General features: G+C 48.7%; 4 protein-coding genes and 1 long non-coding RNA gene across 9 annotated transcripts; 1 reads left to right on the top strand and 4 right to left on the bottom strand.

Annotated features, from left to right (window-relative positions):
• On the bottom strand, window positions 14,100-14,595 carry UBL4B (ubiquitin like 4B). Its single transcript, XM_018046510.1, is given in 3 exon segments — window positions 14,100-14,362; window positions 14,365-14,385; window positions 14,388-14,595. Coding segments are annotated over 3 exon segments (492 nt in total).
• On the bottom strand, window positions 31,687-58,183 carry LOC102187445. 3 transcript variants are annotated; one of them, XR_001917849.1, is made up of 4 exons: window positions 58,090-58,183; window positions 53,992-54,193; window positions 35,539-35,678; window positions 31,687-31,731 (listed from the first exon to the last, which is right to left on the bottom strand). It is a non-coding gene; the product is annotated as an uncharacterized LOC102187445 (long non-coding RNA). The 3 variants fall into 3 exon arrangements; XR_001917850.1 differs by lacking the exon at window positions 35,539-35,678 and adding an exon at window positions 55,531-55,601 and having other exon boundaries at window positions 31,695-31,731; window positions 58,090-58,154; XR_001917848.1 differs by lacking the exon at window positions 35,539-35,678 and having other exon boundaries at window positions 31,695-31,731.
• ALX3 (ALX homeobox 3) lies at window positions 57,794-68,029 on the top strand. The gene is made up of 4 exons (XM_018045887.1): window positions 57,794-58,153; window positions 63,209-63,525; window positions 66,362-66,490; window positions 66,870-68,029. Exons 1-4 carry the CDS (start codon window positions 57,877-57,879, stop codon window positions 67,176-67,178), a joined length of 1,032 nt encoding a protein of 343 aa, XP_017901376.1. The 5' UTR covers window positions 57,794-57,876; the 3' UTR covers window positions 67,179-68,029.
• On the bottom strand, window positions 71,829-90,206 carry STRIP1 (striatin interacting protein 1). 2 transcript variants are annotated; one of them, XM_018045885.1, is made up of 21 exons: window positions 89,988-90,205; window positions 87,222-87,291; window positions 86,428-86,502; window positions 85,871-86,005; window positions 85,095-85,215; window positions 84,260-84,328; window positions 83,417-83,523; window positions 83,185-83,312; window positions 81,784-81,966; window positions 81,184-81,401; window positions 80,170-80,235; window positions 79,998-80,061; window positions 78,832-78,903; window positions 78,269-78,343; window positions 77,980-78,077; window positions 76,627-76,753; window positions 76,228-76,328; window positions 75,417-75,483; window positions 74,760-74,864; window positions 73,922-74,126; window positions 71,829-72,765 (listed from the first exon to the last, which is right to left on the bottom strand). In XM_018045885.1, the coding sequence occupies exons 1-21, from the start codon at window positions 90,165-90,167 to the stop codon at window positions 72,518-72,520; spliced, it is 2,514 nt and encodes an 837-aa protein (XP_017901374.1). In that variant the 5' UTR covers window positions 90,168-90,205; the 3' UTR covers window positions 71,829-72,517. The 2 variants fall into 2 exon arrangements, with proteins under 2 accessions (XP_017901374.1, XP_017901375.1); XM_018045886.1 differs by lacking the exons at window positions 71,829-72,765; window positions 73,922-74,126; window positions 74,760-74,864 and adding an exon at window positions 74,871-75,056 and having other exon boundaries at window positions 89,988-90,206.
• On the bottom strand, window positions 99,812-141,457 carry AHCYL1 (adenosylhomocysteinase like 1). 2 transcript variants are annotated; one of them, XM_018045883.1, is made up of 17 exons: window positions 140,975-141,457; window positions 114,889-115,000; window positions 112,561-112,704; window positions 111,119-111,219; window positions 110,627-110,729; window positions 108,953-109,047; window positions 108,264-108,370; window positions 107,315-107,431; window positions 106,996-107,059; window positions 105,878-105,966; window positions 105,447-105,517; window positions 104,776-104,870; window positions 104,598-104,696; window positions 104,128-104,196; window positions 103,607-103,685; window positions 102,382-102,502; window positions 99,812-101,883 (listed from the first exon to the last, which is right to left on the bottom strand). In XM_018045883.1, the coding sequence occupies exons 1-17, from the start codon at window positions 141,092-141,094 to the stop codon at window positions 101,877-101,879; spliced, it is 1,593 nt and encodes a 530-aa protein (XP_017901372.1). In that variant the 5' UTR covers window positions 141,095-141,457; the 3' UTR covers window positions 99,812-101,876. The 2 variants fall into 2 exon arrangements, with proteins under 2 accessions (XP_017901372.1, XP_017901373.1); XM_018045884.1 differs by lacking the exon at window positions 99,812-101,883 and having other exon boundaries at window positions 102,378-102,502; window positions 140,975-141,365.

Raw genomic sequence — 141,712 nt, 5'->3', positions numbered from 1 at the left:
GAGCTTCTCCACAGACAAGCCTCCTGACACTGCAACTGAGTGTCACACACACGTCTGTCTCCTCCTGCAGGGGTCTTCCAGGGCAGACGGCCTTGGTCCTCTCTGCAGCCTTCAGGGTTCAGCTCAATCCAACCAGAAGGAGGGCTTGGCTCCGTTCATGGAATTTAACTAAACAGGGTTCATGTGTATGTTAGTGTCGCAGAGACCCTAAAAAGACCACCAATGGCTGGAGCCCTGGGCTGGGAGGTGGGGATGTCCTCGGACTCTCCTTCTCTGGGCGCCTGTCCCCAAAGCCCTGGACCTCAGGTCTCTAAAAATCCTTGGTGGGAAGCAGAGCCATGTGCCTGAAAACCTAAGTCAGAGTATATTCCTAACCTCAAAGTCCTGGCCTGGCTCCTCACCTCACTGGGATAAAAAAACCCAAAGTCCTTAGCAAAACCCAAAAGCCCTGTGTGACCTGGTCCCCATTATCTCTAACCTATCTTATGCTGAGCTCTGTCTCCTTTCTGCTCCAGCCACAGCAGGCCTCCTTCAGCACCCACCTCAGGACCTTTGCACCTGCTCTCTCCCATTGCTCAAGTGTTACCTCCAGGAGACCTTCTCTGATCAGCTTATTCAAAACCACATGCATGCACACACATACACATAAGCATGCTCTCTCTACCCCTTCCCTGTTTTCTCCTTGTTATTGATCAGCAACTGATACCTATATATTTTATATATTTATTTATTATTTCTCTCCCCAAGTAGAATGGAGATTCAGTCAGAGCAGGAACTTTTATCTGTTTTATGTTTATTCTTCTCTTAGTTAATTCATGCTCCTCCTTTAATATCGTGTAACAAATTTTGAGACATACAGTTATCTACTCTTTTAAGTTATATTAGATGGTGAGAATTTTGCTTTTTTGCATTTCTTTTCCATGGGGATGGTCTTTATCCCTGTTTTCTGTACAATGTCACGAACCTCATTCCATAGTTCATCAGGCACTCTATCTATCAGATCTAGGCCCTTAAATCTATTTCTCACTTCCACTGTATAATCATAAGGGATTTGATTTAGGTCATACCTGAATGGTCTAGTGGTTTTTCCTACTTTCTTCAATTTAAGTCTGAATTTGGCAATAAGGAGTTCATGATCTGAGCCACAGTCAGCTCCCGGTCTTGTTTTTGCTGACTGTATAGAGCTTCTCCATCTTTGGCTGCAAAGAATATAATCAATCTGATTTCAGTGTTGACCATCTGGTGATGTCCATGTGTAGAGTCTTCTCTTGTGTTGTTGGAAGAGGGTGTTTGCTATGACCAGTCCGTTCTCTTGGCAGAACTCTATTAGCCTTTGCCCTGCTTCATTCAATACTCCAAGGCCAAATTTGCCCGTTACTCCAGGTGTTTCTTGACTTCCTGCTTTTGCATTCCAGTCCCCTATAATGAAAAGGACATCTTTTGGGGGGTGTTAGTTCTAAAAGATCTTATAGGTCTTCATAGAACCATTCAACTTCAGCTTCTTCAGTGTTACTGGTTGGGGAATAGACTTGGATTACTGTGATATTGAATGGTTTGCCTTGGAAATGAACAGAGATCATTCTGTCGTTTTTGAGAGTGCATCCAAGTACTGCATTTCGGACTCTTTTGTTGACCATGATGGCTACTCCATTTCTTCTAAGGATGTAATGGTCATCTGAGTTAAATTCACCCATTCCAGTCCATTTTAGTTCGCTGATTCCTAGAATGTTGATGTTCACTCTTGCCATCTCCTGTTTGACCACTTGCAATTTGCCTTGATTCATGGAACTAACATTCCAGGTTCCTACGCAATATTGTTCTTTACAGCATCGGACCTTGCTTCTGTCACCAGTCACATCCACAACTGTGTGTTGTTTTTGCTTTGGCTCTATCCCTTCATTCTTTCTGGAGTTATTTCTCCACTGATCTCCTGTAGCATATTCGGCACCTACCGACCCAGGAAGTTCCCCTTTCAATATCCTATCATTTTGCCTTTTCATACTGTTCAGGGGGTTCTAGCATATTCAAAAAGCAGAGACATTACTTTGCCAACAAAGGTCCGTCTAGTCAAGGCTATGGTTTTTCCTGTGGTCATGTATGGATGTGAGAGTTGGACTGTGAAAAAAACTGAGCACCGAGGAATTGATGCTTTTGAACTGTGGTGTTGGAGAAGACTCTTGAGAGTCCCTTGGACTGCAAGGAGATCCAACCAGTCCATCCTAAAGGAGATCAGTCCTGGGTGTTCTTTGGAAGGAATGATGCTAAAGCTGAAACTCCAGTACTTTGGCCACCTCATGTGAAGAGTTGACTTATTGGAAAAGACTCTGATGCTGGGAGGGATTGGGGGCAGGAGGAGAAGGGGACGACAGAGGATGAGATGGCTGGATGGCATCACTGACTCGATGGACGTGAGTCTGAGTGAACTCCGTGAGTTGGTGATGGACAGGGAGGCCTGGCGTCCTGCAATTCATGGAGTCCCAAAGAGTTGGACACAACTGAGCGATTGAACTGAACTGAGACGGTGAGAATAAGGAAGAAAAAAAATTTGCTTAATAGAAATATACATATAAACATATTCATAAGGAAATCTTGTCCTTGTTTCCACAACTGGCAGAGTATTTATAATTCCCTTATTCCGCTGGATGGTCCTTGTTCCCTTTGCCCTCGGCAGATACCTCAGTCAGCTGCAGTCTTTACGGAGTGGGGGTGGGAATGTTAAGGCACATAGCAGGCCTTCAAATAATATTTATTACATCAGTAAGGAAGAAGCTGGTCTACATGGATCATTGGAAGTAGAAAGAAGCCTGTCTCTGATTTGTGTAGACGATCAGAATAGATAAGCCCACTAAAAAGTTCTACTCCCCACATAACTATGTGAGCTATCACCCAGGGCAGGAGATAATCTCGTGTTGGTTTTGTTTTCCAAGGTGCTTGGACACACAGTCAGATGAGGCAGGTGAGGCCCCACCGGCCTCAGTGGCCCCACATCTGCGGAGCGCTCTCTCAGGCTGGATGGGCAGGAGGGCGCAGGCGCTGGGAGGCGGTGTGGAGGAGGATGCAAGGCAGTCCCTCAGCCCCCTGTGCAGCAGCTCCTTCGTACTTCCCTCTGGATGACATTTTCCGGGGCCCTCACCAGCGCCGCTAACGAGCCCCAGGGGCCCTGGGGGACGGCCACCGGGGCTTCTGCTGGTGCCCTGAGGGCTCTCCACTCTGCCTGCAGGCTCACAGAACCTACCTTGGTAGCAGCTTCTCCTGAGTACTGCTCAGGACTACCAGGTTCAAGCAGGAAAGCCAGCTCCAACTCACAGCTCCCTGAAGGCCCAGCAGCAACCCTCACCCAGCCATAGACCCAGAGAGACACCCGGACTGGGAGCTCCATGAGGGCGGGGGAACAAACTCATCACCCTTCTCCCAGATCTCTGACTCCAGCCCTGGGACCTGACCCCAGCGAGGCACGTGCCACACTCAAGCAGTTCCAAAGGCAACAAGCAAAATGGGTAGTGCTTCTGAGAGGGTCCCTGGGACCATCCACTCGCTTCTGCCACTCATTGGCTGAATCACTTGCATTCTCTGAGTGCTGATTCTGATTCTTTATCTCAAAGGTGAGAATAACAATGCCTGCCTCACCCACTGTTTAAAGGTCCTGATGTGACCCTGTGTTTACAGCCAGAGACTTGCAGAAACTCCACAAATGCTGCAGCCGTGCAAGCAGAGGCAGAGCGCCCCCAACACACCCACGTGACACCCTGGGACCGCCAAACACACCTCCCCACTCTCACCGATGCCTCCCGCTCTACTGTGTCCCAACAGGTGCACCCTGTGTCAACCAATGAATCAGACCCAGTAGGAGACGTGTTTGGGAGCTTACATGAGTGTGGCGCTGGCTAAGTGGGTCCAAGATCTGTGGGGCAGGCAGGCAGGCAGGCAGGAAGGGAAGATCACAGGTAGACTGAAATCCACAGGCACTAGCTAAAGCTGCTGGCCACGGGCTTGAGTCCCTCTCAGGAAAGACCCAAGTCATCTCTATCTTTTTAAAAAAATATTTATTTATGTATTTATTTATTTGGCTGCTCTAGGTGTTAATTGCAGCATGCTGGATCTTTAGTTGGGGCATGCGGGTTTTAGTTCCTTGACCAGGGATTGAATCCGAGCCCCCTGCATTGGGAGCACAGAGTCTTTAGCACCAGGGAAGTCCCCCAAGTCTTCTCTTAAAGTAGGGATCCCCAACCTCCGGGATTCAATGCCTGATGATATAAAATGGAGTTAATTAATAATAGAAATAAAGTGCACAATACATGCAATGTGCTTGAATCAGCCTGAAACCATTCTCCACCACCCCAGTCTTTGGACAAATTGTCTTCCACAAAACTGGTCTCTGGTGCCAAAAAGGGCTTCCAACAGAGTGAGCCAAGCCCACCAGGATTATCTCCATAATTTAAAGTCAACTGATTAGGGGCTTGAATCACCTGTGTAAAAGCCCTTTAAAGCAGCACCTGAGTTAGTGTTTGATTTAGTAACTGGTAGATGGGAAGTGTGGAGAAGGCAACGGCAACCCACTCCAGTACTCTTGCCTGGAAAATCCCATGGTCGGAGGAGCCTGGTAGGCTGCCGTCTATGGGGTCACACAAAGTCGGACATGACTGAAGCAACTTAGCACAGCAGCAGCAGATGGGAAGTGTATGCTGCAAAACAGCTGCTGCTTTCTTTCTGTTGTCCAACTCCGTGAAAGACAACACACAGGGATTCTATAGCCAAGCCAGGCTACCAGGAAGCCATCACATATCCCACTTGCTTAAATCTATATAAAGACACTTCTTGTCAACATACAGTCACGGTTTACAAAGCATATTTAAATTCCATTGTCTCACATAATCCTCATGATAGCTCTTTGAAGGGAATTTATTTTATTGTTGACTCACCTAACCTCACACACAGCTGCTAAGTGACAGAGTTGCGACTTGAGCCTGTGTTGACCCAATTCATTCACATTCTCAGCAGAGAGTGAGCTTGATAAGCAGAGGGAGGAGACAAAAGCTTCCATTTCTGGCTGCATTTTAGAAAAGGGCAAAGGAATAGAGACCCAGATTTGTGAAACAATCTTTTCCTAAATGTTGGTTTTGCTGGGTCTCATTCTGGATGACAATAAGATAAGAAGTCACAAACAGGGGATTTTACTCTCCTGCATATGGTGCTTAAAAAGTCCCATTTCTTTCCACCAATTAAATGTAATCTGTCCCAAGCCTCTACCAGTCCAGAGGGAATTCAAGGTGTTTCTATTGGAGCTTCCTTGTCCCCTATCCATTAGAGGTGAGCAAAGATTCTGGAGTCTCCCACATCACAGCACATTCAGGGAAGGGCCCACTGGCCCTCTGTGCACTGTCCACACAGCTCTGCTCATGACCAATCCTCACTTGGTCTCTGCCAAGAGTCAACTTTCTCAGGTCACCTTGCTGCCATTGTCCTCTGGCTCCTCCCAACCTCCTGGGAAGCCCGTCCCTTTACCCTGTTTTCCTCCAAACTTCCCTTCCACCATCTCCTTCATGACAATCCCCTCAATGAACCTGTATTTTTTTTTCTTTTTATTTTATGGTTTTGGCTATGATTCTTATTTATTTATTTTAATTAAAGGATAATTGCTTTATAGAATTTTGTTTTCTGTCAAACCTCAACATGAATCAGCCATATGAACCTGTATTTTTACAAAACAAAATCCAGGAAAGGGTAAGAGTGGTCTTCTAGGTGCCCTGACAACCAACTGTTGTAGTAACAATAACAAACTTACTGAATATTTATTGTCTACTAATCACTTATGTTGCCTCATTTAATCCTATTAATAAGATGCTATTATTCTTAACCACTTTTACATATGAGGGAAACCGAGGCCTGAAGTCACATGGGCAAGGTCAGCTCGGCTCGCAAGCATCTCCCAGCTTTCTGACTCCAGGGCCTGTGCTCCAGCCTCTGCTCTTTGCCATCTCTCCCTAAAACTGGTGTAAGGAAGGTGGCACAAAAGCCTGCCTGTGTGGCTTTGGGACAGAGGAAGGACAATTAGCCACAGAAGCAAAATCAAGTCACAAAACAATTGCAATAAATTATCTCATGCAGGTGGGTGGGCAGTGGGGAAGGGGAGTAAAGGACTCAGATTCTGGATCTGCTATCTGCCAGCTCCCTGACTTACCCTCTCTGTCAGTCTCCTCCCTTCCAAAATGAGGTTGGTGAGCCCAACCTTCCAAGCTCGATGAGAGGACCAAAAGGCAAAAAGTATGTAAGAGCTCTTTGTAAACTCTGAATTCTGTTGATGTTTCATGTTCAGGGTATGGGCAGAACATATGCCTTGCCAGCGCCTGGGCTTAATAACATCAGTTGTGGCAGCCCTAAACAAGAGATAGCCCGGTGCCAAGGTTAGGTCACTGTTCTGGGAGCTAGGGAGCCAGGCAAAAAATTCTCTTAAAGACTGAAACATAGAGTTTGCTTTCCTGTGCTAACGATGCTGGAAAACATAGAACTACATTTCCTAGACTTCTTTGCAGCTAGGGCCCATGAGTGACCGAGTTCCACCAGGAAAATTCCTACATAAGACTTGGAAGGGCTGGGGAAGACAGGTGTGGAGGCAGAAAGAAATGTAAGGCAGAAGCGGGGGCAGGGGAGATGAAGCCTCTTGGGTGAGCTGTGGAGGTTTCCAGCGCCTGCTCCCTGGGTACAGGCAGCAGAGCTGTGTCTCCACGAGGGCAGCCCCATGGGATGCTCGTGGAATTCTCCTGGCTCTGTGATGTCTTGGCCCTCTCCAAGGTTCTATAAACTACCTAATATCCTCTAATAAATTCCTTTCTGCTTAAATCACCCAGAGTGGAATCTGTTCTCCCAGACTGGTATTGGAAGAGATTCCAAGCAAGAAACCCTCAAGGATATGAGAATCTGGGACTGGTTTCCGAACACGTTGCATTTCCAGACAACAGAGAGTCAGGTAGCACCAGAAGACAGGATTTCAGTGGTGGCCGGCGCGTCACGATGAAACAGCCGCTGCTCTCACTCTAAGCGCCCCACAGTAAGGAGCCCGTGGGAGGCAAGGCTTCAGCAACTCAGCCGCTGCTGAAGTAAACCTCTAAAATAAACTTTTATTATGAAAAATTTCAACCCAACACAAAAATAGAGTAGTATGCTCCAACCCTCATGCACCCAGTTTCTACAGTCACCCTGCCATCATCCTGTCACCGCAGGAACTTCCTCTGTCCCAGTTCACTGGATTGTTCTGAAAAAAATCTAATGTAACATTTCAGCCCGAAGTACTTCAGCGTGCTTCTCTAAAAGGTGACTTTTAAAAATATAACCATGACGACATCTCACTGCCTAGAAATTGACACTCAGTCCTTAATACCATCAAATATCCAGTCGGTGTTCATATTTCCCCACGGTCTTGCCTTTTTAAACATGTTTCTTCATATGGACCATTTTTTAATGTCTTTATCAAATGTATTACAATACTGCTTCTTTTTTGTTTCAGGGGTTTTGGCCACAAGGCATGAAGGATCTTAGCTCCCTGACCAGGGATTGAACCTTCATCCCCTACGCTGGAAAGTGAAGTCTTAACCCTTGGACCACCAGGGAAGTCCCTTGCCTTTTGTTTTGTAACAGTTTGTTCAAATCAGGATCTAACTCACTCTATACATTGCGATTTGTTGATACACCTCTTAAATTTCTTTTAATCTATAAATCTCTCTCCCTCTTTCTTGCTCATCTTTTTCTTCCTGTTGAAGAAATTGGGTCATTTGTTCCATATAATTTCCCATAGATCAACCTTCCCAACTCACTTCTTGGAAAGTTAAAATCCACATGTCCAAGACTCTGTTTCAACTAAGGTTTCATCGCAAGCTGGCTTCTTCCAGGTAGACCACTCACCTGGTACTTGTAGGTGGAAGTGGGCCAGCTCAGAAGAGGCAGCTCTTCAGAGTGGGGCTGGAGACAGCAGAGTCCAGGGTGCATCTGTCGTGGGGACTCTGGATCATCCCTGGAACCCAAGGAGCCAAGTTGTAGGTGAGATGGCAGTCTGGGTGTCCCTCCTAGCTAAGTGTCCAAACCTGGTCACTTGGCCCTCCCAGGGATCCTGTAAACCATAACCCCTCCATGCAATACACCCCTTTAGGTATGAACTGGTCAGAGTGCACTCTGCTGACTGCAATAGAAATCAATGTGGGTGGGGAGGGCAGGGGTAGAATAAGCCTTAATTCTGCAGAGCACTTTAGGGTTCATAAAACACTTTCACATCCATTGGGTGCTCTTAACTACCCCAAAAGAGGGCATTGAACAGATGAGTCAGACCAAGCAACCCAACCTCCCAATTAAGGAGTATCTCAAGCTCAATCTCAAATCTTCAGATTCCAGGTCTCACACTGTTCTCACCATCCGCCTCCATCTCCTCACGGGCTGCCAGACTCACAGCGAAGATGAGGGGTGTCTGCGGCTACAATGGCCCAGGAAATAAGCCAACACAGAGAGATGAGGAGGCTGTAGAGAGACTCCTCCCTTTGGGTAAGACGAATGCACTTCCTCCCCTAAACTCTCTTCCTGGTGATGTCAGGGTCACGTGGACAAAGTCCTGGGGTCTGAGCACCCCACCACTCCTCGTTTCAGGCAGGCCGTGCTGGAGAGAGGGGCAGCAGTGGTCAGGAGAGACAGCCCTCCAGGCTAAAGCCCACTCTGCCACCCCAACTCTGTCACCGAAGCCTTTCAGAGGCCAGTGTGTGGACTCTGTTCCAGTGTGTGTGTGTGTGTGTGTGTGTGTAAGGGGGTGCACTGGGAATTGGTCAGGGAAAGAAAGGGGAAGGGGGTTTGGGGGACCCTGAGAGGACCAAGGCTTTCTCCAGTGCACGGCCACTCAAGTTTAAGAAGTGGCAGTGGCCTGAAATTATCTAGATGAGAGGCGAGGCTGAGGAGGGGGCTCCGAGGGCCTCCCTCCTGCCCTATCTGATGGACAGCAGCTTTGATCCTGGAGTTTGAGGCTCATAAATAATATCCCAGGCATGGGTGCTCTGGGACTTCTCCAAGGGCAGCTGGCTGACAAGACTGACTCTGCCAGGCTTTGCAGGCAGGCCTGGCCCCATTGCAGCAGGCTGTGACGGGTTTATGGCCAGCAACCGACAGTAGTTACCTCAGATTTATCACCCATCTACAAGGGCAGGGGAGCCACTAAAGGCTGCCAGGGAGCCGCCTGATCACCATGATGGGAAGTGCAGTCGGAGGTGGCGGAGAGCAAGGAGGTAGGAGCGTTCTGGGAGCCTGGGCCTCCTGCCGGCTCCTTGGGTTACAGTCTGTGCCTGGGGGGATTTACAGTCCTGGAGCCCACAGGAATCAAGCCGCCCTCAGAGAGGGAGGCAGAGCTGAAGGAGAACGAGGGTGCCAGTACAGTCGGACTGGCCCAGACAGAGCTGTGAGGGGAAGCATGGGGACCCAGCACCCAACCCGCTGGCCACAGTGCCTGTGAGAGGCAGCTTGCCACCTCGGCCAGCACTGCCTGGCCGCCTGCCTGGGCAGTTCTGCCCTCCTGGCAGCACGTCCATCTTCGAGCAAGGCTGTTTGTGGCAATGCTGTATGTGCGAATACTTGTGCCCTTTCTCTGGATGTGTGTCTGTTTGGGGGTTTACATCAGCAAGAAAGGTGCGTGCATGCAATGAGGCCATTTCCCATCGTGCTCGAGTACTGGCTGGACAGCTATGTCTATGAATTAGTATCACACCTGTGCACAGGTAGGGTGGAGGGCGGGGACATCATCAAAGGCAGAGGGTTCTGGGTCCTTGTCCACGCCTGTCTAATGGGTGAGTCAGTAGATACAAGAATACAAGAGAGAGGACACAGGAGGACAGGGAGAAGGGCTGGTGGGGTTTAATAGAAGGGCGAGTATGGATGAAATGGATGGGAGGAAAGAGAAGCTGGGCAGGGGTGGATGGAAAGAGACTTAAAGATTAGAGGGGGAGCCAAAAAGCACCCAGATGTCCACACAACGCAGCCAACTCGGCCCCAAATGTGGTCACGAACAGGAAGGAAAGGATGGAAAAGAGGTACAGGAAGAAAAGCAGAAAGGACAAGAGAGGAGGCAGGCAACCCGAGAGGGAGGAGCAGGGTGAGGCAGCCAGTGGGAACATCATCTGCTCCAGGAGCCCGGGACCTGGCTCTGCAGCTTCCTCACCTCAGCCATCTCCACCAGCTAGAGCTGGCTCGGCAGCTGGACCTGAGCGCAGGGCAGCCTGCCCTCTGGCCACGCCACAACCACCCAGGCCCCGCTCAGAGCCCAGAGAGAGTGATCCAGGCCTGGGCTGGGTGAGAAGCAAGCTTGCCGCCTTGGAGTGTTCACGCAGAGAAAGGAGTCTCTGCCCTCAGACGTGAGTGGGCTGATGTCAATACAAGTGTGGAGCACCTCTGCAAGGCCCAGCTGCTGCCCAGCACACAAGTATGTGCACCCACATGGCCATCTCCATGTTCCTACATGTCCTGTGAGCACCTGGGTCCTGACCATATACGGCATCGCTTGGATAGCACAAAGCTGGTCCAGGCCACCTCTTCCTGCAGCCCTAGGAATTCCTAGTTTCAGCGTTGCAAAGTCGTCTCTTTCCATCCTTGCATTCGCTATAAGGGATCTTCTGGCTGGACTGCCTGGGCTCCAGCAGCCTGAACCCCAAAAGGCCAGGTGTGAACCCAGATACTGCGAGGGGAACAGAGCCTAAAGCTCATTTCTGCAAACCTGGTTCTGCCACTACAGACCACGCCCTATGGGTGTGAGGTGTTGAGGGGGTGTCTGTGTGTTTGCCAGGGTGCTCCTTGGGTATGTCACATGACTCTGGGTATCATGGGACACCCAGCCAGGTCAGATGCTGGCTGTGCTGAGCCAAGCAACAGTTCTCCAAGTGTGATGTGTAGACCCCTGAGTGTCAGGAAAAGTCCTTGAGGTTCCCTTCAACTTTTCCCGTTTCCTTTCCTCCACTCGTGTCCGGCCCTTTGTGAGATCCCCTTTCTCTGAATGTGGGCAAGACCCGTGACTTGGTTCTACTATAGCATCAAGCATCCAGCATCTCTGGAGCCCTGGGAACACTGTAAGCCTTCTCCTTCACCAGCATCTACAAGAATGTTCATCCTGACAGACTGTTCCCTGCCCTACCACTCAGGGCTAAGGGTAAAAATCATACGGCCAGTTACACACACATCCCCACCTCTCAATCCTGGCCTAAGTGCCAGGGCTTCCCTGAGCCCCTCTGCTGCACCAAGCAACCAGGGACAGCAGGGGGCGCACTTCTCCCTACACTGTCTTCTCAGGGAGCCCAACCTAGGTCCCCAGCACAAAGCATAGCCCATGCTTAGACCACCATCAACCTGTATTCATCAAATAAAGGACTTATGAAATAGCACATGAACCAGGGTGTGGTTCCTGTTTCCATCAGAAAGACGATTTCGCCAGGGACCAGGGGATAGAGGCTGTTGGCCCGTGGTGATGCAGGAAGGAGCTTGGAGGAGAAGGCAGATTTCTATGTGGCTGAGAACACAAAGCTGGAAACCTAGACGCCGTGGCTTCCCTGAGATGACTCCTACTTGAGCAAAGCGGTTACCTCTAAAGGGATCTGTGTGTCCTTTTGTGGCAGGAGAGAGATGCTGCGGGGAAGTGGCAGGGCTACATGCCCAGGACTGCAGTTTAAGAAGAGTGCCCTCTCCCATTCCCGTGGTTCCTCAGATGGTGACAGCAGAGGAGGGAGCCTTTGCTGGCACAGGTTCCAATTCACCTTTGAAATGAGGTGAAACTGAGACCAGCAAGGACCTCCAGGACAAGATGGAAGCCAAGTTTCTCCACACAGGGAGGATTCTAACCCACTGCAGGAGTGTGAGCAGCCCCTCTGCCCCCAGCCTCCCAATATTCCCTGATACCTGTAAGTTCATCCATTAGGGGACAAACCCCACAGTAGGAAATGCAGCATTGAATAAAATATCCCTGGGAGAGGGAACAGAGGCAAGTTCTTGCTCAGTTCCACGAGGCAGTGCATTCTCCCCTGGGCTCAGCTTTGTGGGGAGGGCTGGGAGCAGGGCCCCCCGGAAGGATGGAGTCAGAATTGGGAGACCATCACCGGAACAACTCTCCTTCCTCCCATGTGGGACCTGGAGTCCCTTCCCCGCAGAGCTCGGGACTACCAGCAGAGGTGGCTGCTCCCGGCCAGCCCCGACTCTCCCACTAACCAGGGAGACAACAAAGCCGTCCCCCATCCCCTCGTGCCAGCTCCTCTTGGCAAAAGGAATAAAACAACCCACTTATTTTTATCACTCCCAGATTTCCCAGGAAATGCACTATTAGCTCCCCTAATGTAAAGATAATAGGCTTGTCCCCCTCCATCTGTGGTACAGCCCAGCATGAACATACTTGAAGCTCCATCAGGAGGTCTCTCCTGCAGAGGATGGGGTACCTGGGAGCAGGACCTAGAGAGCAGCCAGAAGCTGGGGTTCCCCCACCCCCCCAATGGCAGAGACACAGTTTCAGGAGTCTCTCCCTGCCCTGTAGCTGACCCCACCCTACTCTCAATTGTAATCTTCAACACCTATGAGGTAAGTAAACACTACTATAACACACCCCAACAAATAGGATGTGGGGGCCCCATAAGCCAAGGACAGGATGCTTCCCAGGGACCTGTGTATTTGTGACCCCATGGACTTAGCCCACCAGGCTCCTCTGTCCATGGGATTCTCCAGGCAAGAATCCTGGAGTGGGTTGCCAAGCCCTCCTCCACAGGATCTTCCTGACCCAGGGGTTGAACTCGTGTCTCTTGTGTCTCCTGTGCTGGCAGGCAGGTTCTTTACCACTAGCGCCACCTGGGAAGCCCTGGAACTTGGGTGCCTCCAGTTCCTCTCTAGACTGCACTTCATCCGTTTCCCTTCCTCGCCACAGACCCGCTGCGGTAACAGCACTGCCAGGACTTCAGAGCACCAGGCTCTCAGTGAGTCCCCCGCCCTCTCACACACGGGCTGTAGGAGCTCCTCAGCCCTTGGCGAGGGCCATTCTCACACAAGAAGAGAAAGGGGCCTGGCTTTCCTATAGTCTGTGAGGACTGCGCCCTGCAAGGCGGTGGCTGGCGCCTGGGCATGTAGTCACATGGGCTGCACTCTGGTTTTATGTTGCTGCTTTACTTGTCACACGTACGACCTCTCTCTCCGCCGAAGCTGCATGCTCTCTGAGAGCAAGGGCCCTGACTGGTACTCTCTCTGCTCCCAGGAAGCAGTGATGGGCAGGAAATGGGGGCTCAGTGAGCCCCAGTGATTGATGAGATTTGGGGCAGGCCACAGGAGGCGCGGCCCTGTGCTGCCCGTGCTGACCACAATGAGGGTGCAGCAATGCAAACTGCCTTTTCAGCCTAAGCCTCGGCTTCCTGCTCTCCCGTGTGTGTGTGTGTGTGTGTGTGTGTGTGGGTGTGCGTGTGTGTGTGTGTGTGTGTGTGCCCCTGAGAACGCCAGGCCTGCACACAGAAGCCCTCCCCCAACTGCTACCTCTGCTGCCCCTGCCCCTTACACTGTGGAAGCACGAGCAGGCAGAAAGTAGGGACAGCCTCTCTCAGAGGGCAAGGACCAGCTGCCGGGCACTCCTCTCCCCTTGGCCGTCAGAGGTCTGGGGGTGGGCTCCATGGCCTCGGGGATGAAAGAAATGAACTCACATTGTCTGTCTTTCTGCCCCCAAGGAGAAAGACAGTCTGTCTAGAGACACAGAGACTCTGAGCCAGGAGGTGTGCTGACAGCCTGGGCTGTTGCTGGGCAAGCAGGGGCAAAGCCGCCCAGCCCAGGAGGAGCTGTCCCGCCAGAGGGGCAGAGGGTGGGGGCAGCCTGTGACCACCCCTTTTGGGCTGCCCATGGAGCGACCAGAGCTGCTTCTAGTGATGGGGAGGGAATCCCTCTGGGTTTCAGAGGGGAGCCCACAGGCCCAAGAGAGGAGATAAAGGTCCAAAAATCTCTCCAGTTGCTTTGAAATTTCAAAAAGGGGTGAAGATGCATCTATGTCAGCAAGAACTTGTGGGGAGTCACTGGAGAAAACTTAAGGATGAGGTGGGGTGAATTTGAGTGTGCAAACGAGCAGGATGGCTGGTTTACTGAGCAGCGTCCTTTTCCTCCTCCTTATTGGGATTCAGAGCCTCAGGCTTCCTCTCCCCAGCGGGCTCTGCGAGCTGCTCCTTGGTCAGGAGGTGCCGCGCCAGCTGCTCCAGGTCCCCCAGGCTTATCCTCTGCAGGCATTCCTCGTGCTCCCGCCTCAGCAGCTGCAGCACTGCCTCAGTGTCCTGGGGCCCAAGGTGTTTGGGCAGGACCTGGCCCACGTGGTGCCACAGGGGCTGGGGCTGGCGGGTGTCCTCAGTGCCGGCTCCTCCAGGGGCCGCTAACCACGCTGATGGAGGCGTTGGGCCCAATGCGGGAGTCGGAGAGCCGCTTGTCATCTGCCAGCAGCTGGCCGCGGAAGAGCAGGTGCTGCTGCTCCTCTGGCACGTGCAGCCGCTCGGACACCAGCTTCTTCAGCATGGCCACGCCCTCCTGTCCTGACACCGTCAGGCTACATCTCCGGCCCAGGAGCAGCTTGACTGTGAGGATCATAGGGCTACCAGCAGATTCAGGAGAGATCCATCCTCTGGCGGCCACCCTGAGGGTGAAGGGGTTCTGTAGAAGAAGGTTTACGTGTGTGGCTTCTCCTTATCAACAGAGGGCAGTGGTCCCTGGAGGCCGAGGGCCAGGCCCAAGAGGACAGCCATTGGCTGATGCGTGGTGATGTCACAATGCCGCTTATCAGAGGGCTCATTTCCAGAGTGGGACTTTAGGGAAATGAGAGGGGCATTTGGGACACAGAACATTCCTTCCTCCTTTAGAGGAAAAATGAGAGGAGAAAAGGGGAAAAAAGGAGGGTTGGGAAAGCGAACATAGGACTAGGAGAAAGGAGAGCAGGAGGGTGAGACAGGAGGGCCCAAAGAACAGGGCGGCAGAAGGAAACACGTCCATGTTGCCTCATTCAGCACTGTTTCATGCCCTTTCTGCCGGCACCCATCCCCCAGGAGAGATCATATCATATAGATACTTCCTGCTCTAATTTATCAAGGGTCCTCATTCTGTCACACACTGGACGTGCTCTCTTGGATTGGGTTTCCCAGACACAGAGACAGGGATTCTCAGGCACATACATAGTTGGGAGGTAACCCCAGGATGCTCTTGTAAGCAGGAGAGAGGAAGCAAGACAGATAAGAGTGGGCAGCCCACACTGCATCAGTGAGCAGATGGCCTTTGTGGTCAACTAGGAGCTCTTAGTCCCACCGGGCACTTTGGGAGGCCACATGGAGTACACCAGCCGTGCTGTCAGGGAGGTAAAGAAGCTGGATCCGTGTGCTCTCAGTCCTGCCTTTGGTCAGTGGGGTGCTAACTTGGTACCTGTGGTCTGAATGCGTGCAGAGCCAGCTCCAGTGACCAAAGACGACCCTTAGGCAGAGACTTGCAGGAGCTGGCAGTAACTAACTCTCTCCACTCCCATCTCACCCCCGCCCCCTACTCACAAATAATTCTCTCTTGGCTCAGTTAAAGCCCACTCAACCAAAAGAATGAGACGACCTGAGGGAGGCGCCAGGACACAGAAGTTGCTGTAAGACCTGGTGATGGCGGCTAGCCGCTCCCACCCCAGGGTGAGACCACCTGGGATGATACACTCTCCTCTCATGGGTTGAGACAAGATAAAACCCTAGAACCTAAAAAAAAAAATCCCTTGTGACCTTTGAATTCCAGAGCCAGCTAACCCCGCCCGGGCCCAGCCCATTTTTGCAGAAATGAATATGCTGGAACCCATCTTAAGCAACAGAGAGCAACGAGGGGCTCAGGCTGGGCCGCTGGCAGCGTCTGCTGCAAGGCCCGACCTTAGTGAATCCTCCTGCCCCCTGGGGCAGGTACTGTCCTCCACCTGCCAGAGGAGACGGTGGGGCTGCTTACTGTCACCGCCACTGGGCAGCACGCGAGTTTGGCCTCCTGCGACATCTGCTCGGTGCCCTCTGTGTGCCCGAGGGTGCCCAGGCCTCTGAGGCCAATAAGGAAGGAACAAGCTGGGGCCTCTGGTGTCAGCAACTTCTGTGGCCTCAGTAGTTTTCTGCTCAACTTGGGCTGAGCCCTGTGAATGTGCTAACACATTGAAGTCCATGGGGAAGGCAATGGGTGCACTTTGGAAATGAGTGAGCATGGAGGCCTGGCTGACGTCCCGCAGCTGCTGGGGAATATTGTCAGGGGTGCTCTCACTTCTCCCTGATGCTTTGTGCTCCATGGCTGCTCCCGGCAAGAACCTGTTCCTTCCTCTCCTCCCCTCTTCTTCCCCATTGCCTTCCTCTCCCTGGGACCTGGGCTACACTTGACTGAGTCTGTTGCCAACAGCCCTGGACTTTCCAGACCTCACCCTTCCACAGCACTGGGCTGACTCCCTACCCAGGTTGCGCCTGCCTCCACCCCCTCCTCTGACTCTGGCAGCCTTGGACGGCAGAAGGAAACACCCACGAATGCCACCGACTCAGCTGCCCTCTTCCTTCCTCCAAACCCATGTTCTCACCTCCAGCAGGTAACCAAATTCTAGTCCATCAAGAAACTAAGCTAAAAAGTCAGGAATCTCACCCCAAGAATGAATGGCCCCGAGGGGGCGGGACTGGAAGGAAGAGACGCACTGTGGATTCTGAGCCACTGGCTGGAAGAAAGTGAGGGTCTGAAGTGGGCTGGGACTGGCGGAGATGCAAAAGAGGGGCAGATTTTGGATTTTGTCCCAAGGAAGAATAGAAATAATAAGAGGGCTCCTGTGGTCGGGAGAGGAGAAGAGCAGGGGGGTGGGGAAGGGGCAGCTGACTGGGTGGCACTCTTCTGAGTGACACCATCTGGTTTCACCCTTTTGCTTTTGGAATCAAACCTAGCTCCTCAGCCTGGCATCCAAGGGCATCATGACCTGGCTCTGCTTCCCCTCAGCCTTCCCCGCTTGGCATCCTCCACTCCAGCCACACCCACCAGCCTTTTCCTCTACTTAACCTGTTTCATTAGAATGCTTCAGCTCATCCTTCTAAATGCTGGTTAAAAACCACTTCCTCCATGAACCCTTCCCTACTTTCCCCAGTCCTAGGTGAAGGTAATCCCACCTGCCTTTGTGCAGCCATTACCCTCCTTGAGCATTACTTGTGTTGATACATGTCTGTGTCTCCCTCACTGACTCTCAGTGGCAGAGAATGAGTCTCATCTGTTTCTGTAACCCTGCCTCCAGCACACAAAGACTGGTACACAGAAGGCCTCACATGAACGTTTGTTGAATGAAGATGATAAATTTCAACATGCTGAGCCATGCAGGCTGATGCAAGGTCCAGAACAGCAGGCTGTGGAAGCAAATGAACCTGCTTGCAGCCTCTCCATCTCCCCCAGAGGAATGAAAATCCAAAATTACATAAAAAAATAAGTCGGAAAATGATTGCAGTCTTTACCAAAGGATCTTCTATAGTACTCTTTAAACAGCCACCTCCCTTGGTGCGTTTGAAATAAGATAGAAACTGCAGATGTTCATACAGTGCATGCGGGCCCCGTGGACTCCACGATGGAAGGACATCTGTCTTGCTGAGGGAGCTGAGGATGGATGAGGTTTCTCCTTGGCCATCTGAGAGTTCCCAGCCTCTGGAAGGAAGGATCCTGTGATGGACAAACCATGAGACGGACAAGGTTGTGGTGGGGGGAGCTACTGTGAAAGATGCCCAGAGCAGAGCTAACCTAGAAAGGCTTCCTGGGGGCAAGGTTTAAGTCATCTCCTGCTGGAGATGGAAGGAAAGTGAAATGGGGAGGGGAGTGGCCTGCAATGTCTCTCCCAGGCTATGGAATTTATGAGGAAAGAGTAGGGGCCCGAGTCCTGGGCTTGGAGGAAGAAGAGAACCAGCTACCTGCCTCAGCCAGACCTCCTGGACTTGCCCCAGCCACTGGGGAAGAAAGCTTGCGCCTGGGCTTCTAGAAACAGGTGAGACCACAGCTCAGGCTCTGGCTCCTCAAAGCTAGTGGCCACTTGCAGACTGGCACCTCTGTGACCAAGGGTTCAAGGGCCAGAGCTGCTGGGTCACATAAAGCCACTTCCTGATCTAGAGAGTCCCAGTGTGCTAGGGGGCCATAAGGACAGAAGCCTTAGAATTAGCATGTCCCCATTAGGAGAGATGGTCACCACTGACCCCTGCCTCTGTGTTGGAGCCCCCATTGCCCTCGCCAGCGAGGGTAATGGAGGAACCTTGTTGGGCCCTCAAATCATATTTGGAGCTTGGAAATTTAATAATTTTTTCCCAGGCGATTGCTTGTCCTCATTATGCAGTTAGCATGAGAAAATGTAGTTGTGTAATCGGAGCAGGCAATCAGACAATGACTGCCATAATTAGGGAGGAAGATTAGTGGGAATGAGTGTGCTTTGTGACTTGAGGGAAAGGAACAAACGTGTACAGAGAGAACGCTGGTCAGTGGTGGGTCCCAGCCCCTCTGACAAACAACTTTAAGTGCAATCATGTCACAGGAAAACCAGCATAAAGTCTTCAGGAGAGGAGGAGCGGGAGGGAGAACACTTGGGTGCCTGGAGCCCTTCGTGTAGGACTCTGGGACGTTGGCACACAAGGGCTTGAACTCCGTAGGATAAAAGCCAAGGGTCCGGCGGCCAGCCTGGGCCACCTTGAGCAGCCTGCTCCTTGAACCTCATTTGCTTCCTCTAATGCCTCCCCTCCCTTGTGACGGTCTCAAGAGAGAGGTCATGCCCCCAGGACCCTGCAGAGTGCCTGACCCATAAACACATTCAGTGTGTATTTATAAAAACTTGGAAACGTGAGCTGTTACCCCCCAACTGTCAGGGGAAGACCCCATTGCATGAAGATACATGCCCACGTGTGATGCCCCACAAGCGGGCTGAGCCCTCCTACAGCAGCCTCTGCAGACCCAGCAGACCAAGGGCAGAGAGGGGCCAGGAGATGCTGGCTGACAGCTGGCAGTGGCGGTGCCTTGAGCTTTGCCTAATCTACAACCACTGACTGGGGCTGGTCAAAAGGCTCGTGAGCAAGGGACATTATGCCTCTGCCCACCTCACTCTCCGGGTAAGTTATCAAGTTATGATTAGACTTTAGAAATGTCAGGCTGGCCTTCCAGGGGAGGTGGGGCGGCGGGGGGTGGGGGTGGGGGTGGGGGATGCTAGCTGGAGGAGGACTGAGAGATACTGAGAAACGGGGAGATGGAGACAAAGCAAGCAGAAGAAAGGCAGGTGGAACCGCAGAAGCAGTGGAGAGAGGAGGGGGTGGAGAACACGCGGGCTGAGCACAGACCATGCTCAGAAAGGAGAGGAGTCCAGAGGGAAAGGAGTGAGGGGCAGGCAGAGGAGCAGTGCAGAGGCGGCAGGGAGAAGGGACAAAGGGACGTCTATGCGAGGCAAGGAAGGAGGGGGAGAGGGAGAAACAGGAAGGAATTGTTACTGCAAAAAAAGGACAAGGAATACCTCTGCAGGCCCCTCTGCTGAGAACAGTGTCCCTCTTCCCCTCTCCTTATAGTCTGGAAATGGCTCACAGGAAAAACTCTAGCAGAGAAAGTGGAGTCCAGACTTGGAGAGCCTGAAGTCCTGGTTCCAGCAGCCCCTGCCTCCTCCATCCCAGGCAGCCTCACCTTCAGCACTTCCTGAGCACACATGCAGCGCTCTGCGCTGCCCGCAGGAGAGAGAGCTGACCAGCAGGCAGGCAGAGCACAGGCCAGTCCCCAGACACAGCCCCGTGTTGAACCTGCCCTCAGGCCACCACTGTGGAGTCTGTGCCACTGCCTGTAGCAGTGATCAGGTAACCCCTGCCCCTTTGAGGAGGGGTCTCCCAGAGCTGCTCCGGCCAGGCCAGTGAGGGCTGGCCTGGGACCAAGCAGGCAGCTCTTTAGATGGCCCCGTCCTTGGGTGCTCTCCAGGAAGCCTGGCATGCAGGTGTTCCGTAGGTAAGTGAGGCCCATGATTCGTCCCTCATCCGCTGGCTGGCACTGGCTGTCTCAGCAGCCATACCCAAGTGGTCTGTGGCTGCTCCAGTGGGGACCCAAAGCCCCCGACACTGTTTTAGGGACCAAGACTGAGGCAGATAGGTCCAAGCAGGCAGGGAGAGGGAGCTGGAGCAGATGGAGGGCAGGGGATTGCAGCGGGCCTTGGGAACCCAGGGGATGTAGCTGCAGCTTCTGTGGGCTGCCAAGCCTCTCTCCAGGCCTCTGTCCTTGCGCCCTACAGCTTAGGTCCTGCCCTGCACTGCTGGCCTGCCGCCCTGGAGATGTCACACTGGCTGGGAGCCCCTCAGAAGCCCAGTGCAGCGCATACATCATCCCACTCAGACTCACACCTTCTGGAAACCCTTGTGGGGCTGCAGCCTACTGTGACCACTAGATGTCACTGGTGACCTCCCTGGCCAGCTCCAGCAGTCCTAACCAACCATACCTAGGGCCTCCACCCTCTCTGGGCCTGGGCACACAGTCCTGGGACAGGGTTCAGAGCCTCAAGTGGAGATGAGCCCTGTCCTCCTGCAGATGGCAGTCACCCCTCTTCCACCCTCAGGGGTCATGCTCTGGGTAGCCATTCTCCGGGCACAAACATTGGTGCCCACCCTGAGCTGGGCACTGTGCCAGGTGCTAAAGCAGGGAGAGAGGATAGAAAGACATGTCCCTGTGTGGAGGATGCATACAGAGAGACCTGTCATTTTAGCACTGGGCATAAACGTGACCATGGAGAGGAAGGAACTCCCAACTCCACCAGGAGGGAGGTCTAGGTCAGAGAAGCTTCATCGGGGAGGGCGCTTGGTGTGTCTGAAGGGGGAGCAGCTTGACTGAGAGCCCAGCAGGCACAAGCCCGTGTGTAAGAATGTGGGACTCACTCTAGCTGAAGTGGGTAGGGGTGGGGTGGGTAGGGGGCGAGAGATGGGCAGAATAACTGGGCAGGGGCAGAATAACTGGGCAGGGGCCAGTCACCTTTAAGCAAGAATTCTTGACTGCAGCCAAAACTGAATTATCCACGTCACGCCCTAAATCCTTGCAGTGCATGTAGGTGCCCCAGAGGAGCAGCCCTCAGCTATTGCTCACTGTTACACACACACACACACACACACACACATACACACACACACACTGCCAACCTAAGCTGGGGTCCGCAAAGGGCTTCTTTCCCACACCATCTCTGCTCCACCAGGGCTGTAGGAATGCCCAGCCAGCAGTGCTGCTGAGTGGTGTTCCCTCCTTCCCAGGCCCTTCCCTGGTGAAGACCCCGTCCGTCATGTGGCTGGTGGCCCGTCATCTCAGTTAGGGGTGCTTCTACCATGAGCCACACCGGGCATCCTCTCAGCCCATCTGCACCCTTGGCTGCATGGTTTTAGATGATAAAAAACAGTCAGCTTCAGGCTGTAGCCATGGTACCTGACACTCATTTAAACATACTAAATGTGCTCTGAACTTCAGAGGGGTGCATTACAAAGCCTCAGAAATCAGCAAAATGACTCCTCAGAGATGGAGCCATCCGTGGGTCCTGGGACTGAGGGTAGGGTGGGGGGTCAGCTGCTTGGAGCCAGAGCTGGTTATTCATGCTGCATCCATGCCTGCGTTCCACAAACATTCCTCACACACTAAATCTGTGCCAGACGTCTGCGCTAGACAGTGGGGAGGAACTCTGTGCTGCCAATTTACCCGGAGCAAGAGGTGGGGCTCAGGCTGGACTCAGACTTGGCAGGTGGGGCAACTAGAAGGGCAAGTGAGAGGGGAGAAGCAGTGTTCTGTCCTAGAAAAAGGACAGACACGTGGCTCTGGGGAGAAAGCTCAGGCAGAAAAAGCCATTACCAGCTTCTCAGTGTCCGTCAGGGCAGCATGCAGGGGCTAACCATGAAAAGCCTTGTCCCAGGCCAGTGTTAAAGTCCTCTGGGAGGCTGTGGGCAGCACCCGATCAAATGGTGTCAGAGACCTGGGGCGGGGTTGCTGTTGCTTAGTGGCTAAGCTGTGTCTGACTGTTTATGACCCCATGGACTGTAGCCCGCCAGGCTCCTCTCTCCATGGGATTTCCCAGGCAAGAATAGCAAGAATAATGGAGCGGGTTGCCATTTCCTTCTCCAGGGGAATCTTCCCGACCCAGGGATCAAATCCACTTCTCCTGCATTGCGGGCGGATTCTTTGCCGCTGAGCCACCAGGGAAGCCCTTAGGTTGGGGTAGGGGAGAATGTGTGGGGCCCAGTAGGAATCTGCCTTCCTCATCCGGGGTCAGGGAGTAGGGAAAGCTACAGGGTCCTGGTGGCTGAGGTGGGGGCTGATATGTCAGGCCAGGTACAATGTTATGGGGCAGATTCTGGTTCCACTAGGACAGATGCTCTGTAACCCATCATGTGTCTTCCAGTTCCTGAGCCCCATTCCCCCCTTAGCTTCCTAAAACAAAACAAAATTATAGTCTTGTCTTGGCTGCAACAATAGAAAAATAGATTTCTTCACATCTAAGCCAGATTAAGTGGAGAAGCAAAAGGGCTCCAGGATCAGGCAGAATGGTAACAGCTACAGAGACCTGGCTGAGGGACAGAGGGGTCCCAGAGGGCCTAGCATTGGTGGATAGATACCCCCCTGGGAACAGCTTTGATTAATCTTCCTTCCCTCTAGGGATGACAGCTACTTTGAAGATCTGTGTCATCAATCAGAGCGGCAGGAACCCTCCACTATGCAGCAAAGATCAAACATGATGTGTTAAAAGTGAAGACAGAGGAGGTGCCCACAGAGTCCTGCCCTGAACCCCGCCTGCGCTTGCTGGCTTCATGAGTCTGCCATGGGGTCAGGGTGGAGAAGTCTGTAGGCATCTCTAAAGATGCTGCCACACCCATTCTGCAGGACCAAAGGGGCCCTTTGTTGCTCCTGGGGAGATGCCAAGGCTGGTCCTCCAACAGGGCAGCTTGTGCCACCCTCTCAGCCTGGCTGTTGACCTGAGGATGCTCAGGCCAGCCCTTAGCTGAGATTCTTGCCCACCTGCCCCTTCTCTGAGTTGAGATATAGGCAGGCTCTTGCCAGGGAATATGGCATATAACCACCCATGTGACTGTTGCTCCAAAGATGTAGGGACCAAAATGGAGGTCCAGAGAGAAAAGATGAAAGAAAGCTGGGAACAGACCAGGTGAGCTTGGGCTAGGGGGAACCGAATGAATTGGCAGGCAGGCCTCTGTCAGGAAGAGACGGGCTAAACTACAGCTGACAAAGCAGCTGGTCAACTTGGATTTGATTTGGGCTTGGATGACCCCGAGGAGTTTCAGCTGGCAGGTGGGGCACTGGGCTGGGCAGATTGCTGATCTTGTAGTGGGTGACTTCTTGCTCCTCTAGCTGACAGCACTAACCACATGCAGCTGGTCATTAGAAAAGGCAGGAGCCAAAAGCAAGAGGGAAAATTTCTAATCCAGCCCATAGCTGGTTGGATGTTCCAGGGAACAGCATGGGGTATATCAACCAATGGAAGAACGTGGGCCCAATCAGGGGCTGCCTCACCTCCTAGGAGATGATCAGAACTGAGTCAGCCTGGGTATCGAGACCCAAGAGACCAGCTGCTGGACTGGCGGCCTGAACTCCCAGGTGATAGCCTTCCCGAGGTCACCAACAAGGGATCAAGAGCTTCTCAGCTGTACCATGCTGGACATTAAGTTCATTCACTAACAAGTGCTCCTGGGGCTCCTAGACAAGTCAACTCATTATTCTTGCTCACAGGGACCTGATTAAGAGTTAAGTGTCTCGAATGGCAGGGTTAGGGTTAGGGCAGGGGCTCTTTGTCTTGAAGAGAACTAGAGAATACCCAGGGGGCCATGAGCAAGCTGTCAGACCTGTCCTTCCCTTGGCCTCTCCAAAATACTCCCCACCGTTGACACTCTTAGTATCTTAATACCCATGTATTCCCGCTTAGCAGAACCCTGCACCTCAGATTCAGTAACTGAATCTGAAAATTGGCATTTTCAGTTGGTCTGGACACAAGGCGCTTCAAAGAGGCCTGGGAAGCAGTGGGCAGTGGCCGGGAGATGGGAGAGTCAGGCTGATTGGAGGCTGAGAGCTGTTCTTGCAGCCCGAGAGCTGGTCTTGTAGCCCTAACTCTGGACACTGGCTTGCAGAGGCCCATCAGATGCGGTGTCTATAGGAGTGGTGTGTCTGCAGTGACAGCCCGGGACCAGGGAGCAGGGTGAGGGAGCCAAGAGGAGAAGAGGAAGCCTCCAGCCTGGAGAGTTGTGGGGAAATGGAATCGAGACTTTGGCTTCTGACCAAGTTTATGTGCTGGAGATCTGGTCTTCAGCCCTGAGACCCTCTGGCCCCTTCGCTGAGCAAAGACAGAAGTAACGGGCTGGGTTCTTTGCCAGACAGAAACCAGTGGCCCAAGAATGAGGTCTGGTGGGAATCTCGTGGGTTGGCAGAGAGGCTCTTCTCCCCTCAGTTGCTTCAGGGGTCACAGAGTGGTCAGTGCAGGAATCTCCTGAGCTGTCCAAAACCACAGAGCATCCTCTCTAGCTCATGACTGAGGAGAAGGGTAAAAGGGGATCTTGGTGCAGAAGAATTTAGGGTAACAATTAGGGGAAATTTTTCTGCTGTAAAGCTGGTATGCTGCTTTCTGTAAACTCTTAGCAATAAAGAGAATGTGCATGTGTGCGTGCTGAGTTACTTCAGTCATGTCTGACTCTTTGCAACCCTATGGATTTTGCAGCCCTATGGACTGTAGACAGGCTCCTCTGTCCATGGGATTCTCCAGGCAAGAATACCAGAGTGGGTTGCCATGCCGGCCTCCAGGAGATCTTCCTGACCCAGGGATCGAACCCACGTCTTTTATGTCTCCTGAACTGGTAGCCAGGTTCTTTACCACTAGTATCACCTGGAAAGCCCAATAAAGAGGAAAAGCCTTGTTTAATTGAACCAGTTAGCCAGAAGCAGGAGGATGGGCAAAATGACCTTGACATACAGATGCTTTTCACAAGCCTTTGTGGCAAACTCAAGCAGGGGTGCCTAGACAGAATCCTGAGCTCCCAGTCCACCAGGCCTCACACTAATGCAACAGGAAGAGGACAGCTGAGGTGTAACCCTCCTGTTCTGCTCAACAGAAGAGGTGATGAGATGGTCCTACTGTGGCCTAGCCTGGGGACTCCAGGGTGGTAGAATCATAGACTGCCAGAGGAAAGGGAACTCAAAGAGCAAGACCTGCTACTCCCAACAAGAAACTGGGGCCAGAGAGGTAGCTTGCTACTTTCAGCCCTCGCTGGAGGGTCTCCATGCCTGTGGATCCCTGGGAGAATGTCTTCCAGGAGAAGAGGCGGCACCTAGCCCGAGGAAGTGAGGGGGGACAGCCATGGGGAGCCGGGTGAGGGGAATGGTCCCCATGGCCCTAGCCAAGCTTCTGGGCCCCAGATGAAGAGTGCATCGCTGGTTCCCCCTGGAGGGGAGTAGTCAGTCACCCCGTAAAAGTTTATTTTTATACATGTCTGATCCATTTCACATCCGCTCAGATATTTTGACACATATACAGGAAATGTAACTCTCTCCCATATGGCAGTGTGTGTTTGGCCAGACCTGGGGAAACTCAATAAGGTCACAGAGGAGCAGAGGGGAGCTGCAGCGTCAGGGAAGAATGCCAGAGGCCTGAGGCCACAATGGACACCTGGGGCCAGCAGGCTGGGGACAAGGGTCAGAGCGAGGTCAATGCAGAAATCCCCCTGCTTGGGTACAGGGCCCCAGGGTCTCACGCCCAGGAGGCTGAGAGTGCTATGGCTGCTGCTCCCCAGGAGGGATAAAGTGATCCAGGAGAGGGCAGCTAGAGCAAGGGGATGGGGCTGTTAGAAAAACAAAGACAAGTCAGGCCTGAGGGCCAAAAGCTGAGACTCCTCAGACATCAGCAGAGGAGTGGGGCTCTTCTCCCCACTCCTGGCATCTGAGCACGAGCACAGTGGGAGACCCACAGCTGAAGTGAAACACAGGGAGGGGTGAGGCACTCTGGGCTGGGTGCTACCCACCTGGACCTTCCCTGAGTCAGCAAACTCCTGTGGGCCTCCATTTCCTCATAAGCAAATCAGGGTTGACATTACTTAGTCTTAGCCGGGAGGTCGGGAAGATGAAAGGGGAGAATGCGCATATTGTTTCTCGAATGGGTTTGATACAGGAGAAGAGGTTGGCACTTGCTAGTTCTCTGTTCTGAACTATAAAATGGAGAGGATGCTGGTGTCTCCCTTGCAGAACAGCGGGAGGTTAAAATGGGACAACATGGGACGATGTGAGCGAATCACCAGGCACAATGCCTGGCTCCAGGGGTGTGCTTTCCAGGTGGCACAGTGGTGAAGAATCCACCTGCCAATGCAGGAGACACAGGAGAGGTGGGTTAGATCCCTGGGTTGGGAAGATCCTCTGGAATAGGAACGGTAACCCACTCCAGTATTCTTGCCTGGAGAATCCCATGGGCAGAGGAGCCTGGCAGGCTGCAGTCCATGGAATTACAAAGAGTCAGACATAATTGAGCACACACATGCACAGCAGTGGGTTCTTGGTTCTTTCCTTCGGAACACGCTGGGTCTTCACATGATGCAGGCAGGCCCCATGTGGGTGTGAGCACAGCACGCTCTGGAAGAACACAGAGGGGCACCTTGCCCCTCCACACGGGTCAGGGAGGGTCCTTCTCAGCTCTTGCAGAGAGGAAAGCAAACTCATTTTTCCATGACAGATGGTAGCCAGAATAGCACACTAACTTTACTGGGCTTTTCCCTTTTTATTTTTTGAAGTTTAAATTCATTGACATAGCATTCCTACAGGGAATGTTGATGGACAGGCATCAGCAACTCACTGAGTCGAGATTGGAGCAGATGTCCGGCTCTCTCCCCATGATCCTTTAATGCTGGCATCAGATACAGGGCATGGCGAGACTGGTGACGGGACAATCTCTCCAAACAAAGCCATTTGGACTCTCCTACTCCTGGCGCTTGAACACCACATGGGTAGCCTGGCCTCTGCCTCTGTTTCCAGGGACTCCTTCCCCACAGCTATGGGTACTGCTGGCCTGGAATATGTCCCTGCCTTGGTCATCACTGCCCCCAGCGAGCTGGTTCAGGATCTCACAAGGGCCAAGGAGGAGCCTTGCAGTCCCTGCTTGGTAAATGGAGTGTGACAGCCGAGAAGTCGCTAAGCCCTCCCCTTCCTCCTTTCTCTTCTGGGACCCAGAAGGTTGAAGCTCCGAAAAGCCCAGGGAGTGTCAGTAGGTGGAGGCTGCACTTGGCCTCACCTCACCCCACTCCCCCACCCACCTCCCTGTAAATCCTGGCGACACAACAGGAAGGCCCTTTAACTAGCACATAAAAGTGCTTTGGGCTTTCAAAGGCCTGCTCTGCATTTATGGGGAGCTTGAGGCTTTTACAGGCCATTTCTAGTCCCCCTCCCCCTGACCTACTGATACACTGTGGTTTCTAGCTGTGGTGTGGGGAATTATCACAGCCCAGGCCTAGTGACCAGTGGGGCAGGGAAGGAGAACGAGGGAGCCTTGCACCAGGGAGGCAAGGATATCTCAGCAAGGCCCAGCCAGTCACCCAGCCTCCACGGGCCAGGCAGTCTTCTGGGGTGTCCCTCTGACTGGCCCCTCTGTCCTTTGATAGGGTTCAGAATAAGGCCTCACCGAGTTGGTGCTGAAGGATTGACCTAAAGCCACAATAAGCATGGATCAGCCTCAGAAGGGGCTCCGCACATGCTCCTGAAGGGCAGGGAGGGTCTTATCCTAAGAGATATTCAGCCCATTCTGGAACTAGCCAGGCAGGTAAGCCAGTCAGACTAGTGTTCACACAATGGATTTTTTTTCTTAATTTATTTATTTTTAATTGAAGAATAATTACAACATTGTGTTGGTTTCTGCCGTACATCAACATGGATCAGCCATAGGTAAACATAGATCCCTTCCCTTGTGACCTCCCTCCCACCTCCCACCCCATCCCACCCCTCGAGGTTGTCACGGAGCCCTGTTTGAGTTCCCCTTATCATACAGCAAATTCCCACTGGCTATCTGTTTTTACATATGTTAGTGTATATCAAACAATGGATTTTGAAGATCTTGTTTGGTCCTGAAAGACTGAGCCTATATACAGGCTTGTAAGGATGTGGCACGGGGGGGTGGGGGTGGGGGTGCAGATTGTTAAGCATCTCTCCAGTGTAGAGCTGGAACTTCACCCCAGCAGCCTCGCAGGAGTTTTGCCCGCCTGGGCCTCTGATCCTCCTTAGTACAGAGAATGCTCTGGCTCTGAGTGTGTGGGCAGTGGGAACAGGGCAGGGGGTGTGGTCCCCAGCTTGAGAGATGTGAAGGCTGGTGGAAAGGAAGAAGTGGCCAGAGTCTCCACCTGCTCCCATATTCTCCTGCCTCCAGGCTCCCAAAGAAGACCCCAAGACCCCTCACTGAGGTCTGCCAGGACCCCCGCTCCACCCTGCTCACTGCCCCTCCCTTCTTGATTGTCTTTATCAAGCTCCTTCTCTGCTATTTTCTTTTTTTCATTTTTCCTCTCCCTTCTCATGCTCTCCTCTTCCTCTTCATTAGTCTCCCTCCTATTCTCATCCTGTGGACCATTTCACCTCGTTTTTACCTTTTCTTTCTCCTCTTTCCATCTTTATTTGATTTAACCATCTTCCTCCCTCCTCTCTTGTACAAGAGTGTCCCTTAAGGTCTTATTTAACAATGAGATCACATAATTTTTTAAGATTCCATAAACATAGGCCATGCACAGTGCCAGGCACTTCCATGGTTATCATTATGTTTAAACCTCATCATCATCCTCTGAGGTTGAAGCTGCTCGCATTTTACAGGTGCAAAACTGAGGCACAGAGAACAGGCATGATTGCCTAGGACCACACAGCTATCAGATGATGGACGTAGGATTACCTCCAGCTGCCTTCGAAAACAACAATAATCAAGATCTCTTATAGTAGTGGCATACAGTATGGCTCCAGAATATAGTACAGTACACGCCAAATAGAGATCGTATATTCAGTGCAGTTTACAATACAGGGCCAGACACTGTTCTGAGTGTTTGTGTTCTCAGCTCTCACTCCTACGAGGCAGGTACTGCTGCTTCTACCCTCATTTTACAGACAATGAAACTGAAGTGTAAGAGACGAAATAACTTGCCACACTATAACAGGTAGATGGCAGGGGAAGGTTCAAGCCCAGGCCTCTGGACTCTGTATACACCATCACTGGGTCCTCCCTCTGTGTTCTGTGGCAGGCGGTCCTTTCATTGGGAATTTCCCGGTGATGGAGGCATCACCTCTGGCTCAGACAGTAACAGAGTCCTTGGGGGCCTATGGGCCAAACCTACCAAGGGAAGGTGTCTACAGCACATGTCTGGGGCTGTGCGTCCTAAGGAATGCCAAGGCCAAGTGCTAAGCACGGATGTCACAGGCAGGGGTTGGCTGAGACAAGAGGATCTTGTCTTGTTTCCAGACTAGAGGGAATAAAGGCCTCTATTTGGAGCCCCTGCCCCCCAGCTGGCTCCTCTGCTCCTGGAAGGGCCTCTCATTCCCCTCCTGGGCGGGCCTGGAGAGCATGCCCTTCCCCCTGACCTGCTCAGGGAGGGGCTCTACTAAGGTCAGGCAGCACCCAACTTGGGCCGATGGCTGCCCCAGCCACTGGAGAGTTTTTGGCGGGCACCTGGTCTGGTTCTCCTGGCATGGTGAGGAATGTGCTTCTGTCATCCTATCCTCCCTCCCCAACCCTAGCCCAGCGCAGAATTGGATTAAGAACAAAAATATGAGCTGTGTTTGTTTTAATCAGCTTCAAGACATGGGGGCTTTTAAAGGGAAGGAGAGCAGGCCGGAGCTGGCCCCAGGGCAGGCAGGCTGGGCGGTGATGCCATCCCAGGGTCAGGAGCACGCGGAGCCATGAGTGCATCTGCAGGTCAGATCCCGGGGCAGATAAGGGCTGAGAGGGAGAGGACCTGGGGGGCCAGAGGGCTGGAGGAAGGATGAAAAGGATGGGAAGGAGGGAGGGAAAGACAGGGTTTTCCCTAAGCGTGCAGACGGCCAGCAGCCGGCAGTCCCTGTGCTGGCATGACAAGAGGCAGGAGGGGGGGATGCTGTGAGGCTGGGGGAAGCCCCTGGAGCCCAGAAGAGCCAAAGAGAATCATTTTTTCCAGAAAAGGGCTTCCTCTTGGCCTTTGGAATGAGGGATAATGGGAAGGAGTCGAGGGAGAGTCGACTGCAGTCTCCACCACCTGATGGCGGGGTCACCAGAGAGTCCGAGCAAGGGCATCTGGGCTGGAGCTGGCACCAGAGGGGACAGGTGCTGACAGTGAGTCAGCCACACGGAACCCAGGGGAAATCGCAAGGTGTCAGGGTCATGTTGAGGGAATCAAGGCCTGAAGGAGCAAGAGGCTGGGAAAACAATGATCTCTCCGGGTAGATCTCAGGTTACAAGAAGACCTGGGGGCCATGGGGTATGGGGAAAGGTTGTGAAGAGGGAGCCAGTAGGTGCTGTGCTCTGGGATCTTGGAGCAATTGCTTTTTAAAAATTCCCTGTGGCCATACAACTGTACACTTGCTATATGAGAGGTTATCCTTACATGTGCTCTGTGAGCCAAGGAAAGCCACCCAGAGAGATTCAGGGACTAGTCCAAGGTCACACAGCCAAGAAGAGAAGTTGGTACAATGACCTCAGGCTCAGGTTTTCTGGCCAGTGCTCCAACCTCCATGGATGGGACAGCCCCTGCTAATTCTCAGATCAAAGCCTCCAGATGGAAACGATAACGTCAGACAGCTCAGGGCAGAGGTCCCAGAGGCCTTCCCCAGAACTCTCCTATTCCCCAGCCTCTGGGCATCAGGAGAAAGGCCTGGACTGGCTCCGTCCACGCGCCAATCACACTTCAACACTGTGGGCCATCCCCTCCCAGAGGATGTCTGAGCCAATCCCCAGGCCCCCTTAGATCAAAACATGAGCTCCTTAGGACAGAACCAGGTCTTCTAATTCAGGTTCACAGGCGGGTTTCGGTCCATGATGACACTTTTGCCAGTCAGAGGTGAAAGAAAATCAGCAATCCTTATATGGTAGCATTGGGACTTCCCTCGTAGTTCAGTAGTAAAGAATCCACCTGCTAATATAGGAGACATGAATTCGATTCCTGGGTGGAGAAGATCCCCTGGAGAAGGAAATGGAAACCCACTCCAGTATTCTTGCCTGGGGAATCCCATGTTCAAAGGAAACCTGGCAGGCTCAGTCCATGGGGTCACAAAAGATTTGGACACAACTTAGCAACTAGGTCCATCTAGTTAAGGCTGTGGTTTTTCCAGTGGTCATGTATGGATGTGAGAGTTGGACTGTGAAGAAGGCTGAGCGCCAAAGAATTGATGCTTTTGAACTGTGGTGTTGGAGAAGACTCTTGAGAATGCCTTGGACTGCAAGGAGATTCAACCAGTCCATTCTAAAGGAGATCAATCCTGGGTGTTCTTTGGAAGGAATGATGCTAAAGCTGAAACTCCAGTACTGTGGCCACCTCATGCGAAGAGTTGACTCGTTGGAAAAGACTCTGATGCTGGGAGGGATTGGGGGTAGGAGGAGAAGGGGACGACAGAGGATGAGATGGCTGGATGGCATCGCTGACTCTATGGACATGAGTCTGAGTGAACTCCGGGAGTTGGTGACGGACAGGGAGGCCTGGTGTCCTGCAATTCATGTGGTCGCAGAGAGTTGGACACGACTGAGCGACTGAACTGAACTAGCAACTAAAAACAATAAAAAATGGTAACATTTAGTCAGCTTTTAAATTTGAAATATCATTCCTGTTCTGATTTTCAATGTTCTTTCTTTCCTGTTACAAAACATGATGAAAGTAGGACTTCTGGAAAACCCATTTTTGGAAAAATTATAATTGTCAAACCTATGTCCATCCTGTTAATTTTTAATTGGTCCATAAAATCCACAAGTTTGAGACCAACTGTAATATTTTATTTGGAGACATTCTTACCTGACCGGAGGCACAGGCTTCCCAGGTGGCACTAGTGGTAAAGAATCCACCCGCCAACGCAGGAGATGCAAGAGGTGTGGGTTCAGACCCTGGGTTGAGGGGATACCCCGGAGGCGGAAATGGCAACCCACTCCAATATCCTTGCCTGGAAAATTCCACGGACAGAACACCCTGGTGGGCAACAGTCCATGGCTGCAAAGAGTCAGACACGATTGAGCACACGCACACACACACACACACACACACACACACACACACACACACACACTGAGGCACAGTGCAGAGCTCTGCACACTACAAGTACTCAGTACATGTGGAACAGGGGATGTCTTACAGTCCAGGCCAGCAGGGACTTGGATGTGGAGACCTGGGCTGTAGAATCTCCAATGGCTGGACAGGCCTAAGCAAATTCCTGCCATTTTCAGCCTCAGTTTCCTCTTCAGGAGGAGGAGATAGGACTTTCAGGCAAACTCTAAGATGAATCCCAGGGGCAACATTCCACAGCTCCCAGAAAAGAGACCCACCAGCCTCAAGCACTGAGTCTGCAGCTGTGCCCCACGCAGAAGACTGACAGGGGGGCAGGGGGCACTTGAACAGATGGCCCATGTGATAGAAGTTCCAGTAACAACAGCAGAGATCTGATGGCCCTGAGAAAAGCTTAACTGGACAGTAGCCGAGTCTTAGGCCCAAAGCAAATGAATGCCCATTGGCCCATTGGCCCAGGCCTCTGGATGCATCTCCCAGCCCTCCCAGGCTGGGATCAGGGTCAGAACTGCCCTTTCATTGTGAGTCTCGCCACCCTTCTGTAGGTCAAGTGGATCCAGTCCAAGGCAGCCAAACTGGACTTTCCTTGCTCTGTGCCAAATGTAGGGGGTGCACACATTTTTCAGGAAATGTGCATACAGTAGTGCCACATTAGTCAAATTTCTAATAGAAGTATTCCTCTATTCGTGAGGAGGCCATGGCAACCCACGCCAGTATTCTTGCCTGAAGAATCCCCAAGGACAGAGGAGCCTGGCAGGCTACAGTCCATAGGGTTACCAAGAGTCAGACACGAATGAAGCGACTTAGCACGCACACACGTGTAAGTACCCCAGTGTGTTAAGTGGTAATTGGACTAAACAAAATATGAGCAGCCTCTATTCTCAGGGACCAGTCCTTGGCAAATACCCTACTGACCTGAGGGGGATACAGACGGGAGGAGACCCAGTCTTCCCATAATGAGCATTCTGGACCACAGAAAAGGTGGGTGTCATGCACAGACCCAGCAACAAAGTAAAAGCAGGGGCAGAAGGCATGGACTGTTGGCTGTCAATGGGATCTGGAATGAAGCCATCTCTCTGAATGTTGGAGCGAGATCAAAAAGGGCGTGTGCTGATTCAGAGCCAGGCACTGGTACCCCCAGGCACTGTCTTCCGTGTGTGGGTGACTTTTTAGCTTTGGTCCAGCTGTGAAGAGGAAAGAGGTGTCTTTGCCAGGGTCCTCGGGTGCAGGCGGAGTGGGCACAGCTGTCCGCACTGAGTATGGAAGGAACAGGGACCATGGGGGCAGGGTGATCACAACCCTTCCACCCCCTCGGGCAGCTCAGATCTGCACAGTCTCAGCCCCATTCCCCAGACACCAAGGGACACCCGCTGCTGACACCATGGCATTGGGTTTCCCCTGGGCCGGCTCAGGCTACTGTCACCGGGTCTGCCAGGAAATTGCTGCTGACACTCAGGGAAGGGCCCGGGGAGTGGGGAGGCCGGGGATTGTGAAGTCGGTGAGTTCTGAGCAGGCACTAGACGGGGCTGGAGCAGGGGAGACAGCTCTGGTTCTGAGTCTCCATCCCACTCCTGCCCCTTCTGGGCTGCTGCAGAAGGCCAGGGAACCTGGCACCTTGTGGCTAGCCTGGCCACGTGGAGTGCCATGGAGGGGAAGAACAGGACTCCCCCGATACCCTCAAACCCAAGGTTATACAACTCTGTCCCTTAGCATCCCTCCAGGATGAATGCCACGCCTGCCCCATCCCCATCTGGCCATGTGCCGAGTATACTGAAGGACCCACCACATGCTTTAATCTGGATAAAGATCATGTTCCTTCATTGTGAGTCCCACCAGGTCCCAGGCAGTTCACCGTGCAGCCTTGCCTGTGCCTGTCCACCATCTCTTTCTCTCTCTCTGCTGGGCTTACTAAAATAAAAACATGCAGTGGCTCCCAGGTGCTCCTGAGTGTTTCAAAAGCTTGGGAAGAAAATGGAAACAAGGCCAGGGGTAAGTGGCAGAAGGGGAAGGGACCTTCAGCCTGGGAATTGGGACCCTCCGACTGTCACTGCCCCTTCTGTTCTCTGACAGGACGTACGTGCACATGTATGAGCATGTGCACATGTGTGTGCACGTGTGTGTGTGCACGCATGTGTTGGGGGTGTCGGGGATGGACCATCAGGGCCACAGAGGGCCACAGAACACTCTGGGCTTCCAAGGGCAATAGTTGCAGGATTTGGGGGTCCAAGCCACTTGCAGAGAAATATCTGAACAGCACCACTCTCCCCCGTGAAAGCCCTCAGTCCTGGAATGTGCCATCCACCCTGGCTTTGATCCTGATTGCCCCACCCTAGTCCCCGGCCAGGCAGGGGCAAGAGGAAGGCTAGAGGTAGAAGCAGACCCTATGGATGTTCTGCAAGGGGCTGGGCCTTCTGGGAGAGAACTGGGGAGTGCTGGCAAGGGTGGTGAGCATCCTGTGAGTATGGGGTAGGGTTGTGGGTGTCCAGCCAGGGGACTCCAGAAGGTCATGGACAGTTCCTACCAGTTCCTACCAGGCTGGAAGCCACTGATCTCACCAGCCAGCAGCTTGAAGCCTTCAACCCAGACAAAGACAGGCTTCTCTCTGGGAGCCCCTTAGGGGCAGGGATAGGGCATCTCAGAGGAGGACCGGTCAGTCTATCTGTCCATCCACCAGCAGGTGTTTCAAATACCTGCCAGAGGCCTGACACTGTGACAGGCAAGCAGAATTTTGTCAAAAAGGCCCACCTCTTCCTCAATCTGGGAGACTCAGGAAGGCCCCAGACAGCAGGGCCGGGCAGGGGAGAGCAGTGCCTAATTTCCTTGAATTATCACCTACTGTTCTTACTCTTCATTTAATCAAGTAAGGACATTAAAGACAGATAAAAGTATTCTAACACTTTTTTAAAAAAATAAAGAGGATAAAAGGCAGTTCTTCCCAAGATCAGTTAGTGACAGAGGTTAGACTAGAGGTTACTTTGTGGGGAACTGACTCAAAGAGACACCAGGAGGCCTGGGGGACACTAGGCAAGCACTATAGTTTCAGATCGGGAATACATGGAAATTCGCTGGCCTGTACTCTTGGGTTAGTGCACTTTGTTCACATAAGTTACACCTCAGTAAAAAAAAAAGCAAAGAGACAGAAGTCAGACATTAGCTCATGAAACCACATGGACTTGGGCAACGCTTCATGAATTCAAATTCTAGCTTCACCTTTTGGTATCTGTGTGGCTTTGAACAAATTACTTAACCTCTCTGTGCTTCAGCCACCTCACCTCTAAATGAGGATAATAATTATACTTACCTCAAAGAGTTCTTGTGAGGATTAAATGAGTTAAAACATGTGAAGCCCATCCAACCACGTCTGCCATATAGTAATCACTTGGTAAGTGCTAGGCATTGTTATTTATATTATTTCAAGAAAGTGTAGCTGCCAATTTCATACTGAAATGCAAGAATAAATTTAAAAACTTCAAATTAAGAAAACATAAAATGACACTTTATAATGTGAATTACATGCTGTGACATGGCTTTCTTGCACAAACAGAATCAGAGACTCTATATGCGATTACTAATTAATTATTCAACAAATATGTATTGAATGCCACTAGCTTCTAAAACTATTCCAAACAGTAAAATAAAGCAGTGAATCCGACAAAATCCCTGTCCTCATGAATTTACACGTGGGAGACAGTACAGAAATAAGCAAATAAATATGTAACACAAGGCTTCCCCGGTGGTCCAGTGGTTAAGAATCTGCCTTGCAATGCAAGGGACACTGGTTCAAACCCTGATCTGGGAAGATCCCACATGTTGCAGAGCAACTAAGCCCATGTGCCACAGCTACTGAACCCACATGCTGCAACCTCCGAGGCCCACGCATCTAGAACCTATGTCCACAACAAGAGGAGCCACGGCAATAAGAAGCCTGCACACCACAGCGAAGAGTAGCCCCCGCCGGCCACAACTAGAGAAAGCCTGCATGCAGCAGCAAAGACCTACCACAGTCAAAAAATTAAATAAAAATAAATAAATAAATCTAAAAAAAAATTACTGTATATATTAAGCATCAACAGAGGACATCAAGCAGGATAAATACCAAAAGATTTACACAAAACCACACCACACCGAAATGGCAGAAAATCAAGACAAAGAACAAATCTCAAAAGAAGTCAGAGGGAAAAAAAAATGCAAATGCTTTACTCACAGAGGAACAAGGTAAGAATTACATCAGACTTTTCCTCAGACACTAAGCAAGCAAGATGAAAGGGAAGTGAAATATTTGAACCGTTGAAATAATTCTGTATCCAGTGAAATCATCCCTCAAAAGTGAAGGAAACGGACTTTTTCAGGCAAACAAAGTCAACAGTGGTAAATGCTGTGAGAAAAAAGAAAGCAGGGTAAAGGGTTGGAGAACAATGAGGAAGGTGCCGTCTCAGGGAGGGGAGGGCATCTCCCGAAGGAGGTCCATCTCCATGGGGAGCCGAACAAGGAGAAGGGGCAGAGCAGGAGCCACATGAGGACCAGGGAGGGAGCACGGGCAGAGGGAACAGCAGGGACATGGGCCTTGAGGTGGTGGTGTGCTGGAGGAGCAGGAAGACACATCACAGCTGGAGTAGGATGAGTCCGGGCTGGAGGATATGAAGAAGGCAGTGCCCGAGGCCTGGGTCACAGGAGGAGTGTGAGTTCAGCTCTGAGTGCCAGGAGAAGCCACAGGAGGAGTCTGAGCTGAGGAGTGGTGCAGTCAGGCCTCTCTCTTCCAAAGATCACTCTCGGAGAGTGAAGAATGCGGAGGAGCAAGAGAACAGGTCCAGGGCAGCATCCAGGCTAGAGATGGTGGGGCCATGGACCAGGATCGGGGGGCAGACGGAGGTGAGTGATTCACCGGCTTCTGGATACTTTGGAAGGTGGAGCAATAGGATGAGGGGTGGAATGGATGTAGGGGGTGAGGAAAGGAAAGGGACCATGTGGGTCTTTGGCCTGAGCAACTTAGAGAGGGGCAGCGCCTGTGGCTGAAATGGTGCCCCTGCAAGAGGAGCTGATTGGTGGCTGAGTTGAGGGTTCCGCTTTGTTAGGTTGAGACGCCTTCTAGGCCTGCAATCGGAGAGGACACGCGGACAGCTGGACATACCAGTCTAGAACTCAGGGGAGCGGGCAGAGCGGAAAATACCACTGGGAGTCATCAGCAGCAGGAAGTCAAGCTCACATGCCCTGCCTGTTCTCACGCTTGGGGTTTTCTCATAATCATTATGGAAAATTCCCTGTAGCTCTGCTAAGAAAAGTGGAAACAGTTTTTCTAGGGTTGTCTCATTAAGGTTGGAATATTCTGGGCGACATCAGAGAAGGCGAGACCAGCATCCCTTGTCTCCAGTAACTCCATCGATCCTCTCCCTGTGGGTGGTGAGCAGGTGTCTGATGGCCGAAGATGCAGAGAAGGTGTGGTTGATGCTTTGCGCCAGTGGCCAGAGAAAAATACCACCTGGGCAGGACCACTCAGTGCCCTGGGTAGAACTGGAAACAATGGTGCTCTCAAGAGAATGAAATACTCATGCCCATCTACTTCTCTCTCAGACCTGATCACAGTATGCCCTTTGGATAATAGCTGCATCTGGTCACTAAAACTGTGGCTGATGGGACTTACATAGCCTTTTACAGTGGCTGACATTCCTGTTTAACAAAAGAAAGCAAACCTTAGTCTCAAAGCCTTCCAAAGGCAACTTGAGCTACAATGTAATCACATTCTATGCCTTAGTTTTATTTATTTTTCTGGCTATTCTCTGTTTAAGACAAGTGCTACTGGTGTTCCATTTATAGTAGGACTGTACAATGTCCTTTGAAAAGATATTCATGTGTATGTGGACGTGTGTGTGTGTGTGTGTGTGTGTGTGTGTGTGTAGTGAGTTAATTTAAAGAAAAATGTTAATAGTACAAGTGGCACTCAGATGTGGCCAAAATCATGAAGGTGCTACTCACATGACGAAAGCCTGAAAAAACATGACTATAAAAGATGAAGAAATGGAAACAAGAGCCTTGAGTCTCATATTCGTACACAAAGCCCATAACCACCCAGATCACCCAGGATCAACGGCAGGAGCATTTTACTTTTCCTTTATAGTCCCAGCAGGCTGCATGTAGATAAATTTTCCACTTCCACCAAGTATCTGCTGTGGTATTTGTGGTATTGGTATTTGCTGTGGCTAGATTTTATCAAAGGGCTTCCCTGACGGCACAGATTGTAAAGAATCTGCCTGCGATGCAGAAGACTCATGTTCAATCCCTGCATCGGGAAGATCCCCTGGAGGAGGAAATGGCAACGCACTGTAGTATTCTTGCCTGGAGAATCCCATGGACAGAGGAGCCTGCTGGGTTACAGTCCATGGGGTCACAAACAGTCAGAGATCACTGAGTGATTAACACTTTCACAGATTTCACCAAAGGCAAAAATTCTCTGAATATAGAATTCTCACCATCTCAAGGCCACAAATTTGATGTTATTAACACAAATGGTATTTTCCCAAACACTGCAAACTTATGAAACGCTTCTGAATCAGCAAAGACCACAATATGCCCTTTAAATAACAGCTGCATCCAATCATACTTCTAACTCATGGAGATGGAAGTTCTGGACCAAAATGTCCCCAAATGGTGCCCTTATCAAAAATAAGGAGTAGGTTTGGGCATGACTCAGGACTTTAAACGGCATTTGGCCTAGGCCATACCTCAGGTGTCTCTGTGTATCAGGTGGTCCCCACACAGGACTGCCTGCCCAAGTCAGGTGAGAGTGTTCATGTGGGGTTCCTAGACCCAGGCAGAGAACAGAGCTCAGGAAGAACAAGAACAGAAAATATTCAGATGTGAGTCTTGCTGTCCTCTTAGGACCCCAAAGAAGCCACCACACCCCTTCCCTGGAAACCTTTTGGCCTGCTGGTGTTATCCCAAAAGTAGGAATTATGGGTCCTGGGTTCTCAGCACCTCCAGCTGTGATCAGGCTGAAGGAGGCACAGCTGTCTTGCCCGAGGCTGTGTCTCTTGCGAAGGAGAAACATCCGGCCAATTCCACCAAGAATGTCAGTCAAAATGAAGGCCGGGACTCGGTCAGCTCAGCCATCCTGTCCAGCAGTTCTTGTGTCCTGGGAGCAGGCGCCTCGATAGGCCAGGATAGGACCTCATCCCCACAGTCCTCTCCCATCTAAAACCTGCAGGCTGAGGGGGGCCGCAGGATGCGGAGGATGTGACCTAGGATGTGGGGACCCGCGGGCTCCGTGGAGAGATATGCAGAGGTGAAAGGGCAAACCTGCTTCTAGTCTCCTTATCAGGAATGGCCGAGGGAAAGGGAAGTGGGCAGCCCTGGAGGTCAGGCTGGGGGGTCATGGCTGGGGCAGAGGGAGACCCAGGAGACCTGAGAGGAGAGCCTGCTGGGTTGGGGAGAAGGAGAAAGGGGTGGGGGTGTAGAGGGAGGGTCAAGGAGGAACCAGCTGCACTGCCCTTTCCCAAGGTGGCGGGGGGGCGGTGGGGGGAGGTTGGTGCAGAAGCTAGGGTGGCCAGCCCTCCAGGTTTGCCTGGGACTGTAGGGCTTCCTGAGAGACAAGACTTCCAGGCTTAAAATGAAGGTGTAGCTCTGGCTGGGGACTCACCACGCCACCGTGCTAGAATGCCTTCTTACATCTCCTCTCCCGTTCTCCGCACAATAATGACACGTCCCCTCTGTGCTGGCCCTGCTGCCAGATACAAGGGGCTCAGCAGTGAAAGGACAAGCATGTCCGGGGCTCTGCAGACTGGGCCCCCCTCCCAGCACACGCAGGAGGACTCCGCACAGCACAGCCGCCCGGCCAGCCCACCGCAAGGTGCCTCTGGGGCACATTTCTGGGAAGCTTTTTGTCTACCCCACCAAACCCCAAAGGTGGGGACTGGGTCTAGTTCACAGCTCTACCTCCTGGTGAGCTGGCCTAGAGCCCTGAGCAGCATGGGTGCTTAATGCATGTCATCGGCTTGCGGGGTTAAGGCACTCGGGTCAGGCTGGAAGTGAGGACATCTGTGAATGACCAGTCCTTCACCTGCACCAGCCCACAAGCACACACACACATGTATGCACATGGGCACACCTAGACTTTGAGCAACATTCTTCCTGACTCAGCACAGAAGGGCACCCAGCCCTCTCAGCTAGGAAGGGTGAGGCCTGTAGGCAGACCCTCACCTAGGTTAGGGGAAGGTGGTCCCCTAGATGAGGGTGGGCAGCGCTGGCTTGTTCTCCCCTAGCTGTGAGGGCTTAGCCTAGGGCGCCATCATCCTAGTCCCTCAGAGATCCCACCTGCAAGGAGCTCACAATAGTTATGTACCCCATGTATGTCTGCAGTCATCATGGGGAATCAGAGCCACACTGAGGCTCCCTTGACCTTGGTCCTTGCAGCTGGAGAAACCAGTGGGGACCCTGAGGGGAGGCTAGGCCTCTGGGGGCACATACGGGACTGCAGGGGTGGAGGGCAGTGTTGGAAGAGGGTCGGGGTTCCAGCTACAACTCCAACCAACTCCTCTGCCTGCTTGAAGAGTAGGGGACTATATCACTGAAGTCACCATGGGATTGTAAGCTTCTTGCAGACACACAAGACTGTGTGCACTCATCTTAGTCTACTCAGAAGGGCAGTGCTTAGATGGGCTCTCCACACTTTCCATGGATGTTGCCCTTAGAGAGCAGCGCCCCACGTTTCTGTCCTGCCCCCTGCTGACGTTTTATCATATTGCAACTCACGAGATACAACGAAAAGCAAGGGGTGGGATCTCTGACCGGCTGTGTTCAGCCCGCATTTGGAAAGTCTGGTCTTGGGATATCATTAGGATAAGACCCCTGAGTGCTCCAGGAATAGCTGGAACCTAGCCACTCCCAACCAACCGAGGAGTGGGAGAAAAGAGGAGGAGAAAACAGCCTGCTGCACTCTATCCACAGAACACAGACAGCAAAAGCACAAAAGGGACCTTGGGCCTTTTAAATAAAAACTTAGGTGTCCAGAGTTGGATTATCACAGTCTTTGGCAAATGCACACTCATGCTTTCCTTTAGTTAGTTATTCACTTAGCAATTTTTCATAATTCATAAACACGCATGAACTAGGAATTTTCTTTCTTTTTAAACAGTAGAGAAACCCCCCGCCCCCCGTTTTCTTCCAAGGGAAATTTCACAGGAATTCTGGTAAATAAAAAGTGGAACCGCTCTGGCTGCAGTAGGGGTGGGGGCCAGCTGCCTGCTTGGCCCCCCTTTCACTGCTCCAACTGCCCTGAGAAGCCCCTTAGAATTCTGTGGAACATGATCTAAAGCAACATGATCTATGCCCAGAACGGCAGGAACCTGTCTCTTTCATTCCTATGTCCCAGCACCCAGCACATGCTCAGTTCAGTGCCCGGTTTCAACAAACGTTGGGTGAAATGAATAAGTGAAGCTTGCTGCAGTGTCTACCCAGGTCTGATGTGGGGCGAGGGCACTGAGAAGTGTCTCTGCCTCCAAATGTCTCCCCCATCAGCCTGCCACAGTGCCTGCCATTCCCCATCCCCATGCAGTCTAATGCTGCCTGTTCTCCAGGATTCAGAGCAGATGCCACCACCTCCATGAAGTTTTCCCAGATGTCCCCAGCCACAGTCATCTTGCTGCCTTTGAACGTTGTGGCCACTTTATAACACCTCTTTCCTGCATTCTTCACACTCACTCAGCCCTCAGCCCAAGGTATTTGCATACATCTCATTTCCCCAACCAGGCAGATGCTGCCCTCCTTAAGGGTAGGACAGGTTTGACTGACTGCTTCCATCTCAGCCTTTCAAACAGTAAAAATCAATCAATGTATTTGAGGTAGAAGGAAAGTCTCCTAATGTAAGGACACTGTGTCTCCAGGAAGGCCCATTAAAATTCTCAACAGGGGCACCTGGAATCAATCTGACTACTAAGACATGAGTGTGAAGTAGCTTCTCCACTCCAGCAACCATCACCAAGGAGAGAGCATACAAGGAGATCCAAAATAGGGAAGTCTGGGTGGAAAAGAGACACATAGGGCTGCACTAATGCCAAAACTGTGTGAAGAGGCTGGGTCCCTGGCTCTGAGAAGGATTTGGAAAATGTGGTCCAGGAAGAGCTGGAGGAAGAGACAGTGAGAGTAGAGACAGGCTGGCTAAAGGAGGGTTCTGGGTCCTGGGGCACTTGAGTTCACCTCCCCACTCCTGTCTCCAGTGCCTGGCAGGCTGGGACAGGGGGACTGGTTCCCTTTTCCTCCCCCAGAACATCTGGGGCCCGCATCAGACTTAACAATCTGGTAAAGAAAATTGTTATGGAAATATGTAACTGTGAGACGTTATCAAAGGCATCTTTAAAGTCCCTTTTCAACCCCCAGCCGGGTGGAGGGGATTGGAAATTGGAAAACTGGGAGACGATTACAGGACCATCAAAGTGGCCGAAATTCAATCCAACCTGAAGGTTTAAGGATGGCTAGCAGACCCCTGCCCCAGCCCAGAAGGCTGCAAACCCACTGTTTAAAAACCAAATCAACGGCATCATCAGATCCGGGTCTGGAGCAAACAAACCGCGCCCACAAAGGCTTCCCTGGATTTCCCTTGTGTTGAGGAAATCTGAGAAGTGAGGCCCTGGGAAGGCTCCCAGCTTCCAGGGCTTCTATCTTCTTCTCCCCGCCCCACCCCACTCCACCTCACCCCACCCCACCCCCATTCTGGGCTCCGCTCTTTGTCTCTTCATCCTTCTTGATGCCTTTCTTCTACCTCTTTTTGTGCCCACTCTTTCTCCTTCCATCTGTCTGTCTCTCCTTCCATCTTTCTTTAGACATTTCTTGTCCTAACAGTGTTCTTCCTCTCCCTTTCCTCTGTTTCTCTCTCATGGTCTGTCTTTTGTGACATTCCCATCCCTTTGTTGCGAATTTCCATCCAGTTTGCCTCTCAGCACTGCATCTCTTTACATTTTGTCTTCTTTCTTTCTTTTTCTCCCTTTCGATCTTTCTCTTCCTTTTACTTTCTTCCACAGCAGAAAAAACTTTTCTTCAGCCTCTATTGAATTTTTCTGCCTTTTTCCCTTGAGGATTTCTTGTACTTTCAGGCTACATATGAAAGGAAATCCTCTTTGGCTAGTATATTTACCATTATGAATCCCAGGTATTTCTCCCAGGTGTCTAAATATAAATAGCCCTCTATGCATGCCCATCGAAAGACATTAGTCTCAACCTCCATCACCATGAACTGTCCATAGCGGCAAGATTACTGTGCCCTGTGCCAGCATACACAGGCACTCAAAATGGACATGTGGTTTTACCTATGAGCAGGCTCTGCAGACATGGAAATTTATGTCCGGAGGGGTGGAATGCTACAGCACATAAAACTGATACAGGCAGAGAACCTCGGTAATTTACAATTCTTTTTTATGTGGAGTGAGAGAAAGAGACGATGATTTTGCTACTAATAAAGTTCTCCATATTTATTCTCAAGATTTGAGGGTTTATCTTCATTCATGTTTCTTGCGGTCGTAACCTTGAAGGTTCTGTGAGATCGCAGGTTTGTAATTAGAAAAGAGCTCAATTCGCACGTCTCTTTGGAAACACCGAGAGTTTCATTCCGCCCTGCAAAATTCATCTGTGACCAAGCACAAGAAGAAAGCTCCATATAGTCATTCACCTTCTAAGAATCGTTTCGGAGGCGCAAAGGGAAACACATACGTGTTTATGAAAGAACGGGATAGAGAAAGGACAGAAGAAAACGAAAGCAAGCGCACGGTCCGCGCCGCAGGAACCCCGGCAAGGCGCGGGAGCCGGCGAAGCCTGTTGCGCACAACAGACGGGAAGCCGCAATTCGCTGCTGGGCTGCTCACCACGGCCTGCGGCCCGGATGAGAGCGGGACACGAGCCGTAGCGGCGGGTTCGGGGCAGGCGGCACCCACCCTCCGGTCCGCCACCCGCCGGTCGTGCCGTCTGTCCGTCACGGGCCCCCGTGCGCAGCGCTCCCGGCTCGCGCGTTTTCTCGGCCCACCGCCTCCACCTCTGCTCCCGGAGAGCCTGGCCGCACTGCGGTCAAGCCGTTAGTTCACCAGGCCCCAAGTTCACGGGCGCCGGGCGGGTTCCGCTGGCGAGCGCACCAGCTGGGCTCAGGCCCCAGGCTGAGGTGCTGGAATCCTCGGCCCCGGCTGGAGAGAAGGCGCCGGGCAACAGGAGGCTCGACCCCCGGCGGAGGGGTCCCCCTGAGCCTCAAGGCCGCGGGTGATCCGGGAAGAAACCAAGCGCCCGTTCTCTTTGATCTGGTTTTATAGAGATTTGATGTTGACATTAAATTTTGAATGCTTTTATCTATTTCGATCTCTCTCTTATTCCCATTTTGGGCGGGGCCTCCTGTGCCAGAGCTAAGGGCTGGCGAGGGTACGCGGGCTGGACGAGCACCGGAGTCGGCCGGACGAGCACCGAGGTCGGCGGGCCCAGAGGTGACATGGCGGTGCGAGGGCAACGCTGGACGTAGCCACCTACCCACATCCACATGCAATTCCTGATCGCCCCACGTATCCCTCCTTCCCCCACTCGCACGCCAGACCGCTCTCTTCATGAGCAACGCCGGCGCGGAAGGCCGAGCAGAATTGAGGCGCCGCGGAGAGACCAAGGCTCGGAGGGGCGCAGAGCCCGGAGACCGGCAGGAACTGGGCGCCGCCGCTGCAACTCCGGTCTCCCTCCGCAGCCCCGGTACCCATGCCGAGAGGCTCAATTACTTTCAGGTGTGGACCACTTAATAAAATAAATCTTCCGGGGGCAGGAGGCGAGTTTTCAGGAGCCTAATTCAAATCAGCAGACTTCGCATTTGTAAAGAGGGGCTTTCCTCAAATCCTTGTGGTTGGGGCGCGGGGCGAGGGAGTCAAGAATAGAGGTCTCTTTCTGGGATGATACTGTCAGTGGCTGGGTGGAGGACCCTGGGAGCCTCTGTCTCCGTCTCTCTTCGGCTGTGTCTTTTTCTGACTCTGTTCCGGTACATCAGAATGGAATCAACCATTTGGGGACTGAATCACTCTGTTAAACCGACTAGAGCCCTCTAGCCCAGACAGGAGACCCAGTAGAAACAAAAGGTTCTGTCTCTCTCTCCATGCACCCACCCCCTACATTTTTCCCTCTTTTCTCCTTTGTCTCCATCATCCGTTACCCAATGACCTCTCAATCTGAGATTTCCAAACCTGGTTTTGCAACACTGGAGGGAAACTCCAATTATCTCCAGGGCTTTGTGAAATGCTCAAAATGAAATAAACCTTTAATTAACTTTAATTATTTAACTGCAGGTTATGGACCCCCCCAATTGGCAGGAAAAGCAGAAGAGAAGGCTGATGGATTAAATAAAACATCCCAGGGTGTCACAGCTCCCTGAAGGTGAGAAATGCCAGCTTTAGAGATTTCAGGGCTTCAGAAAGAATGCCAGGCTCAGAAAAAGAAAGTTCCCAGGAGGACAGGGACTTAGTTTATTAAGGTTTGGGGCCAGAGACTCTGCTCTGTCCTAGGCTTTCTCCCCTCACCCTCTTGCCAACTGTTGCCATCTAGGCCTTTAGAGGAGGGAGTGGGCTACTCTCTTCCTACCCCAACCCACTCCCATTTAAGATCCTTCAGTCAGGTCCAGTTTACAACAGACAAAGCAAACTGTTTCCTTCCTCTTCTCCTAGGAAATTCAGACCACAACTGAATTCTTGTATGAATGTCCCAGGAATTGGGCTGATGTAAACCTACTATCGTGGTTCTGCTCTCTTAGAAGAGTTACTCACCCCAAAGTCTCGTCCTCATTACCACCAGATCTAGGAAACTGCCCTTCTCCTGGGCTCAGGGACGGAAACCCCCGAGAGGAGACCTCAGATGGCTGAGGTGGAGGGCAACTCGCTCCACAGCATCTGACATGGGCCCACATGTTTCCCGTACAGAGAACAAATCTGCCCCATTAAAGCGTTTCTCCGTTGGGGAAAACACTGATGCAATATTGGAAACATGCTGGGCCCACAGTGAGCGCCGGAAGGAGAGGCAGGTCTTCTCAGGAAGGCAGAGGAGGCCAGTGGGTGAAACTAATCCCACCACGTCCACCCTCGCTTGGCCCAGCAAATTGAGGGAGGGATTATGGACCAAAACATCCAGACACAGAGGGAGCCTATGGGGCTGGTGGTGCATTTACAGAGAGAGCAACTGGGGACAGACCGAGGAAGAAGGTGCTGGTGCCCCGAGGGCAGCAGCAGGAATAGGGCTCCGCTGCCTGGACTTGGGGCCGAACTGGAAGGAGAGTCCACTTCCCGGAGCCCGAGCTTTACAACCAATAACCCCATGGTTTGGGCTCCAGCGACACTGCTGATCTAAATAGTTTATTAACAAATGGAAAATACATAAACACATAACAATTGCCTCTAAGAAAAAAACTTATTAAAATCCCCCTGTGTTGTTTGTAAAATAAATAGCTGAGACCATATGGGTGAGGGGGAAAGTGGTCATGTCCTAATTGGCTCTCTGCTCCCGGCAAAGATTCCCTCTTTAGGCCTCAGTTCCCTCCTGTGTAAATGAAGATGACAGCCTAGATATCGACTGGTGATTCTCAAGCTTTAGATGGCATCGATATCACCCAGAAAACACACACACACACACACACACACACACACACACAATTAAAAATTGCTGGCCCTACCCTAAGAGTTTCTGACTTAGTAGGTCTCGGGGATCACCAACAACCTGCCTGTTTCACAAGTTCCTAGATGTTACTGCTGTTGGCCTGAGACCCATACTTTGAGAACCTTTGGACTAGATGATATTTAAACTTCCATCCAGATCTAACACACTCTTCCATCTCCATGCTCCTGCGTCTGCCCCATCAAGCCCTGAGGATTTTGGAGCCACATATGAGAGGGGCTGATGTTTTTACACTCGAGCTTGTACCCCCTGTCATCAGTGCAGAATAAATCTTTCACTGGCCAATAGGGACTGGTGCCCCTGCCCACTGAAGGATCCCAGTCCTCTCACTACACATATTCCAGTCTGAATTAACCCCAGCTGGCTGGCTGTAGGGCCTGAATCTCCAGCAGTGGCTAACACTGCTTTCCCTTTGTACCAGGCAGGGCTGGGCCTAATCCTGCTTAAATGTCAAGCAGGCCTATTGTGTACAGGGCTGCCTTCAGAGGGGCTGGCAAGAGCCCAGGGTACATCTTCAGGCCCCTCGATGTAGCCTAGTGTCTGCCAAACACTTGGTCCGCCACACACCCGCACACACGCACATACCCCGTCACATGCAGAGCCGGGTCGTCAGGAGAGCTAGTTTTACTTTGATGTACCTCTCTGCTGCACATTTGTTTCAGCTCCCCTCCTGGAGCCGCAGCCTTATTTATCTTCTTGGCATGGGTTCTTAGAATACTTCCATTCAGGCAGCAGCAAAATCACTCAGCTGCACTGTTTTACGAAGTTTATCAAACAGCAAAATATCCGGTCTCTTTGTCCAATGGATCTGGTGTGAATGTGCCTACAGAACTCCCTTTCCCAGACGCCCTGGGGTCTGTGTGTGGTTACATATACCCTCCCCTGAGAGGACCCCACAAAATTCCTGCCTACTCATGCTGCAAGGGGCCCCCCAAAGCAGCCGCAGGGCTCAGAGGCATCTTCCTGAATCAGGAGACCCAGCCAGATATACTCCGCACATGCATGCGCTCTGCTCATTCTCCACGAGCAGAGCCTCAGAAGCCCACAGCAGACTAACAGCCCTGCGCCCCACCCCAGTCGCCCCTTCTCCAGGCCTGCCATGGCGCCCTCACCCTCAAAGGACAAAGCTTCTTCTAAAATCATTGCTGTCATCTCAATCCCAAAGTTTGGGAGCTCTGTGGAAGGACCCACCTCCCCTGCAGCTGAGGACTCGGGCCCTCTCCACCCACTTAAAGGACAAAGGTTTCATACCTTCCACAGGCTGACTCAGAATGAGGTCTTCGCTGCTCTCCCCCCGACCACCACCCACTCCAAGCATCCTGCTGGCTTCCCAGAAATCATGCCTACTCCAGGGCTAGGCTCCCTACCTATAGCCCCCCACCTACCTGAGGCCTACCAGCCAGGGCTATCTGAAGAGCAAGAGGGCCCACTCAGCACCTGGTATGCCCTGTGCTGTCGCCAGGATGGCACTGATCATGAGCTTCCAGAGCCTGGAAGTTCACTTGGTGCCCTCCCTGCTCTGCCTCTTAAGGATCTCCCCAAATTCCAACAGGAACTTTGCAGACGCCCTGGCTTTACAGTTGACAATATGTGCTAAGTGAAGAACCCCTTTCACGATGGAAATCTGGCTCAGGGTTCAAAATGTCCTCTGAAGCCATGCCTCTGTGCCTGGTCTCTGCAGCCCCCGTTATCTGGGCTGCAGGTCATCCATACACCCCACCCCCAATGTGGCAATAAGTCGGGTCATTCCTTCCCACTAAATATTAATACCTCTTCCCTTCAGCCATTCCTCCATGGTGGTTCAGATGATGAAGAATCTGCCTGCATTGCAGGAGACCTGGGTTCAATCCCTCAGTTGGGAAGATCCCCTGGAGAAAAGAATGGCTACCAACTCCAGTACTCTTGCCTGGAGAATCCCATGGACAGAGGAGCCAGGCGGGCTGGGATCACACAAAGTCGGACACGACCGAGCGACTAACACTTTTTTCACTTTTGGCCATCCCTCTTCATTTCCTCGGCCACATCCTGTCGCATCTTTGACACCTCGTGCCTGGACCACTGTCCTATACACTGTCTTGTCCCCTTCTCCCATGTCCCTGGGGAAATGATGCTACCTCCTCACAAAGAATTAGACTGGCTTCCCTGGTGGTCCAGTGGTTAAGAATCTGCCTTGGTTCAATCCCTGGTCAGGGAACGAAGACCCCACATGCCTCAGAGCAACTAAGCCCGTGCACCACAACTATTGAGCCCGTGCTCTGGAGCCTAAGTGCCACAACTGGAGAGTCTATGAGCCTCAAAGAAAGAGCCTGCACGCCACAGCTAAGACCCGATGCAGCCAAATAAATAAATATTAAAAAAAAAAGTGGCCCATCATAAGTGCTCAATAAATTTTAGGTACCATCATTGTGCATGCGTGCTCAGTTGCTTCAGTCCGACTCTTTGTGACCCTATGGACTGTAGACTACCGGGCTCCTCTGTTCATGGGATTCTCCAGGCAAGAATACTGGAGTGGGTTTCCATTTCCTCCTCCAGGGGATCTTCCCAACCCAGGGATCGAACCTGCATCTCTTTCGTCTCCTGCATTGGCAAGTGGGTTCTTTACCACTAGAGCCACCTGGGGAGCCAGATACCACCATACTATTTTTATTCTGCTCAAGCTACCAAAATTATATTCCTAAAGCACACCTCTCATTCTCCCACTAAATAACAACAACAATAATAATATTAATACATTGATCACTTGCGATGGGTCAGGCCCTGCTCCAAGTGCCTCTCCATACTCTCCTCGTTGCCCAAAACAAAGTAGGCTCTGTATTGCACATGTGCCACCCTCTGGTCCCACCCAGCCTAGCTGTTGTCATGTCTATTCCTCCTTCACAAACCCCCTGCAGGGGGCAGCTGAGCTCCTCGTGCCTGGAAATGCCTACCCACTTGACCCAGACTCAGCAGCTAGCTGCCCCCTTCTCCATCAGCCCACAATTTCCCGGCCCCTCCCATTTTCTCAGGCTGCTTGGAGACCTCCCAGGATTCCCTGCAAGGGGGAATGGTCCTGTGTGCTGGTACTCAAGGTGTGCGGTTGGGAATCCAGGGCTCAGTGCTGATGTGCTCATGACTGCCCAGTGGCGTCCTTCTGCACCTGGAAGTGACCTCAGAGGGCACCAGCCCCTCCCTGCTACATCTGTTCCTCAACCTGTCTCACCCTTAGTGGTCATCTTAGAGGACTGAATATTGTTCACGTGTCTCCCCAGGAGAAAAAAATTCCGTAAGGAGGATCTGCCCAGGCTTGGAGCGGGGATGCCTCTGCATCCCGCAGTTCTGCCCAGCACAGTATCTGCCTCACTGAACACTCAGTTTCACTGAGTGGCTGGGGGCAGATGCAGCCCTTGCCTGTCTGCCAGGACTCAGGTAGCACACCTGTTGGAGGTGGTGCAAGCTGACCAGGCTACCTGCCTGGTTCTGTCATTTAGGAAGTATGTGACACCTTGGGCAACTTGCTTCATTTTCCTGAGTCTCATTTGTGAAGTATAAATAATAATAGCTACCTCTGGAGAAGATTATATGAAATTTTAAAATGTAGACCTCCCTGGTTCAGACCTACCTCACAATCGGCTCTCAACACCATCTTTCTCCCCGTCACTCAGTGCAAGGTGTAAGACCAGAGTTCCTCTGCCCAACCGACCGCAAGGCAAATAGGGAAAGTGAATTCTCTTCTCATGTTAAAGGTGAGTCTGCTTCCTTCCTTCACCCATGTGAACAAAGAGCCCCCATGGAGCCTGAGATCAGCTCAGTGTACTGAGGGAGTCCCCTAGGAGTTTGCCTGCTGTGACAGCTGAACACTTGGGGTACATAAAACAAGTGTTGCCCCATTTGGGGATCTCCCCTGTCTCCCTCAGGACAGGCAGTGTGGCTCTCACTGCCCAGTGGGCTTTGCCACTTGCCTGCCAGGCACCCCGTCATGCCCCTCCAGGTCCCCTTCTTTTTTTAAAATTGGAATATAATTGCTTTAGAATGTTGTGTTGGTTTCTGCCATGAAAGTGAAAGTGAAGTCGCTCAGTCGTGTCGGACTCTTTGCGACCCCATGGACTGTAGCCTACCAGACTCCTCCATCCATGGGATTCTCCAGGCAAGAATAGTGGAGTGGGTTTCCATTTCCTTCTCCAGGGGATCTTCCCCACCCAGGGATTGAAACCAGGTCTCCTGCATTGTAGGCAGACGCTTTACTGTCTGAGCCACCAGGGAAGTCTGGTTTGTGCCATACAACAATGCTTATCAGTCATAGCTAATATAATACCCCCACCCCTCATCAGGTCTCCTTTTTAACCCATCAGTGCAGCCCCAACAGTGGCCCAAGGAGCCACATGGTGGAATTCTCTCCTATACAAACTCAGGACTGAATTGTGTGCCGAGTAAAATATGGCAGCAGTAATGCTGTGTGAGTTCTGAGGCTGGGTCATAAACAGCACCTCAGTTTCCACCTTGGTCTCTTGGCTCATTCTCTGTGGGACAAGCCAGCTGCCAGGTTTTGAAGGCTGCTTGCAGCAGCCACGTGAAAAGGCTCACATGGGGAAGAATTCAGGCCTTCATGAACAGTCAACACCAAACTGCCAGTGATGTGCAAGGGCCACCTTGGAAGCAAATCCTCCATAGAATGACCACTGTCTGATTTGGGGTCCTGAGATACTCCCAAGACAGACCATTCAGCCAACGTGCTCCTGAATCTCTGACCCACAATCACACTGACTATTGCTATTTTAAGCCACTAAGTTTTGGGGTGATTTCTTGTGCAGCCTTAGATAACTAATATACAAACCAATCTCAGCTTCTCCATTCTGTAAAATGGGAATATTAATATCCACCTTATAACACAATAAAGAAGATATGAGATGGTGTTTCACCAGCACATTGTAGGTGACCTTTGAGTGGATCCTACTATTATAACCCATTCCGCTCCCTCTCCTTCTCAAGAGACTTCAGAAGGGGCTGGTAGAGCCCTTCCACCCTCTTCACTTGCTTTTCTCCCAGTCTCTTATGAGGTTTAGGCCCAGTCTTCGTATTCTCTTCTGCCAACAGAGGAGCAGACCCTGGGCTGGAGTGTACTTCTGTGTGACATGGTGGTGAGCTCCATCCAGAACTCTGGGATGGGTCCCACGCACATTTCTAAGGGGGTTCAGTGGTGTGTGTTTGCATTTCCTTTGAAGGGCCCCAAATGTGATAATTACATACTTGTTAGCCCTGTAAAATAACAAATCTGGAATCTACACTCTGGAACCAATGGATTTCCTGCTGAAATGAGTTCAAGAGGTGCCCTGACCAGCATTCCCGGTAACAGCCTGGCCCCCAGAGGCCCTGCAGACCACCCGCCCGCCCACATCCCACAGCTCCTCTGCTCAGCGCTGCACCTCATGGCTCCGGCGGCGAGCAGATGTGCTTTTAGTTGCAACTGTTTTCATGTTTTCTTCATATCCGCCCTCTGGGTGTGGCTTCCCACTTAGCATAGGGAGACTTCTCAGGCCTGAGGCTCCCTCCTCCACGGCGCCCATGAGCAAATCCAGTGCTTGGAGCTGGGCTTGGCAGGTGCTGGGGGTGGACACCTGTGGCGCCAGCCTGCCTTCCGAGAGCTTCCCTTGACTCCTGTGGACTTCTCTACCTTTGTCTGTCTTCCTCCCACCCTACCCCAAACTCTCTTCTTGCCTAGGCTCCAGCAATATTCAACAAATCCAAGTTCCCCAAACTTGGCTTCCTCTTTCTCACCTCTGGGCTGTCTTTCTGGAATGCCTTCCCTCCCTGCCACCTCCATACACCTTCCTCTGGCTGACCCTCCTTCAACTTTCAAGATTCATCCTGAAAGTGTTCCTTGGCAGCTGCCTCCAGCCCAAGGCGGTGCCCATCTCATGACCCCAACAGCCCCCTGTGCTCTCCTGCCTCAGAACAACACGCCCTGCTGGATACCTGCCTGTTGCTCTGTGTCTCCTGCTAGAGTGGAAAAGCCCTGAGAATAAATGGTCTGCATCCGGAGTCTATTCCCGCTGTGTGGCCCCACTCTCTGGCACATGGCAGGCATTCAATAAATGCCTGATGAACAAACGAATGAATAAAATCAATTGATCAAAGTCTGCCAAGAGGTCTAAACCGGCCCCCTTCTGTTTCATACCAAGAAAGAGTTCATGAAAAACTCTCCCACAAAATAACTTCTCTTGGTCCAAGGCAGCACTTGCCACAGAACACATTTACTGTAACACCAAGGCAGATGTCAGGGCAAACCTGGCCTGCAGGGCACTGCCACATCCCAGATGAAGCTCTGCCTCTCTGGCCCCTGCCCCTATACCAGCCCGAGCCCGAGGAGGGTGGGTGGAGAAAATGAGCAGAGAAATACAAGTTTGGGGTTGGCGGGACTCAGGCTCAAGAAACATCTCTGTGAACCCATTCATTCCAGAAAAGCTGAACTACAGACTCACTCCCCTCCTTCTTCTGGGGAAGAAACTGAGGTACACACAAGTTAACTGGTTCTCCTATTGAAAGAGATCAAATCAACAGAAGAGAAAAAAGTAGCTCCCTAACTTTCCAAAAATTTTATCCCAAAGCATAGACTTCAGCCTGGGTTGTCAGAATGACAGCCAAGGATCCTGGGTATCCACAGCACAAAGCTGCTGCTTCCCCCACCCGCCTTCTTTTCTTTCTTTTAAATATCATGGGTGAGGGGGAAGTACCGGATCTAAAGGTTTATTTACCATTCCTTAGTCTGACCTTCCAGGAAGAATGTCACTAATGAGAAACAATCTACGTGGGCTCCCCATCCCAGAATTTTCATAGGGATCAATTTAGGATTTCAAAGTCTAAACAGGACAAGAGTAATATTGACTGTCTTGCCTTCAAAGAAAAAAAAGAGAAAGCAACTGAGTTTTTCCTGTCTGGAAGGAAGTTTTGTATGTCAAAGAAATGTCAGATCTGAGGTTCCATCTTTCCTGTTGTTCTGACTGCTCTTGGACATCCCCTGGGAGATAAAGGGGCACATTCACCTTCGTGTGGCACAGGCTGAGGGCAGGCAGAAAGAGAAAGAAAGCTGAAGTTGGGACCAATGCTCAATTCAAGAACCAACCTTGAAGTTGAGGCTAGAGGCCAGGAGTTCTGTTCTGGAGACCAGATTCCATTTTGATTCACATCCAAATGATGATTTTTTTTTTTTCATTGTGGAGGAGATATTTCCATTCCAGCAAAGTTGACATGTGGCAGGGGTCACGTCTGTCTTGCTCTCTGCTGTATCCCACTGCCAGCAAATGCCTGTCACAGAGTAGGTCCTCCTATTAAATGAATGAATGAAACAATCAGCCAGTGTAAAACAGTTGCCTAGAAATAGCCAGTAAGCATCATGTCCACTTTAAAAGTAGTTTTTCTCAGCAGGTGGAGCAATTTTTCTTTTCCTTCTTTTTTTAAAGATAGGACCCAGAATTATCTGGATCATCCTTTCAGCTCATCTCACTGAGTCTCTGGACACTCTATCAGTGACATAATGCTATTATAATTCAACTGGTTATTAAACAGCACGAATGGTGAACTCACTAATTCTCTTAAAACTCTGCCCCACATCTGGCTGTGTTGGTGGGTCATAAAACCTCTCAGGTGTTAGATGCTGTTTCGTTTGGTCTCAGCTTAGCAGAAACCCCCCACCCCCCCACCTACTGTCCCAACCACCAACAGCTGGGCATGGCAAGTCTCAATAAACTGTCATTTGGTGATCAGAAAGGCAGCAATATGGCTCCATCTTGGACCAACTCTGTTTCCATCCACTTTGGCCTCAAATTGCATCAGGAAGAAGTGCTGAGACCTCCCTGGTGGTCCAGTGGTTAAGAATCCACGTTCTAATGCAGGGGATGCAGGTCTGATCTCTGGTCGGGGGACTTAAGATCCCAAGTGCTGCAGGGCAACTAGCCCACATGTCACAACTACGGAGCCGGAGCCTGAGCACCACAGCTAGAGAAGCCCCTGTGCACAGGAGAAGACTGTGCGCTGCAACTAGGGAAAGCCTGTGTGCCGCGAATAAGACCCGGCACAGCCAAAAAAAATCCATTAAAAAAAGGAAGTCCTGACCTTCCCTTGGGAGAAGGAGGTGTGCAACTAATGGTTCCAGTTTTGTTATGTTCACTGAAGAACAACTGAGAAATAGCGGGTGGGAACCATGGGCCTGAGCGTAAATTTTCAATCTGCCACTGATATGCACTTGGACAAACGGCACCCTTCTGTGGCCTCAGTCTCTCTCTGATAATATGGATAATAATTGTGTCTCCTTCCTGGGGTTGTCATGAGGGTCAAGTAAATCAATAGAGAATACGTTAGTCAGTGCCTGGCACACTATATGACACTACCTGTGTTAGCTATTGTTTTTATTTGTAAAATGAGGTCCCCTATGATACTTCATGATTTCTCAGCTCTCCTAAGAAAGAAAACCTTGAAACTCTGAGGTTACATTTTTGTTTTTTCTATGCTCCTGCCCCATCAGACTGGCCAGACCACATATGGATAAAGATGAGTGTGCACTAGTGGTGTCTAAGAGGGAGCAGGAAGGGCCCCTTTAAGAACTCTTTTGCATGGTCCTGGAAGAAAACCTTGCCAGAGGGGCAACCCTATCTATCTGACCCACCTTAAATGGACTCTGGGATTTCCTGCCACCTCGGTTCAATTGGGAACACCATCTCAGCATGGAAATTGGTTCTGTTCAAAGAGGGGGAGAAAGGGAGAAGGAATTTCTGGGTTTGGAAAAGAGTGTGGGTACCTAGGTCTCTCTGCTCAGCTCCCAATCATAGAACCTTCCATCTGAGCCTATGGAGCCTTCCACCAATTCAGTGATGTAGCCCAGAAATCTGGCTGCAGTTTCTGGATCTCTTAATGATAATAAAAATCTCTTAAATGAACACAGTTCATCACATCCATCAAATAAGTGTTCCTCAAATATTCCTTGTTCATGGGTAGGGCCCACATTTATGATGAGTAAACTGAGGTTCAGAAAGGTTATCCTTGGAGGCAAAACACTTGGCACTTAAATTTGGCTGCCCTGTTTAGACTGTTGATGATGTTCTTCTGTCATACTTTCGTCTTCCACAGTAAGCTACTTGATTACTTTGTTGGACAGAAAACGTGTCCTGAATTGACATAAACATGCTCCTGAAAAAAGTCAACAATATCTACAGCCCTAACCCAATAACTATTATTTTCTAAACTGAGGTAAGTTGATTTACTAACTCAATATCTATTGAAAAACCCCTATGAATGGGCAAAAGTGATCAATACAAGTTGGCCGCCCAGAGCTGGGATCCACTGGATCCTAGAGAATGGATGCCCCTGGTAAGGCCAAAGAGGAAGCTTAATTCCAAGCTAAGCCTCCCTCTTGGCTGGAAATAGCAGCTCCAGGTGCTCCCATCTCACTACTCCAGTCTGCAGTCTGTGATTAGGGGCCCTAATGGCCATAATGCCTCCAATGTGGTGTTTAAACCAATAAGGCTTCAGAGAAGTTATGGTATGTTTAATAATGGCTTAATGACTACTTGTGAGATGCAAGGCTTCTGGTTCCTGTCTGCCCTTGATTTACAGCCCAACTCTGGCTGAGGACAGCCAAGAAACCCCCTTTAAGCCCCCAGCGGAAGAGGGAGGTGTTCACACCAGGCCCCTTGGATTCCTTTAAAAATTGAGAATTCAAATGAAATACAAATGATGTTGGACTCCCCATCCTTCTTGCTAATCTCTGGAGGCAGTGAAAATAAAAAACTGTGTGACCCAGAACTAGGGACTTCTCAGTCCGCAAAAGTGAGCAGGGTTCTAGGGCCCACAGGTATTTCTTCCCAGATCTTAGGTAAGGTGGAGGTTGTTTCACTTTTAAAAAATTCTAAGTTACTGCCCTAGTCCTGGGCTTCCTCTTGGCTAGGGAGACCCAGCTATTAGATGACATGGTCCTACTTTGTCCTTTTAAAGTGGCAGGTCTGGGGTAACAGCACCCAAGGTCTGAGCTGCAGACAGCCCCTCTCCAGGCGGTCCCTAGGCACTTTCAGATCATTCGCCCATTAAAAGGCATTCACTCCATGCCTGTTGTTCAAACACAAAACCCGCTAGGAACTCCTCCACCTGCTCCTAAGGTAACCTCTGGTGGACTCTGTTCAGTCCTGAGATGCCTCTGCAGCCCAGCTGTCTTCTCTGCCCCTGCCTCTGCTTCTGAAACTCACCAGGAATATATATAGACTCAGAAGACTGACTGTCCAATGTCCACAGGCAGATGAGGACTCTAAGTGACTAGTTCAAGGCCCCACAGCTAATTAATTATCACACCCTGCTCCCAGCCCCCAGCACCCATTACCAGATTAGAGCTGTTTCCACACAGCAATGACTCCTCACCTGGAGAAAAAACAAGATATCTCTATAACGGAGGTGTTTTTGCTGAAGGCCAAGTTTTTCCAACTCCCAGTAAAGAGAGTAAACGTCCCAGCCCAGCCCCTACCTGTTCCCTGGCCATTATCCCAGACTAAAAGTCAGGAGACCGGACCTAAAAGGATTTGTTGGGCGTGGATGGGGTCTCTACCCTGAAGTGTCTCACCCTCCAGAGTCAAGAGCCTCCGGGCCGGGTATCTGGGCCAGCGCTGCTCTAAACAAGGGTCTCGCCAAGACGCACAGACAAAAGGGACTCTACCCTCGAGAGAGGGGGTGGCTTCCTCCCCTTCTCCCACTGTTTCTGGTGCCGGGACTGGAGTGAACCAGGGGGCTACCGGGCTCCGAGGGGTTAACCCGCGCGGGGCTGCACGTGACGTGGATGGTTCCAGCATTAAGTCAGAGTGCGGCCCCCTCCTCTGCGCCCCCCCCCGCCCCCACCCCCTGCGGCGCGCGCCGCTCCCGGGGGCTCCGCGCCCCCGCGCCCAGGTCCCTCCCCCTTGGCGGGCGCTCACAGGCCGCGCGGGCAGCGCGAGCCCCGGAGCCCCCGGCGGCCTGTGCGCCCCGAGCCGGCATGGACCCGGAGCGCTGCGCGCCTTTCGGCGTGGGGCCCGGGCCTGGCCCCTACGCGGCCGCCGGGGACGAGCCTCCGGGCCCCCAGGGAACCCCCGCCGCCGCGCCTCACCTGCACCCCGCGCCACCCCGCGGCCCGCGGCTGACCCGCTTTCCGGCCTGCGGGCCCCTGGAGCCCTACCTCCCGGAGCCGGCCAAGCCGCCCGCCAAGTACCTGCAGGACCTCGGGCCCGGCCCGGCGCTCAACGGCGGCCACTTCTACGAGAGCCCCGAGGAAGGTAACGCGCGGCGCGGGGGCGCTCTCCCTCTTCACACCCCGGGCCCGCCGGGGCCTCCCCGCTTCCCTCTCCCGGTCGCCTATTTCAGAAGTTTCTGCCTCTCTCGCCCCTCGGCACGGCTCTCTCTGAAGCCGGACCGGAGGTGGTCCGCACTGGGCGAAAGGTAGCGCTGTGCGGGGAGGCAGAGCCACGCGTGCCTCTGGCGGCGGGAAAGGGAGGCGGGAGGTCCAGGGAGGCTGGAGTGGCGACGGCCCCGGGCCCCGTTGGGCCGGAAGACGGCCGGAACCGGGAAGCAGAGATCGTGCCTTGCCGGAGTTGGGCGGGAACTGACGCCGAGGCCCGGGAGCCAGGCTTAACTCTTGGCCCCGGTGCGGGGAGAGAAGCGCGGCTTTTGTGTCTGGCGGCTCTGAGAGTGGCCCCGATCTACAGTGGCCACGCCGGACTCAGCCGAGGGAGGTTGCGGCCTGGCCTCCCCCGAGAGAGGCGCTGCTGTCTGCGCCTTAAGGCGCTCGGTACAGTGGCCGCGGTTGTTGAGGCAGTCCCGGGCCATTCTCAGATCAGAATAACTGTGTTCTTATTTCCCAGACTAACCTGGCCTCTCCGTCGTATGCACGGCGATGGCCGCCCTTCTAGCAGTCTTGGCTTCCTCACGCTGGATGATCACGGCGGGGCCGTCGGGAGTGAGCCTAAGCTCTGGGTGCCTTGGGCTGCTCCTGGGCTGATGCCCTGGGCGCTAACGCCAGTTGGACCGTGCGGTCTCCAAAGAGCGCGCCTAAGCGGGCCTGAACCCAACCCCGCGGCTGCCGCTGCACCAGCTGACCTGTGGAAGTGTCGGTGCCCGCGCCCGCCTCATATTTGCTGCCACATCCCGAAGCTTAGGCCCGGAGCTGAATCCTTCGAGATCGCCTCCCAACTCGCCTCTGCCCCGCTGGCGCCTCGCGGGCCTCTGCTGAGTGGCCAGGCAGCTCCGGCCTTCGCCCAGTCGGGGCGGTGAGAACGTGTAAGGGAGAGCAGGGAGGTGTGTGGGGGTCAGTGGAGGAAATGAGCGAGTCCGCGGAGCTTCGTGTCTGTGCCCTTTGAAAGAGGCTCTCCTGATAAAAACCACAGTTGGGACTTAATGAGAAGCAGTTGGCCTGGCTCCTCTGATCCCAGCCAGACGGCGGCGGCCGCGCAGCGCCGTGAGCACCGCCCGGGACACAGGTACCTGGCCTGGCTCGACGCGCCGCGTTCGGCAGGACGCACCCTGCGGCTCAGCGTCCCTGCTGGGCACGATGAATCACAGACGGACAGCCGGGATCGCGACCGACCCCGGCGCCAAGCAAACTGCTGAGAGCGCTGGAGCAGAAAGAGCGGCGAGGAGGAATCTAGTGACCGCGACGGTGTCAACAACGAAATGCGTGGGGGAAAAAACCCAAAAAGTGTAAACAACCAAAAAGAGGGAAAAGGAAATTCGACAAAACAACAGTGGAGAGAGGAAAGAGAGAAAGGTAAAAGGCGGTCAGCGAACTGGGCAGAACGGAAAGAAATGAAGAACGAACGAAAAAAAAGCGGAGGAGGATCGAAGGAAGAGGGTAAATGGAGAGGAAGGGAATGGACGAAGAGAGAAGCAGCAGACGATATGAAGTAAAAGAGGCATCCTAAAAGTGCAGGAAACAGCAAAATGGGAACAAGCAGGAGAGGGAAATTAACCGTGCGAGTTGGGCAGAGGACAGACCGAACGAAAAGGAGGCGCGGCGGATGCGAGCCGAAACTGGGTAGAGCCCCCGGCCGCCAGTGGCCTCCCCGGTGCCCTAGCCGGAACTCGGCTGGTGGGCGGGTGGCTTGCGTCCCTGCTGTAGAGACGGGCTGCTAGGGAGAGACGGCCCGGGGAATCCGGGCCGTGCAGTCTGGTTGGTGGGAAATGTTGGTCAAAAGGGAGAACCCACCTAATTTCTCGGCTTTTAAAATAACAAGCTCAGAGCGTTTCCAGTTTAGACCATGAGCGAGCAGCTGTGCCCCCTCTTTTGCGCGATCCCGGCGAGGCCCTTAATTGAGCGCTCGAAAGCCGGCGCACCGCGCTCCTCTCCAGCCCGTGGCCGCCGTTTGCGGAAAGCGCGCAGCCCGGGTCTGGACCGCGGTAGTATCGGGGCAGTGCCAGCAGCCTTCGCGCCCTCAGCAAGTGGCTGCTCAGCGGGCCAGAGAGGTGCCTGGCCGTCCCCCACTGTTTTGCCGGGGCCCTTCCAGTCTGTCCTCTAGTTTGGCTTCTTGATCTCAAAACGCGCTCTGCCGCGGAAGCCCTGAGCCGGCTAACCCGGCTGGCCGCGCTTGCTGGGCCGGCCTCGGACTTAAGAATTCTTGAGTACCCAGTCGTCAGCCCCGCTAAGACTAGAGCAAGATTGGAAACCTCTCAGGAGAGCCCCAAGGCCCCACTGGGTGTTTCCAAACCGCGTGTAGGTCTACACCGGCTTCGGATCTTCAGCCGAGCTGGGGAACCTCAGGCTTCAGAGACCTCTGCGGGTCTCTTGCGCAGGAGCACGCGGGGAGTAAGCTTTCCTGCGAAAGCTGAAAGCCTGAAAGCCGGCTAGCTGGTCCTGCGGCGGCATCGTGGACGCCATCCATGGAGGACAGCGCGGCTCCCTATAGGCAGCCCGAGTTGTGCGGCTTCCAAGCAGCCATGGCTTCCAGTCAGTCGCTAGCAGGACCGTGGGTGGGAGAGTGCACTGGAGAGAAGGAAGTGAGGGACCGAGCTCTGCTGATGCTCTTCCTGACTCTTGTCGTTCAGGCCGACAGACTGGCTGTGCAGGCCACCCGGCACCTCAGTACTGGGCTCCAGGCTTCCAGTCTCCAACAGGGGCACTACCCTCTTAATCTCCCGGTGGCCCCAGTAGGTACAAGTGACTCCTGTACAGAGCCCGTGCACACTTTGAATGTACTCCGGGCTTACAGTGCATCATTCCCATGACAAGCTCAGACTACCGGCCTCTGTTCCCGCTCTGCCTTTCCTTGACCATTGCCCTCCATTTAGCCCATCTCCACCTCTTTTCTCTTCCGGGCCTTGCTTCTCAGGAGGCTGCTTGGTGTTCTGTGACGCAAGCCCCTGTCCCCAGAGGGAATTCTCTGGCCTCACGCTGGAGTCCTCTGGGCAGATGGAGGTTTCAGGGCAGTGGCACTGAGGAGGGGAGAGGTTCTGTGGTCGTCTGGGAGGGCTGCAGAATGGGCAGTCCCGGGAGGCCAGCAGAGGCCAGCCAGCTTGGCTCTTTTGGGGGGTAGCTATTCTGAGAAGGCTTGCTACATTTTCATCCCTGGTAGGTGGGTGGCTTAAGGTCAGGAAGGCAAGTCCTGGAGCCCCAGGACTGATCCCTTCCAATCTGGGCATATCCTATCGAGACAGACACTGAGGGCCAGGTGAGAGCTGAGCAAGCCCTGGAGCTTTGGGGAGCCCTCTGCAGGGACATCAGAGCTCCTCTGACCCCCATCCCTGAGCCACCCTCACCCTGTTCTGCCTGGAGTCCAGCCATCCCTCCCTCTGAATCTGAGATACCAAGACCCCTCCCTCTCCACCCTGCAGTGTGTATGGTGCCCCTCCCAGTCCCCTTGGTCTTCCTGACCACTTAAAATTATCTGGTTCAAACTACCATTGAGTCGTCCTTCCTTAGGTCCTACCTGGTGGAACTACCACTAGAACCAAATGTATCGCCCAGGACTGAAGCAGTTTCCCCACCCGTGCTCCACCTGAATCGTGAACGAAGTGTCTGGGTTGTCACTAGGCCTAGCCCAAGGGCAGGCCCTACCTGACTCTCCCCGGCCTCCAGGACACATTTCGTGAAGCATAGCTTTTTTCACAGCCTGGGGAGTCCTGGGAGGTCACTCACCACCTTCCAGCTATGGGGAGCAGGGAGGGGGTGAACCTCACCCAACTTGTCCTCCACAAGGAGACAGGGACGCATCAGATCCAGAGCTCCAGAACCCATCTCTTTGATCCTATCTCTCAGTCTTTTCTCTCCTGCCCCTCCCCACTTTAGTGAGCCAACACCAAGTCCTGGGAAAGAAACTGCCTCTTGGTGCCAGCTTCCTGGGCTTCCTGGGGGCCAAGCCCCCACTGGAGATGGGCCTGGGGCCAGGGAAGGGGCTGTGTGAATCAGTTGGGCGTCTGTGTGGCGTCGCTGCTGACATCCCAGAGGACTGTTGAGAAGAGATTTCATGGCGACGCTGCTGGGGGTCCTTGCCAGAGGGAGAGGGCGGGGTGATCAGGGTGACCTATTTTTCCACCATACTCCGTCGTGGTGGAGCTCCACCAAGCTTCCCAAATGAGGATGAGCACGTCAGAGTGGGGCTGCTGGTTAATCATGGGCAATGGGGGAGTCAGAGACTCCCAGGGAGTGGGGATAGACGACAACAAGAATGATAGGCTCTGAGGCTATGCTGTTCCCCACTGTTCCCCACCTCTCCCTCTCCGAGAGTAGCCTGTCACCTGTCTCCTGCTCCCTAAGGCTGGAGCTTCAGTGCATGCCCAAACATCAATATCTTATGAAGAATCTGACAATCCCTCTTGAAGCTTCTTTGCCCTTTCTACCCCAGGACAGGAGGATTTGATACTGTCGCGAGACTGGGGGTTCAGAGAATAAGGCATCCTTGTCTGGTCCTGGAGCAGAGGCCTGGGCATGAGGGTACAGGAGCCAAGGCCTGCAGTCAGGGCTAAGGAGGCAGGGGCAGGGGCATCCCTACCCTCTCCTCCCACCCCTGGGCTTGGCCCTGCTGTGGCATCAATCCTGGCACCTCCACACCCTGTGGGATGCACCACCACAGAGCGCTTCCCCGAAATGAACCCCCTCCGGCCCCAGCAGATCCGCCCAGACCACAGAGCACATGGTTCCCCAGGGCCCCCTCCCCAGCTGTAGGCTCAGCAGGCAGGCCTCCGAATGCCAGGCTCCCTTGAAGGGTGGCTGCTGGGAGGACGGAGGAAAAAGGAAGGGGGAGGCGGGGACTGAAGCGTCAACGTTCTTCCCCCTCCCTCCATTCCACCCACAAAACCCCCTGGTTCGGTTTCCATCCTCCTTTTTGTGTTTTCCATTGCAGCTGAGGAGAAGGCCTCCAAAGCTGCCAGCTTCCCCCAGCTGCCCTTGGACTGCCGAGGGGGCCCCCGAGACGGGACCTCTAACTTGCCAGGCTCCCCAGGCCCCTGCCTGGCCAGCCTGCGTGTCCCTCTGTCCCCGGGACTCCCCAACTCCATGGAGGTGGCCAAGAACAAGAGCAAGAAGCGCCGGAACCGCACGACCTTCAGCACGTTCCAGCTGGAGGAACTGGAGAAAGTCTTCCAGAAAACCCACTACCCTGATGTATATGCCCGGGAACAGCTGGCTCTGCGCACGGATCTGACCGAGGCCCGAGTACAGGTGAGGGCACCTCGGCCACAGGGCTCCCTGGCTGCCTTGACAACCTAGACCGTGAGCCAGGCCACACGGGGGCCAGGAAAGGTGGACGCTGGCACCACAGCATTGCCCTTCCCCACGCCTGCCCCTGGTCAGCCCTCTTGGGCTCCCCTCTACGCCCAGCTCATCTGCAGCCACAGGCTCGCAGCCCAAGTTGAGGCTCCTGTATGGGATGAGGGTGACAGCCTCCTGGAGTCAAAAGACCTATGTGTGTCCTAACTTTGCCACTTACTAGCTGACCAGGTGACTTGGGGCATGTCACAGTCTTGGTTTCCCAATTTAGGAAAAGAGAATGATAGTACTACCACATGAGGAGGAGTATCTTGGAGGATCACAGGTGTGACAGCATTTTAGAAGATGTGAAATGCTAAACATGTCTCAGTGCCGCTCCCAGGGTAGCTGCCCAGAATGGGGAGGGTCCCTGCCCGGGGTCTCAGGATCAGTGGTGCTTAAAGCCAGCCTGAGCCAGTGACCTGTCTTGCCAATTCCCAGACCATGGCTGGGAGAGCCTGGCGGGAAGCCCCTGCCCACAGCAACAAACTCTTCCCAACAGAGATCAGGCCCTGGGGCTGGATGGAGCTGTCGCCAGCTTCACTTGGGTGGAGCCCAGCCTGTGTGGATGGGGCGGGAGGACAGAGGGATGCTGGGAAAGAGAGAAGGGAAGGGAATCCATGTCCAACGCGTGCTGGGAGTGAGAAAGAGCATGAAGGTGGTGAGCAGGAGGTGGGGACAGAAAAGGGGGCTTCAACACGAGTCTGGCCCAAGAGGAAGATGGTCATTGCTGCCTTGCTCTGAACCTGCTTGATACGCAGCAGGCTCCCTGATGCCAAGCTGGAGGCCCCAGGAGAAGGGTTGGGTTTGGGCTTCCTGGGAAAGGCGAGGAGGTGACCTCTAAGCAAAGGAGATTCCCTGTCCCAGTGGACCCAGGGCAGAGCTCATGCTTATCACAGCCTGGGTGGGGGCCCCTCCAGAGGGAGGGGAGGAGGGCCTGAGGCAGGGAATATGGGAACCAGCAGTCAGCCTATAAAGAGGCCAACTGCAGCCTAGCAGAGAATGCCCTTCAGTTGAATTCAACATAGGACTCTATTCTGCTGGGTCTTCCTGCTTCCATGTTCCTACCAGGTAGCCCCCAAAACAGACTTTCAGAACTGTTCCCCAGGGATCCTCAGGGCATGGGACCATCAGGGTAAGAGGCCCAGCTTTCGAGATAACCCCAGATCACATAAGCTGTGGAAGTCCAAATGTCACATCTCCAGACAGCCCAGCAAGCCTCAGTGGGGATCATGGCGGGGGATGCTCTGAATAGCTGCCCCCATGGAAGTGCTTTGGGGAGGCAGTACACACTTTCCCCACTGCCCTTCTAGGCCTTTTCAACCCTAAAGGGGTGGAGGGATGGCCACAGGCCCCCAGACCTAGTCCAGAAGCTTCCATGATGACTGAGGCCCAAGTGCAGTGATGCTTGAGAGGAGCATGACACCACCCATAGACCCCGCCTCGTTGGGAGGAGTAAGGGGACCACCCACGGGACAGTGCAGGGGGCAGGTTCAGAGCTCAGAGGGGAGAGCGGGTGGTGACAGGGAAGAATTACACGAAAAGTGATCAGCAGATCCAGGCTCCTCCATCTGTCTGCAGAGGTTGTTGTTGCTCAGTTGCTCAGTCTTGTCCAACTCTTTGCACCCCCATGGACTGCAGGGGAGGGAGAGCAAATTAAGGAGCAAGGAGGAACCGGTAGTGGGCCCTCCCTAGCCTTGACCCAGGCCTGCTCTGGGATCTGCAACCTGGGTTAAGGGCCGGGAGTATGCCCAACTTCTTAGCTCTCTCGGGCCTTCCCTCCCTGAGTGAGAGGGGGTGTGGGGAGTGAGGGACTCAGGCAGGGTTACTTACACACACATGCAACTCCTTTTGTTGTGGCTCCCAGTGGAATCCCTGGAAAGCAGGAGAATGTGCTTGGTTTGGTTTCGATAGTGCCGGTATCTAGCCTAGAGCTTGGCATGCGCACCGGCACACACAGAGCACGGCCAGGTGACGAATCCAGCCAGCTACGTGGGCGGCACACAGGTGAGCCGCCCTCACCTGCCAGCGCGTGAGGGCGGCTGGGGAAGAGCTTCCAAAACCGATGGCGGCAGTAGGGTGCGATGAGTATCATGAGAGCTATGCTGGGCTTTTCAGGAAGCCCAGGAGAGGGTGCCCAGCTCAAAGCTATGTGTTGGGGGGGTGGGTAGTGCAAGCTGGAAAAACCTAGGCAAAGGCAGGAGGAGCCAGATAGCAGTGTTTCAGACGCAGCTGGGGTGAGAGGCCACTAGGAAGAACTGAGTGTTGTTGCCCGACAGGAGACGAGGCTGTCGGGAGGGGCAGGGGTCAGTGCCAAGGGACCATGTTAAGGAGCTGGGCTTTAGGCTGTGGTCTTCAGGTTACCTTACTGCATTTCTCAGGTGCAGACATTGGGAAAGAGATAAGACTAGAAGCCCAACACGCGTACTTGCCCCGGGGCTCTGAGGCCACAGATCCCAACACTACCCTTACCAGACACAGCCAGACTGGAGAACCAGTCTGACTCAGCCTGGGGAGCAGGGGAGGGCCCACAGGGCCAGTAAACCTCTCTGGGTTTGGGCTTCTTTTAGGCCCCATCCCAGGCCCTGAGAATGATGTGAACTTGTAAGTTCCTGCAATTCAGAGTCACCAGCCTGGAGCCAGCTCCCCACCACCCACAGGAGGATACAGCCATCAGCTCTCTCCCCAGCGGGCTCCACGCCTCGTGGCTGCTTTGTCACCTTCTCAACCTCTCCCAACCTGTCCCCAGGTCTGGTTTCAGAACCGCAGAGCCAAGTGGCGGAAGCGTGAGCGTTATGGGAAGATCCAGGAGGGGCGGAACCCCTTCACGTCTGCCTATGACATCTCCATGCTGCCCCGAACCGACAGCCATCCCCAGGTGAGACCTCTCCCCACCCAGACTCAGGGCCTGGCAGTTCTGTGGGAAAGCCAGCCAGAGGGTAAGCTGTGGCCCCAGGGAGACCAGGAGCAGCCTTAGGGCTCCATGTGACTGTGGGTGAATCACTTCTTCCTCTGCGAGATGGGCTTTGACCAGTCTCATGAAGGATGTTTGTAGAGCAGTTGGAAATCTGTGAGAAGTAACGGCAGGGGCCTTCTGAGATGTCACTGTGAGTGTTGGGGGGTAGGTTCTAGACCTGGGCCAAGAGGAAGCTCTCTCCAAAGCTGCTTCTGGAGCCCTAAGGGCAAGAGAAGAGTCTCTAGGTTAGAGAGGCCCCTGGGCCTTCTGATTCATGGGCTTACTTCTTCTCTCTTTTCAGCTGCAGAACTCCCTGTGGCCCAGTTCAGGGTCTGGGAGCCCTGGGGGTCCTTGCCTCGTGAGTCCAGAGGGCGTCCCCTCCGCATGCATGTCTCCATACTCCCACCCTCATGGGAATGTGGCTGGCTTCATGGGGGTGCCAGCCTCTCCTGGAGCCCACCCTGGCATCTACTCCATCCATGGCTTCTCCCCCGCCCTAGGGGGCCACAGCTTTGAGCCTTCTCCGGATGGCGACTATAAGTCTCCAAGCCTCATCTCACTCAGGGTGAAGCCCAAGGAGCCGCCCAGCCTGCTGAACTGGACCACATGATCTGTCTCGTGGACATGCAGACTTGAGCTGCCCAACCCCGTTTCTGCTCCCAGCTGCTCCTACCCCACCCCGGCCTGGATGCCAGAGAGGACGCACCTCTGCCTCCAAGCCCAGAAGGTTCCTGGAGGCCCCGGCAGAGCAGCTGGGACCCTCAGGCTTCCGCAGGGAACGAGCTACAGAATCTTTCCTGTTAGAATAAGGCGAGGCTGCCCAGGAGAAAGGGGGCTTCAAAGCAGGTAGGACTCTTCCTGCCACACACTGGGTCCCCTCCCCCAAACTCTGGGCAGGAGGGAAAAAGATACTGCCCTACTTCCTTCAGCCTTCCTTCAAACTGTCAACCCTCCAGCTGAAACAACTGGCACCTCATTCAGGGAATGCAGGAAAATGGGAGGATGAAACAGGTTGAACTAGGCGTTCCTTGCCACTTAGAGGAGATCAGTCTCGTACAACCACGCAGATGGCCTACCACCACAGGGGGGTGTGCACCCAGGGTCTGGTGCTGACAAAGGCCTGGAAACTGGAGGGCAGTGTAGAAGGCGCCCCTTCTCCCCGCTCCACCACCTCTCCTCGTGTCCTGTGGCCCCTCCTGCAACATGCTGTGGAGACCTCTTCCCCTTCCAAGGGGCAGAAATTCCACCAGAAACACCAGTATTTGAATTCTCTTCCATGAGATCAGGCCACAGAAATGCCTTGGAAATCACAGGCTCCCTTGGTTTACTCATTGGATGTTGGTAAGAATAAAACAGATTTCCCCAGACTCAGCCCTTGAGATTCTAAACCCCACTTTGGTAAAGATACTTTTGTAAAAAAATGTGCTGCCCAGCATAATAATAAAGGTGGCAGTATTTTTATACCAGGTGATTGTGTATCCTCAGGGTTTGGCACTTTGTTGCTCTAGGGCTGGTCTGTGCCTGGGGTCCAGGCAGGGATCCTAGAGGCTAGGGGGAAGATGAACCTGCAGCCAGCCCTCAAGGCCCACGCATGTCATGTCACCTGCCCAGGGTCCCTGTGGCTTCAGCTGGTACAGGAAAGCAAGGGGAAAAGCCTGGCTCTAGGGTTGCTGGGCTCATCTGGAAGGGAAAACCAGGGGTGGGAAGGGGAGTGAGAGAGCTGAAATAGCTTGTGGGTGAATGGACACTGGAGGGGAGATGGAAGTCTGGGGAGCCCACTGAGGGTTCTGAGCTTCCCTGGGCAGGGACCCCAGAGTAGTAGGGGTGGGGCCATTCCCTGCTCCCAGACGCCCCAGGAACATGTCTGAGCTGTAGGGAGAGACGAAAGCCAGGACCCTTTCTTGTGGTTTCAGAGTATTACCCATTCTATCCTTCATCCCCGCTTTCTGCCTTATCTTCCTGGAAGGCAGGAAAAAAGCAGGCCCAGCCCTCCCATCCTCCCAGTAAACACAACCACATTGCTCAGAGCAGCTTGGCCTCAGCTAGCAGCCCAGCTCCCCCCATCCAGGGCCTCCTCCAGGCGCGGAGAAACCCAAGCACACAAAGACTCCAGTGGCCAGCGCCATGCTTCTTCCCGAGGAGGGCGCAGATCCGTCAGATGGATGGATCTGCCTAGTCAGTGACAAGGCTTAATCACCCCCCGCCCCCGAGACACCAGTGTCTTCCTTCTCGTCCCTTCACTTGAGGGCCTGGCTTCTGAGGCCCAGGTGTCCTGAGCCCATGTCCATCAGCAAGGGAAGAGCCTGGGCAGTAGGAAGAAGCTGTCCCAGCTACCACTGATGAGCAGCACCACCTTCACCCAGTGGGTCAAAGATGAACTGGGGAGCAGACCCACCCTTCTACTTCCAGGGCTAAGAGCACTGCACTATAAGCATCTTCACCTAAGCAGCAGCCAGCAAGATTTTGGACTGTCTCACAGAAGTCAGAGATGCAGAGAGAAAAATTAGTTCTGCAGATACTAAGTGCCCACTTGAGCCACATCTTGTGCTGGCTGCCAGACACAGAGCGGTGGTCAAGAAAAACCACGACCCCTCTCTCTCACAGCTCAGAAAGAGGGAAGAGGAAGGAGTCTGTGAGAGCAAAGGAAACAAGTGGGAAAGAGACAGAAAGAGAACACAAAGTCGAGTCAGAGATCAAGGCAGCAAGGGCCGCAGCGGGCCCTGTGCGGGAGGGAGGCCCTGGTGGGGGAGGGCACAGGGAGGCCGGAGGCCAGCTGCTGGCCCCCATCCAGGGGCATCTGCCCACAGCTCATATTTTTCTGTCTAGTGACAGCCAAATGAAGAGAAAGCTAACTTTACAACCGCCCACTTCACACATAATGAATATGAATGGGCATCCCAGAGCCTGTTCCCTGGGATTATCTGTGAGTTGACGGGTTCTCCCACTGACTGGGCCATCCCAGCCGGCCTGTCCCCTGGCTGAGACTCGGGCAGCCCTTCCACCTGCTTCCCATTAGCCGTTCCTCCCATCCTCCCCTCCTCCTCCTCCACACCCTAGGCGTCTCACCCCAAGACACAGCCCCCAGGTCTCCAGACGCCCCTGCCCCCAGCCTCACTCCTCAGCCTAGTCAAGGCCAGGTTGGGGGCTCTAGTTCACCCTTTGAGAAAAGAAGGGAAGTGGCCCCACTTGGAATCTTGAGAGGAGCTAGGCTTGGTCTCCCTCTGCTAAGGCTCCTCTCCGCTCCTGTGGGTCCCACCCAGAGAAGCCCTAGATCTTGATCCTGGCAGGGGCTCAGACACCAGACCCGGAGAGGAGAGCCCTAGCTAGCATGCCCTTCAGTCTCAGCTTCCAGTCTCAATCCAGCATCAGGAAATGCTGCTTATTACAGCCATTCAATCTTCAGCCCCAGGCGCTCCCAATCCTTTACACATCAGCCTGAATTATAACCCCAATGTACAGACCCTCTGTAGCCCCGGACAGGAACGGAGCCCAGCATCCTCAGGAACTGGGCATTTCCTGTATGCAGCAGGGGCAGAACAGCCTCGGCCACCGGCTCATCCCTGCTGTGAGCACAAAGCATGCACTCTGGGAGCCCTTGTTCCTGGTGCTAGAGCCCCCGCCTTCCCCTCAACAACTGAAGGCTCCCCTCGCCTTGCCCCTTGCCCAGCAGGAGGGCACTGGCTGGGAGCAACGGGCCCTGTGAGGCCCCCCAGATGTCTGTCTCCACCACATTACTGCTTCCACTTGCTTTTCCGGCCAGCTCTCCATCAACTGTGAGCTTCTCAAGGAAAGTAAGAGCATGGTGTCTTGTTTACCTGGACGCTCAGGACACCCAGAACGGGCTCGGCCCAGACCTGGCTTCAAATGGCCAATCTGCCCAGAGCACTCTCTGTGGCCATGGTTAAGGCCTTTCCCCTCCCAGGCCAGCAGATGTAGGATTCACCTGCCCAAGCGTTACTGGCCCATGGAGCTTTGATATTGTGTGTTCATTCTGTATAGATATATAGAAAGATATTTAGACCTTTGCAAACCAAGAGAGAAAATGGCACCTTTGTTAAGGTGAAGCTTCGGAGGAGAGATTGGGGAAATAAAAAACCGGGAAGGAGGTCAAAGCCTCAGCTAGGTGGGTTCAGGGAGCCAGGCTACATGGTGAAATAAGAAAGTGAAAATTTATCTTACTCAAACTGCAGTCTCAAAATACACACTTGCTATTGACCCTAGTACAAAACAGCAGAGAATCCACAATGTACACATAAATTGTGTTGAATCCCCTTGTCCTGTGCAAGTTACTTTGTGGTAAAGGACAATTGCAGGGACCTTCCATCTCCTAGGCTGTGTGACTTACATATGGAGCACACTGCTGGCTCCACCAGGCTGCTCATAAACACGCTGGTGAGTCAAGGCCTGTCCTGGAAGCCCAACTCTGGGCCTGGACTGAATCTCAATGGGCAGGTACTGAATGGGGAGCGAACAAAGGGGAGAATTCCCCCAGAATACACTTCCTTTATAAGTCAAGACCCCTTGGAGACTTAGAAAAACCCCATACGTGGCCTATAAATAAGATAAGGAAACTTGAAGCAGTTCTGAAAAGGGAACACCCTTTCCCAGCATCAGAACATAAGATCCTCAGAAGCAGAGCCTCAAGATCAAGCAAGGTGGAGGCAGACGTATCCAGGGACCCGAAGGCCGGAGGCAGGCTCCAGGAGGCCTCACACTGACGCTGGGCACAAAGGTGCGCCTTGCTTCTTCTTCAGCCACGTGGGTCTTCAGCCACGTGGGCCTGCAGACCCTCTCTTTCCCAGGACTCCTGATGGTCTGCTTCCCCAGGCTCTGGGCACTTAAGTCTCCTCTTAAGTCCCAAGCACCTGCCCAGTGAGGGCCCAGGAGAGTCCACCCCTTCTCTGACCTGGCCCCTCCCCTCCTAGTACTGGAATTGGTTTGGCTGAGGCCAGCTCAACGGTGTCAGCCAGAGAAACCTGGGGCTCCTAGTGGAATTCTCTCTAGCCCAGGGGGTGCAGACAACTTATCACTTCAGCAACCCTGAGCCCTGGGGCTGGAAGCCCTGGAGCAAAACCAGACTGACTGGGACAAGAACACTTGGCTAAGTACCAACTCCCCCTCTGCTTCCCCCTCAGATGGGAAAAGTGGGCAGTCTGGCAGGGACAAGGGAGTGATCTATCAATGCTGGCAAGAAAATCCACTTTCTAGACCTGGAGGAGATGTTCAGGGGCCATGTTTCCTGCAGACAAGGCAATGGGCGTTGGTTTTGCTTCCTTTTAATGTAAACAGAATACACAAACACATTAAAAACCTCAACATGACACGAGAATACACACAGATTTATATATAGATATTTACAAACCTTGCACACCAGGGAAAGAAAATGGCCCCTCCGATTAAGGGAAGCTTCTTCTCCCCTAACCCTATCCAAAACCAAAGTGCTGAGGCAGCTGCAGGAGCCTCTGCAATTGCTTCTGGATGAAACCTAGCAAGAGGCTGGAATGACATCAGAAACCCCCAGAGCAAGGCCAAGATTCCACTCTAATCCCAAGCCCTCCTTCTCTGGCAAGCTGACATGCCAAGGATTTGTGTCTCAGAAGAGGGAGCATGACCCCTGAAATTCAGACACGGTGCATTCCCAGCCCATTCCAGCCTGCGGTGGAATGACAAAGGAGCTGCAACCAACTATGTCCAAGAGAGGAGGGCAAGGAAGAGTGAAGGAAGAGAGGATCTCAAGCAGAGAGATGGCCACTCCCGAGCAGGACCCTGGGAATCAAAGAGAAGCCAGATCCAGACTTGCTCACCAGCCTAGCACTGGCTCGGAAGGGCACAGTAGGGATGTGCTGCCACCTGCGGGAGGAAGGGAGCACTGCAGCAAGGAACCAGGACAGCCCCTGGGGTACCTGGAGATCACCCCTTCTTTCATTTTCAGCCTCCCACCCAGGAGCCTCACTGCAGCAGCTCTTCCCAGGAAATGGGCTTGGAGAAGACCTCCCTTTCTAACCAGAGGTCATAGTTCATCTGGAAGTCCTCAGGGAGGTCCACCCGCTGGCCCAGGACACTTTGCAGGCAGTTATCCACAGGAAGAAAGTCGGGGTTGCTGTGGGCCCGGTCATAGCGCCGGGCGTTGAAGCGCTCAATGTTGGCACGGAGGGCACACTCCTCTGCCTGGAAGTCCCAAGGCCGGGCATCAAGATCTACGACGAAGCAGGAGGACATGTTATGTTGAGAACCAAAGCCTTGTGGCAGCTCCCCTTGGGGTCACTGCAGCCCAGGGCCATGCGGGCCTGGGCTTGGCCAGTTCAATGTCAACCAATAGCAGGAAACCTCCAAGCCCAACCCTCGGGAAGACTTACAGGACTTCTTTCCTAGGTACACAGGAAAAGTCAGATCAAAGGGGAAACACCAGAGCTACAGAGAAAGAGGCTACACAGCAGTTCACGTGGGTCTGCTGAAGGAAAGCCAGGAGGACAGCACACTTCTCTGAAAGTCACATTCCCCCTGGCTCTCCCAGGTAAGAGGCAGGAACCTGCAGATACCCCCGTTTGCTTATTCTCTCAAATCCCTGACCGGGTGCTGTGGGCCACCTTGCCTCTACAAATTCAGGGCGTTGGGAGTGCAGATGCAGTCATGTGCCCCTGGTCCTGTGGTCAGGAAGTCTAAGGGTGCGGCAGCATGCTTGGGGATACCAGGAAGACCCACTCTGCCAGGGAGGCCAAGGCGGGAGGGGAGGAACACGTACAGATACAGAGGGCTACAGGGAGGCACCCTGCCAGGAGAGGGACAAAGTCCGGGGCAGGATGGCCAACGTGCTCAGAGCCCCAGGTGTGATGGAGGCTGGGCTGAGGAAGTGGAGCAGATTACAGAGGACAGGGAGGGACCATGTGTGGGCCCTATGCGCTAAGAGTTTGGCTCTAATTCTTAGGGAAATCCGAAGTCAGAGAAGGATTACACTCAGAGAGATACCACCACCGGATCTGGGTTTTATAAAAATCACTAGGGCAAAGTCTGAGGCACAGATGAAGGGAAAGGAACCAGAGGCAGGGAGGCCATTAGGAGCTGCGAGAATTTCGGTGACCAGAACCAAGGCAGCTGCAGGGGTGACAGAAAGGACGAGAGGTTGGATAAAGGCTTGTGACAATTCCTGGAAAAGGGAACCGGAGGCACAGAGAGGAGTAGGGATGACCACAGACACAAGCCTGGTAGTCTCTCCAAGCCCTTCCTGGGCGTCCCATTCTGATGCTACACACGCAGGAGCTGGGCACTTCCAGGTTGCTCGGAGGGAAACTTGAGAGCAAAGGAAGAGCTGTCACCGTCCCCCACCCCCTCCCCTCGCCTCACACGGAGCCTCACCGTTGCCGTAGGCCCAGTCGTCGTTCAGCCGATGCCGCACCTTCTGGTAGATGGCAGACATGGTCTTCATGTTGCTCTTCCGCCACTGCCGTCCCAGATACTTGGTCTGCACCTTGAGCAGCTTCAGCACATACAGCTGCATCATGGCCTGTTTCACTTTCAGGGCCCGCTTCAGGATGGGGGCTGACTTGAACACCACCAGCATCTGGAAAGGGGCACGAGGGAGGCTGTGTTGAGCGCAGAAATAAACCCACTGCTGCCCCTCCGGGTTACAGGTAGGGTGACCAACTGTCGCAGTCTTCCTCAGACTAAAGAGTTTCTTGGGACATATGACTTCCCCTAAAGTCTCCTGGCTAAAACTAGGCAAGTCCCAGGCAAACCTGGATGGTTGGTCACCCGAGTTATGGGTCATTCTGGAATCTGAAGAAAGCTATGGAGTCCATCACCCAAAGTATCCCTATGTGCAGGTACATACAATTCCAGGGGGTGAGTGGGCCTCCCCACCTGAGGCATCCACAGACTCAAGAGTTGAGATGATTCTCAGAAGCCTGGTTATGTTACCAGTGGAGATTAAGAGGCTATTCAAAATTCCTTCTATATTACACGAGAATTTGTGTCAGTGCTTGACTGCGTCTCTTCTAGCTTCCAGTTCAACTGGTCGAGGAACCAGGGATCCACCTCAACATGTAAAGATGTGGCTACAGGGAAGTTAGGTGAGGAGGATGCGGCTGCTCCAGCAACCCTGGGCACTCCCTGCCCCCACGTGAAGGGGACAGGCCGGTGTGTGTCACTCTGCTTTAAGCTCCGGGACTCATGCCTGCTGGCTGTGCTGACTCACCATCGTCCTCGAATGCTTCCATTTTGTCAGCTTGTTCAAGATCCGAAGCAGATTAATACAAGAAAAGAGGTTTCTCCAGCAAAACTGGTTATTGTCACCTGCTTCCTGCAGGGAAAACCCAGCAACCATCGTCTCCTGCACAGCTGCAGGCGCCCCCAGTTTCCCAGGCCCTCCCATATATGACCTCAGCACTGCGGGTCACTCCACGTGGGCACCAGGAACTCTCTCCTCTCCTCAGCCCAGGGGGATGTCATCCCAGAAGCTGGCAGAGGGTAGGGGGTGCTCCCGAGAATCTTCCTGCAGGGAACGTGGAGCATGACATTGGGGGCTCTGGCCTCAGCCCCCACTACCTGGGGCACCCAGGCTCCCTCAGAGCTGTGGCCCCAGAGTTCCAGCGTGGGGAGAAGGAAACAACTCGACCAGGTGACCTCTGGGTCAGCAGCCCCTGAAGACCACAGTCCTGACAAAATAATTTCTAAATCCAAATGTTCCTACAAGGTCCCCTTCCTGGTCCTCCTATGCAATGTCAGTGCTTCAAAAGCCAGGCACTCAACAGTGAGCTGACCTGTGAAGACACCTTTCCCCCAGGTGAGGGGGCAGGCTCTCCAGTCCAGCCCTTACCCAGAGGAAGCACTGGGGCAGAGGCCAGCTACTCACCAGACTCTCGGCAGTCAGCTCTGGCAGCTCGTGCACCACACAGTGAGGGTAGTCCAGGACAGAGATGCTGCAGGGAGCAAGAGAACAAGGCACCCACCATGAGCAAGGGCTGGGGCCTGGCAGAACGGCCGCTGGCTCCTGGCTTTCCTCTCTGGTGTGCCGAAGCAGAAACAGCAATCTACCTCGTCTGCTCTACCCTGACAGGGAAACACCTGCTACGAGAGCACTAGTAAGACCCCTTTGTAGCCAGAGACAAGCTTGTAATCTTGTGAGGGGTAGAGAGAGCATGGTATCCCTCACAGCAATAAACCTGGGGCTGGGGGTCAATTTCTCAAGGCAATTAATTTATGCCAAACCCCTCCTGGAGACTGCGTCTGGCTAACAGCTCAGCTTGCGGTGTATCACAGTGACAAGCAGTCAGTGTCAAGTACAGCTGGCACCAGGTGATGGGGTGGGGTAAGAGCAGACAAGCCATCACAGTGCACATGGCCGAGCTCCTGGGAGCAGCAGGCAGCCCCGCCAGGCTCCTCAAAAGAAAGGGGGACACGGAAGGACTGAGGGCAGTACTAGAGCCCAGGATGAGAACCCTCCCACCCAGGCACAGACAGACTGAGCCCCCTATGTCACCAGACTAGCCAGACTCAGGTATGACAAACTGGCGTTTTCTATAGACCACGTCTCTTTCATCTTTGGGTCCTGACATCTGGCAGAGCACCAGCTTGTGGATGCTGACTGGGCTCAGTGGAAGAGGCCAGCTAGGAGACCTGCCATCTGGCCATACCCACCCCTTCCTGATCCCTGGTCTTATCACCTGTTCTTGGCAGTGATGTAGGACATAATGTTTTGATTGAAGAACTTTAGGATCAAAGGGATGCAGTTGGCAAACACCAGGTGCTGGGCCATGTACTCAAACTGAAAGCAACAGGAGAAAAAATAAGCATGCCCCTTATCCCTGGGACAGGGGAGCCTGCCGGACTGCCGCCTATGGGGCCGCACAGAGTCGGACACGACTGGAGAGACTTAGCAGCAGCAGCAGTTGGGATCTCACCCTTTCTCTCGTGATAAAAAGCCTCGCGTGGAGGACTGTTTATCTGCACATTTGCGCAGAGCTCAGGGAGGTTTGAAGGCCAAGCCTCTGTTCTTTGGGGCCGGAGGAGCAGCACTGCCCAAGGTCCTGGCCCCGTGGACAGAAGGAAGGGGCTGTAGATACCTGATAGACGTGGTTCAGCTTGAAGTGCTTCAGCAACAGCAGCAGGACGGCAGAAATGGCCTTAACGATGACCTCTTTGTGGCGGTTCACATCCACTCCCAGCTTCATGCTCTGCAGCACTGTGGTGCTAGAAGCACAACCCCTGGTGAGGCCCCAGCATGTGCAGCACCTCCTGCCTGGCGCTCCCAGGAGACAGGACTCCTGAGCCTTCTCGGGGCAGAGCTCCCACCTAACCCTCCACCCTGTGGACATCTCAGAGGTTAGGCCTGGCTCCTCCCACCCACCTCCCAAGCAATCTAGCTCAGTACACCTGACTTCTTCCTTCTGATGCCCCAAACATATTCTTGGCCTATTTCCCTGCTTTTCCTCCAAAACTGAACTTCTCATCTCAAGATCTTCCTTAGGCTTCTGCCATCATACGTACTTGTGTTTCTCAGAGCATGTTCTGTTGGAATACCAGCATATTGAGATGGCTCTTGTTATGGGGAAAAGGGGTTCGGAGTCAGATAAATTTAGGAAGCATTTACTTAAATCAGTTTCTTAAGTTTGGAGTTAAGTTCTTAATTAAGGAGTTAACTGTAAATCTTTATAAGAGGAGATTTAATATTTGACTCTGGAATCCTTTTTCCAAGGACCATCAGATGCCCTGGCATTCTCTAACATCCCCTTTGGTGTGAGCCAACCCGCCTACTCCCTCACTGGCTGTCACCACTAGACTCAAGTGGCCGGCCCACCAGGGAGTTAGGCTCAGAGCTGGGCAGTCCTGGCAGGCAGGCAGGAGATCAGGTGCCCAGGTCCTTCTCAAAGTAGAACGTGATCTGAGTTTGTACTCTCAGATCAAAAACATGAGGTCAGGGCCTCAGGGAGGAAGAACCCCTGGAGATTTCACTATTACCCTGGGATGCTCAAAAATATTTTTCATGCCAGTTCACTGGTGAATAGTAAAGAATCTACACCCAGCTCCAATGGCTGATTTTTGTGCAGAAGCTAAAACTGTTATGTCCCGAACGTCCTAAGCACATAGCTTTCAAGGGAGCACTTGGGGAAATGTCAGACACAGCCCTATTCATTTAACAGAGGAGGAAGAGGAAGTGACATCTCCAAATCACTCAGTTGCAGAGTTTACACTAGAATCCAGGCCAATCAGATGAAAGTGTCCCCACAAGCAGTAAAACTAATTATTTTACCCAGTACATTTTCTTTCTTCTAAACCAAGAATACCCTAAACCTAATCTGCAGAGAAGCTGAGCTAATATAACAGCAGCAGCAGCAACAACAAAACAAAGAACCACCACCACCCAGCAAACATGTCCCCTTTCTGTACATCCTCAACACTCAAGACTTGATACTCACGGCATCTCCTCAGGCAGGACGTCAGCTAGGATGTTGATTGAGTCTGTTTTCGCCTTCGAGGTGGGAGCTGCAGCCAGCAGGATCTTCAGTAGCGCTATCTGGCAAGGAGCAGACATTCACACAGCATGCTGAGAGGGCCCCAGGCAGCATAAACTCCTGAGAGGCGGTGCTTTTAGAGGTGCTTAGGGGGCAAAAGGAGGGGCTCAAGGACACCAGTGGCATGCTCTCAAGGCCTGTTGTGGGGCGGTGACCACATGGCAGGCAGAGCTCTCAGGAGGTGCGCACTCACCATGTACTGTGGCAGGCTGGGGAGCAAGCCTTGGTAGAGAGTTTCTGCAGGGACCTGTTCAACTTCCTCTTCTCCCTTTCAACACAATGCATACAAGGGGCACTGATACAAAGCCTGGTCCTGACAATGCTCTCCTGAGCCAGCCTGCTAGCTGGCTGGAGGAGAATCTCTAAGTATGGATGTAAACGACAATGCTAATAATGATCACAAACTTTTAATAACAAAATGTGCTAGGTACTTCACTTGTAAAGACACAATGAATCCTTACTACAACTCTATGAAGAAAGTACTATTGTTATTTCCACTTAACAGGCTAGGAAGGGAAAGCAGGAGATCAAGTACCTTGCCTAAGTCACCATCCACCAAGGGGTGGCGCTGGGATTGAGAGGTAGGTGGCGGGCCCAGAGTCTGTGCCCTTACCCCTGCACCCGACATGCAGCAGCCCTGCAGCGGGAGCCAGACTGGGAGCTATGTGAGGGCGGGCCAGGATGCTCTGCAGCCTAGGCCTATACAGTGCTGGGAACGGCTGGGATCCGGTGAGCTGAGGAAGGCCCCCAACTCACCCCCGAGAGAGGAGAGCGGAGGTACTCCTCCTCCATCTGTGCCTGGACCTCTGCAATCGACGTGTACTTGTGCTGCAAAGAGAGGGAAAGAGACATTAGGGCAAACACCTCGCATTCTCTGGCCAAATGCCCACACCTGGGAAAGACCCCATGCAATTTTCTTCAAACATCATCTTCTCAAAGAGGGCTAAGTCACCACAGAGATCCTGAACTAAAACCCCAACCCAAAATATTTTTCTAAGTGGGCACCTGTCTCTTAAAACCAGTATAAAGAAAGCACAGAACAGGTTAGGGGGAAACAGGCAAATTAAAGGAGAGGAGGGGACTTGCAGACAGCTACAGCTATAGGAGGAAATGTAAAAGCAGAATCAAGGACTCAAGTACACAGAATCAAGGACTCAAATACTCAAGAAGCCTAGCTGCATGAGGCCCACTTAGTACTACAAATTTCAAAAATATATTTCAAAAATATATGAACACTTATATTGCAGATACACTCTTAGGGAACACCCCTCTTCCTCACTGTGCTGTTTCCTCCCATTGGAGGGACACGTGTGTACCAAACACCCTGGTCTCTCCCCACTGCTGCCCACTCACTCCTCCCCTTCCTGACTGGCCAGGATGGGAGGAGGAACAGGACAGTCTCACTCAACCTCTTTCTCTTCTCTCTTAAGGAAAAAGAAAAGCCTGTGCACTCTTCTGCTCCTTGCCTAGGCTGAGCAGGGCTCCAGGCCTCTCTGGTCTGGGCAGGCGAGTCTGCCTAACTCTGGAAGGGAGGTGTCAGGACACCTCCTGCAGCTGTGCCCCCATATCACTCCATCGGCAACAAGCTGGCATATGAATCTCCACCTGCCTACTCCTCTAACTCAACTCCCTGAACTTGGGCAAGGAAAATGGAGGCTATCTCCTAGGCCCCTTAAAACGCCAACTGTCAGTTAATATAATCTTTAATGGGTACCCCAGTAAGTACCCAATAAAAAACGCTCAGTTAAAATAAGTAAAACGCATGAAAAAGTGTTTTCAAGGATACTGCCACTGTCCACCTATTACTCCACCCCTGGTTCCTTCAGGCAGACAGAAGTCTAAAAAAGCTTCTCCCAACAGGATGGTCTCACTTTACTCACTTGGGACCAAACTAGGTCAAAAGCATACCTGAAGCCACCTACCTGTTTCAGAGTCTTAATGCTTTCGTGGATTGGCCTGGGCAGCCCCACCACTGTGTTCGTGTCACTGGAGAAGAACAAAGGCCCTATGTTAGGTCTGGGTCCTCAAACACCTGAGGCTGGGAGGGTTACCTTCCCACTACCTTTCTTTAAAAGGCACTCAGATCATACTCACCTGCCGAGAGTATAACCTATGAACTTGCTGCGGCTGGACTCGAGGAACATCTCAATGTCTTTCTCTCTGCCAAAGGAAAAGACTGCGGCTTTCTTACAAGTTATCTCAAGGCATTATGGTTAATAAAACACAGAACGTCCAGAAATTGTGAAGTCAAAGGAAAAAGTCTCCCAAATTGTTTTTCTTCTTGAAAAAAAGAACTGAAGCCTTCAGACTATTTTAAGGTCCTTTACAATACTGTTGGATCAATATTCTGAAAACATATTAAGTGTAACTAATTTACTCATAAAATCAAGGTGCTACATCAAACTTAAAAGCGTACTTGATTCAAGCGTACTTGATGTTAATAACAAGTCTGTCAACAGAATTTCTCAGATATTTATGAAATTTCCAATTACAGCTGTAAACTACTCATTTTTTCTTATGAGTCATATTGTTCTGTCTCAGACCATGAGGCTAGCTTGCATTTTCTGATGACTTGTTCTGTATTCCCATCACAGATCACTGAAAACTGGGGCTTTACTTAGATCAATAAAATGACTTCTATATCTTTTCCCATGTTCATCTGTTTCTTAAGTCGATGCCCTTTCAAACAGATTATATTTATAAGCATACAGGAATCTTCAAATCCATAGATTCACACACATGTGTCTCAAACATCTTAATTATGGTTCTGAAGAAATTCTTCCTTAATCTATAATTTTCAAATATACACAACCCCTGGGAGAGTGGAGATGGGTTTACTTAAATGTCCTTGTTTTAATTTTTTTCGTATTTCCTTTTACTAGTATCACGTCTAACCAAAAGCTAATCCACGTTACTGATTTGAGAGCCACGTAAGAGCCTCTTTGTACCAGGCCAGCACTGGGCACTTCAAGAGAGGCTCATCCCAAGGCCAAGGACATCCTGGCCTTGCACAGGACCTCATGTGACAACTCAGGCCAGATGCCAGGCCTGCGGGAATGGTGACTCTGGTTTCAGGAGTGAAGAGCGTTCGGGAGGTCTGAGACGCACCTGACCTTGGGAGCCCACGGGAGCCCCTTCGGGCAGGTCAGCCTGTCGGTCTGGGGGTGCTGCGCCGGGGGAGGCATGACCTCATCCCGCTCAAGGGGGAACGTCTCCCCCTCCAGACTGCTGTCGTCGTCGTTCTCCTCCTCCTCCTCCCGAGAGTCGTCGGCCTTGTAGGGGTCCCGCTCGTTGAAGGCATCCAAGTTGTCCTGCTTTATCAGTGCCTGAAAGCAGAGGGAAGGCAGGTCAGACAAGAGCCAACCAACGAACAAGAAAGGGGCATGGAGGCTGGAGAGGCAATTACATAGAAAGGTGGTAGGAAGAGAGCCAGGAGCAGTGGGAAAAACCTGAGAGCAAGTCACGGTCTTGGGCCCAAGTGACACATCAGCTCTTGCCCCAGAGTCCCTCAGAAGTGCCACGTCCTAAGCGCCCACTAGATCCTGGCCCCTGGGCTGGGGACACAGTGTCCCTGCCCTAAGGCATGCACACCGACTCGTTGATCAGAGGGGACCTGCAACAACCTAGGGCTCATCCAGGGACCATGCCACTGCACCTGCACAGGACCCTGAGAACCCTCAGGAGTCATGGGGACCTTGTCGCCCTCACCTTGTGCTCCCGACGGCCCCGTTTCTGCTGCTGCTCAATCAGGTCAGAGGCAGAGGCCGGGGGTGAGGCAGCCCTCATGTTGCGGATGACCTTGATGCTGTCCTCAGGCAGTGGGGGGAGCCCCAGGATGGCGCGCTTCTCGGCCTTCATGCTCTGCAGCTCCTCAAAGCCGCCCAGAGTGCACTGCATCAGACAGATGTGGAGCCAGGTCAACATGTCCATAAGGCAGTCCCTGTCTGTGTCACGCTCAAAAGCATCTGTGACACCACATCTTTACAGAGACCACACAACCTCTGAACAAGGGACTCGGCCCACCTCCAAGAGAAGCAAGTGACATCATCATGGGAGAGGGGAAAGGGGGTCAAGAGGAGAGACACACAGGCTGACAAAGCCTGGTGCAGAAGCACACGTGGCTCTGTGTGGCCCACAGACTCATCAAGACTCATCAAGTAACAAAGCTGCCTGAAGAGCTTAACCCTTCAAGTTCCTAGAAAAGTAGGTGACACCCAAATGCTAGTCTTTCGAAGTTAAACTGGGAATACAATGCTGGATGCTCAAATTAAGAAAACAAAACACACAAAAAAACTTGATCTAAACATCCCCCTAGAAGTAAAACCCCAGTAGAGCTCAATGATTTTAGGCTGCTTCATTTCATTGTTTCTGAGCAATTAACTGCTTTCCACTCTGGCTTCAATGAAGTTTCATAGGCAACCAACAGGCTTCTGGCCAAGATGAAATGTGTAGACCACTCTAAAGGGGCCTAAACTCACTGAGCTCTGGCTCCGCAGAGTTGGCCCATTATGGAAGATGGGAAGGTGAGGCCCAGGGAGAACAAGAGTACAGACTCCAGTTCCTCTGTTCTCCCAGCAAAAAGGGCTCCTGGTTTGGCCTAGGTCTGGCTACTGAGCATGGCCCCCAAGCCAAGGGTGATGGCCAGCCTGCTTTCCTGGACCCAATCCTTCCCTAGCTAGAAAGAAAGTAAGCTTTTGCACCATACCCTGAGGCTAATGTAGGCTCAGGGCTCAACCTTTCTTCCTTCCAGTGACATCTGACTGAGGGGCCCCATTACCCCAGCTTTAATCTTGCCTCCAATCATTTTACAAGCTCCAGGTTCAAGAGCAGCCTGTCTGGGGAGAAGGTGTTACATGGTTGCAGAAAACAGTTTCCAGAAACCAGGGAACCAACCACCTATTCTGATTCAAACACCAAGTCCTCTTTGGCTGCTGTGAGCCCAAAGTGACACTTTTTTGTCCTTTCCTTCCAGGACCCTTCTTTCAGAGTTTTTTTTCAACTAAAGTAGTTATGTATTCATATAATTCAATATCCAAAAGGATACACAGTGAAAGTCTCCCTCCACCCCTGTCCCCTAGCACCTGAGTTCCCCTTCAAGGAAGTGCTCACCAACACTGTCTTCCAGAGCAGCAAGAGAACCTTTTTCATGGGGAAGTGAGGTGCATGGCCACTGCAAAATTTGGTCACCATCCCAAAGAGCATGATGGCAAATGGCTCATTGTTGTACAGCGGGGAACCTGGGGGACACCAAGGTATCAGGACCATCGGAGCAACAGGACCCTCCCAAAGCCCTCCAGCCTCCGTTCCCAGGAGGGCCTCCAGCCAGGGCCTCCAGTCCTACCCAGCTCAGCCCTGAAGGTCTGTCGCATCGTCCTCCACTCAGCCTTATCACCCTCACACTCCTGGTGAACGGTCTCCACAATCAGGTACATGATGTTGAGCAAGACCCTGGGAACAAGAGGCAGCTCATAAGGGGGCAGGATGGGGGAATCAAGGGAGCACCCCTTGCTTCCTCACATCCCACCTGACATGAGAAAGCCTGCACACAAAGGCTGGCTGGGGCGGGGGTGGAGGCAGGGGTGCAGGGTGTTGGATCAGACAAAGTAGAGGATGGTCAAGATGAGAACAAGCAAGTGTTTACCCCGTGATGGAAAAGAAACAATAGCGAGCAGGACGATGGCCAGGGACCCTAACTAGAGTAGGGAATGCCACCAGCATCTAATCTGAAAACTTCCAAATTCACAAAAAGAGGTGGATTCTAATCCTCACAAAAATGGAAAGGTGATCTTGCTGTTTAGCAGCTGCTAACCTTTGGACACAGCCAGGAAACATCCTGATGTGCATGAAAAGCACAGCTTGTACATGGCTGACACAAAGAGCCACATCACGTGCTTCATCCCAATACAAAAAGCCACTCCACCAAGCCTCTTGGCAGCAGCGTGGTAGGAGGCCACACTTCTACTAAGTGGCTCCACCCTGGATTTCCTCTGGGGGTCTCATCCCAGGCCCACCCAGGGAGCCCACAGTAGGGCCTGCTCATCATACACCGAGCCCATCACATGTGCAATTAGCGCGTGCAGAAGAACAGCACACACAGCGAGAAAACCCAGAGCGCCCGCCTCTGCCTGCCCTGCCCTCCTTCTCCAGCTATCGCTCAGGGAGCCCGGGGCGCTGCTCGCCTCACCTCAGGTCCGTGCTGTCAGCCAGAGAGATGGCTGGCTTCCTCACCGCACTGCTGCAGGCAGCACTGTTGCTGTGGGAGAGACGTGAGAGTCAGTGCCTTCCCCCAGGCAGCAAGAGAAGTGGCTCCCCCAGCAAGTGCTGCCCAACAAGGTGAGAAAACCCTATGCGATGCACTTAGACTGCACAAGAGCCCACAGGACCCAGCGGGCAAAAACTCAGGCCCTGAACCAGACTGCCAAGGTTGGAATCGTGGCTCTAACACTGCCTAGCCACGTGCCCTTGGACACTCAATTTCTCCATGCCACAGTTTCCTCATCTGCAAAATGGGGACGGTAACAGCAGCTACGTCATTAATGAATTAGTATGTATAGTGTCCTTAGAACAATGCCTGGGACATGCAAGCACCCAAGGAGTGCTTTTACTATTGATGGTGTTTTCCTTAGATGAGCAACAGCTGGCCTGTCCACCAAAGGACTAGTGGAGACAAAGGCTAGAGCAGGTGCTGTTTGAACCCACGTATCAGCCTTGTGTCTGGTCTCCTGCTCAGGGGACACTCAAGGCAGCGTGCAGGTTCACAATGAGAGACCTTTATTTTTTTCTGGAAGAACACTGTAGGCCTGGGCAGGAGCTGCACTGTCTAATGAGCTCTTTGGTATTAGTGAGCTGAGGGGCTCCTCATTGGTCTTCGAGGTTTGGGTCAGCATCTCACCTATTATTCAACTGCCTGGTCAGAACAGAGCCCCATGAGGCCCATTTAACCCTCTCAAAACTGCTTAGTTCTGCAAGTTCTGCCCCTCTGCCCCCTTCCCCTACTTAAGCCCCTCAGAAGAACTCACTCTATTTCCATGTTCAGAAGCTCCACCAGAGCGTTGAAGGTGCCCACCTCCAAGAGCAGAAAGGTGTTGTAGCGCATCCAGGCCTGAACCTCGGCCTCTGAGCTGCACTCCCCAAAGGTGCCTGCAGACACAGGGCACGGCTCGCTGCGCCCCTGCCCGCATCTGACGGGACAGTGGACACAGGGCACGGCTCGCTGCGCCCCTCCCCACATCTGACAGGGCAGCGCACACAGGGCACGGCTCGCTGCACCCCTGCCCGCATCTGACAGGGCAGCGCACCCCCCCCCCCCCCCCCCCCCCCCCCCCCCCCCCCCGCATCTGACAGGGCAGCGCACACAGGGCACGGCTCGCTGCGCCCCTGCCCGCATCTGACAGGGCAGCGGACACAGGGCACGGCTCACTGCTCCCCTCCCCGCATCTGACAGGGCAGCACACACAGGGCACAGCTCACTGCTCCCCTCCCCGCATCTGACAGGGCAGCGGACACAGGGCACGGCTCGCTGCGCCCCTGCCCGCATCTGACAGGGCAGCGGACACAGGGCACGGCTTGCTGCACCCCTGCCCGCATCTGATGGGAAAGTGGACACAGGGCACGGCTCGCTGCGCCCCTCCCCGCATCTGACGGGGCAGCGGACACAGGGCACGGCTTGCTGCGCCCCTGCCCGCATCTGACCCAGCAGCAGACACAGGACATGGCTCGCTGTGCCCCTCCCCGCATCTAACTGGGCAGCATCACTGAAGCTGGTGTCAGGGGTCCCTGGGTGTCCACTCAGTACCTTGGGCAACATAGAGAATCGCCCGAGCCACCTTGAGCCTCTTCTCCCTGGCAGTGACCTCCAAGCCATCCAGGAGCCTCATGGCGTGGGTGCGGTGCTGGTTGGTATCCAGCTCAGTCCACTTCTTATCTGTCACTGTCAGGAGAGAGACTGCTTAGATTGGAGCCCAGAAAAATCCTCCCAATGAAACAGACACCGTGTTAACCCATCAAATTCAGGACTGCCACAGGACCAGAAGCTCAGAAAAATAAATTACTCCTTATATAAAGGAGGAGGTCACACCACTGCCCCATGAATTTGAAGCGTGGTTGAAATACTGCTATTTTGGGTGCAATTTTAATTACATAAAGTTCCCCCCATGATACACACTTCTGAAAAGCCCCCACCAGGGTACCTGCAAGCCCACCCTACATGCCATATCCGGCCTTGAAAAACCACGGTTCAGCAGGCTTCTCTGGCCACTCCAGGATGACTGAGGTCATTCAGATGACTAACAGAAACCTGCAGCTCTCAGGATGCAGGGTGAAAGGAGCCAAGAAGCAGGGGAATCGTCTCACCATGCATCCGAAAGTCCTCCTCAAAGCATTTTCGATTCATCAGGAATTCTGGTCCTTCCGTGTAGCTATAGAGCTCTGTCAAGAAAAAAGGTCATTATCTCCATGTCCAGGTCCCATCGCAGCGCCACAAGTAACAGAGAAGGTCAGGTGTTTGCTTCCAGGCCCACCTCTGTCCCTGAGTCACAGTGACTCCTGGACGATGCTATCTAATTACTAAGGGGGTCTCAGTGCTCTAATGTGCACAACAGAATGCTGACTACCCCTGCAGCCAATAACCAGATGCCAGCTAGGCATAAAGCCTGGCATTTCCAGTCCAGTGCGCACTGATCCCACCATGCCATGCCAAAGGCTGACTGCCACCGTGAACATGTCTCTCTCAAGTGGCGTGAGAACAGGGCCTGTACTATGGAGGCTTGAGAAGCAGCTCAGGCTGATCTCATACTACATATGAGCAGCAGTGGCAACAACAGATGGGCACAGAGACAGACCCACTCACTGGCATTCCTCAGGACTCCTTGTTCGAGGAGAGACCACTGTCAGGGGGATTGTGTATGGCCAAAGAACATCAATGTCCACAGTGGGACTGGGCCACAGCCAATCGAGCCGACCATGTGGAGATGTCTCATAAAAGTAAAGGACAAGTCAAAGTTATGAGATATGAAGGGCTTGAATCTAATAATAAGTTTCATATATACATATCATTACTAGCACTAACTAGGAGATAAAATGAACTCTAAAATGACACTCACTCTCAATTTTATTAAAGACCAAATAATAGAAGGCCTCTGCCTTACCTGACAGCTCTGCAGCCCACTTGTCTGTGTCAGCATACTCAAACTCCAGGTCTGGAGACTCAGAATAGCCCTGTTGAGAAAAGGAGAGTTATGTAAAAGATCACCATGAGTGTTTTCCAAAGGAACAAACACACACGCTTCCAGAGACACCACTGTGTTACAGCACATCGCTGCCTTCACTGTTCTGACGTTTTCTCACAATGTTTTGTCTTCTGGGTTAGTTCGGCTCTCCCTACCAAGCCCTCTCAGAGCCCCTGCACTACTCCTTCATGGCACTTATCATAACTCATAATTATACATGCGCCTGTGCGTCTGTTTAGTGTCCATTCTTCTCACCCGTGATTTCACAATGCTCAGCACAGTACTTGGCATGGATGACTGAATGAAGAGCATATACTCAACTAAAAACTTGTTGGATAAATGAACACTAAAGCTTCCATGTGCTCCATGCAGTGAAATGATCATTCCACATGGTACTAAGGCTTTAGAAGCCTCGTTTCTTTCTGGCTAGTGGGCTATCACGGAGAAGGCAATGGCACCCCACTCCAGTACTCCTGCCTAGAAAATCCCATGGACGGAGGAGCCTGGAAGGCTGCAGTCCATGGGATCGCTGAGGGTCAGACACGACTGAGCGACTTCACTTTCACTTTTCACTTTCATGCATTGGAGAAGGAAATGGCAACCCACTCCAGTGTTCTTGCCTGGAGAATCCCAGGGACGGGGGAGCCTGGGCTTCCGTCTATGGGGTCACACAGAGTCGGACATGACTGAAGTGACTTAGCAAGTGGGCTGTCAACAGCTCAGTACAAAATAAGTATTGACACCCTCAGTCTTCCTGCCTTTCTCTCAAATTTCAGCAAGAACTGACAGAGAAGGCAGCAGCTGAACAGAAATGGTTTCCCTCCCACACATAGGAGAGATTATGGCAAAGAATCTTTTTACTGCTGGAAATATGTGAGTACTGAGAACACACCATCTGGGAAGCCTTGTTCTGGGAAAAGAACAGAGGTGAAGAAAAAGGTAGTCCTCAGCTTAATTACAATCTACTTGGGAAGACAATGACCACCCACAAAATGACATAACATACCCTCAAACATGAGTAAGATAAATAACTCTACTTCTTATTCACAGGCAACAGGCTGCACAGTTTCATAAGTTCCCGAGCTTCAGTTTCTTCATTTATGTAATGAGGATGACAAAAATCTATCTTGAAGGTTTTTTAAGGACTAATTAAAACGATGCCGCACAGTGGGCTCTCGTCAAATACCTGCCTCCCTGTTCTGCAGGCACGCCTCTGGCTCCCAGCCTACTGATTTCAGCTTTGGCTCAAAAGAGAGCTGTATCAGTATTTCTAAGAAAATAGATTCTAACAGGTCTCTCAGCTTAAATGTGTTCACTGAATGACCTTCCATGTGTTGAATCTATATAGAAATTAAAGGGTAGAAAGTACATTTAATGGAAACACTTAGGAAAATTGTTAACTATTTTGAACAACTATGATGCCTCTGATGATAAAACTGGATTCATCCCTACCACTTTTAAAATCCTCCATACTTGAAAAATTATTAAGCAGTCACCACTGATGTGCAATCAGCCCGTCATGCAAGGGTTACTAAAAGGTCGGTTTCATTGCTTTTTCAAATAATTCACTTCAAGCTCAAAGTATATCTGACTGGAACTTGTCAAATTTTGATGTTTGACCAGAGGTTTGTTCTTGCCAACAAAACCAAGAGCTTGAGAGGTACTGATTTCAGGTGTCTAAAGATAGCATCATCACTCAGGTATGACCTGATACATTATATCTGGACAAGAAAAAATGCCCTCTCATTAATAAGCATCCGACTGTTAATCAGCCTCAGGGTTGTCTCGGGTGAAAGAAATTTCCTAGTAAGTGCTCTGGGAACATGCTGATTAAGAAGCCCTAAAACGCTGCTACGTGTGTGTCTTCATTCATGAATTCTACAGTGGAATGCAGTGGGAGTAATTCTTCAACTCGGGGTGAGGTGACTAGTCAGCTCCAGACTATGGTGTCTCCCGAATGGGAGGAACAGCCCACTAAACAAGAGAAGAGAGATGTTGAGCCTCAACGCCTGTTTAATTTATTTCTGATCTTTAACAGTTCAGCATCGGGTGGACTGGGCACACCACCCACCGGGCACTGTCTAACCGTGGCCTGAATCTGCAGTGGCTAAGCTCAGAGCAGAACCAGACTGCTCCCCTTTCCAACCATCGCGACCTACAGGCGCGTAGTATTGATACTATTAGTGCTAATTAATTAGCTCAGTCCTTCTCGGAGGTGCCTTCCGAACCCTCGCCAGCCCCTTCCCAGCCCACACACGCCCGCCACCGTGCGCCGCGGAACTCACAGGACCAGAAGCTGGAGATGATTAAGGGGTCTGGGGTGTAGCCGCCCCGCCCTCTAGAGCGCACGCAGGTCACTGACTCTTCACCCGAGAAATGGGGCAGGGGGCGGACTTCCCAAGGGCTGGAGCCCGGAGACCGCGCCCACAGCCCGGGCCTCAGAAAAGCCAACACGGGCTCCGGGAGGTTCTCCCGGTCGGCAGAGCTCGGGGCGGGGACCCCAGCTTCACGCCTCCGACTCCCGGGGATGTCAGCCTTGCTTCCTGCTCCTTTCGCTGTAAATGACAACTCCCCTGCCGAACCCTCCAGGAAACCCAGCCTGGACCCGAAAGTGGCCCCGAAATGGGGCCGGGGTCCACCGCCGCCGCCCGCCTGGTGCTAGCCTCGCCCCCCGAAGCTCCTGACCTCCGAGTCTTTTCGCTGGTTGCGGTTGAACTCTCGGGCTTTGCCACCAGGCAGGAGACCTCCGGCGGTCCGCGGTGCCCCAGGTGGAGGCTGCGCGGTTGCAGGCGGCGGAGGTGGCGGCGGCTGAGGCTGCTTGTTGTTCATGATCAGCGGACCGGGAGTGCCGGCTACCGGCTCCATCTTGGCGGCTCCACACCCCCGGCTCAATTCACTGACTATGGCTGTGATGCAACTCTCGCGTGATTTCGTCCCGGAACGGGCCCTGGTCGCCATATTAAGTGTGGCGGCAAATGCCAGCGCCATCTTGACTGCCCAACACCTCGCGAGATTTTCTCTGTTTGTGAAATCTTACCCTTCTTGTAGTTTCTGTTTCGGTTCCAGTTTAGAGATCGTAGTTCTATCTGCAAAGCCTCCCTTAGCCCCTCAGCCAGTTTAGTGGAGCCCCTCTCTTTCCTTTAACATCGCTTTGCACTTGTTACTTTCACAGATCTGTCCAAAGCTTGCGGGATATTGTAGAGAACAAAATGGACACGATCCCAGCCTTCATGGAGATTACCTTCACGTGGGGGAGATGTGGGCAAGGAATGAGTAAATCAATGAAACAATTACAGTTACGACATTCTTTTAATCATTCATTCAACAAACATTTAATGAATGTCTCTTAGACTAAAGGCAGTGCAAGAGAATGGGGAACAAAATCAAGTTCCTACACTAATGAAAAAAGTGAAATGATCTGTAACATCGAGCCTGTGGGTGAGCCAGACAATGCGCTCACAAATAAGTGCTGAGAAGAAACGAAAGAAAGTGTAAGGCATTGGAAGGTGACAGTGATCGAGGTACAGCTGGGCTATGTTAGGTAGGCTGCTTAGGAAAGGAGGGGCTGAGAGTGATTTTGAATGAGTTCTGAAAGAAGTGAGGGAGAGCCATGCCAATATCCATGGAGGTAACATAGAGGGACCAGCTAACTGGAGAGCCTCCTAGGAGCCTTGGCAGGAACTGAGTGAGCCAGGAGAAGAACAGTAGGAGATGAGGGCCATGTAAATGCAGGGGCCAGATAAATATAGGGCCTAGAAAAGCATAGAAAGTACTCCGGATTTTATTTTAAGTAAAATGGAAAACCATCAGAAAGTGTTGACCTGCTGCTGCTTTTGGAGAAAGGATTGGGGTGTTGCAAGAGTAGGTGAGGGTGGACAGGTTCAGAGACTATATAGATGGAAATGATGGTGTCTTACGCCAGGTTGGAATATTGGGTTGATGTGGTATTTCTGTATTGTGTAGGTAGATTTGCTGAAAGACTGGAATCCTATCAGCAGGATAGGAAGGAATAAAGGATGAGTCCTAAATTTTTGGCTTGAGCAGCTGGGTGGGTGGTTGTATTGCTTATTAAAATAGAGAAGTCAGAGGAAAATAGGTTTGGGGGAAGATCAAGATGTCTGTTTTGGACATGTCGTGTTTAAGATGCCCATTTGACATCTTAGAGGTGATGTGTAGTAATTACCTGATACTGTGTTGGGAAATCCTTAAAAGCATTTTAGTTATCCTTGTTTCTCCAGAACTACATTTTGGCTGCTCAGTTCTTGGAAAGTCATTGTGATGCAACTCTTGTTTGATTTCTGCCAAGGTTCCACCTGGTAGTTGCTTTAAAAGTCTTTGTTGCAAAATAATGAATAAATCCCAAGCTGCTATGTTGGTACTTCCTCCTACCTATGTTCCTGTCCTTTGGTTCTGTTCCTTCTCAAATCCAGTAACATATTTTATAAATTAGCATTTCATCCAAGCTGAGCTGGTTCGAGCTGATAGGAAAAACTAAGGAATTTGCAGGAAAAGGACCAAAGCTGAGAGAATTCTTAGGTAATACCAGCAAAACCCGCACAACCGAACACCTGCCGTCTAGTTTCAGTGACCACAGTTTGGTCATGTTCTAAGACTGACCAAAAGCTTAGAAGCTTTGATCAAGTTCCAAGACTTATTACCGCAAGTTGTGTCACCTGGGGAAAAATGTAGACCTTTAAACAGTACACTATTTCAGCTACATTCAGAATAAGGGATATTTTGATTTAGTAATTCCACTTAAAAATTTGTTTTATTATTTTTGGCTGTTGGCTGCACGGGGTCCTTGTAGCGCAGGGGCTTCTCTAGTTTTGGTGCAAGGGCTCAGTAGTTGTGGGACGCTGTTACACCCCAATATATGGGATCTTAGTTTCCCAACCAGGGATTGAACCTGCATCTCCTGCATTGGAAGCTGGATTCTTACCCATTGGACCACCAGGAAAGTCCCAGTAATTCCACATTTAGTGATAAGTTCTAAGGAGATAAAACTTTAGACAAAGATATTGTGTGATGATTTTCCAGGCAGTAATATTTTTAATAATGTAAAGTTGGTACAACCTAATTTGAAAAATAGTCAATAAGAAAACAGCTAAGTAAGTAATGGGGCAAGCAAAAGATTGAATATGGAGAAGTCATTATTTATGTTTAATATTGAGAATTTTTAGTGGCATAGGAAAATACTTATGATATAATTGAATGTACAGTTGGTTCTCATGGTGCTTGTGTTTGTGTGTGTGTATAGAGAAAAAGACTGGAAGGAAATACACAAAATTGTAGTAGGTTTAATTTCTAGATGGTAGGAACAACATTATTTTCATTTCCTTCTTTATACTTTTCTGTGTTTTTGAAAATTTTATTATTAAGGTGCTATTTTTTGAGGTATAATTTATGTACAATAAACCACATATGTTTGAAATATACAATTTGATATGTTTTGACATATGCATAAACACATAAAATCATGACCATATTCAAGACAAGAACTTCCCTGGTGTTCCAGTGGTTAAGAATCTGGGGTAGATGGGTTCAGATCCCTGGTCTGGGAAGATCCCATATGCTGTAGGGGAGTTAAGCCTGTGCACCAAAGCCACTGAATCCCACAGGCCCTAGAGCCATGCTCCACAGCAAAGAGAAGCCACCACGAAGAGAACTCTGCACAACAAAACTAGAGAACAGCCCCTGGCCACGACAGTTAAAGACAGCACAGCAACCAAGACCCAGTGCAGCCAAAGAGCAAAAACAGTTCTAAAAAGATAAGTCCATCACCCCCAGAAATTTTCTTGGTAATCCTCTCTCCTACTCATTCCTGTGTCCCTCTCCCATTCCAGTTAACCACTGTTAAGTTTTCTGACACTACCGATTAGTTTGCATTTTCTACAGTTTTACAATAACAGAATCATACCATATGCATTCTTTTTTGTCTGGATTCTTTCACTCAACCTAATTATTTTGAAATTCATTCATCTTGTTGCCTGATATCAATAGTACATAAATAGTATTCCATTGTTTATCCAATCACCTGTCGATAAATATATGGGTTGTTTCCAGTTTTTCTTGCTTGTTTAAACTCAATATTGAGAAGTAACATGCCTTTTAAAAAAAAAAAAAAGAATTGTCCTAGGTTGTGTGGAAATATTTCCTGAATGAAAGCAGGGTCTCCAAGCTGTGATTAACACAAGAATTCTTTTTTTTTTTTTTTTTAGCACAGCAAAATAAATTATACTTTTATTAATTCCCAGATAATGCCAAGAATGAAGAACACTTACTCTTCTACTTAGCACCTTAAACATTTTTAACACAAGAATTCTTAATTGGAGAGCTACTTAAATTAGTACCACTTTTGAGTTCCAGAGAGTACTCACTCCACCCTGGGAAAAACTCCCTGAACTGTAGTCCATGTGGCACTTGGTAGGAAGAGGAATCTCCAGTGCGAAGGAGCTGAAGTGGAGCTGGTGAACTCCCCCTCCCTCACTGGCTAAGACACTTTCAGAGAAGCACAATTCAGTCAGTAGAGGGTAGAAGTTGCAGAAGTGCCTTGATGAATTTCCAATCTTCTTTCCGCACCTACAAAATGAGGATAATACCACCTCTCTCTGAGGCTATGGATCAAATGAGCTAATTTATGGGAAACCTTTTTTAAAAATAATAAATCATTGTTTTCAAAAGAGAATTATTTTTATTACCAAGAGGTGATGCCTATGATGAGAAGGCCCTTCCTTTACCAGAAGCGGTCATGGTTCAAGAAACCAGAGGAAATGAAATTTCAGGTGTGAGCTATTATAGCATTGTAGGTACTGTACAAACATAGTCGTTGTTCCAGCTGGGCTCTGTAGAAGGAAATTGGCACATACTGTGTGTCTATAGAGGAGAAGGAAATGCCAACCCATTCCAGTATTCTTGCCTGGGAAATCCCATAGATAGAGGGGCCTGGTGGGCTATGGTCCATGGGGTTCCAAAGAGTTGACATGACTTAATGATTAAATCAGAGCAGGAAATGGCAACCCACTCAAGTATTTTTGCCTGGAGAATCCGTGGACAGGGGAGCCTGGTGGGCTGCTGTCCATGGGGTGGCACAGAGTCGGACACGACTGAAGCGACTTAGCAGGCATGCATGCATTGCAGAAGGAAATGGCATCCCACTCCAGTATTCTTGCCTGGAGACTCCCAGGGACAGAGGAGCCTGGTGGACTGCTGTCTATGGGGTCGAACAGGGTCGGACACAACTGAAGCGACTTAGCAGCAGCAGCAGCAGTGTGTCTATAGGGTGTCAGATACTGGGCAAGGTGCTTCACATTCATACATTTATGAACTACCAGCAGCCAGCTTTCCTGGCAGTAGAAGAATAAGAGCCGCAGTCCTGGAGGGGGATTTTGAGCAGTGCATCAGCATCACAGTATCCAGGATACATCACACATTAGTTTGTAGTTCTGTGTAGCAAATTACTCTAACAGAGGATTAAAACAAGTGTGGAGTCCTATCCCAAGGCCACAGGTGTGAGGCTTTGTGCCAAAGACATAGATATGGCGCCCAGAACCAAGGTCATCTCTGAAACTGACTAATCCCCTTTGTAACCATTGCCAAAAGCCTCCCTCATCATCACTAGCCAGCTTCTTGACCCATTAGTCAAAAACACCCACCCCAGTACTCACCCTATATAGCACCCTATCGAATCATCTAATGCCACCCTTCCAGCAGGAATTTTCTCTTGAGGCTATGAAAATTGGCTACTAGCCCACGAAAAACATCAGCTCTCCCTTGAGCTAGCCCATTGCTGTAACAGCATCACCCACTCTAATAAACTCTATTCTCCTCTCATTCTGCCTTGTGTCTGGAAATTCTTTTCCAACCTGTGTTCAGACCGCCACGGCAAACAACTTTCCTGGTGGTCCAGTGGTTTCAGTCTGCCTTCCAATTCAGGGGATGCGGGTTCAATAATCTCTGGTCGGGGAACTGAGATCCTATATGCCAAGGGACAACTAAGCCCACAAGCTGCAACTACTAAGCCCATGCACTGCAACTAAGACCTGATGCAGCCAACAAAAACACAGCAGACAACAGCAACAACAAACCCATTTACTATCTCATAGTTTCTATGGGTCAAGAGTCGGGGGATGGCTTAGCTGGGTGCCTCCAGCTCAAGGTTGTTATTCTTGACATTTGTTAAAATGTAAAGACTTTATTCAGGACAACTGTGATAGGTGTCAATGCTACTGGAATAGGCAAGAGAGGTTGGGCTCAACTCCAAGTATGACGAAGACAGCTGGGAATTTGTAGCCAACGAGTGGAATGAAGGGGTCAGTGGGAGAAAAGTTACTCAGAGGAGACATCAAGGGTAGGAGAATTCTTGCTAAGTTAATTGAATAGAATTCTTGCTGAAGACAGGCTAGGGTGATCAGATAGCATGGGTACGGGATGGGGAATATGATCAGATAGCAAGGGTGAAGGGATTCTTGCTAAAATGACCTAGCTGGATCCTTGTTACAACTGAGCTATGCAAGATGGGGCCAAGGTCAAGGCCTAGTCAAGAAGAAAGGTCGGAGGACCCTGACTAGAGTTTGGTCAAGTGGAGAGTCTGTCAAGGTCTCTCCTGAAGTTATAGTCAAGCTATTGGCCAAGGTTGTCTTTTCTGGAGGCTTGATTTGGGGAGGGGAGACCCTGATGCTGGGAAAGATTGAAGGCAGGAGAAGGGGACGACAGAGGATGAGTCGGTTGGAAGGCATCACCGACTCAATGGACATGAGTTTGAGTAAGTTCTGGGAGTTGGTGTTGGACAGGGAGGCCTGGCGTGCTGCAGTCCATGGGGCTGCAGAGTCGGACATGACTGAGCAACTGAACTGGTCTATGGAATGCTGCTCCACATCCCCATAAGTTATAACATCATAAATTATATATTTGTGTATTTCCTAAAAATTTGAAATATTCTCAGTTTTAAAACACAGGAGTTTCAGAGAAGGAATTGTGAACCTATTATCCTTTGTTGGCCAGAGACCCTGTGCAACAACCAGACAATGTGAGAAAATTCGCCATCTGGTGGTGGCAGTGGAGAACAAACAAAAACAATAAAATAAACAAAATACCATTATTAAAAGTTCCAACTGTGTAACTTCCAATACTGCATATATACAAAAAATTGATTACTAAGTTTAAATTGATTACACACTCTATATTGGAGTCACAAAATTTTTAATAATTTTAAAATTATTATCTTTCGGCCATGTGGTTATGTGGGATCTTAGTTCCCCAACCAGGGATCAAACCCCTGCTCCCTTGCATTGGCAGTGCAGTCTTAACCATTGGACAGCCAGTGAAATCCCTTAAAATACTTTAAAATTGCTTTATTGGTTTGCTGAGACTTCCTGATCCCAGATTCTTTACCGTCTGAACCACCAGGGAAGAAAAAAGCAGTTAATCCATGGTGCCTCAGTGGTAAAGAATCAGCCTACCAATGCAGGAGACAGGGGTTCAATCCCTGGGTCAGAAAGATTCCCTGGAGAAGGGAATGGCAACCTACTCCAGTATTCTTGCCGGGAGAATCCCATGGACAGAGAAGCCTGGTGGGCTACAGTCCATAGGGTCACAAAGAATCAGACACGACTGAAGCAACTTAGCATGCATGCACTTAGACTAGAATACTCTTTGATATTTTCTTTTTTTTAGAATGTCATGTATATTTAAATTGGAGAATTGCTTTACAATATGGTGTTGATTTCTCCCATACATCTATCTACATAAATCGCCTATAGGTATATGTTTATGTCCCCTCCCTCTTGAACCTCCTTCCCACCTCCCACACCATCCTGCCCCTCTAGGTTGTCATAGAGCACTGGATTTGAGCTCTCTGCATCATACAGCAAATTTCCACTGGCTATCTAATTTTACATATGGTAATATAGATGTTTTAATGCTATCTTCTGATGCTTTCATTCTTTTTCTGCTATCACAGAGACTTCCTCTTCTTACCTAATAGAACGCAAGTCAAATGCCTTCAGGGAGCTTCCCAGGTGGTGCTAGTGGTAAAAAACTTGCTTGCCAATGCAGGAGACGTAAGAGATGGAAGTTCGACTCCTGGGTCAGGAAGAGCCCCTGGAGGAGGGCATGGCAATCCTCCCCAGTATGCTTGCCTGGAAAATCCCACGCACTGAGGAGCTGGTGGGCTACAGTCCACAGGGTCATAGAGAGTCGGACACGACTGAAGCGACTTAGCAGCAGCAGTAAATGCCTTCAGACACATCTTTTCCTTTATCCCTAACATAACCTTTATGCCTAGGGTCAGCAAAGTCTTTACACTGAGGACTATTTCGGACTTAGTGGGCCATTTGGTTGTGCTTCTTCAACTCTGCCATTGTGAATGAAAGTAGTCACAGACATTACACAAACTAATGAGTGTGGTTTGTGTTCAAAACTTCATTTATGGACACTGAAATCTGAACCCCGCCTGGACTGTCTGACGGAGAAGGCAATGGCACCCCACTCCAGTATTCTTGCCTGGGGAATCCCACGGATGGAGGAGCCTGTTGGGCTGCTGTCTATGGGGTCGCAGAGTCGGACACGACTGACACGACTTGGCAGCAGCAGCAGGACTGTCTGAATCAGAACTAGATTCTGAAGAACTACCATCTTCTGAGACACTAGTATATATACTGCTTGGACAATCAAGAGAAAGAAACTGCATGAAATTCACTGAAAAATTTTTCACTGAAAAGTTCATGATGCCTCACTTTTGAAAATTTTACAATAATAATTTTGTGTTAATAATATACACAAGGTTGGAACAAAAACCTAACGAAGCAAAATATGAATAATAATGACAATTGTTAAGTTGTATAATGAACGCTTGGATCAATTTCAAGCTCTAACAACTTTGCATGGTAATGTTAATTGTGTCACTCTCTAAAAACGTATTGATGTCATCTCTGGCCAGTATCATTCAGGTAACAAAAGGCATATTAATGTCTCTGGTCAATAATGTGTTAAGCAGCATTTTACAGAGAAGTGCTCTGAAATTACTTATATATCTCATTCTTTATTATTAAACTGATTCATTTATGTCAGTATAGTTTCCTCTTATGTTCAGTGCTTTATAAACCATTACTTGGATGCTCAGATTTTTCCAGATTTGCCCAGTGTAAGTCCTTTAAAGATCGTTTTCTGTGTCCTTTTGATATGCAACCATTTTTTGAGTACTTCCTTGCTTTCCTGCTCTTCATGTACTTCTGCACAGCCATAGAATCAGCCATTTCTCCAGAGTCCTCACTCCTTTAAGTGGAGAATGTAGAGCTTGAATCTGGATGCTAGGAGCATGCACTGCACTGGGGGAAGAGGGGGACTGCTGCTCCAAGGCTCACTTAGTAGACAGAGCCAGGAAGCGTTTGTACATAATCCATTCCCCTATTTCTTTATGTTGAAATTCATGAGTTCACACCAAAACCCTGTAGCTCCTATTCAAACTCAACACCAGAGTTTGTTCTCGTCTCTTCCCTTTCTAACAACTCCTCTAAAAATCAGAGAGCTGGCTTTCATTAGCCTTAGTATTTCTTCTGGTTTAATCTGGTTCCCTGTTCCTACACAATCCAACATTGCCAACCCTTTTCTGCATGGATGTCCTCCCCATCCAAGTGTAGGGAGGCTCCCAGCACTAGGCCACATCCCAGCTCTCACCCACACATCCCAGGCTGGGAACCCATTTGGATAGCAGCGCTACCTAATGTTGAACTGCGGGTAAAGGAAGAGATCCTCATTTTCATTTGTATCCCAAATATCTAAAACAGATCCTAGTGCATGGAAAGCAATAAAAGACACTTTGAAGAATTAATTTTATAAAACTGCAGTCAACAGTTCATTTAAATTCTTTATATTCAAATACTTAATTTTCAAATATTTTCCCATAATAGATAAACTTTTTATAAAGTTATCAAACAGATTCAGAAACAGTTTTTTAAAAACAACTCTAGGCAACGTGAAGTTTATATTTGGATTTATTTGCATGGATAAAACCTTGCAGAACTAAAAACATTCATTTTACCAATCTGCACTGCAAAATCAACATTGTTTGGGATCAGTTTAATAAAATAGAAAGGGTATTATTTTGAACAATATTAACAGATACACTGTTAAATCAGAAAATATGGAGACTACTTCAGCGATGGATACAGGTATGGTGTGGGGTGGGGATGGGCTAAAGCTTACATAACTTTGGAGGCGTTTTTTAAGAATTAGGTACAGGGTCTTATGAAGGGGACTGTGTACCTGAGGCGGCCTGAATTTTAGGCAGCAAGTTGCAGGAACGAAGTTAAAGTGAAAGTGTGTAGGCCCAATGCTGGGCACAGAGCAGACACAAAATTTAAGATATTACTGAGGAACTCTGCATCTAGCCTCTTCCTCTACATACTAGGTCCTAAAAAATCTCTTAGATATTGCTAACTGACCAATGACTTGTCCCATCTTGGAAAACAGATTCTAAATGAAGGTGTTGTTCAAACAAGAATGACACAGGATTCCAATAAGGTCTTATCATTTTAATTGACTTTAATGATTATTGCTCATCTGCAAGGATTAATATTGCATTCATTAAAAATCATTCAATACAAAATAAACTTGTTCCTCCTAAGTTGCTCTCCACATGCTCCCTCTGATGCCAGACATTTTCCCACAGTGTCCTTTGTTACATGGCTTGACAGAGACGGAGCCCTTATCGAGTATTCCTATGGACACAGTAATAGATATGGGAGCAGGGGGCAGGCCAGAGGGCAGCAGGACCTGAGCGCCTTCCCTCTAGCAGAGCTGACATGATGGATACCACTGTTGGCCAGGTTATCTCCCCTAAAGGATGTGCTGTTCTGATTGGCTGGTTAAATGCCCTGGGAAAAGGGCTTGAATTGTTAGCATCTACAGAGAAGAAAGCATGGTTGCATTGGCAAGGAGTGGGAAGGGGCAGGGTAGGGAGAAAAAAGAAAGGGAAAAAATTTTTGGCAAGATCACTGTCCCCTGATAGGAAGTCACAGGGTGGAAGCTTTCCTTTTTTATATTTCTGTTTTTAATTAATGCCTGTCCCGCTGATCAATAACAACAGGGAAATGAAAATTTCTAGTATCTAGCACTAATGCCTGACCCAACTTTGAAGGATCACAAGCTAGAACAAGTTGAGGATTTAGAATCCTGGATAATTATGCATTTAAAGCTCATGAGCATAAAGCTCGTCTGACCATGCAGAAATGCTGGTAAGCAGGGTTCATGGCAGGGGAATATATCATCTCTCTGATCTCTAAGAGAGCCTTTCTGGGGATTCTTACAGAGCGTGAGCCAGGACATACCGATTCCTCTAGGCACAAACTGCCCTTTGAGGTCTCAGTTCACACACTTTCTGTGTCACGTGTAAATCAAAAGTGGTACTGCTTCTGTAAAACCTAAGTTATATGGGGCCTAATGTCCCAGACAAGTTAAACAGAGCTGATTTCCCTCACCCTGGCCCAATTTAGCCTTCCTCCTCCCATCCACACCTACCTCCCTTTAAATATTTTAAATTGCAGAAGCACAGCTGATCAGAAATTTGCTCTTAAAGAGAGTTCAGTGCTATATACTGACTAATGACTCAAGAAATTTGCTTCCAGCACAAGCTGATGGGCAGAGCTGATAAAATCCGCTATTATGGCCACAGTTCATTGATGCTACGAACTATGGGCTAGAAACTGGGATTATCAGAGTTTGAAATCAGCATTTCTCTAGACTCAACTCTGCACTTTTAGCTCCAAAGGTTCAAAAGATAAACTGATAACAACTAAACATTCAAGCAGCTCCTCAATATTAAGACTAAACGTTTTTCTTACTTAAAAAACAAACAACAAACCCTAAAACAAAACCAGAAATAAATGCCAGGGGACAAAATTCAACTTAACAGAACAGTCTGTTAAAAACCTGGAAAATGAGAGGGTCTGGTGGGAAGTGGAGGAAGGGCTGTACTAAATCCAAGTGGGCCTACTGGATCTTAACAAGCAACACTCACTAGTATACATCTCTGAACCAAACATACCACCTTTACACAGGAAACAGGGCTTGGAATATCTAGAGGAAATTAACATGCACCACCTACATCTAACCTACCTGCCTGGTAGGTACCATCCCTGCTCCTCTGAAGAAGTGAAAGAGCACTGATTCCAGCAGCTGAGAAATGGGCTCTTTTAAGGCAATTTAGACATTGCAGATTGTTCCACACAGACGGTACCTCAGCGTCTCCTGTTAATAAGGTACCCAATTAAGACTATTAAGTTTCCCCAGAAATGGAAAAGAAAGGATCACCTTTCTGGGCTGGGAGAGTAAAATCCTTCTTTAGTGACTAGGGTGAGAAACCTTTAATCTCAGTTTCATCTAAAGAGCCATGAAGCAAGTTCCTGTGTGGTCTGTAGAACTTGGATAATGAGATGAAAAAAAAAAAAAACAAGAAAGAAATTATAGGAAAAAAAAAATCAAAAGGAAAGGATTAAGAAGAAAATAAAAGTTATCTTAAAAAATATTTCTTTTAGAATTGTGTGGTTCATGTGTTCTGGTCCTTGGTAATATGGTCCATTAGTATCTGTAAAGAAAGAGTGACTGGTTAGCACCTGTGTCTTCCACATGAGAGTTCCAAGAGAAGAATCAAAAACAGAGAACACTCTCCAGGGTCTTCCCTTGCATAGGCCAGGGATTCCTGCAGTCATTCCCCAGGGATCATTTCTCACTGTGTTTCCACAGGATTTCCAACAATGCCATCTCTAGCTTTCTCTCCTGCTCCCTATAAGTCAGTGATTTTCAATGTGACAATATGTTAGAATAATCTGAAGCAGTTTTACAAAAGCCTGGGCCCCATTCTAGACTAACTCTATCAGAATCTCTCGGGGGGGAGGCTCAAGCTCCAAAATTTTAGAAAATGCTGACTTCTTTACATCTACTACTAGACAGATAATTTCTGTTTACTTTTTAGTGTGGGGCAGAGTTCTTGTACATTTCAAAATCAGCTATAATACTATTTAGAAAAGTCTGCTTGGTATAATATCAGGGAGAACATCTTTTCATTTCCTTTCCCCTGAGTTACCTGTAGTAATTGGGTTTGAATGGCCCATTTTTGTTGAGTCCCAGATATTTTGCTTGGTCATCTGTCAGCTCTGTCAGGTGGGCATCAAATGATGGCAGGTGCAAGCTGGCAACGTACTCATCTAAGAACAAAGCAGCAGGGAGCAAACTCCATATAAAATATGCCTCTCAGGGCACAGCCTCCCATTATTTCATCTGAAGCTTTCTGAGAGAGAGGACAAGGCTTGGAATAACACTGAAAGAATCTAACTTGGAATATTCACCTAATTAAAAAAACCACTCAACGCTGTCTTTAAGGTATCTTTCAGTACAATCAGAATGTATTACGAAAGCCATTTGGCAGAGTGACAAAATAGGGCAACTTGTACCACCCCATTCTTCTCTGGCAAAGCTTCTGGGTTCACCTCAATGGCCAACATAACACCCTCACCTTCCTGCAGCAATTTCCTTAGCTGAACTATAGTTAAATTCTGAATCAAGGTGGATCCTAGTGAGCTCAAAAGAGTTAAGTCATCAACATTTACTTAGGCTAAGATCCATAATGGCCTCAAATCTTTGGATCATGGATTTCTAAGGCAGCTGGCACAACTGTATTAGTTTTCCATAGATAAGCTTCCTGGGCTTTTACCTTTATGAATATGGATTAAAAACCAAAAAGCAATCGGAGTAAGCTGCTGCAGGGGACAAGAACAAGGTGGTTTTTAGCTTTAAGAGGACAGGGGTTTGGGCTGACAAATGAGAGGGGAGAGTGGCATCATATCTGGAAAGGTAAGGATCTAAAGCTGATGCACTAGTCATGTAAACACAGCACGGCTGACCGCTGGAATGACAGGAGACTGTTTACATGTCTGATAGAGGATGGACAATAAAACCTGTATTTGGTTTCTGTTTCTTCCATTTTGGTCCTGGGCTGTAATCAGTGGTAGTTAAGTTTACTCAACTTCATAAACTACTTGCGATAACAGCATCTACCCTAAACCACTGTGCTAAAGCACCTTTACTCATTAGCTGTGTTTCCTGCTACAATCTTGCAATGTATGTATTCTCACCTTACTGATAAAGAAACTGAGGCTCATGGAGATTAGAACTTGTCCTGAGGTCTGAAAACCATAAGTGCCAGAAGAGGGATTATAATCCTGACTCTAAATCCAATGCTTTTCATGATACTCATTTTACCAAACCACGCAACAGTCCAGGGATCAACACAGGTTTCCGTTTTCACTCACCCATTTTTTTAGGGAGCAAGTATACATCTTGTTTGTATCGTCCCTCAGGCGCATTATAGAGTTCTATCAGTGCCAAAGCCTAAGGCAGGAGAAGTGGGTCAGAAAAGACAAAAACACTTCTTAGGGACATTAAAATAAAACTAGGTTTAACAGGGTCTTGGGGTAAGTACTTAGTGAACTACCACAGCGGCAGCATCCAGGACTTCGACTGTAATAACACCAGCACACATCATAAGAGGATTTATTGGTGCTTTTGTTTTAGTTCCTAATAAAAGAACAGACTAAATACAACTAAGCTGGAACACTGTATTCCTAACGAAAATAGCTAACGCAAAGGAACACAAACACTGACTCTATCTAACTATTATTTTCTATACTTGAGAAAGCCGAAATCTTGACAACCTGTAACTTGAAGAAAACAGGTTGCTAAGAACATAGGAGGCCACGCTATCACTGGAACTCTGATCTAGGCCCAGATCCAGTCATCTCAGTGCAGGCTGGGCTGATATTCTGTCACGTACCTGTGTCGTAGCTGTGATGGACAGAACAAAGGTGGGAACCGTGGAGCAGCTCAGATTGAGCAGGCGACCCTGAAATGTTGAAACAGAGCCCTGGGGTGAGTTGTGTGATCCCTGTCACGTCACGAAAGCGAGGCAAATGCAGGAAAGGACTTTACACCCCTCTCGACTCAGCTGGTAGAGGAAGAAGTACAGTTCCAAATCAGGACTCTGGGTTTTATCTTATTTTCTGTGAGTCCATCTGAGTCTGACACACTGATAAATCAGCTATGGTCAGAAAGTAGTGTGTGGTTTAGTAAAAAGTAGATACTTTTTGAGTGATTCTATTTTGGGGACCAGACTACATTTGAGAAATACACTTTTAGCCAAAGATAGAGCTCAGGGAAAAGCAAGCCGAGTATGTTTGCTCTGCCGCCCCTCCCCCAAGGGTGCTAAGCACGCTGCTGTGCTGCCCGCGCCCATAGTATGTGCACCTCTGCCAGAAGAACGACACGCTTGCCGTCCGGCCAGATGACATGGTCCACCTGAGAACGTACTCGCTCCCATGTCAGCTCAGGAGTGCGGAGGCTGGTCTGAAAGGAAGAGAGCACAGTTGACTGGCTATAATGGAAGAAGGAAAAAAGGTCTAGTAACAGGTAAGAGAAACCTTACCACATCAATTTCTGTGTTTGAGTGGCCCATATTGCATACAATACAACTGTTTTTCATGCGATCCAAATGCTCCCGTGTCACTACATTCTTATTTCCTAAAAGTAAAATAGAGTAGCTGAGGAAAGAGATCCTGTGGGGGAAAGGTACTGACTGACTTTCAGTTAAAACATGGGAAAGAGAACTCCTGGCACTAAAGATCATGTATACACTGTGAGGAAAGAAGTGTGTGTTGCATAACAGCGCTTTAGCTTCAGCTATTTCATTTTAAGATCAAGCAGTACAGAAAGACATCAAGAAAAAAGGCTCTTTGTTCCGGAAAATCTGACTGCTTACTCTACTTTTCAGACTTTTATGTGGGACACAGGCCTTACCTACTTTACAGGAAAGTCATCTAGATCACATTCAAGACTGAACCTCAGCTAATACTCTTCCATGTACACCAAAGCACTGCTGGGCTTCCTGATGGCTCAGACAGTACAGAAATTCCCTGCAGTGCAGGAGACCTGGCTTCCACCCCTGGTCGGGAAGATCCCCTGGAGAAGGGAATGGCTATCCACTCCAGTATTCTTGCCTAGAGAGTTCCACGGACAGAAGAGCCTAGCAGGTTACAGTCACGGGGTCACAAAGAGTCAGACATGACTGAGTGACTAACACAAAGCTCTGACACTCACCTGTGCAAGTTATTACAACATCAACTTGCCGGATGACTTCATTTAGCTTTACCACCCTGAACCCATCCATGCTGGAAGAAAAGGAAGGAATACTATGAGCAAGAGTAGGAGAAGCTGGTCACAAAATGAGGCAAATTTGTTTCTGAAGTTAGATTTAGCTAGGGCTATCTCACTGGAATGATAAGTGATAAGCTGTGCTGAAAGATACACAATGGCCCCTTCAGACTCCCCAAGATTCCATCCAGGAAGGGGAATTCCATACCAAGAAGCTCTATGAATGCCCTATGATTACAATGGAGAGAACAGAGCAATCATAGCTCTCTCCTCCTTTGAGGAATTTTCCCGAGGACTAGTTAATACAATCAATCACAAACTCTTGGAAATACAAAGTACCTGGAGCGAATCTAATGGTATTACCATTCTGTTCTTACCAGGCCTGCAGAGCACAGATGGGGTCAATTTCCGTGATATAGACAATTGCTCCAAGGGCCTTGAGAGCAGCACAGCAGCCCTTTCCCACCTGCAGACGTAAAACGGAAGTCAGGCGCACTAAGGCATGGGTATTTAGGATGGGTTTCCCTGCTGGTTCAGTGGCAAAGGATCCACCTGCAATGCAGGAGATGCAGGTTCGATCCCTGGTTTGTGAGATTCCCCTGGAGTAGGAAATGGCAACACATTTTAGTACTCTTGCTGAAGAAAGGAATGGCTATCCAATCCTGTACTCCTGCCTGAATATCCCATGGACACAGGAGCCTGGTGGGCTACAGTCCAAAGGGTTGGACACAACTGAGTAACTGAGCACAGCACACACACATTTGGGCAGACAGGCTCTCTGGGAGATGGGAATTAACCTCCCTAAACCCATCAATCATCTAGCAAATCCTTGCAAAGATGCTCTAATCCAAACAGAGGAGAAACTGATCCTGATTATACTGTGATCAGAGAAGTGATTTAGCAGACATTTCATAGCAAAGGCTGGACAGTAAAAGAGATAAAGGAAATAAAAGTATCACCATCAGGGAAATGAGACCAAGGGAAGAGCAGCTTGGTCTGAAGGTTACCTTCAGATTCTTATTCTAGGAAAACCTGATTAACTGTCACTTAAGAAGTATCTAACTCAAGATGGTCTAGCAGCTCAGGAACTTCTGTGGATCATTGTTTATGATGATAAATACAATCTCATCATCTGTTAAGTTTAGAGATAATCAACTATATGCCACTTAAGATTCTACCCTTCACTGGCCACCTGTGGGGCCAAAATGCTACATATTTAACTGAAGTCTCATAAAAGGTTACTGTTATAACTGGGGGAAATGATGCCAACATTCCATATCATAAGACAAAGTGGTGCAATCTGAAAACTCAATTCATTCCATATGTCTGTATTTGTAAGTGTGAATAAAGGACTTTTGCTACAATTTTGAGATACTTTATCTAAAAGCATATTTTATACTCTTTATCAATACTCTACACTGACAACACAAATCTCCTTCACTCAACATTTGTAACAAGCCTGTGAAAAGGCAGACACTAAGGCCCAGCTACTTACCTCACCATAGCCACACACTACCACTTGTTTCCCACCAAACATTACATCTGTGGTCCTCTTCAGGCTGTGGAAATAGACAAGGGCTCAACTCAAACATTATTAGCTGAAACATGGTCCCTCTGAAAGTAAGTGTGGGGCAACGGCCCATGAAAACTTCAACTAGAAGCTGGTTGGGCTCAGTATGAGATAGAACCCCTCTAACAAACTTTTAAAGCCCTTGGAAGACCAGGGGGCAAAACTGGAATGATATCAGACTAACATTATAACCCAACCCAAATTTATCTCCTACAAATCTGAATAATTATACATTTCAACCTACCCATCCAAAATGGATTCTCGGCAGCAGTATAAGTTATCAAACTTCTGTTTGGTAACAGAATCATTGACGTTCATGGCTGGAACACAGAGCTTCCCAGCTTTGGAGAGCTGATACAGCCTAAAGGGGGAAGAAAGCCACAAAAACAAAAACAAAGTTAGCTGGTAAAACACAGTAACTGGCAAAGTCTGCCTAATCTTCAGGCTCTGTGCTGCCCTCCCCAGTCTTATTTATTGCCCAAGAATATCATTGCCCAAGAATATCAGTAAACAAGATATTTCCTTGTTATCCCTCCTCATGTCTTTTCATTTTCTCTTCCCCAACCCCACTCCTTTTTTTGGAAGGAAAAAAACCAATCTTTCAATTTAAGAAATTTACTTCTCTTCCATAAAAGGGGATATAGTTCCTTAGACCAAGCATTTTCTCAATCTTAAAAAAAAAAACAAAACCCACGCCTACTTCTGATAAAGATTATCAATGATTCTGATATGGTTCCGTGCGTGTGTGTTTAAGCATATGCAAGGTGCCCCCAAATGAGAAATACTCTCTCAGGTATATTTTTAGGTATTACAACAAGCAAATCATATTTTGCCCAGGTTTATTTTTTATAATATGTATAACATATAGTTTTACAATAGATTTTTAAATTTCAAATATAAAAGTATAATCTAAAATTGAATACAGTTTTTCAAGATATATTTCGCTCCCTACCTCCCAGCACTGATTGAGAATCACAGTGGAATAAATGGGTGAGAAAATGTCTGAACTAGAATCTGAAATAACCTCTTTTAGGGTCTCCTTGATTTTTTAAAGGTAAAAACTCAAAAGTTTTATCTAATGAAAATACTCCCATTTAAGTTACAAGTCGGAAACACAGCTCTAAAGCCTAAAAGAGACCAGAAGAATCTGCTGAGGCAAGGACACAAGGGGCAGCTACTCCAGAATCTGTTACCTGTGAACACCAGTCACGCTCTCTTCCACAATGCCTCGGATCTTCTTAAACACGTTTGGATACTTCTTATAAACCCAGTGGGTTAAGTCTCCCCCATCATCCAGGATCTATAGAACAGCCAGAAGACTTCTATGGGCATTCAGGCTGCTAGAGCTGGGGGGAACTTTGAACCCACTTTCTGCACTAGTAAGAGAGCCCTATATGTTTTGGAAGAGCACTCCTCAGAGCTCCTTAGAGCAGGTTTAGATAGTGGAAACACAGTCAAATTTGTTGGTGTAAAATGGTTAAAAGGATTCCTAAGTTTGTTCTAGGCTACAGTGAAGAGTAGTAGTAGGCTAATCACAGACTCATTTTTAGTCTAGAGCCCTGAAATACAGCCCCTTGGAACACAAAAGGAGAGCTGGGGCAGGAAGGAAAGAAACCATAATTCTACTCCAAAGAGATACCATATCATGTTCTTCTATTTCATTCTGCTGTGTTTGAGCCACATGTGTTCAGTTGGTCTTACCCTTCCCCCGCCTTTCCATTCAGCACTGAGAACAATTCTGAAAAGCTACCAAGCTAAACATTTTGGCAACAAAGTAAGTGTGTAAGACCAAACATCCAAAACATATTTAGGGAACCATGCTTTGAGGGAAAAAAGGAAAGAAATCCATTGTCAGAAGTATAGGATGAATATGCATTATTACCATATTGGCTTGCCACCCATCCATGTTCACACAGCGATCAATACACCACCAGAAGTCATCTTCTGACTCGCCCTTCCAAGCAAACACTGCAACTCCTGTAGAGATGAAAACAAATCAGCTGATTCCTCCTTTGGGGAGTGTCCTATACCAACATCTCTGAGATCTGAAGAGAAAAAGGCTATGGAAATTACTCTGGAAAGGAAACAACTTAGGAAGGGCAAAAAGTTAAAAGAGCATTTTGGTCCAGAAATCAGTTAAGAATTTAAGGGATTTTTATTTTAAAAGTATTTTAGAACCTTAAAATGTTACTCTCTTGGGCCACCTTTTCCTTTAAATGATTCTATTTGTTTATCTTTGGCCGTGCTGGGTCTCCGTTGCCGCATGGGCTTTTCTCCAGTAGAGGGGGGCAGGGACTGCTCTCTACTTGCAGGAGGGTGGGCTTCTCATTGTGGGGGCTTCTCTTGTTTTGGAGTATGGATTCTAGAGTACACAGGCTTCAGCAGTTCAGCACATGGGCTCAGCAGTTATGGCTCCCAGGCTCTAGAGCACAGGCTCAACAGTTGTGGCGCACGGACTTAGAGGCTCCGTGGCATGCGGGATCTTCCTGGATCAGGGATCAAACCCATGTCTCCTGTATTGGCAGGTGGATTCTTTACCACTGAGCCACCAGGGAAGCCCCTCTTTGGTCATTTTTTATATGGAACTTTCTTCTAAGGAGATAAAATGAAGCGGGAATCAAAACGAAGTTGTTCATTACATTGTTTATGTTAGCAAATATCTTGAAACTACTTAAGAAAATAGTGAAGTAAAAATCACATGGTCACATGACTATTATAAATGATACTGTCAAATTTTGGAGTGACATGGAAACTACTTCTGAAAATGTTATATTTAGGTTATAAAATTGGATATACACTGAGACTTATTTCATCTCTGTAAAAAGTGAACAGAAAAAATGAGAAATATGATAATATATTTATCATATATGATAATAAAAAAGGAGATAATATATTATCTCTGTGTAGCAGGATTTTAGGTTTTTTTGGGAACCTCTAAAACTTTCTGCAATAAACATCTGAAAAAAGTAAAGAAGAAAAACAAAAGTGAGATACAGTTGCTTTCTGAGGATCACAGGAAAGTGGAAGAACCTTAAAAAACTTCACAGTGATTTTCCTTTGAACATTTTAACAATAGAAATTGTTTTCTGTTTAACTGAACTCATAACTAGTTCATATATTTTCAGTGCAATACTGAACACCAAATTATCTAATGAACTATCAGATCTAATGAACACAAGGTACTTCTTATATCCTCTCAAAAGTGATGAAACTTTTGTGAAAGGAGAACAGCTGAGCTCATACTCATACAGCTCACATAGTTTAAAGTTCTTATTCATTTAATATTAGAATTAGGCATTTCTCCACATATTAGATTCTTTACAAAGATCACTTTTAAAAAAAGTGAATGTGTACAAAGATCATTTTAAATGATTATATAATGTTCCATTATGGATCTGGATCTTCACTGTCTATTTCCTTCCTTTTGACATTTTTTCTTACCCTCTACATTTTATAGCTCCTAGACATACATGACAGTAAAGATAATTCTGGTATGTAAAAATTATGTTTGGATATTTACTTTGAGGTAAAGTCAGTGAAAAAAAGCTGAACTTACCGGCCTCAGCCAGTGCTGCAGCCACCTCATTCTGAGTGGAATAGATGTTGCAGGCAGACCAACGGCACTGAGCCCCCAGGGCACAGAGTGTCTCAATCAACACCTACGTAGATGTATAAAGAGACAAAGTGAGAAAGATGAGGGCCAGACAGGAGTGCTGATTAAGACAACATTACCTAGGAACTCAGTGGCAACAGGCACAACACTGGGAAGTAACAAAAGGGTATAATCCACTACTTAATAAACCGGAATCTACCTTTACCCCAAATAGGTAATCTGAATAACATATTTATAGCTATCATATTTTGCAAATCTAGATCTCCCTAAGGCAGGTTTGTTAAAAGTAAGCCATACAATCAAAGTAGTAAACCCTGTTATAGTGTAACTGGAAGGTTCTGTTGATAGTTAGCATTTGGAGATTAGACAGGGAAGGAAAAGCAAGTAAAAACAATCACCGCGCCCCTCCTCATCATTTTTTCCCATCAAACTCACCGCTGTCTGGGCTGTGATGTGTGTACAGCCCACTATTTTAGCACCAGCCAAGGGCTTCTCCCCCTGAGCACGTTTCCTGAGTGAAATCAGAGCAGACATGTCTGTGAAAGAACAGAGGATTTGAGCTAGGTCTGCACTAGTGAGATCATTAATTTCTGCCCCAGCAACATCTAGGGCTGAGATATGGTGAGGTAAGGGAGAAAAACTATTTTTTTTTTTTTGGCCTTGTCACATAGCTTGTGGAACTTTAGTTCCCAATCAAGGACTGAACCTGGGCCCTTGTCAGTGAGAGCACAGAGTCCTAACCACTGGACCACCAGGGAATTCCCTCTAAGCATATTTATTTGATGTCTGGCAGCTTCAACTGCAGAACAAGAGCAGGGAGTTGTCATCTAACCACCTGGAATTTCTCTCTTCCTCTACTGTTTCTGCCTTATATGTAGAGGGCTTGAAAGTGAAAAGTGAAAGTGTTAGTCACTCAGTTGTGTCTGACTCTTTGTGGCCCCATGGACTGTAGCCCATTATACTCTTCTGTCCATGGGATTTCACAGGCAAGAATACTAGAGTGGAGGATAGCCATTCCCTTCCCCAGGGGATCTTCCCAACCCAGGGATCAAACCCAGCTATACTGCATTGCAGGCAGATTCTTCACCGTCTGAGCCACCAGGGAAGCCCGTAGAGGGCTTATACGTAGTCAAATTCTCAAAAGTGGAAGGTGAGTGTCATCCTTCATTTGGGAGGAGTAGTTATGTCACTGGCTAATGGATTCCTACATAGTAAAATCATCAGACCTGGAAGAAAGACTTTGCATCAGCAGATGCCACTTGCTTCTGTTTTTCTATGCTGTCTAACCCTATTCCATCAGTTTTTCTGAGTTCTGTACTGCCGCCCAGTATAGAACATGTCCCCAGTGTGAAAAGTAAAGAGACATTATTTTGAGTGGGGCTGGGTAGAGAAACCAAGATTTAACTGATTGTCAAATTATTTTCACTCTTGATCCAGCAGAGGGTGCTCAGGATCAAAGATCAAAAGAGATCCTAGGTCACCACATCCTTAGCTGAAAACCCTCCCAACATTTGCTACTTCTGGGAAATCTGGGCCTCTGAGACTGGCAGCGATGGCAGGATCCCGCAGAACTAACCACTATGTACTGATCCAGGATTTGCTGACTCTGCAAGCAGATCTCTGAATATGGTGTCATGGGGGAGGAAAAGAGAAACTACTCTGTGTAATTACCACACGCTGAGAACAGGAAGCAGCAGAGAGAATAAGAACAAGAATCCTGAGGCTCGAGCTCCATACAGAGTGAGATGTTTATCTAAGTCCAGGATACTGGAGTTTCCCAGGAGACTTTCGTTAGCTTTCAAGCCTTAAGTTGTTTGTGCATCCTGATGACCAGCAAGTGGGTTGCTTCTGGTCCCCGACCCACTCCCTTTCTTTACCTTGCTCTGCAATCTCAATCTCCCGGCGTCCAAATTCTGCCTGCTTGATGTTCTTCACACAGAAATTGCTGCTGCCCTTGGAGTTGGTTTGCTGCTTTTCTCGGGGGGAAACCTCATCATCAGAGCTATCTGTGTAGGATGCAGCTAAAGCCAGGAAAGAAAGAAATGAGGAAAGAAAAACCTCAATGGCCCCAATTCCACAGGGTGCAGTTCCCAAAGGACTCTCATTTAAGTTAAGCAAACGCTCTTAACTGGAGCCACCTTTTACTTCACTCTCCATTCTACTTCAGGTCTAAGAAATGGTATGAATGAGACTCCTGTAGATCCTTCAGTGTTGTGGCTCTTTTACCCATCCTGATAATTTTGCCATCAGCGCCTGTGATGAGGAGCTATTGATCCCAAAATATGCACCAGCTCATGGGTACTTGGTCCCAACTGGGACTAGAACCAGACATGGAGAAAATGGAAGAGTAATTTAGGGCATATAAAGAATGCTATTTCTATAGATCACCAGTTCTCAAAGTATCTAAAGCATCTATCAGAATCACATGGAAGGTTCACTGAAACACAGAAGGCTAGGTCCCACTGCCAGAAATTCCCATTCAGTAGGTCTCAGGCGGCACCCAGGAATTAACATTTCAAACAAGTTCCCAAGTGCTACTGATACCGCTGTTTAGAGGACCAAACTCTGAGACCCATTAATGCAAAAGGATAAAAACAATAAGATAATCTTTTATTATAAAATCTTATAGAGATTTTACACTAGGTCGCACCGAGGAACAGAGAAATGACACAAAAGACAAGCAGCTCTGGTTCTATTGCCAGCCCTGAGACCACTCAAGATATTCAACTTTTTAAAAGCAGCCTCACAAAAAACTAAAAATGGCCTTTCAGGTAGACATGCAGAAGGATTTTCCATTTTCCTGATCACTGTCTCAGACAGTATACCAGGTCTCTCACTGAGTGCTACAGACACATCCTCCTCTGTCCAGCTAGCACAAATAGTACTAAAGGTTATCTACCCACTAGCACAATTTAACTCTATCACTAAGCTTTTTAAAATGCTCTACTAGGTCCCCATAAAACATGGCCGTCAAGATCTTTAAAACTTCCTTAAAGCTTTTGTTGCTCATCTCAACTTTCTTTCTTTTGTAATTCAATCTTTCAAAATTTTTTCTTAGCTGTAACTAGCCTGCTTGTCACCTATCACTTTTTGTATCTATTTCACTCTAAGACACTTTTTCATTCGTGACAGCCACTGTATTTGGAACTTTCCTTGCACACATGCCCACAGTGAGTGTGCATGTTCCCTTCTTTTCAAACTGGACCACATGCATACACCGCCATTCATACTTGTCTGCGTATCCTGTCCATGGTGGGACACAGTGCAGTGGCACAGGGAAGAGAAGAAGTTTCCCAAAACTGTTTGTTTATTTTTTAAAAGTCCTTGTACCTCAAGCCCAGTCCTTAAGTTAATAATACAATGCAAACAAGATTCTGGCAAAAGAGAAGAAATGGCTTTTGGTACAAATTCCTTTGCTGACATTTACAGCAATCTATGACCTTGGGCAAGCCTTTTAATCTTTTAACAATGTTTCCTCAAGTTGAACATTGAGGGGGTAGGATTATATGCCCCATTTCCTCCAGTACTCAAACTAAGATTGTATATCCTTTTCCATGGTAATCACAATTCAAAGCAAAAGCGGAAAAAAAAAAAAAAAAAAAGATTACTTATATAAGGTTAAGATAGAGAGGAAAACTAAAAAGAAACAGCTGGAGCCATGTAAACTGGACTGTTTCCCACTCCAGAGATTAACAGGGGAGGATACTTCAAAATCAAGGGTAGCCTAGTAACTAAAGAGTAAAATACCAATTTTTTGTGATGATTCACAGTTAAAAGACAAGGGAAAAAAAAAACAAACAATAGGTGGCAGGGTATATTTTAAACAAAGAAATCAGAAATTATGCTTCCAAAGTATACCTCTTTTTCAAGGCCAGTTCTGTCAGCCAAAATGATTCTCTCCCTTCTCAATGTGGGTAGTAAACGTGGGAATGGGAACCGGCCCAGTACTATCAACCACGCACTGGCCACAAACCACAATCAGAAATCATCAGAAGAGCAAAGTCTCCAGATGACAAAAGCTTCTCCAGCTACAAGCCTGGCTGGGAACATTTCCATTGCCACCCGCTAGTTTTAGCACAAAGATGGGCAGTCCTGACATGAGGCATTTTCAGACCCTAGATAAGTGAAGAGAACTGCGAAGAGCACTAGCTCAAGGCTCTGGAACAGGGACGAGAGATCAGAGAGAACAAGGAGTTCACACCTACCTGAACTGTAGCTGTCAGTGGAGGACTGAGAGATAGAGCGAGACAAAGATCGTCGGCCAGTCTTGGTGGGGAATTTGGTGAACTCCTGCATGTCATCAGCAAACTGAATTTGCTGTAAGAGGAAGACGAAAAGTTGAAACTTAGAACAAGGATTCTATGAAATGTTTCATTTTTAAAGGCCATACAGTGTCTCCTCTAAAAGTTAATGTTATCATGTGAAAGTGAAAGTGGCTCAGTCATGTCCAAGTCTGCGACCCCATGGACTACAGTCCATGGAATTCTCCTGGCCAGAATACTGGAGTGGGTAGCCTTTCCCTACTCCAGGGGATCTTCCCAACCAAAGGATTGAACCCGGGTCTCCTGCACTGCAGGCGGATTCTTTACCAGCTGAGCCACAAGGGAAACCCAAGAATATTGGAGTGGGTAGCCTATTCCTTCTCCGGCGGTTCTTCCTGACCCAGGAATCGAACCAGGGTCTCCTGCATTGCAGGCAGATTCTTTACCAACTGAGCTATCAAGGAAGCCCTAATGATATTATGTGGCTCCTACTAAATCAGCAATTCTTCCACCAGAAATGAGGGTGGCAGAAGCTATTCTCTGACTCCTCCCAAAATGCCAACTAGTATCTCTTCTCAAAGGTTTCAGCAGAACTGGCCAGGGGGGTGGGGTAGGGGGGGTGCGGTTGGTGGCGGCGGAGGGAGAAGGGGAGCAGAGAGAGAAAGCTTAACATCCAACTTCGTTCAGCATTTGTCTAATCTTACAGGTCTTCTTTCTCACATTCCACAAAGTTTTCTTTCCTCTTATAACCTTGACACATTAAACTCTTTACCCCCTGTTCACAACTCTATCAAAAAGCAGGCATAATCTCCTAGGGCGGCTTCTTGTTTTTTCTTTATTTCAGAATATTCTCTTGTAGCATATCTTATCCTGAAGTTAGCAATGGTTTTGTTACTTGAAAAGATTATGAAGAGATGCCTTAAGTGGTGATGGGCATGGGGGTGCCAATAGCCAGAGTCCAGTCATATACCTATCCTTTACAAAGGCAATGGAATAACACCAGAGCCTGCTATATCCAGTGAAATACTAGAATATCCTAATAAAATTCAAAAACACACACCATAATAAATTCCAACTGATTTGAAGGAAGGAGAAAATAATAACTCGTTAAACTCTGTGTTTAAAACTTTCTTAAATGAAATAAAGCAGAACAAGATAACTGTTGAAAGATACTTGGAACAACTGGCTTTAATAAATGGCAAATAGCTTACAATTAAAATTACTTATAGATAAATTCATGAGTGTTTCTAAAGTGTAGGAAAACACTCTATTAAGTGTTTTAGACCTTCCTGAATTCCTGTTTAAACTGATAAACCCTTTCTTTGAAATATAAAATAAACCTCAACCTCAGCTGAAAAACAGAACTTGAGATTCTGAATTGAGAAACAATTCAAGTTTGAGAACTTGAATCAAGCTTCTCCTCACAATCTGACTAAATCTGAAAAGGTTCCCACGGAGAATTCAATAAACTGTTTTCAGCAAACAACTGGAAATGTAACCTATTACAGATGAAAATCTTCTCTCCATAATGCGGGCAGCCTGGCTATAGGCATTTTGAAGCCAGCATTAATACACTGTCCATTATTTACCTCTGCTGAAGGTTCCCCTCCTGTCACATGTACCCTCCAGCTAGGGCAGCATTTGGCGGCAGTGTAAGAGTCAGGCTTAAATGTGCAGCTAAACATGAACAAGGCGATTACTGAATTAGGAGGAAAAAGTAAGGAAGCGCGAATCAAGAGAATCGAGATTCGTGTTTTTATACCAAGAATCAAAGCAGAGAATACTGATGTCTTTGGCATTCAGCCTTCTTTACGGTCGAACTCTCACATCCATACATGGCTACTGGAAAAACCATGCTGACGTTACTTTGCCAACAAAGGTCCATATAGTCAAAGCTATGGTTTTTCCAGTAGTCATGTATGGACGTGAGAGCTGGGCCATGAAGAAGGCTGAGTGCCGAAGAACTGATGCTTTTGAACTGTGGTGTTGAAGAAGACTTCAGAATCCTTTGGATTGCAAGGAGATCAAATCAGTCCATCCTAAAGGAAATCAATCCTGAATATTCATTGAAAGGACTAATGCTGAAGCTGAAGCTCCAATACTTTGGCCACCTGGTGTGAAAGCCAACTCATTGGAAAAGACCTTGATGCTGGAAAAGATTGAAGGCAGGAGAAGGGGATGACAGAGGATGAGATGGTTGGATGGCATCACGGACTCAATGGACATGAGTTTGAGTGCGCTCTGGGAGATGGTGAAGAACAGGGAAGACCGGTGTGCTGCAGTCCATGGAGTTGCAAAGAGTTGGACACGACTGAGCAACTGAACAACAATAATACTGATGTCATAGGTATTCAATTTTGTGGGTTTTCTTTAGGTTATTTTGTGAAATAGAGAGGAGGCAGAGTCCAAACTTCTTATTTTTTTTAAGTGTAAGGACAGATCCTAAAGGCGAGGAAGGGAAAGAGAGCTACATTCTTGGCACCTAGCCCAGGGTCTTGCACATAGAAAGCATTCAATAATTATCTGTGGGATGGGTGAGGCTTTCAAATTTCTTTCTTCTATAAGATCAAACCAATCAAATTTCAAAAATAAATACTAAAGACTCAAGTGGAACTACATATACTACACCTGAACTTAATCAACAAGCACCTTTAAGCATCTGAAGAAACAGCTTTTTCAGTTTAGGTGCTAAAACTTTAAATAACTTAAATGTCAAAAACACGATTGCCTTTCCAAACCCAAACAAACCCACTTACTGAAGTGGCCACTAGTCAGCATCTGCCCTTCTAGATAGGATTTCCCACTGCCTGTTCACATGACTTCTGCAGTCAGCAAAGCTAGCTTTACTGAAGGGATTAATCCAGGACCAAGGTAATGACTTTCAACCCAATAGGCAGTTATTTTGGTGGCAGAAAAAACACAGTTATCAACACCATTCAACGCTGTGCAGAGGCAGCTCCTCCTACAACAGCTTCCCTGCTCCTGCTATGGGCAGCCTGTTTGGAAGCCACTCTCCTGTAATGACTGTTACAATTCCCTCCCCTGTTCATCTTCTTACTTCCAAAGGTTCTGGATATATTCTTACGATACCACCTACCTAGGGGTGGAAGGGTGGGGGAGGGAACTGCAGTAACCTTTTCAGTTTTTAAAACAGAAAACAGAGAGAAAGCCTGCCGTGTCAAGATAGAAATATATTTCTTTGGCAACCTAACAACTAACAGTCATAATCCCACCTTGTATTAATACAGCTCATCGGTAGCCTAAAGCTTAGCAAAATCTTTCCCATCTAAAAATATGAGACTGCTGCAAGTGGCTTACTAATCACTGCAGCACCTCAACTCTCAAATAATGAATATGGTCCATATTTGAAGTGGGTAAAAAGTTAACTCAGGCCGTGACATGAATGGGTTACTGTCTATTCTTGCAGCATTTTGATAATCTCAGTGCTTACAAGTGAGACGATTCAGATACACACAGATGCACGATAACCTTGTCTTCTCTCCAACCCTGAATAACTTGCAGAAGAGAACCTGTATCAACAGCTGCTGTTGTGAAATGCAGCTTCTCTGCCAGATTCCACCAGGCCTGTAAACTCCACTGGCTGTCTTCACAGCAAGAAGCTCTGTCTTCTCAGTGGTGAAGTACCGCCTGGAGTGTTATTCCCCTTCACATTGTAAATAAAGACAGTGCTGCCAAAAGCAATTTATAGATATCACAAGTTTTCTCTCTAGTGAAACCAGATCTCAATAATAGCCTTCTAATTGGGTTGGACTCACTCCATTTAAGCTAAACATGGCCATGTAGGTGAAAACAAAATACAGAGAATGACTACGAAGTTGTTATGTTTACATTACTTCCTATTTATTATGATTTCTTCTAACCATTATTAAGTTTTTACTGGTATGCTTTCATATTTCTTCAAATCTAGATCTGTAAAGACTGCCAGGTCTAAATATGACATAGAATGGGGATGGAAGGGAGGGGAAAGGAGACAGGTTGAAATCTAAAGTGGATCTGAAAACCAAAAAGTTCTATGCTAAAGAACTATTCTGTGTTTTGATACTCACCTCCATAAACAGCAAACACACAACAAACATACCAGTGTTCCGTTTTTGGGTTTTTTTTTTTTTTGGTTTTTTTTTTGGCTATGCCACATGGCTTATAGGATCCTGGTTCCCTGACCAGGAACTGAATCTGGATCCACCGCAGTGAAAGCACCAAGTCCCAACCAATGGACCACCAGAGAATTCCCACCAGTGCTCTATTCCTGAACTAATATCAATCACCTCTGAGAAAGGTTAAAATATCAGACTGACCCATTCTCCAAACAGCATATCCAAATATGGAAGTCTACTTGCTGTGCCTTAAAAACTCAATTAAATGTCAGGCCAATTTTACATGCTAGCTATCTTAGAGCACTTTTTAAAAGATGACTCTTATCTATGTGACACTGAGAATTAAAGAAACATTCTACTGAAGAAACAAATTGGGGCATGGTATACCACCATCTCGTGGTAAGTCTGGTGACAGTGAGCTAAGAATTGCTCTACAAAACTTAGCAAGAAAAAGGAATCATAGGCAACTGAAAACAACTCCAGAGAAGAAAAACAGTTGTATATTATTCCTTAGTTGATTCTAATTGATACTTTTTTTTACCATCAGAAGCTGAGAAGTTTACTTCCACAAACACACGGTCTATCTATTCAGATATTTAAATAGCTTAGTTACACTTCCTTCCCAGGTCCCACCCGATTTTGCCTTCTAGCTCCTAAATCAGAGAATTAACAGCCGCAAGAATTCTGCTATGATACTATGGCCAACGGACAGTGATCAGGGTAACACTCAGAGTATTACATTCATTTAGTCAACACATCTCGGAGGCACCAACTAAGTTGTCGGTGCTATTATAGGAAAGAGCTATGAAAGGAAATATGGTCCCTTACAATCTGTAGATGTGTTCTGATCCACAGTATAACAACCCAAAGCCATATGACAAATGGCTGTCGCAGAATTTTACTGCTTCTTTGGGAACATGCTAGATACTGTAGTCTTCACAGCCTAATCTGGATATTGTCTAACTGAGGCCTCCAAAAACCAGAGGTCAGGCTAGACAAACTATTATTAAGATGTTATTTCACATGCCTATCTAATAGCTTTTAATTTCCTCAGAAAGGTTTTCTCCTAAGGGTGAAGAACTAGGCTCAAAGGTAAACAGTGATTATTAGGAAAACACATCATTAGGAAAGCATAGATTGGAAGTGAATAAAGGGTTCGGTCTTCCTTACTGCTGAGGATTATTTGAAGGGCCAATTACCTTTTCTGGTACACTACTGGTTTTCTCAGATGTTCTCAAATTTACATGATGTCCCACTGTCACCAGCATATTATCTGTGCAATCTTTTCTGTTTAGAAATTACGGTGAGCACATCTCTTAGCTAACCCTTGTCAACTGAGCAAAAAAGTGACTATCAGAAGCTAGAAATTTTAACAAAGGCAATTATTAAGCAGTATGCAGTATGCTAGAACTCCTTCCAGGATTCCTACCACATCTTTTCTAATCTTTTTCCCACACATCTTCTGGCTAATTTATTCTTTCTTCTACAGACTTTACTCTCATCTACCCTTTTTTTCCCCTCAGAGGAAAAGAAGAGAGTATGGCTATCAGGATAAAAAGGTCCAAGACCTGTTCTTAATACTTACCATTGATCAGTCTGATTCCCATTTCAAATGAATCCAAAGAAACAGTTATCAATAAACACTAGCTTCTTGGTACAAGGACTATATAAATCTGACCATCTTTCAGACTTGCAATTATAATGGCAAAAGAAATTTCCCAAAGATGAAGGACCTCCTTTTCTCAACTTGTAGCCTGCAGGTATATCAGAAAACAACTCATCTCAAGGCAATCGATCTCAGGCCACATATCAAATCCAGAGCCACCTCCAGTCATTTCTTCCATTCCCTGGTGCAGAACCCAGTCTTCTGAGACTTGGTAGGTTTTGGCTGCTCACTCTCCTCCTTCCCTGTCTCAAGTTTCTTAAGTTCTCAGTTCCCCCAGATAGGCCCTGAGTTTCTAGAGGGAGGGGGGTAGGCAAGCTGACTAATTACAGCACACATCTCCCTCCCCCACTCCACCTGGCTCTGTGTCTCAACAGTAATAGGATATAACACACACAGACACAGCCAGAAGCCAATTCTGCAGTCAGAAGAAACACTGTGTCTCAACAGCAGTTAAGATCTCACACACTCACACACACACACACACACACACACACACACACACACACACACACGCGCGCGCGCCCATTCTACAGTCAGAAGAAACACTCCTTTCAAAATGGAACTCAACCGGATCCTTCTTTAATGTTGCTGGGAGCAAGGGGTGAGGCAACACCAAGCAAGGCCCACGCTGTTGAGTCACTTAAATGGTAAGTGAAGTGAAAGTCGCCCACTCATGTCCGACTCTCTGCAACCCTATGGACTGTAGCCTGCCAGGCTCCTCTGTCTATGGAATTTTCCAGGCAAGAATACTAGAGTGGGTTGCCATTTCCTTTTCCAAATGTAAGGAAGGAACATGGAGTTTGAAAAACTCTGCCAAAGAGTGGTTTTACCTTATAAGCTACTCCCCCTCTCTTCATATCAGACTGTGCATTTCATAGGCTTTCTACTGATACTATCTCCAAAAGTGCACCAGTGAATATGAGTGATCTAGGCCTCTGACTGCCAACTAGAGGTAAAACTAAAAGATTTAAAAAATGGCAACAAGTAAGAGGAAAGGCTTCCTAACCTTCTGAAAACCACAAATTACAACAGAACATAACATGCATCTAGACAGTGTTTCAAAGCCTATTTAGCTATCTGCCTGGCCAGTCCCTAGTTTTTCATCTTCAATCAATACCAACGTTGTATGAAAACATGCCTGTCATTCTTTTAATCCTGACAGTGAATTATCATTAACTCCAGGTTAAATTTTTTTTTGGGGGGGGTTGGTGGGTGGGTAATAGATGACTGAAGAAATCTAGGTTCCTGAAATACACCCATGTTTTTAGATACACCAAAACTCCTCCCCACTCCAACCACTGCACCCCCCCCCCATCACCACTCTTGCACTTTGTCTATCTCTCAGTTCAGTTCAGTCGCACAGTCGTGTCCTACTCTTTGCGACCCCATGGACCGCAGCATGCTAGGCTTCCCTGTCCATCACCAACTCCCGGAGTTCACTCAGACTTGCGTCCATCGAGTCAGTGATGTCATCCAGCCATCTCATCCTCTGTCATCCCCTTCTCCTCCTGCCCCCAATTCCTCCCAGCATCAGAGTCTTTTCCAATGAGTCAACTTTTCACATGAGGTGGCCAAAGTACTGGAGTTTCAGCTCCAGCATCATTCCTTCCAAAGAAATCCCAGGGCTGATCTCTTTCAGAATGGACTGGTTGGATCTCCTTGCAGTCCAAGGGACTCTCAAGAGTCTTCTCCAATACCACAGTTCAAAAGCATCAATTCTTCGGCGCTCAGCCTTCTTCACAGTCCAACTCTCACAACCGTAGCCTTGACTAGACGGACCTTAGTCGGCAAAGTAATGTCTCTGCTTTTGAATATGCTATCTAGGTTGGTCATAACTTTCCTTCCAAGGAGTAAGCGTCTTTTAATTTCATGGCTGCAGTCACCATCTGCAGCGATTTTGGAGCCCCCAAAAATAAAGTCTGACCCTGTTTCCACTGTTTCTCCATCTATTTCCCATGGAGTGATGGGACCAGATGCCATGATCTTCATTTTCTGAATGTTGAGCTTTAAGCCAACTTTTTCACTCTCCTCTTTCACGTTCATCAAGAAGCTTTTTAGTTCCTCTTCACTTTCTGCCATAAGGGTGGTGTTATCTGCATATGTGAGGTTATTGATATTTCTCCCGGCAATCTTGATTCCAGCATGTGTTTCTTCCAGTTCAGTGTTTCTTCCAGTCCAGCGTTTCTCATGATGTACTCTGCATATAAGTTAAATAAGCAGGATGACAATATACAGCCTTGACGTACTCCTTTTCCTATTTGGAACCAGTCTGTTGTTCCATGTCCACTTCTAACTGTTGCTTCCTGACCTGCATACAGATTTCTCAAGAGGCAGGTCAGGTGGTCTGGTATTCCCATCTCTCAGAATTTTCCACAGTTTATTGTGATCCACACAGTTAAAGGCTTTGGCATAGTCAATAAAACAGAAATAGATGTTTTTCTGGAACTCTCTTGCTTTTTCCATGATCCAGCAGATGTTGACAATTTGATATCTGGTTCCTCTGCCTTTTCTAAAACCAGCTTCCAGCTTGAACATCTGGAAGTTCACGGTTCACATATTGCTGAAGTCTGGCTTGGAGAATTTTGAGCACTTCTTTACTAGCGTGTGAGATGAGCGCAATTGTGCAGTAGTTTGAGCATTCTTTGGCATTGCCTTTCTTTGGGATTGGAATGAAAATTGACCTTTTCCAGTCCTGTGGCCACTGCTGAGTTTTCCAAATTTGCTGGCATATTGAGTGCAGTACTTTCACAGCATCATCTTTCAGGATCTGAAACAGCTCTACTGGAATTCCATCACCTCCACTAGCTTTGTTCGTAGTGATGCTTTCTAAGGCCCACTTGACTTCACATTCCAGGATGTCTGGCTCTAGATGAGTGATCACACCATCGTGATTATCCGGGTCGTGAAGATCCTTTTTGTACAGTTCTTCTGTGTATTCTTGCCATCTCTTAATATCTTCTGCTTCTGTTAGGTCCATACCATTTCTATCCTTTATCAAGCCCATCTTTGCATGAAATGTTCCCTTTATTATAATCATTTTCAACATAAAAAATTAAATATAAAGGACATTTGTATACCCTCCGTCTAGACTGAAGCTTTCCCTTTTCCATATTAGATTTCTCTATATGCACACATGCATACTTTCTAGCAAAGCTGTTCTCCTGCAGAACCACTATAACATTATAATACTTAAGAACATTAACAGTTCCATATCATCAAATATAGCCAATCTGTATTCAAATTAATTTTTCTCAAGTATATCCTTCATAGTTGTAAACTCAACTCTACCATCCCAGGATGGAATCAAGGTTCACAAAATGCATTTGGTTGTTAGGTTCTTTTGGTCTCTGCTAATCTAAACAAGTTCCATCCCTGCCCTACCCCCACTTCCATAATTTTCCTCCAGAGTCCAGGTCAGTTGCATTATAGAATCTCCCACATTTTGAATTTTTCAGATTGTTTCCCTCCTGTGAACTGAAAGTTCAGCTTTGAAGTTGGATTAGAGAGAGATTAAATTTGGCAAGAATATTCCATAGTTGATATTATATACTTTGCTTTGCACATCAGGAGGCACCTAAAGCCAGGTTGTTCCACTATTAAGGACACTAACTTGAACCCCTGGTTAAAGTGATTAACATCAGTCTTTGAAAAGAATATTTTCTCCTTTGCAAGCAAAGGTTAATTTGTGCAGTGATCCTTGTCAGCCTGTGAATGTCCTGTTCCCTAGTGACTTTACCATCTGTTCATAATCCTTGCCTGAGTCAGTTATATTGGGGAGAGGGGGTTAAAGAACCATGATTTCTGTCATTCCTTCCACATATATTAGCTGGCATTCTTTCACAAACAAAAAAGTTTTTCTTTTTTCTTAACTTGTCATCCATATTTCTATTTATCTATGTTACACTCAATTGCATGAATGCACTGAACGCTCCTATTGTCCCAAACTGGGCCAGTGGGAACTTCCTTTAAGCTGACTTTTCTTCTGACGTGATCACCTTTAAATGACTCCTCTCTTTCTGACATAAGAAGATATATCAGGCTCATCTTGTTCTTTCTCTGCTTCCAATCTAGAATCAATCATTTCTCCAAGGAGCCCTCACTTCTTTCAGAGGGAAAAGGTACTTAGAAACTAAAATCTGGATACAAGGTCTGCCCATTGCTATGAGAGGTGTCTGTGCTTCTAGGTTCTTGCAGTAGAGAGAAAAATTAATCTTTTGGTTTTACTCATGAATTTGTATCAGTAATTCTACTTCAAATTTAACACTCATTTTTTAAACTTCTAATTTTCCTATTTATATCTTTTCTCTTTGGTGACAATCCTGACTTTGAATAGCAATAAAATACTTATTTGCTTTAGCCTATAATGTACATAAAATAATTTCAAAATTACAAGACTAATATTATCATTAACAATAATCTTTGCAGTGAAGTGTCAATATTTCTTGGAGTTCTTTTTGTCCTTAGGATATATTTCATACAAAAAAGGAATTATTTCACAAAGAGTATTGCATAAGCAAAGTACTTTTTTTCTAGGTGACTGTGTAATCTCCCAGATACGTAGTTAGGTTCATTTTTTTTTTTAATACACAATTTTAAGGTCTCCTTTGTCTTCTCTAATTTTATTTTTGACATATGAAGTACACCTCAAATTTAAAAGATATACTCAGGGAAGTCTCATCTCCATTCTTATCCCCCCAACTCTGTCCCACTCTCCTCTATTAGTTTCTGGTTTACACTTATGTACATTTTTGACATGGGGAAAGCAAATGTGATTTTATATTCTTATTTTCCTTCTCTTTTTTCCTACATTTTCTGAAAAGGTAGCATGCTAAAATATTCTGCACCTTTTTTTTTTAAACTTGGAAATCATTTGTATTGGTTCATAGAGTACAAGAACCAACAATTCTTGAATGCTCGGAAAGACCAAGTCTGGTTACATACACAAATAGTGTATGTTGTATCAAAAGTCATCAGCCTTAATTTGCTCTTTGGTGCCAATATTGATTTTAAGGAAAGCTCACAAGATGTTAGGGAGCTTCCCTGATGGCTCAAGCGGTAAAGAATCTGCCTGAAAGGCAGGAGTTGTGGGTTCAATCTTTGGGTTGGGAAGATCCTTGGAGGAGGAAATGGCAACTCATACAAGTATTCTTGTTGGGAAAAATCCCAGGGACAGAGAAGCCTGGTGGGCTACAGTCCACGGGGTTGCAAAGAGTTGGACACAACTGAGCATGCATACGCACGTACAAGATGTTAAACTGGCAAACCTTACTGCAAAGTATGCTGGAATGTTCTTTAAGATGAAAACTTGTCAACTGCTTACAAATTAGGTAATTCTGTATTCTTCAAACAAATCGCTATGAGAAAAAAGAGTTAACACCGAAAGCAAGTAATCAGTGGACAGCTCTAGAAGGAAGATAGAGTCGGGCATTTCGGAAGGAAAGCCACAGAGACTGAATAAATGTCATCTGTGTAATTTCTTAGCCTATCAAGTTGGAACAAGATTAATCATTCCTTCCTTGATTTGGAAGGCTAGCTTAAATAAAGTTTAAAGTCAATGGCATTTTAGGAACTTAAACAAGTCCTCTTCACATGTTCATCTGAGTGAGTGAATCCCACCTGTGATATGGCAGAAGAACTACAAGTAACTCCAAATGAGTAGCAGCTGATTCTAAAAAGAATCAGTTTCCAGAACCCTAAACTAATACTCAACAAGGGTTAATGAGACTTTTTTTTGTCACCATTTACTGCTTCCCATCAAGGAAGGAAAAAGCCATCAAAACTCAGTATTAAATAACAATCTGACTTTAAAGACCTAACATTAAATACTAACTATGTAGTAACAGGTATTGTTTCCAAAGATGAGTAGGTCAATGGGACCTTTCAGAATCCATTCAGTAGTTAGACTGGAAATTTAGCACAAAAAAAAAAAAAAAAAAAAAAAGATAAGCAGCACAAGCTTCAGTTTCCCAGCTCTTAAAAATAAAATACATAATATTAAGCTTCCAGAGGGAGAATAGAGACAGTAACACATGGACAAGAATCTATAAAGATAATCAGTCACATTAAAAACATAATTGCATTTTTAATTGTAGAGAGGCAGTATTTGCCATCCTTCTTGACTTTCTTACTTGAGGTGTTTATGTTCAATTTTAGTTAAAAATCTCAGCTTGAAATCATGACCTTAGATAGCCTATAAGAAAGAAGCTGGCTGAAAAGAAACTGTCGGCTGCAACTTCTTTGGAGCTACTGAAACATGAGAGATACCTGTTGCTCCAGAATGAATACAGTACAATCCTCCTCCACTCTCTGCCTCCCAGACCAGACGACAAAAGTCTGGGTTTTCCTGACCTATGACTTCCTGACTAGCCCTTTTCTAATGAGTAAAGCGGTCAGATGCACAAGGATAAAGGTCTCCTGCTTTGGGCTGTATAGTAAATGAAAAGTCAAAATCAACTTTTGCATAGGAAAAGTTATTCAGCAAATTTTACCAGTAACACTGCTAGAATAACATTCATCTAAATGTCTTTTCACACCATGTTTGTTTAAATCTTGACATACAAAGAACAAGTAAAACCACCCGAGAGCACTCAATTAGAACTTTTACTTAAAGCTGATTAGAAGTTTGAAATTCACATTTAATAGTATTGTGAAAACCAAGGTTTGGAATGCCAGGATTTCTATGCCTTTCTAGTTTAAGCACCTGCTTCACAATTGGGGCTTCCCTGGTGGCTCAGAGGGTAAAGCGTCTGCCCGCAATGTGGGAGACCTGGGTTCGATCCCTGGGTCAGGAAGATCCCCTGGAGGAGGAAATGGCAACCCACTCCAGTATTCTTGCCTGGAGAATCCCACGGACGGAGGAGCCTGGTGGGCTACAGTCCACGGGGTCACAAAGAGTCGGACACGACTGAGCAACTTAACTTTCACTAACTTTCAAGATTAGTGGCATATGACTAAGATTTCTCTTATAGAGGATCTGTATTTTCGAAACATTTTGGAATCCTTTGGCTGTTGGATCTACCCTTTACCGATGACAAAACAAAACAGGGACAGTGGTTAAATGCCTTGGTCAAGGCAATCTGCTACCAACATTAAGATTAAAACAAGAACATAAACTCAAAGAGTAAAAAGCAACAAACAAATCAAAAAACGCACCAAAAAAAAAACACAGAAACAAAAAATCCCTCCCAAAACGGTTCTATTATCGTTCTTTGGAATAATCTAGGGAAAGCAGCAACTTTCCCTTTATTTTCAAAGAGTTAGCTTACAGAACACTCCACTATTGCACTACTGCTTTCTGAACTTACGATACCAGATGAACATGGTAAGCTTTGGGATGGGAAAAGAACTTTCAGTTCCAAAGTCCAGATTGACTTTGGAGAAGTGAAACAATGCAAAGAAAATATTTTAAAGTTGCCTATGAATTGCCATTGAGAGACACCACTCCTTAGACTTGGAAAGGGTGAGGAGACAAATTAAGCCCAAACATTGTGGAAGCAAAAAGCTCCACTCCGATACACACTTCCAGCTGTCTTTTGGGGATGGAGTGGGGAGGAGGAGAATGTACAGAAGACCCAATCCTGACCCATCCTTTACTAGGATGAAAGAAATGACCTCAGAGTTTAGCATCAGAATCAAAAGCAATTTTAAAACTCCACCTGTATTTATTTATACAAGGAGATTTTCAGTTTGGTATGGTAAAAACTGAATAATAATTTCTGGGGTATCACTTTGGAAACCTGCTAGCTATTTTAATAAGATATGACCATGCTTTGAAACATGCAAAAGAGAATATACTTTATTTAAATTTGGATTTTATCAGTGTTAAGATTTATCTTGTGTAGAATAGAGATGGGAGGACGTTCTTTCACAGACCAACTCTTAGTGTATTTAGAGCACATGTCCTAAAACTGAAAATATTCTACTAGGTTCTTTTCTCAACTGTGGCATACCACTCAAACAATACCCACCTCAACTCACCTTGTAAACATGTCTGAAAGACCAAGTGAGGTTGCATTTTCCCAATTCAAAATGAGCTACAATAAGTTTGGGGACCTCCCAGTAAAAATTTTAAATAAAAATACATTTTGTCATTGATGCTTTCCCATTTTCTGGTACCACTTCTCTAACTCTACAAGTAACAGAAAGCTCCTGTAAGGTTATTAATTTTATTGAAGTATTCTGGACTTACTTGACACGATATGTGATCATTGGATCTTGGTTTCATAGTCATGGTAGACATTATTTAAAGTACTCATTTAATGAACAAATTAAAAAATCTTGGCTATATGGTTTTTAAGAATAGAATTTTTATAAAAACTGAAGAGCAGGTTTTAACTATAAAGCTTCCTAAGCTGAATAGAACCTCAAAACAAATCTAAACAGATGCAGGAAGTGAGGTCTGAAATTCCTTTGATCATTTTAAAGGGTTTCTTTAAAAATAGAAAACAAAGATAACTGGTGGTATGATTATATTCCACTAGATTAGGTAGCTTTGGCTTCAATGCATCATTAAGCAAACAATGAGATGTCTTTTATGTTAAATAGCAGGTTGTAAGGTTTTCACAGCAGAACTGTTCTTTCCATATGCTAGAGCAGTTACAATTGGAACCATCTAGAGTCTCCCGGCTCCTCTGGGAAGGACTGTGACCTCTGTTCTCCGAATTTACAAAAGTTTGGCCTGAAGGGCCTTGAATACAGCACTTATTCAGCAATCCCTCAATGTGGGTCTGCAAAGTTTCCCTTAGAAACAAGAATATCCCTGTAAAGACCACCTTAAAGAGGTCTCGGCCTGTGGTTATACTGAAGCTCAGATTTCACGGCAGTTAAGGGAGAATTGGCACAGGGTTCCGCAGTGCACTGTGTTCCAATCTCTAAATCTGGCTGTATCTTTTTTTATGTAATTCTTTCTCCTATTGCCCAAATGAAATTTCATTCACATTTCTGTAGTATGTTACACATTGTACTAACACTGGGCAATGGTTTGGCCATTCATGCGAGTCAAACACCAACTTTTCTAGGGACAGACATGTTATTTGTATCAAAAAAGCCAAACTTTATCTGCCCTCCCCTTTTTATCTTCAGTTCTATTTGATAATAAAACAATAGTGACAGGCCCCTTGAGGGCTAAAAAGGATTAATCTTTTGTCTGAGTCTCAAATCCATTCACTTTGGCTTAAGGAGGAAGCTGCTCTCCTGACTACCTGGCTTACCAGCTTAGTTAACTGTCTTTCTGAGCTGTGCCCTCCTTTTTCTTCTACCCTCTTTCTCCAATCTTTACTCTTTGGCTATAGCCTCAGCCGCTCAATCAAGTCCGGTGATTTTTCTATGCTTTGAAGCCAGAACTTCATGAAAATGTCCTCTCGTATAATTTTACTATCACCCTCAGTCCAGGAATTCACAATATAAATAACCATGTTAAGGAAATCTTATACTCTGACCTGATTTTTAATCTGTTGAGTCCGAGAAGCTCAGCCAACCAGAAGCTAGACGTGGGAATGCAGATGGAGAGTCAAAATCATTCTTTGCATTTCAAGAAATGCTATTGGTTTCGTGGAGTTCTAGCCATTCCTTATACTTTTTCTAGAGGTACCCTTGAGTTCTTGGCAAACTGCCTTGGCTATATAGATGAAGAAACCACAACCCAGTCTTTTAGGAGAAAAAAAATGTCCAAACAAACTCCTGGCCTTGCTTTATCCCAATCATGACATTCTCAATTCCAGGCAAGGTTTTTAGCCTGGAGTCCATGGATGGGCTTCAGGCTGCCAACTCCCCCTTATATGCAAACTGTTACATATATGTAATTTTCCTGGAAGATAAGCATAGCTCTGATAGGGCCCTAAACTCCAAATTGTTAGAACCACTACACCAAATTCATGTGACCCAAGTAATAACCTCAGAAGAATGTAAATGCCACAGGACAGACAGGGACGCTTGTCTTGTTCACCGATGTAACCTAAGTGGCTGGCACAGGTCTGGGGACACAGGAGGTCCTCCACCTTGAGCTGACAGGGTGGCAGGATTTCTGGTTATGGCTTACTCTGTACACCTTCGGAAAGAAGAGCAAGTAGAGGCTGTTTTCAGGACCTCTCACATGGGGCACAAGATTTCCCTCAAGGTTAAAGTCATCCAAGATAGGTGGTAGCTGCATTATCACCCAAATATCAGATTTCAAAATTTTGACTAGCCTTGCTAGATAATCTAAGAGTGTTCTAAGTCTGGGATCTCTCAAGTTTAACTGAGGAAACTGTACCAAAATCCACATCCCATCCCACTCTCCACTTGCCCCGTACTTTCACATCCCCTCCCCATTCTGATTAAGTAGGTTTAGGCTAAGGCTCCAGTAATGAATAGGTAATGAATATTTTTTGGGGGAAAAAAAAAAAAAACCCTCCCTAGGTGACTGATACCTTTTATTCCTTCCTACTGCATAAGAAGGACTGATCTGAGACAATCTAAGCAGGATCTGAAAAAGCAAACACAGGCACGTGGAGTTTACCAGGCTCTTGATAAAGTGACTCAAGGAACACAGGGAACAAATGAGTTAGACAGTATTCTTCAGAAATAAATAAGGCCAAGGAAGTAGAAAATCTGCTTTTAATATCAACTCCATCTGTCAGCTGTGGACAATCCATTAGATGGATCCACAGAGGTTTAGTAGAACATGACAAAGAGCCTGTCTAAGGAAGAGAGACTGTATTTTTACAATGGGTTGGTCCAAATTCAGGAAAAATTGGCAAGGTATTCTCATTCCAAACATGCCCAGTGCTCAGCTAATCCCCTCCCTGTGGAGTCAGAAAAGAATGTGCAGAATTCTGAACCCTCTACTCTCCAAATAGAAGAGGTTCCTCTTCCTGAAAGTAAAGGTTGAAATTAATCCCATCAATTCTCCACTCCTAATTACAAACAAGGTAGAGAAAGGAGGTGCCCCTCAACATGGGTGTTCTCTTTAACCTTCATGATTTGTAAACACCATTTACCCCACCACACTAAATACGAAGCCTCTGCCAACCTTGATCATTCTCAACTGGCAAAAAAGAACAGAAACCATCACCAGAGTAATGCTTCCCTCCGGGAAATTCCGGGGAAGGGGTGTGATAGGGTCAGTCTGTCCAGTATGCATCTTGCTGGGACTCACACTTAGAACACCATGTTCCCAACCAGCTTGGTCTCTTTTCTGTTACAAACCCGAAGTAAACAGATTCTACAGCAGCTACAAGCCTGTTACCAAGGTCACTGTATTGATCAGTATAATTAACATTCACAATTCATCTAGTTCAGTATGACAAGCCAGCTGGGCTATTCTCCACAAGAGCTGAACACTGGGAATCTTGCTTTGCTTGCAAAGATGTCTGGTGCTCTGGACACTAGAAACAAGTATTGTATTGGAGGCTGGATACCACCTGGCCACCCATAAGAAACTGAATTAGTTACCGGAACAAGTGAACATTTGCCACCTCTACAAAGCACAGACTTCTACTTTTAAAGCTGAAAAATTCTGGAGGTCTTCCATTCCCCTGAATCCTGCCTGGGTTACCTACTATAGAAAAACAACCTACACAGAATTTTCAGTGCCAACCAGAGTCCAAGTTCTTGATTACGGCAAGCACTGGCCCAGCTCCCTGAAGACTGTGACTTTGAAGAAGGTGTGTTTCAAAAACAAGGGCCAAAAAAACCAAACAAACAAGGGCACATACAGCTTTTGAGCACAGAGCTCAGCCTTTGGTGCAGAAGGGGCAGTCAGGATTGCAGAATGAGAAGAATCACAAGTTTGCTCAGCACTGCCAGGCAGAGACGTTGTTTATTACTTTTAGGATTCCAACATAGACTCCAAAATGAAACTGTTCAACTCATCATTGGCCCCCAGATCTCAAGGACCCTAAGAGTAAGCTTAAATCAAGAGTAAACCAGAATACCAGTTTCAACTGGTATTCTCTGGGCAGTGTTTCTAATGCTAAGTGTTCAAAACTTGGTGGGAAATTCAAATTACCTTTCCCATTATGTCTAAGGACACCTCTAAGCTTCCAGCCTACTGTCTTGTGGTTCTCATCATTTTAGCTCCAAAGATTCTCTTACCTATTTCTGGCATTACTAAGCTTTTGGAAATTCCCATCAATTTCTTACCTGCAGTTCTTGGTACTCCATTATTATTCACCTTAGAGGGGTTCAAGGAAAACAACACTGGCCAGCTGAAGGGGAAAGTAAGCCAAAGTCACCAAGAGAGTCCAACCCACTTTCTCCTAGGGACAATCTTCTTACAATACTTCACTCAGTAAACAATTATTGACACTGTGGGGTACCAAGCCCTTCATACTATACATATGTCATGGGATATGGTCCTTGTCCTTAACAGAGTTGGTCTACAGAAATCAAATGAAAAGATTCGGCTATCAAGTCAGTACTGGAAACAGTCTGAAGAGTACTATACCGAAATCAAACCTACTTCTGAGACACACAGTGGAGAGAATTATTTTATTGAGTTTTGATACTCAGCCTAAAGATGTGAGCCCCCTATTCTAAATACTCCTATGGAATGAACTCTAGAGCTCTTGGGGTATCAAAAGTTCATTTGAGGGCAATGGGGCTGAGAAGGTACAAAACCCCCCAAAGTTACTGAAATGCTGGTTTCAGTGCGCACAAGTTCCTGAGTTGAACCCTCAAGGCATTGATAATAAGTCTCTTAGGAAGCTGAGGAGCATCCCAAAGAGGAGGGTGAAAAGAACACGAACAACCTCAGCTTTGTTCCAAGGGCAAACTGCGAGCCTGGAAATTTAATCTCAGCTGTTTCTGAATCTGTACTGGAGAAAGATACCATGGCTTAGAGCCCTGTCCTGCTAAATCAAAGTTTTTAAAGCCAGGATCCAGAGATGAGTTTCAGGGAGTCCCATAAATTCTCTGAAAGCATAAATAAGTCTTTGTGCTCTGGAATTTTGCTGAAGAAACAACAGTGATTTTTGTAAGATTTCTAAAGGGATCCATGACTCAAAAAGATAGGAATCACTGTTCTAGAGTCTCTAATCCAGTGATTACTTCACTGGTTTGAGCATTCCCTCAAACTGGCAAAAGAGAAACCTATTTATCTAGCTTTCACACAAATCTGTCTACTAATTGACCTCTTTTGAAGTTAGAGACAGGATGCTGCATTTTGAGAATTCAAAGCAAAAAGCTCTTTTCTACATGCCCAAAATAAAGCTAACCATCATGAGAGCCCCAAAAGGTTTCCCTTAAAGCCTCTGAGTAAGGCAACAGTGCAGGGTGGTCAAAGGAGGCAGAGAAGAATCGGTCCTCTTAATTTTTCCTGACAGGTCTCTCTTCTGACCTCAGGATCCTCGAACCATAATAGGAGTAGGTCATAGCCCCAAAACTTTGACTTGCAGTCAAGCCAGTCCTGGGGTAAAGGGACATAGTGATTTCCATTATGCCCATGGAAATCTATACTCCAAAGGTTCACCTTAATACAATTAAAAAGTACTAAAAGAGGTGGAGCCATTTATGAAAAACAAAACTTCCAAAATCCTAACACTGCTCAAAGCTCCGAGATATGAACAGCTTCATTAGGGAGGCCAAAATGAATGAAACATGGTTACACTCATCTGCTCCAGCCTGCAGTCCCTTCATTCTGCTACTCACCAGCTCACCATCTACCTCACAGAGCTGTGCACACTGCAGATCAGCACGTGAGCATTTTCCTTGGTACCTTGAGCACAAAGGCACAGTGGATCCCACTGATGCCATTGCACACACACAGGTTCAGGAAAGAAGAGACAAACACGGAAATAACAGGGCTTGCTCGAGCCGGGCAGTTCTTCAGATTGTAAAGAACTAAACTTGAGGCAGGTCCAAGATGAACAGCATGGAACAGTGAGCAGTCCCAAATCCTTCCTGTTTAAGCCTCCCTGCTAGCACACAACTAAGAACAGGGTGCCCATTTTAAAAGAACTGAACTGGTTTGGGCTGGTAAAGGAGAACACTTTAAGCCCATTAAGCCCAAGAAATTAAGTACAGAGGCACATTAGCTGAGGCATTGGGGCTTTTAAGGTAAGAAAGCAGAAACAAGCTTTGCAGCCCTAGATCTGTGGTTTTGTCAAAGTCCTTTCTCAGTCTCTACCCAACATCACAAATACTACCTTTTACCAGCAGTTCATTACACTTTTTTACTTTGTGTCCCATTTGGGTAGTAAATGATTAACCCCATTGTACATTACTAAGCAGTACTAATCACTATATACATTCTGAGATTAAAGTACTTGACTGAATTGTTTTAGAAAAACTGAACAGAGATAGGAACAAAAATGAAACCTGTTGGACTGTCAACAAAGGCAAAGGGTGAGCCACCCTAGGTCCGTAATTGCTGTGGAGTAAAGGCCACACATTTCTGCAAGAGAAAATCAGTTACACATAATGAAGAGCAGGCTGTAAGAGGAGAGAGAAACAGAACCTGAGTGGGTCTGGAGGGAGCTGGGGTACATAGGGATGGGATCTGAAGGGGACTGTATACACAAAGCTAAGGTTACAGCTCAGAAGAGCCTTTGGAATTGCTTCATGTGATTCAAGGATTCTAGTTTGGGAAGACTCCCAAACTATTGATTGCAGGTTGAGGAAATAAACTCCTGGACTCAGCTAGGCCAATGTCTGAGAAACACCAATATTCTATAGGTACACTGTGTGTTACAGGAAAGAGGTGGGGGAGTGGTCAGGTAGAATCTACCTCATTTCCGTTACAAGCTCTCCCACTGTCTGTCTATGTACCTCCCGGAACTCAAACAGTCTAGTGTTCAACAGGAATAAGCTCTACATAAAATAACATTTTTGTCAGGGAAATTTCCTGTTGAAAGATATTCCAATAGAAACATCTTTGTTTTGGCTCTTTGAGAGCATTTTGAAATTCCATATAAAGCAGGGTACTTTTGTGTAAGAAGGAACTTGTTGAATAGCAGGCTGGGATAAATACACTAATTAGTCTTTATTAAATGCTAATCTCAACTATCCTGTAGTACTATCATTATTCCTCATTTCAAGGTTAAAAAAAAAACCACACAGGTTCAAACAGGTTAAGCCACCCAAGTTGGCCAAAGGTCACATAATTTCAAGGTGGTAGATTCTGGAGGCAAACTTTACTGCAAAATCAAGTGCTTAACTTACATTGTACTCCTCCTCACAGTTTTAGAAACAGAAAGGGGGACATTAAGAGGTCTTATGTAACAGCGAAACCAAAGTGGGATTGCAAGAGAACTACCTGAATGAGATAAAGGGAAACATGGAATCAGAACAGAATTCATGTGAATAGAAATCGAGGTGAATTTTTAAATAATTACCACATTCAAGGCACTGATAGCATTGACAAGAGTTGGAAGGAAAATTTGTGGTAAGACTCTGTCTTTAACTTTGGATTCTTGGATTTCAGGAAAAAAATTCTAGTCTAGGTGAACAGATTGTTCTTCATGCAGGAGGGGTGTGCTTCTGACCCACCTCAATGTGATGTATTCTGAATTATTATATCCAGTGTAAGGGTGGCCTTTCTTTATAAAATTTTAATATTCAAATTTCCAAACTTAAGAAACAGTCAGGTATACATGATTCTCCTTTACTGGCTAGTTCCTTTAAGTAACAGCTTCAAGAAGGAGAGCATTAAAGTGTTTATTTACAGATTATAACTACTTGAGGTGGCAGAATAAACTTTTAGGAGTCACAGGCAACTACAGATCGACATGATTCTATGTATCAAAATATCTTTTACAAACAATTTTACAAGAATATTATACTGGTAACACGCTGGAGCCAGAGGACACCCTCCTCAAGAAACAAAAGGTACAGATTTACAACACTGACAGCAAGGAATGTAGGCAATGAACAGATTTCTGTTACAAGCTAAAAATCTAAAGGAACTTACAACAAAGTAATACGAAATCTGTGCCTGACAAACTGAACAGAATCCAATAAGAAAGGGAGAGGTAACCAGTATCTGTGGAGAAATCTAAAAGAGACACGATCTTGTTATACCTCTGACTCCTGTTCAAAGACTGGCACTAAAACAGTGGTCATTCTAAAGAGAAGTAACAAACACTAATGATGTGGAGAGGATAGGAAATGCCAATCTAAGTGAATCTAAGTAGTGCTGGTGTGAATTTTATAAAACTGCACCAAGAATTAGCCACAACAAAATCCTGATTAAAAAAAAAAATCATCCTGGATTTCACCTAATAGGTTAAATGTCTAAGCATTACTTACTGGGTCTCTATCTGGTATGCTTCCTTAAGTCTCAGCTGACCCTTCTGATGAATTAGTTCCACATATGCTTTATCCAAATACATCCTACAAAGAATATCCTACAAGCAAAAGTAGTTCTGTTGCGTTTTTTTTCTCTTCTTCCTTACTATGTTGGTGGTAAGGTTTGACTGTATAGATCCTAGTCAAATGCCTAATGTTTCACTCTAGAGAGTCACTCTATACGTTCAGAAGTACAGGTGTTCTGACAGGCCTTCCAAAGAAACATGTCTATCTCAGGAGGCTTCATCAACAAACTTGGGTTTACACTATGGGGGGAAATTAAAAAAAACCAACAACCCAATTTGACACGATCTTAATTTCCAAAGGCCCAAGGACAAATATTACCACTGCAATACAAAGTAGCAGAAAAAGAGGGATGAATACCCAGCGAAGATGGAGAACTGGCTGACTTGTTCAGTTTGACTGATAACTGCCAACATTAAACAAGGATCCTCTTCAGCTGTGATACAATGTACATGGACCTTACAACTCTAGGTCTCCTTTTCTCACCCAAATTCTCCTGGCAATTCCATCTGAAATCACCAGTGACAGCTGGTGAACAAGACTTCACACACGAATCATACTATAGCTATTAATACTATCACATGAAAATATCCTTTAGAACTTCAGTGTCAGCAGAAGTTGCCTCCCTGAGGAATTGGTATAGATTATTTCCCATGTCTGCTAATGAGACTGTAACTCTGATTCATTCTCCAGCTCCTAGGAAGCTTAGGGTTGCGTGTGATGATCAGCCAGCCTCATCAATTGTCTTAGCCCTCAGGGTTAACAACATTTTTTTCCCTTTTTTCTATAGTTTGGGCTCCTCATTTATACTGTATGTGTCCTGTATTGTAAGTCATTTCAAACGCTCATTAAAGACAGAGAGTGTAAGTACACTAATATATTTCTTTTTAAAAATCATTTTTGCTTACTCCCAACATATACCTATCTGCACATGTTCTAAAAACAAAGCACTGATTTGGCAGATAAGGAAACTGAGGCACAGAAGCTCATTTGCTCAAGTTGGGACCCATTTACCTGGCTTTCTGATACTCAGATCAAGCTTTGAATAGGACCGTGGAGTCATATTATCTACATAGTACTGTGGTAGCTCTCACGGCATACAAAAATGAGTAACTTGTGATTAGTTTTAGAATCTTGCTATTTATGCACTTAATGGAAGGACACCCAAACTTCCCCAAAGTGAATAAAACTTCACAAGTTACACAGGAATCTGATCTGACTGAGGACCATCAGGGTCACCCTGAAGTAACCTATAGCCTCTGGCTGGCACCAGAAATGTCCTCATTTCCCAAGGGGCCTCAGGCTTAGAATGATCCAAGGATTAGCTGGTCGAGAGCCATGCTGAATTCTCACAGGCAAAGGACAGCACTATTTGAAGAGGCCTTTTCTCACACCATTCAATGCATGCCAAGATAAAATTTTTTCTCTTACTTTGCTCACGCTTTCTCACATTATCAACACATGGCAGAAGCACAAAAGTGACCTAAGTCATAATGTCCAGTTCAGCTAAAGTGATGAAAAAACAGTTAGGACTTGCTATGTGACCTTGACTAGTCCTCAACGAACCCATTAACTAAATAAAGGCCTTTTTAATCATCACTAGGGGAAGGGTAATTAGTCATCATAAAGCACTTTAATAGAAAGTGCTGTGCAAACACTAAACAACAAAGCTCAGAAAGAGCAAGATTAATAAGAAACACAGGGGTACATTTACCAGCAAATGGAGACTTACAACAGGGTCTTCCCACATTCCTGGCAGAGACCACTCCTTTGAGCTAATGGAATATGAATCTCTAAAATCATTAGTACTTGGCCTGACAGTGATACACATTAGCACCATTCCTCCTTGGAAAAAAAAGGGGGGAAAGAGTTATTTATTCCTGGTAGGCAGCCATACAGACATCTCAATTACCAGTTAGCCAGCCAGATGGGCAATTACTATTTGAATACCTACTATATGCTAGGTACAGAGCTGGGGCACAATGGATACAATGGTGAACACACGTTTCCGCCTTTATGGAATTTACAGTCTACAATACAAACTTTTGTTTTATTACTAGTGGCACCTGCAGGAATAAAACCTTACTAAAATAAAGGCAAGTAAGAATAAAGAGGCCTAATTCCTGAAGCCACTAGGCCGACAAAAGGCTATGCGGAGAGGAAGATTTCGGGGAATGAGGGTACCAGGGTGTTCCCATTCTTCTCCCTAACTCATCACAAGTACTATCCTTACACAGTCTGCTTATGTACACTTTGTCTCCACCTAGTGCAGATTACAATGGAGAAGGCAGTGGCACCCCACTCCAGTACTCTTGCCTGGAAAATCCCATGGACAGAGGAGCCTGGTGGGCTGCAGTCCATGAGGTCGCTAAGAGTCAGACACGACTGAGCGACTTCACTTTCACTTTTCACTTTCATGCATTGGAGAAGGAAATGGCAACCCACTCCAGTGTTCTTGCCTGGAGAATCCCAGGGACGGGGGAGCCTGGTGGGCTGCCGTCTATGGGGTCGCACAGAGTCGGACACAACTGCAGTGACTTAGCACCAGTGCAGATTACAAAGGGTTACTGCTCCAACAAAGCAGTCAGCTGAACTGAGAGCACTAAAAATAAGATTAATCAGACTTCTTAGAATCAAGGGATCTTCTGCAAGGTTTTATAAGGCATTCTGTTGGGTAAGATCTAAATTTTGTGGGAAGACAGAGCTAAAGCACACAATGGTGACCTCTCTTTTCAATCCTGTATTAGATTTCTGGAGTGGCAGGTTAATTTCCTTAAAAGAAAAAACAAACAAAAAAATCATCTCTCCCACAGCCTGAAGGACTGTCACTATCTACAAATCTTGCTTTGTGCAGCTTACGCCAGCAGTGCATCCCATCAAACACTGCAGGTGGGGACAGCCTTGAAACTCTGTCTTTATATAGGAGGGAAATATTTACCCAGGTTCTTACTGGTTTCAGAAAGGTCACCTCTCTGCTAAGGTTCTCTTGTTCTCCGTTAACTGGTGCCAGTGATGTAGAAAATCAAAATGTGGTTGGCAGCAAACACTCAGAAAGCACCAAGGATCCCAATTCCACCACTCAGAGAGCTGGTTAGATTAATACTTCCAAAGGCTGCCATTTAATCCTCCAAAATAAAAGAATTAGAAGGATGTTCTTTGAGCTCAACCCACAGCATAATAGACTAAACCTGTTCTGCCTCAGTAAGTGCAGTAAAGAATGAGCAATCGCTCCTCACCACCCACCCCTCCAACCCACCCAAGCTCCTTTCTCAAGGGATGCCGAAGTGATCTATTCACACGACTCTACAATCAACCTGTATCCATGACAGTGTCTGCTGTCACCAACCTCCAAATGTTAATTTCTTACATGTGTCGAAGCAACCAGACGACCACAGAAAATGAAAATTAGTCTTCAATTTCATGCTGCCCTCATGCTTTTCACCTGCATAAAAGAGCTAGCTAGCTCCACGCATTTTTTTTTTTTCCCCATCTTGCCTCCAAGATCACACGCAGTTGTTGGATAAGCTGGCCACTGCTCCCAAAGAAGCACTATCAGATTCACCCGCTCACCTGAGGGGAGAGTTCCTGTACACCCTCATCCCCTGGGGCTGGTCACTGGGGTCAGCAGACTTCGCTCACCTCTCTCCCACTCCCGTCTCTGAGGCCCTTCACCGAGGATAAGTCAGCCGCAAATTTAAGGCCTGGCCCTGCCGGGTTTCGAAAAGATCCCAGAGGACTTGGGCCGAGGGACAAAGGAAAGTGAGGTCAGGGTCGGCCTTTCCAGCTTGGGATAGGCCTGGGGCCGCTCACTCTCCACCCTTCACACCACCTCCGTAGTCCTGGGTCCCTGAAACCTCGCCCCTTAAGTCCCAAACTAGCTGGAGCCCGGGGCCCGGGATGGCTCGCGCCCCTTCCTCGAGGCCCCCAGCCGGACCCCCGCCGCCACCCAGAGCCCCCGCACCTTCTTGGGCGCCTTGGTGACGGTGGCCATGAAGGAGTATTTCTCGGCGTCCTCAATCTCCTTGGCCTGCTTCAGCTCCTCCCCGACACCGGGCAGCGGCATCGCGTCAGGCATCGACATCCCCCGGCCGGCCGGGCCCGTGGCTGACCCGCCGCCCCCGCCTCCTTCCCTCACGGGCGCTCGCCCGCCTGCCCGCGCGGCGCCCTCCGACACGCGCTCGCCCACCCTCCCGCCGGGCCCCGCGCCAAGCCGCGTCGGGTGCTGAGGTGCTGTGGCCCGCGCCTCCTCTGCTCCGCGGTCCAGGACAGCCGGACAGCGACAGCGGCGACAGGAGCACCAGAAGCAGCAACGCGGAGCTCTGACCGGCCCGCGCCGCCACCTCCGCCGCACGCAAACACGGACGCAAAGTAAGGGTAGAGGGCGGTGACGCCACGTCGAGTACTGGCAGCTCCCAGCGGGCGGGGGAAAGGCGGGGAGAACGGCGCTCTGTCATGACGTCACCACGTTGGACTGGGCCGCTGAAGCCACCTTTTCTTCCTCGTTCGCGGGTGAAGGGAAGCTCCAGGGGTGAGCCGCACCCTTGTATGCCGCCAGGTGGCGCCATTACCTTGCGAGCAGCCCGCAGTTCCCGCAAGGTTGCCGCGGTGCTGTAGGGCCTTTGGACTGCGGGATGCCAGGGGAGGCCTCAGAAGGGTGTAGGGATGCTTGGGAACGAGTACCAAAGCCTTACACAACACA

This window comes from Capra hircus, chromosome 3 (genome assembly GCF_001704415.2).
Source record: "Capra hircus breed San Clemente chromosome 3, ASM170441v1, whole genome shotgun sequence".
Classification (NCBI taxonomy): Eukaryota; Metazoa; Chordata; class Mammalia; order Artiodactyla; family Bovidae; genus Capra; species Capra hircus.
The sequence above is the reverse complement of the archived record's forward strand: the minus strand, read 5'-3'. Positions and strand labels throughout refer to the sequence as shown.

What these genes read in the sequence shown, in the direction of transcription:
- ALX3 (XM_018045887.1), top strand. Translation starts at nt 57,877, where the DNA reads ATGGACCCGGAGCGCTGCGCGCCTTTCGGCGTGGGGCCCGGGCCTGGC. An exon ending in TGACCGAGGCCCGAGTACAG is followed by an intron (nt 63,526 to 66,361) that starts GTGAGGGCACCT and finishes ACCTGTCCCCAG; the next exon opens with GTCTGGTTTCAGAACCGCAG. An exon ending in GAACCGACAGCCATCCCCAG is followed by an intron (nt 66,491 to 66,869) that starts GTGAGACCTCTC and finishes CTCTCTTTTCAG; the next exon opens with CTGCAGAACTCCCTGTGGCC.
- STRIP1 (XM_018045885.1), bottom strand. Translation starts at nt 90,167, where the DNA reads ATGGAGCCGGTAGCCGGCACTCCCGGTCCGCTGATCATGAACAACAAG. An exon ending in GCTGACAGCACGGACCTGAG is followed by an intron (nt 83,524 to 84,259) that starts GTGAGGCGAGCA and finishes TCTTGTTCCCAG; the next exon opens with GGTCTTGCTCAACATCATGT. An exon ending in TCCGCTCTCCTCTCTCGGGG is followed by an intron (nt 78,344 to 78,831) that starts GTGAGTTGGGGG and finishes TTGTGTTGAAAG; the next exon opens with GGAGAAGAGGAAGTTGAACA.
- AHCYL1 (XM_018045883.1), bottom strand. Translation starts at nt 141,094, where the DNA reads ATGTCGATGCCTGACGCGATGCCGCTGCCCGGTGTCGGGGAGGAGCTG. An exon ending in ACATCACAGCCCAGACAGCG is followed by an intron (nt 110,730 to 111,118) that starts GTGAGTTTGATG and finishes ACATCTACGTAG; the next exon opens with GTGTTGATTGAGACACTCTG. An exon ending in TGTTGTAATAACTTGCACAG is followed by an intron (nt 104,871 to 105,446) that starts GTGAGTGTCAGA and finishes TTTTACTTTTAG; the next exon opens with GAAATAAGAATGTAGTGACA.